Source organism: Carex rostrata, chromosome 25, assembly GCF_964058835.1.
Source record: "Carex rostrata chromosome 25, lpCarRost1.2, whole genome shotgun sequence".
NCBI lineage: Eukaryota > Viridiplantae > Streptophyta > Magnoliopsida > Poales > Cyperaceae > Carex > Carex rostrata.
This window is the reverse complement of record NC_135942.1, coordinates 7,235,540-7,379,718: the sequence shown is the minus strand read 5'-3', so window position 1 is coordinate 7,379,718 and position 144,179 is coordinate 7,235,540. Positions and strand designations below refer to the sequence as shown.

The window sequence follows — 144,179 nt, the reverse complement described above, 5'->3', positions numbered from 1 at the left end:
CATGATTAGGTAAAGAATAATTATATGTATTCATATATTGCTAGTAAATGATTAATTGGGAGTTTGATACAAGAGGAACATGAGTCAATGTACCGTCGCCCCTCCCCAAACCAAATTATGCAGTACACGCTTCCCTCTACATTCTTCATGTCCTATAATTAGATAATAAAATATTAATTAGTTTATTTTGGAGTTATTATGATATTTAACTATAATGCAGCAATGCGGTAAGAGACGTTGACTCGAGCCATATTCTTTGAAATATTGGTAGACACATGGAATGAGAAACTTTGGTGATCTGTCTTAAACATGACATGCTGGAATAGTGCCTATTTGGTTCAAAGATTTATAGGCTAGTATTATTATATTGGACACCTGTGGTACCAACAATTTGTCAATTACCTGGAGCTTAATTACTTGAACTACTTTGTTATTGTATACTGGCATGTTTTAAGAAACGTATTTTTTTCTAGTTTTAGAAAATGAATACCGATATGTTTATGAGCAACACTCATATTAAAAATTTATTATTCTTATATTTGTGGATACTGGTACGTTATTTCCACTGTTGAGCCTTAGTGTTTAAACTGTTTAGATTGGTCCATTTGTTTAGTAATCTTACAAAGGCATTATAAATTAGGAAATTTCAAAAGGTTCATACATATATCCTTCTTGCTTACGAGGTGTTCAATGGATTGCCTTAATGAAATTATTTTTACAAAATATTTTCTTTACTTGCCAAAATTTAAATAACTTAAGCTTAGTAACCTCCCTGTTTCATAGGTGGTTTGGAAGTAAGCATATTCACTCTAATTTTTTGAGTTTTAATCAACATTCAGCTAAACTGTTCTTTTTGTAAGTTTTATTCTAATTATTTTAATATTTCAGGGGTGTAATCAATTACTTTGAGGATGTGAGACATATACTCACAATGTGGAGTGCATAGGTTGTGTGGCACGTAACCTTGTAGGTATCATTTTCTGTAGTTATCAATATCAGACCATTTTTTATTTTCTATATCTATGAAATTGAATCATCTATGACTTAATATATGTTTATTTCTTTCTTTATAGGCACATGTCGTAAAATCTAGTTCGTTATGTAAAGTACCATTTGATATGCTATTGGCATGCACTGAGCACCTTGATTTGACTGTTTATAGGTATGTTTTACCTCTGTACTTTAGATGGAACCATCTGTTGTATTTGTACTTCTTATTTATACCATGCTGATTGGATAAATTACTAGCATGCCACCAGATTGTCTAAAGGTTAGTGGAGGGACTATTTGAGTTGCAAAATTATGATTAAATTGTTCAAATCATATGAAGTTTCATGCAAAATTGAGGATTCAGTGATATTAAGATCGGTGAAATCAGGACTAATGACACAACTAGGCAGTAATAGAAAGTCGGGGCTTGGTTGACATTTAATTGTACAGAACCATTCAGTACCTGTATGGTAGTATGAATACCTACTTTCTACCTATAAAAATTGTTATTCGACTTTAAAGTTGAAATGCCACTTTTGTTTCTTATCCCTTTTTATTACTTGTAAAAGTGAGAAACAATTGTGTAAAGCCCTTTATTTAGAGTGATTAGAGTTGTTCCAATGCTCATAGTGCAAAATTCTGAATTTTGAAGGGGGTATGAAAAATAATTTATTCATAGCAATAACATGTTTCTTTTTCATGTGATATAAATAGGGTAATGATTCTCCTATACAGCAAAATCTTGGATTCCAAGCATTCTTAAGTCAAGCTAATGCGGGATTAGATAACGTACCCACAAATAAAGCTGCAATGGGCCAAATGGTGCAGGCATTCTGCCTACAATGGGAACCATCTCTTTTAGTGTTGAAAAAGTGTACCTTTTAGAGCTTATTATTATAATAGAAGTTCTAACAAATGAACAAATTTGGGGTAAGTTATCTTGTAAATTTTGGATAATTAGGGGTGTATATATTTTGGTATATAGTTATAACTGCAATATGGTATATTTTGGTTAACTGGTGGCATATTTTGGTATAGTTGGAAATGCAAGTGCATTCCTTTCAATGTATGAACACTATATGTTATGTTAGTGCTTATTAAATGTTAAATGCTTTCCTTAGGTCTCATTATAAATGTGTTTATGTTTATATGTTTCAATGGACATTAGTAGGGAATGTAACACTTTCAACTTTAAAAACGAAGATATAAGATATGAAACATTATGAAGTATGAAAAAAATGAGATATTAATTAGAACCCTCCTCAGTTAACTATTCGATATAGAATTTTAATTATTGGATGATAAAGTCTTCTCATGCGCGCTGGATTTGTATACATTAAAACTGGCACTTATTGTTGCATAACTCTAGATTTAATTACTCTTGTAATATTCAGTCTTCGTATTATATATTTTTGTCTTCCAAAAAGAGAGAAATAATTTAATGATGAAATCCAAATTCATATACGTGACATGCACCAACATATTAACATTAAATTAATTAAATCATAAGAATTATACATGACTTAAGCTCGTGTAGTTGGCTTGACGTCAGAGCATTAAGTCTGTCTCAAAAGAGTTAAGAGTAAGTTAATAAATAATTAAGTTATCAATAATGAACTAACATGCAGCTGGTTTTTACAACCCATGCACTACACGTTAATTAATGAATAAGGAGTATTGTATAACCTTTGACCATTTCAACACCTAAATAACAATATCAAATTAAGTGTATCCTGACTAGAGCTAAATCAACGGAGCCATTCTATATATAGATCCGTGTTTTAATTATGTCTGTTCATTGTCCTTTCTTTCTGGTAATCAATATACGAGGAGAGTTCAAAATAAGGGTGCAAGATTTTAACCGGTCAAGCTTTAATTCGTACGGGGTCCTCTTTCACAATAAGAAACTATGTTCTAAATTTTTGAAATTAGTAAAGTTATCTGAGTCTGACTATAACATCGGTGTCATTTCAACACACACATATATATAACATGTATCAGTGTCATTTCAACACACATATAAATAAAACACATGTTGAATTTATTACCAACCTCGTTGGATTTAATGCCAACATTGAGCATATATGTAATCTAATTATGTATTGTTTACTGTCATATATGGTTGTCAATTAAAGTGATCAAATAAGGTAATAGACAATTAATATATTCAGTAGGATGTGGTCCATAAATATGTAGAACAATTTAGGCAAATGTCAAAACATTGATGAACCGATTTAGAAATTTGCAATTCAGAAATCTGCCTTTATGGGGTGTTGTGATGTCCGCATGGATATCGATGCAGGTGCATAGCTTTTGATGCGCCAGCATGGTTTTTGATACACATCATATTATACCTTTTTCAATTTGGCAGATAACCATAAACGTTATTATATATAAGGATTGGTCCCCAAGGCACAAGGTAATCAAGAAAAACACAAAAACTGAACATACATTTTTCTCTTAAGAAAAATACAGGTCTGTGTGCTTCTTTTCTTCTTCCACCATCAAATAATAGAGAAGATAAATCCATTAGAAAATTTGGAGATGATTTTTCAAGGGCCACTGTCACACCCCAAATCCCCGGGGTCTGACAGCCTGCCGCGTGTATCTTGAAAGTTTTGATGCTTAGATAGCAAGGAATAAAACAAAATTTTATTCGACTCAAAACAAACGATCTAGTTATTGTAAGTGCAAGAAACAATCTTAATTAGCCTAATCAAGAATGGAATAACATAATACCTTGGATTTGATCTCCAAATCAAATCAAGAAGAGTTGTCTTGCTTAGCAACTTCTTATTCCCTTCCTCCTTCAATGGTGGTTGTGCTTTAGCCCCTCAAATGACGAGCCTCCTTAGGTATCCACCGAGAGATTAAAGAAATACTTGTATCTCTAAGGCTAGTAAGAGATTAACAAGTAGAACCTTAATCCTAGTTTCACCCTCTTCTTAATTTCTGAAAACTTATTAGAGGATTTCTAGATCTCAACACATGAGAAAAATTGGAAGAGAGTAGAAAAGAGCAAATTTCGGCTAAGATATATATTCCAGAATTTTTGACCTTTCAGTACTAAAATCCTTATATCTTTTTCTAGGTAACTCCAAACGACTTGAAATCTTCACCATTTGATTCTAGACTCCAAGGGCTACATATTACATAGGTCATGCATCCAGAATGATTAGTATTTGCCCTTTCAAATTCCAGTTCAAAGTTACCTAAAAAATCTGTCCAGAAATCTCTTTGCTCTTTAATGAGATTGATTAGATTTTATGACATATTTAAATATTCCTTAAATCATGCCATTACTAATCAATTCTCCCCAGCATATATTTGGGCTTTGGGCTTAAACATATTAATCATATTAATATTTAATTAAGTCCATAATCCCATACATTAAAAAAGGCCAACATATAAATTAATATTTCATGTTAATTTATATGCATCTCTCATGTGTCAAAAGCTATTTAAAATATGTCACACATACTTTAAATATTACTAGGATTATTTTATAACATCTCCATGTCATAAAATTGTTCATATATTAATAACATATAATTTGTACAAATTAATTATAACTTCTTATAATTAACATAGCACATATTATATACATATCACATATGCTTTATTAATATATTTTCTTTTAATCTTTCATATGGTGTGACCCTATGGGATCCCATCATTATGGCAATAGAATTAAACATTTTAATTCTATAAATCAATGATACAACTAGCCATGGTATATTGATTACCCAAATGACGTGGATGAAAAAGCACAATGCAAAATCACGATCCCTGTAACATTAAAAATGTTGTTGTGTCAATTCCTTGCCACATGATATCCAAATAATCGTAAGGTAGGAATGTGTCATCCTTACCAATTATTCTTTCTTGATTTCCTGAAGTTTAATTATGATATGATTATCATATAATCATATTGCATGCACATAATATAAACTTTATCAAGGGGCCCAGAGATATCATCACTTATATTAACATATAAGGGACAATGGTTTCTTGATACGTATCGTTCTTCCGCATAAGTTATATGCACTGCAGTAACTGCCTTTATAACTCCTGGTTAAAGAGAGCGTTGGACAGTACCAACAATACACATCCCTTATGTAAGAAAAATAAATATCTCAACCAAAGAATTCTAGACACAATGAAATATCAATGACACAGAACACAATCCATATGATATTTCATTCTTGGGTCTGTCCAGTGCCATACATCTCCATGTATGCACATGTGTGATTAGATCGATAACTCCTTATCGTATAACCTATAGAACATGGCCATCATCTAATCACCACACTTATCTTATATGGTCAACCAGTGTACCTTTGCTGATTGCCAAGATAAGGAACATTTAAGAGTAAACAAATTTATTCATTGTGAAGTTCTACAATTTAAGTCATCAACTCAAATGATCCACTAATATGAATACTCAAGGTACAAAATGATAGAATCATTCACTAATAAACTAAACATATCATAGATATGATCTGGGTCTAGGACACCAACACTAACAATCTCCCTCTTGAACTAGAGCCAATCATATCAACTCTAAATGAGTGAAGAGTAGATATCATCCTAGACAAATCTATGCATGAATGAATGTAAACTCAAAGCCAGTCACCCATATGCCTAATACCCATCGAAGAGGCATGTAACATGTGCTTAGCCTGGCCTAGAGGCTTTGTCAGTGGATCAGCTGTGTTCGCTTCTGTGTCTACCCTGCAAACCTTGATGTCTCCACGCTCAACAATCTCGCGGATGAGATGGTACCGTCGTAGAACATGCTTTGACCTCTGGTGTGATCTCGGCTCCTTTGCCTATGCGATTGCTCCATTGTTGTCACAATAGAGCTCTATCGGACCCTCGGCACTGGGCACCACACCAAGCTCAGAGACAAACTTTCGAATCCAGCATCCTTCTTTTGCTGCTTCTGAAGCAGCAATGTATTCAGCCTCCGTGGTTGAATCCGCTGTGGTTTCCTGCTTGGAACTTTTCCAGCTCACAGCACCACCATTGAGGATAAATACATACCCTGATTGCAATCGAAAATCATCGGGATCAGATTGAAAACTAGCATCGGTGTAACCCTTTACAACGAGCTCTGTTTCCCCTCCATACACTAGGAAGCTCTCCTTAGTCCTTCTTAGGTACTTAAGGATATTCTTGACCGCTCCCCAATGAGCCATGCCAGGATTTGCCTGATATCTACTTGTTATGCTCAAGGCATAAGAGACATCAGGACGAGTGCATATCATAGCGTACATGATGGAACCGATGGCGGAAGCATACAGTATCCTTCTCATGTCCTCCAGCTCACCAGGTGTCGAAGGACACTGGATCTTGCTAAGGTGAACGCCATGTGACATAGGCAAGAACCCCCGCTTGGAGTTCTCCATGCTAAACCTCTTTAGCACCTTGTCAACATATGTGCTTTGGCTTAGTCCAATAAGCTTCTTGGATCTATCTCTATAAATTCGTATACCAAGCACATACGTAGCCTCGCCCAAGTCTTTCATTGAGAACACCTTCATCAATGATAACTTGACAGATCCCATAAGGGAGATGTCATTCCCAATCATAAGTATGTCATCTACATACAAAACTAGGAATATAATTGAGCTCTCACTCACTTTCTTATATACACAAGGCTCTTCATCGCACTTGACAAAATCAAACTTTTTGATCTCTTTGTCAAAACGAATGTTCCAACTCCTAGATGCTTGCTTCAATCCATATATGGATCGTTGAAGCTTGCATACCTTTTCAACATTGTTTGGATCTTCAAAACCCATAGGTTGTGTCATATACACAACCTCCTCTAAATCACCGTTTAGAAAGGCAGTTTTGACATCCATTTGCCATATTTCATAGTCATAAAATGCGGCCAATGCTAAAAGAATCCTGATAGACTTGAACATAGCAACGGGCGAGAAGGTCTCGTCATAATCAACTCCTTGAATCTGACGGTACCCTTTCGCAACCAGCCGTGCTTTGTAGACAGTCAAGTTTCCATCCATGTCAGTCTTCCTCTTGAAGACCCACTTGTTTTCAATGGGTTTGACCCCTTGAGGTGGAACAACCAAGTCCCAAACATGGTTGTCGTACATAGATTTTATTTCGGATTTCATGGCTCCCAGCCATTCATCGGAGTCGGGCCTATTCATTGCTTCGTTATAGGTCATGGGATCTTCGGTATCCAACACCGTCACCTCATGAAGACCCATGTACCTCTCAGGTGCACGGACTACTATCCTTGAGGATCTTCGTAGGACGGGCTCTGGAGCCTCTTGATGAGCTTCTTCTACAACCTCTTGTGGAATAAGCTCTTCTACAGGCTGCGCCTCTGGAGTATGAGATGGTGGTTGGACTTCTTCCTCAACCACTTGAGGGACAAGTTCTGCCCCACTCCCACTAGCTTCAGTGTCTCCCACTAAAGGCTCATGGTCACTTCCTTGAACCTCTTCAAGGGATATCTCAACCTCACTATTCCCTTTTGAGAGAAACTCTTTCTCCAAGAATACCGCATGCCGAGCAATAATGACCTTGTTCTCGGATGGGTAATAGAAATAGTATCCTCGAGTTTCCTTAGGATAACCTATAAAAAAACATTTATCTAATTTTGGTTCAAGCTTATCGGATATCAACCTCTTGACATACGACTCGCATCCCCAAATTTTAAGAAAAGACAAGTTTGGAACTTTTCCAACCCATATCTCATATGGTGTCTTCTCAACAGACTTTGATGGAACCCTGTTTATAATAAAAGCGGCGGTTTCAAGCGCATAGCCCCAAAGGTTTAAAGGCATACTAGTTCGGCTCATCATGGAACGAACCATGTCCAGTAATGTTCTATTCCTCCTCTCAGATACGCCATTCCACTGTGGCGTTCCTGGAGGTGTGAGTTGTGAAACGATTCCACACTCCCTAAGATAAGCATGGAACTGCAGACTCAAGTACTCGCCTCCTCGATCAGATCGGAAGACTTTGATCCTTTTATTGAGTTGGTTCTCAACTTCATTCTTGAATTCTTTAAACTTTTCAAAGGACTCAGACTTTTGCTTCATTAAGTAGATATACCCGTATCTACTTAAATCATCGGTAAAAGTGATGAAGTATTTAAAACCTCCTCTTGCACAAGTGCTCATAGGTCCACATACATCACTATGTATAAGACCTAATAAGTCAGTTGCCCTCTCACCTTGACTGGTGAAAGGTGCCTTGGTCATCTTACCAACCAAACAAGACTCGCACGTGTCCATTGACTCCAGGTCAAGGTCACCAAGAAGTCCCACTTCTTGTAATTGCTTAATGCGACTCTTGTTTATATGACCTAAGCGGTGATGCCACACTTGAGTCAAACTCTCATGCGAAGACTTGAGTCGTTTGTTATTGATGTTATACATGGGCTTTTCTAAATCAAGTAAGTATAAGCCATTCCTCAAAATGGAAGACCCATAAAACAAACCATCTCTATAAATAGAACAACATTTGTTCTTAATTATGAAATCATAACCAACACTGTCTAAACAGGAAATAGAGATAATGTTCCTTGAAATAGAAGGCACACAATAAACATTATTTAGTTTAAGTACTAGCCCACTGGGCAAATGCAACTCAACGCATCCTACGACCACGGCTGCAATACTTGCCCCATTGCCTACGCGTAGTTGCACTTCGCCCTTATTCAGCATCCTCTTCTCACTTAGTGCCTGCACATTAGAACAAATGTGAGCACACGATCCGGTATCCAATACCCAATCGGAAAGAGAAGTGGCTAAATTAATCTCAATAACAAATATACCTGAGACGGATGGAACCTTTCCAGCCTTCTTGTCCTCGAGGTACTTGGGACAGCTCCTCTTGTAATGGCCCTTGCCATGGCAATAGTAGCACTCGACATCGGAAGCAACCTTTGCCTTCTTTGCTGCGGGCGGGCTCGAAGTCTGCACTTGAGCCTTGCCATTTCCCTTTGTCTTTGAAGCCTTGCGTTTTTTCCCTTCTTTCCCTTGGACTTTCCAGACCCCTTAGAAACTACCAAGACCGATGAAGAACTTTTCTTGATATCGGACTCGGCGGTTTTGAGCATTCCATGAAGCTCCTGAAGACTCTTGTCCCAGCCATTCATGTGGTAGTTCATCTTGAACCCCGAAAAGCTAGGCGGGAGCGACCCCAGCACGATATTCGTGGCCAACTGTTTGCCCACGGGAGATTCGAGCCTCTCCAGCTGCGAAATCATGCTCATCATCTTGAGAACATGCGCACTGACAGAGCTCCCCTCCGACATCTTACAGGAGATGAGATCCATAGTCACCTTATGCCTCTCATGACGGGCCTGCTCTTGGAACATTTCCTTGAGCCTGCCCATGATGAAATAGGAGGTGCTCTCCAAGAACTGCTTCTGGAGTTCACCGTCCATCATGGCAATGAGGAGAGAATTAACCTCATGCTCATCATCCAGATGTTTTTCAAAGACTTTGTGATCATCCTCCTCAGTCTTGTCAGGCTCATCAGGGACGGGATTCTCAAGAACATACTCCCTGCGCTCATGCCTAAGAACGATTCTTAGGTTACGGTCCCAATCAATGAAATTGGTCCCGTCAGCGCGGAGACGTTCCTTCTCCAAGAGAGAACGCAAGAAAGAGTTTGAAGAATTTGTTGTTGTCATGATCTACAATTTTAAAGGTTTGAGTTTAGTTTACAAAAAAAAAAAAAAACATTTATACCACAAATACATTAAAAATGTTGTCCCTATTTGTAGTAGGACCAAGATCCATATTTTTACCTTAGCCCAAACCAGCGTCGGCATGAAACTTAAACTAGGCTATTTTAGGTAAGCAACTCCTTGCTAATTACATCTCCATGTAACTCTTGGCTTGCAAATACATTTTCATGTATATGCAATCCTTTCCCCAAGGCCCTAAACTGTTCAAGTCCCTTGTTAAGCTAACCTAACTCTATTTGGTTCGACATGTCCGACATGCCCCACAACTCCCAAAGATTGAAAGTGACGCCCACTTGGGTGGAGCTCGCCAACTATCGATCGATGGTTTGTTGCGGATAGAGAAGGGAGGGAAAAATGCCTAATATTAGTTGGGACATTTAATTGATTATTTGGTGGTCATTTAAGCATACACCCATACTTATCCTATGACACATTTAATAAAAATAATCAATTAAGAATCAAGCACAACATTGATTGTGAGTTTTGTATAGTCTTGCGAAACTCCTTTCGCCTTTGACTTGCTTCATCTTCCATCTTCATGGTTGATGTACCTCCATTTACATGTAATTTAAATTACCCCAAAATCCTACTTAGAACTATTTCTAAAAGAAATTTGAAAATAAATTACATAAAAGAATTCTCATTCTTTAATAGTTGGCATGCAAGCCTTGAATGAATACATGATAGGCAACCTAACATTCTTGCCTTTTAATTATATTAATCTAATTAAATACTCATGGGGCACCAAAGGCCGCTTACAAGCAATCACATTCATTCACAAATACAACACACAAGGCATTGAATATCATGACCATACAAAACCCACTTTCTTTTCCTTCAAAAGAAAAGTTAGCACAAATACATACAACATTTGCATCCATATGATTCTTTCATATATATATACTTGTTAATTAATTCCAAATTACTTATTACATAATCTCTGGGTCTTATGCTTCTCCAAAAATTAATTAAGACATTTAAAATTAGATTATCACATAATCCCTAGATGTTTGCATAGTGGTACACAAACCTCAAGCAAACACAACTTACTAATGTCACTAATTAATCTAGGCTTCAAGGACTATTTTGAAAATTATTTGACCCTCAAATATTATCCATAATGTCATTTACAAGACCTATAGGATTGCATACAAGAGGTATGGACATTTATCACATAAATATTTTTCAAACAATTTTTCAAAAAACATACCCTGAAATCTTATTTGTTGCTGTCACTGTTTTCGATCCGAAATTAAAGTTATCTAGGATTGTTCAAAAAACATAAATTTTGGAGTGATACTTCACCATATAGTCCTATAACTACCTTTAAAATTTCATGGCAAAATTCTTTACAGAACATAAAATATTACAAAAACATGACACACTAGTCACGGTTCCAGCAAGCAGAAAACTGGAAACCCACGTTTTAATTATTTTTAGTTCGTCCAGATTTAATTTATTTTAACAATTAAAATAAATTTTTCTAGTTATTAGACATACCAAAGTAACATCTAAAAAATATATTTCACCATGATTACTTTAAAAGGATTCGTAGAAAAATTATTTTGCCCAAAAAATCACAGCCCAGAAATTTTCAGAGAAGCATTCACAAGAGACTTATGACTTAAGTAATCAATTAATTAACACATTAGGCTAAATTATTGTTCTAAAACACTTACAATAACCCTAGCTCTGATACCAATTGAAAGTTTTGATGCTTAGATAGCAAGGAATAAAACAAAATTTTATTCGACTCAAAACAAACGATCTAGTTATTGTAAGTGCAAGAAACAATCTTAATTAGCCTAATCAAGAATGGAATAACATAATACCTTGGATTTGATCTCCAAATCAAATCAAGAAGAGTTGTCTTGCTTAGCAACTTCTTATTCCCTTCCTCCTTCAATGGTGGTTGTGCTTTAGCCCCTCAAATGACGAGCCTCCTTAGGTATCCACCGAGAGATTAAAGAAATATTTGTATCTCTAAGGCTAGTAAGAGATTAACAAGTAGAACCTTAATCCTAGTTTCACCCTCTTCTTAATTTCTGAAAACTTATTAGAGGATTTCTAGATCTCAACACATGAGAAAAATTGAAAGAGAGGAGAAAAGAGCAAATTTCGGCCAAGATATATATTCCAGAATTTTTGACCTTTCAGTACTAAAATCCTTATATCTTTTTCTAGGTAACTCCAAACGACTTGAAATCTTCACCATTGAATTCTAGACTCCAAGGGCTACAGATTACATAGGTCATGCGTCCAGAATGATTAGTATTTGCCCTTTCAAATTCCAGTTCAAAGTTACCTAAAAAATCTGTCCAGAAATCTCTTTGCTCTTTAATGAGATTGATTAGATTTTATGACATATTTAAATATTCCTTAAATCATGCCATTACTAATCAATTCTCCCCAGCATATATTTGGGCTTTGGGCTTAAACATATTAATCATATTAATATTTAATTAAGTCCATAATCCCATACATTAAAAAAGGCCAACATATAAATTAATATTTCATGTTAATTTATATGCATCTCTCATGTGTCAAAAGCTATTTAAAATATGTCACACATACTTTAAATATTACTAGGATTATTTTATAACATCTCCATGTCATAAAATTGTTCATATATTAATAACATATAATTTGTACAAATTAATTATAACTTCTTATAATTAACATAGCACATATTATATACATATCACATATGCTTTATTAATATATTTTCTTTTAATCTTTCATATGGTGTGACCCTATGGGATCCCATCATTATGGCAATAGAATTAAACATTTTAATTCTATAAATCAATGATACAACTAGCCATGGTATATTGATTACCCAAATGACGTGGATGAAAAAGCACAATGCAAAATCACGATCCCTGTAACATTAAAAATGTTGTTGTGTCAATTCCTTGCCACATGATATCCAAATAATCGTAAGGTAGGAATGTGTCATCCTTACCAATTATTCTTTCTTGATTTCCTGAAGTTTAATTATGATATGATTATCATATAATCATATTGCATGCACATAATATAAATTTTATCAAGGGGCCCAGAGATATCATCACTTATATTAACATATAAGGGACAATGGTTTCTTGATACGTATCGTTCTTCCGCATAAGTTATATGCACTGCAGTAACTGCCTTTATAACTCCTGGTTAAAGAGAGCGTTGGACAGTACCAACAATACACATCCCTTATGTAAGAAAAATAAATATCTCAACCAAAGAATTCTAGACACAATGAAATATCAATGACACAGAACACAATCCATATGATATTTCATTCTTGGGTCTGTCCAGTGCCATACATCTCCATGTATGCACATGTGTGATTAGATCGATAACTCCTTATCGTATAACCTATAGAACATGGCCATCATCTAATCACCACACTTATCTTATATGGTCAACCAGTGTACCTTTGCTGATTGCCAAGATAAGGAACATTTAAGAGTAAACAAATTTATTCATTGTGAAGTTCTACAATTTAAGTCATCAACTCAAATGATCCACTAATATGAATACTCAAGGTACAAAATGATAGAATCATTCACTAATAAACTAAACATATCATAGATATGATATGGGTCTAGGACACCAACACTAACATATCTATCAGGTGTCACATATGCACGCAAGGCAGTGGATCTTTTATATGCATTACCAATATCCTCATTTGCTGCATCCGTGGAATAAACCTGAAAATAATCGGGAGGGTGGGGGTGAGAATAAATCCTCAGTGCGAAATTTGCCACAGTTTAGATTATTGGACTTGCAATCAAACTCTATATTCAAAAATGAAACCCAAACAATAACAATGCAAACAGATATATATATAATCATAAATAATAGAATGCCAGTGCTCGACAACAATTAATCAACCTGAAACACAGTTCACGGAATTTCCAAGATGAATTTCAAACACAACATATATATTTGGCTTAACTCGATCAATTAGGGCTTGTAGCAATTGCATATGTTCTTTCGAGCTGGACCCTTTATCAAACCCACATCTGTAGGGTTACTGACACCTGCAGATGGCCAACCACTGGACCCTTTATCTGACACCCATCTGCAATCGCTTGGCTTAACAGTTTATTAAGGTCTGGTTCAAATCATATAAAGAAAATCCTCGTTGGAATCATTCCAATAGTCGTAATAGTCAATTGACCTTCCAAATGCATTAACACGTAGGAGAATGCCACCGAGCCACAGACGTTACACATGTCACCCACGATTTCCAATCACATCTCATAACATAATCACCCTCCCTCGTCCCAACCGGTACTGGGAATATCGAGGGCCGTTCACCTATGGCCATTTAGGATCCTGGGAATCCAAGTCAGGATACAGCCCGACTTGGCAAATTCATTGGATCCAAGTGCTTAACTTCGTAAATCCATTCACATACATATTCAAATCAAATCGTGGTGACTTTCAATCAAATCAGATCATAATAGATCGACACAACCTACAACCATACCAGCATGCAAATCACTCAAGTCATATCAATTCGAGTTTAATTTGATTGGGCTATGCAAATGCTTTACACAATTCAGTGATGCAATCAATGATATTCAACATGACAAACGAATAAACAGTTTAATTCCTGAAAATAAAGTATCAAACAAGTCCAAGAATCCCGCACCTTATTATGACGAACGTACCGCTTAGTTACGGATCAGGCGTCTCGAATTGCCTCGCTAATTCTTGCTCGACCGAGCCTACACCTATATTATACGTATACTTGGTTTAATTCAGTTGCATCATTAAAACTTAAATTTCAAAAGCCGTCTTTTAATTCGTCAATTCTTTTATACCTTTCAGCTCATTTATAATCATTTCAATTCAAGTCCAATTTACTAAGGCCCAAAACAATCAATCATTTCAATTCGATTCAAGTATATCCCAACCGCAACGTCACGGCTATCATTCATATAAATTCACATCTTTTTCATATTGGTCCTCAATTAATATAATTTCACACATTGGTGTCTACTTTGCAATTCAACCCTTTCTTATTCCTCTTTATTACTTAACATTTATCCAATCTCACATAAGTCATAACGAGCTATTCCAAAGCCTATTTACCAACATTTCAATTTAAGGCCTCTTTACAATTATTTAAATTCACATATGGCTCAAATTATGATACTTCACATGCATGGCCGGCCATAGCCTCAAACAATTTACATCTTACAAATTGGTCCCTTATATTTATACAACTCACATAGGCCTTATATTTTATAATTCATACCCCTTATTTTTATAAAAATTCCCAAGGCTTGTATTTTGCACAAAACAACCCTCAATTTAATGTATTTACATTTTTGGTCCCTGTCAAGTCAAGGACTGGTACACACACAAAATCAGCACCATACCAGTAGTATACTGGGCTGGTACCACTGGTACCAGCACTTCGCAAGTCAGCACAACAACACCTTAGCACAGGTCAAAACAGCCTCAACAAGGCATCAACAAGCAACGGCAAAACAGGAAGACAGAACAAGGCAACCAGGTCAGCAAGGCAACCAAGCACACACAGGAAAACAAGCCAACCAGACCAGCAAAACAGAAACAAGCACCAGGTCAGATCAGAACAGGCACACCAGAAATCAACACACGGCTCAAGCCTCAAGTCAGCACCATTTGTCGGGAAATTCAACAACCCGAGCAAAGGTGAAATTAACTACAATTCCCTTTACAAAATACAATCAATTAAACAAAAGGCTCGATAATTTATCCGATTAGAGCTAGCCTGATATGGAGAGAGCAAAGGGGAAAGGGGAATCGACACCGGAGCAACAACAACACTCAATTAGCACGGCTCAGCACCAACCAAGCATCAGAACAGCACCAAGCAAGCACCAAGGCAGCACCAAGCCACCACCATCACGGCACCAAGCAAACACCGGGGCAGCACCAGCCACCACCAGCACGGCACCAAGGCAGCACCAGAACAGCACCAAGCCGAACCAGCACGACATCCAGCGAGCACCGGGTCAGCACCGAGCCAACCCCTCAACCCTAATTTCTAGGGTTTCATGAGAGGGGGGGAGGCAGAAACCGAGAGAGAGAATGGGGGCGGGCTGGGGTTTTCCGAACCGAGAAAGAGAGAGAGGAGAGCATGGGCGCGGGGCGTGGGCGGCTCGCCGACGACGGGAGAGGGGAGGGGGCGGAGACCCCCTTGGTTTGGCGTAGAAGAGAAGACAGGGGGGGCTGGGTCTCACGGGTAGGGAGGGAGAGGAGAGAAAGAGAGGAAGGGTTTATTAAAGGGGGTGCTTCAAGATTCGTGTTGGATCTAATCCAAAGGTCCAAACAATTCAGGATTTCAATATGATCTCATTTGATTGGTTTAAAAATCTGTTTCTCCTATGAATTCGAATCGAAGTTTCGTAAAATTTTGCAATTAATTTCGTATGAATATTTTGTACTTTTATTTCTCTATTCTAATATTCAAATCATTTGGTATTAATTGTACATCTCTATTTATATATATATTTATTTAATTAAACTTCTATAATTCATTAATAAACAAGATTTATAAATTTCATAATTTATGTGTACAAATAATTCGTATTGTTATATTTTAAATCTAGATTTCAACTAGGTCATTTACTTACACGAGTCAATTTATTTCCTTTTCTAAAATTCCATGAACTTGTAACAAATTTTTCTAAGTTATGAATTTACCGAATAGTTACAATTTATCTATAGTGCTATATTTTATTTTATGTTTAAACTCTAAATTTTAATATACATAATTTCATACTTCCTTTATATTTCGAAATTTTAGTTTCGTTTTAGTCGGTCAGAAAATTTCTGAACGATCGTTAAGTTAATTAAACTTTTTATTTAAGCCAAATGATCGACTTAGCAATTTAACCATATTTTAGAATTTCGGGATATAACAGCCACACCTTGCTGTCTTTGAAGACTTCTTCTCGACCTGACGACAAAAGGCGAGAAGGACTTCTTGCCATTGAAGACTTGTCTCGTGCTCACGGAGACGGCTTGCTCTACAAGGCTATGGATATTCCATGATAAACGACATGGAATCATGTATTATGTTCCGCACTTATGATTTATGTTTTGGGTCTCTTTGGCATAGGACGGTCCTTAGGTTAAGGTGGGGAACTATTTCTCCTTCTCCGAGGTATAAATGTTTGACCTCTAGATGAGATGTAATTGTTTGATCTCTAGATAAGGCGTAATTATTTGGCCTTTATGATTCCCCAACTAGTGGTATCAGAGCCTTCCTATGCTGAAGGATTAAGTCTTTTAGGATCTAGAGATAATGAGAAATTATTGATGATTTTTTCGTCGATTTTTTGTTTGATTTTTCTTGATTGTTTTAGATCTGAAAATTTTATTTTGGAGAGCACAAAACTTGTAAAAGTTTGCAGCCATAATTGCCTATTTTTAAGTTATTAAGTTGGTTAAAATTTGCTAGAAGATTTCCAATTGAAATTGCAAATTTTTAATCAAAATTCGGTATTGGCAGATTTTCTACAACCCTCCGTGTGGACGCACAGAGGCTACGCAAAATTCCGCATAGCCTTTATTGGCAAATTTTAATAGGTAGTCATGGATTTTCTTTTGGTTTTTGGTGAAATTTATTTTTGATAAATTTCCTAAAACAAAATATACAGATTTAGAATTAAATTTCTAAATTTCAAAGGTTACTTAAGGTGCTTCCAAAATTATAAAATCTCTCTAGATCATGAGTCAATTTCAGCATAATAAATGCAGTTTTACAGCAACTCAGCAAACAGATTTGGCCGCATGGATTTTGATGCGACAACACGGATTTTGATGAAAATGCACAAAATACCTTTTTCAAATTGGCAGATCGCACTAAAATTTGTGGACGGCACAAAACTCTCTAGAAAATTACAGAATAATTTCTGGGATTAAAATTGCAGTTATTATGATGCAATTATATTTATTTATTTAATTGCAATTTTGTTTTATTGCGAAAGTGTAAATTATAATTATTATAAAGGCATTAAAGTTGTATGTATCTTGAATTGAATTAATTGAGTTCTAATTGTACCCAAAGGTACATCTTTTGACAAGATTAATTTAAATTCATTTTACAAAAGAAAGTTAAGTGCAATTAATGGATGTAATCATTATTGGCCCAAAGGAAGGTAATGGTTACAAAAATTATTTGTGCAAGTGAGTGATAATAAAGTATAGTGATGACCAAAATTTTTACACATATGTCAACATTGTCGGCTCAAAGGAATGCATGTTGTTCGGTATGTTCTAGGCTATCAGTATTTTATTATTACGCCAAAGTATCATAAGAAATTGACCCGTTACCCAAAGGTAGCCACTTAATGAAAACATATACTTTGGTTTTAAGATAGTTTTTTAAGTCTCATAAAATGTGATGGTTTATTTACGATACTATGAATGTAACAATGTCGAGAAAAGTTCTGTCTAGGCAAGTCGGAATTCGAAGTGTATCCTTAAGGATCCCTGACTTACCTCAGAACTTACCTAGTTGTGAAATTTGTGTGTATAGTAATAAAAGGAAAATCATCTCATATATTTTGAGCAAGTTGGGCCTTTATTTGAATATAATTTATAAATTAAGATTTTTTATTCGTGTTGTTCTTTATAATTTTTAGTTCGCGATTTTTCAGTTAGCATTGTTAAAGGCATAAACAATATTCTTTTATGTTGAATGGAACCAACTTTAAATTTTGATATGAGAACATAGTAATAGTTCTCGGTGTCATGGATTTGAACTTTGCGTTTAGAGAAACTTGTCCCACTATTACGGATATAAGTACTTCTGATCAAAATAAGAAAACAGAAAAGTGGAACAGGTCTAATCGCATGTGTCTTATGATAATGAAGAGGTTCAATCGCATGTGTCTTATGATAATGAAGAGGTTCATGACGAGGCATTATACGGTGCCATGTACTACCTTCGCCACATCATTCAATTGGATGATGTCTCAATCAACATTCCCTTCATCATTCTCAATCATATGCAAAGCGCATTTAGAAGTACGGTAGCCAGTTTGTTGTATGCTCATGTCATCCACAAGCTAATCCGATTGAGTGGCATCATTCTACCCACGAACCTACCCTATTGTCACCCAATGAACCTAGCAGATCAACTGACAAGGATCGGGTGGAGACAGACATACTCTGATTCAGGTTTGCCGACATTTGGCCCCGATAGGCGTGACATAAATTCATGGATATTCCCAAGAAGCCTTGCCAAACCAATATTGGGATCCGGAATAGTTGGATGAAGAGCCACCTGTGGAAAATCCTCCAGAAAACCAACCCCAATTCAACTATCAACCAATGCCTCAACAAATGCCACAAGAAGGTGCCACTCTACCATTCCCTCCTATTCCGGAAGATCCAAATGAACAAATGATGTGGATGTGTCAAAGAATGCAAGAACAACATTTGTCAATTCGGACAATGCAAACGGGAATGGCAAGAATGGAAGGGCAATTGACGGTCCATGCCAAAGCCCTCAAATATCTAAAATCCGTAGGATTTATTATTATTACTTATTTTTCTAGTCAAATGTTACAGATGTATATGTCTTGAAGGTATGATTTTTTGTTTTAAAAGGATAAAAAAGTTCACAAGTCTATTGTGCGTTAAAGGTCAAATTAAACAAATTAAATTCAAATATGGTTGAGCAATATTATTAATGGCAAATAAAAAACAACACTTATGAATACACACACACATATGCAGATCTTTATATTGATTAATTTCTTTTCAGTTCCAATACAAATATTCAAATTAAAATTTGTCCTGTTTAGCAATTCGGTAAATTTTAACTGAATTTTAATGAAACTTGATTTCAATGAAAGCCATTATGTATAGTTTTAAGTAAAAAACACGAGTCCAACTTCGATTTTATTAACTGTAATTGGTTACAAAGATTTAAAAGAAAATTTGAATGAAAGAAAAGAGAGAAAAATATCATAGACCTTGATAATAAGTAATGATTTACAATGGCAACTGCAACATATAATAAAAAAAAGGGACTAACAGGCCGAGATACGTGGTGGGCAGGATGTATCATCAAATTTACGGAATGAAATTAATATAATTAACTAGAGGAGGTTTTCAATACCTATGTCTTTATACTTTATTATATCTTATATTTTATATCTTTTTTTTTAATTTAAATTATCGATTCAAATCGTTCCACATAATATCTATACTATAATATACATAGGAATAAAGTTTTATAATTTTTATATTTTTTTTACTATTTTTTAAGATAGATACAAAATCATTGTTTCTGGACTATTCAAAAATAATAATTTTTCTACCTATCTAAAAAGATAGTAAACATTTTCTAAAATTTATAAAATTTGGTTTCCAAGTATATTTTAGTAGAGATATCATGTTGAGCGGTTCAGATCAACACTTTGAACTTTAAATTAAAACAAAGATATAAAATATGAAACATTTATGAAGTATTGAAACCCTCCTCAGTTAACTATTCGATATCAAATTTAAATTTTTGGATAAAGTCTTCTCATGCGCGCTGGATTTGTATACATTAAAACTGACACTTATTGTTGCATATATAACTCTAGATTTAATTACTCTAGCTTGTAATATATATTCAGTCTTCGTATTATATAAATATTTTTGTCTTCCAAAAAGAGAGAAAGAATTTAATGATGAAATCCAAATTCATATACGTGACATGCACCAACATATTAACATCAAATTAATTAATTAATTAAATGATAAGAATTATACATGACTTAAGGTCGTGTAGTTGGCTTTGACGTCAGAGCATTAATTAGTCTATATATGTAGTGATCAATAATGAACTATGTACATGCAGCTGGTTTTTACAACCCAGGCACTACACGTTAATTAATGAATAATCTTTGACCATTTCAACACATAAATAACAATATCAAATTAAGTGTATCTGACTAGAGCTAAATCAACGGAGCCATTCTATACATAGATCGGTGCTTTAATTATGTCTGTTCATTGTCCTTCGAGAGAGACGAAAGAACAACCGTATGGGGGTGTCAATCGATATGCATCTGTAAAAAGCCATATAAAAATAATCACCTCAGTAAACAGCTTCCGATTTTATGAGGGGTACCTGGGCCCCCCCCCCCCCCCCCCCCCCCCAGTTCCGCCCTTGGGTCCAGACTAGTTTTGTGTTTCTTCTGAAATTATAATTTATAATTAGAACCAGGACCAGTCCTGAAGATTTTGGGGTCCGGGGCAGAAGAAAATTTGAGACCCTTTATATATACAAAATTTTTATGAAACCGGCCAATACACTTCGATAAATACTTCAACACTATATGCTTTGAGTCATTTTTGCATTTTTAAAATCCAAATAGTCGATCCGAACCGTTCAATATGATATCCATATTAAAACGTGCTTGAGGACCAAATTTTACATTTTTTTTGGATCTTTTTTTATTTTTTTTTAAGATAGGTAGAAAATCCATTAATTTAGAAGATTCTGAACCATAAAAAAATTCTATTCAAAACCGACTAAACCGGACCCAATAAACACCCCTAGAAGCAATTAGCCGGTCATATTTTTTATTGATATGCCAATAAATCATATTTATTTATAAAAAAATTTGAACCATTTATATATACAAAATTTGAGCTATAATAGTTTATTTATTTTTAATATATACAATTTTTTTTATATATATACAAACTAATTTTTCTTTTTTGAGGCCCTTAAAATTTTGGGGCTTGGAGCAGTCGCCCTGGCTGCACAGCCCCAGGACCGGGCTTGATTAGAACTAAATATTTTGAATTCTGATTGGTAATTAAAATTAAAAATTAAAATCAATTTTTTTTATCTAGTACTAGTTAACTAATGAATTTGAATATAATATAATTAAAATCTGGACTTCTGACCCACATTTCTTCTCAAAAGAAAATATATTATTAAAATACAAGTTATTCTTTTCCTTTTCTCTACTGATGAAAATTCTGATCTATCTCTAAATTTTTCGAACAAGAGAGAATATCTAATTACACGCAATGTTACTAGGAAGGATTTACATTCATCCGTACGGGTGCTAAGTTACACTATAATTTTAAAATGTTACACTATAATTTTAAAATATTAGTTATGTATATTGAAATTTATTTTTTTAGTATTTTTTATATAACTTAGCTCTCCTCATAAAGTATCACATACCTACTTATAGTCTAGTGTTTAGAGTTTATGATTATAGAGAGCTTGGATTCAATTTTCATCAATAATATATTGATCATTTTAATTTTAACACTCCTATCATAAATTTCTAATTCCGCTTTTAAACATTACAACTTATTATCACGTTGTTATTACAAATTGAAGATACTACTTACCGTTTCATCTTTGGAGTTAGAATTTTGTAATGATACAAGTCTACGCTCACAGTCAACGCCGGATTGTCTGACCTTGAATAATCGACTTAAAGGTTGACTTGAGCGGTTTATCTCGAGGCATGTACGTGCGATAATTTTCCAAAATTCCAATTGTGTTGACTCAAATTTTGGAAACTTTTTTTTTAAAGCCATAATTTATAATTTAAAAAACTAATATGATGATTTTTTTTTTACAAAATTACAAGTATTTAGTAGACTATTTGGCACTTCTCATTTAAATCTAAGGAGTACTGAATAGATTATTCAGTATCTTTCATGTTATATTTTTTTTCGCTACTAATTGTAGAGACACTATCGAAAAAAAAATATAAAACTAGGAGATACCGAATATGTTATTCGATATTTTCTATGCCATAATTTTTTTCGCTACTAATTGTGTAGATATTATCAAATAAAAATGTAAAACTAGGAGATATCAAATAAATTATTCGGTACCTCTTGAACGTAAATAGCAGATACCGAATAGCTTATTTGGTACTATAATTTTTGACAAAAAAACGATCACATTGATTATCTAATTATTGGTTTTTAATTATGGTTAGTGAAAAAATTCTAAATCTTGCGTCAATATTTGCTGGTCGATCTAATGAATCATCCCTATGGACCCTATCCAATCAACATGGAGGATAAACATGGAACAAAATCCTCTGCTCTCTAAAATTCCAACTCTTTCTGCTATCCTCTCTATCTCTCCTCTTTATCTCTCTATCTTCTCTCTCCTCTCTTTTTCCTCCTCTTTTGAAGAGAGAGATAGAGAGAAAAATGAAGAGGAAGCTGCTATTCTTCTTAGAATAGCAGTAGATTCGTATCTAGTCGTCTGACAACGCAATGATCATCTGAATAAAAGAGGCGTGCATTCACTACTACACTATTTATCACTTGTCCAAGTGCCACAAAGAATCTTATGCACAGAGGTTTTCCTTTGAGACGAATAAGATCATGCACATCTACATCAGTATATGCACCGTACCTAATTAAGTTTCATAATTGATATATAATTTACATATAAAACTTTGTATAATTTAATAACTGAAATATATTTTACAAAGAATCAATCCTATATTTGAAAATTAATAATTGAAAATTGCAATCAAACTTTTTTACAATCGGACAATATAAAAAGTACACATATTAAATTTCGTTCACTCTGACAAATAGTTCATACCTCGACTGTTGATTTCTTGAGTGCACAACATTCTTATTGGAAAATAGAATTCTTCTGATCAGCTAGCATTATACATTAAATCCTCGAAAACAATAATTCTTCTGGTTAACATTACACATTAAATCCTCGAAAACAACAAGCAAACAATAATTCTTTTGGATGATACAAGAATAGCTCTAACTCATGAATAGCTGCTATTTCTAGCGAGATATTCTCACTATTTCACGTTTAGGGTGAAAAAAACGCTATTCACAACATAAGGAATAGCTCAGGTTAGCTGCTATTATGCAATTCTTATAAAATGTTGAGTTAGTGACTATTCCGAATTTGAGGTTAGCGAGCTATTCTTTGTTTCATCCAAACACACCTGATTAATTGATTATAATTTCTATCGTATTTGATATGTATGATGAGCATTGAGCAGAGACGGAGCCACGAAATAGGGTAGAGGTAGGGTAATGTTTTTCCAGAGTATGACATTATTGTGTAATTATTTTAAGTACAAGCATATTCTTATAATTTTCCTTGGAAAAAAATGACAAAAGGACTACATTAATTTTTTTTTTTTTTTTTGATTAAAGATAGGCCAAGTGCTTTCTTGAGCCCATAAGGCTCCGCCATTTATGTTACAACTCACCAAAGTTTGGCTCATTAAAGCATTATAGCCCGCGATGAGTCCAAAATACAAATCATACCGAGGGCATGTTAGGGTCACGAAGTTTGTGTGTCTTTACATTTAGTTTGCATTTCTTTTCATATTGTTTGCGTGTCTTAGCATGCAGTTTGTGTGTCTTTACTCATGTTGTTTGCGTGTCTTTACTTTTTGCATTTCTATTTAAGTATTTGACCCTTGTATTCTTAAAATTAAGCTTGGAATAAATGAAATTTCTATTATTTAAATTTATCCTTATTATTATTATCTACCTTTATTTCCTTCAATTTATACAAAAATACCAAAAACATTCTACACACTAGTGCTACTCAGTTTTTCCTAAGCCAAATCATAAAAACTTATGGTGAGTACATGCATTTATTTTATTTTTATTTGTTAATGTATCAAGGATAGACGGATGCAATGATCAAATATCATTATAACTTATTAACTAAATATAAAAATAAGAGACTACTTTGTAGGGTGTATATATATAATCATTTATTTATTCACTTTGGATAAATATCAACTATGTATAAATTTGAATTTTACAAATATCAATTGTTTTAAGAAAGAATTAACTATATATGAGTTTAATTTGCATTTTTGCTTTGTGATGACATAAGCATAGCTTTTGGCAATTTGGCTGACGGTTGCGAGGGGAGCTTCCTACGCGAGTCAGATTTGGATCAGAGTTTCCCAGAATGTAATGGCAATGTCACCATTAATTCTCTTAATTCTTAATGCTTCTTTTATGGCATCAGACTATAAGAGCATTCTATTATTTATTAAGTTATTCTAGCAAGGTTATATATATATATATATATATATATATATATGGCAACTACTTCTTTGTATTAATTAGCCAACCTACCATTTCATTTGACATATTAAGAGATACTTCAAGAGGCAAAAACAAGTCTATTTAATTCTTGCTCAACCGAGAGAGCCAGAGAGAGAGAGAGAGAGAGATCATGGACAAACAAGTACTATATGTGTCTCTGGTTTCAGGGTTCCTTGGTTTGCTCAGTGTCATTCTAGGTTTCACAGCTGAGGTTACTAAGATCAATGTAAGTGCTAATTTGTACTTGATAAAAATATTTATATATATACGATGTGTTCGATCTGCATCTGTTTTATTAGGGAAATTTCTACTTGCGTGATCATTTTCCGTGTTGTATCTGGCCTTACTTTCCATTTTGTTCAGGCTAAATTGGCAGTTATCGCATATAACTAAAATTGTAATGAAAACAAATGAATACAAATGCAGATTCAAAATTTCCTTTGGCTAGCTAAGAAACCTGCCAAACAGAAATAAGAAAAGAAAATTTTAAGAATTTGGGAATTTCTTGAGTTCTCGATGCATCACGTATGCTGCTACCTGCCATTTTGTTATGTAGAAATGCTACAAAATATATTAATCTTTTTATAACAATATTAATTGTACTGTCTATATATATATGCTGCATCGTAGGTTACGGATATATACATTGGCGACTTTTATTGCTATTATCCGAGCAGCCCGGCTTTTGGGACTGCAATAACAGCAATGCTGTTTCTTGTATTGGCCCAGATCCTCGTCACTGTCTTTGGCGGATGTTGCGGTTGCTGCAAAAAAGATCCTACCGCACCAGTCGTTTATGGTACCAAGCGAACCTTATCCCTCATCTTTGTTATAATTTCTTGGTAAGTCAGCTCATGATCTTATAATATCAGCTGCAGCACTCAAAAGTAAAGGCTCCCTATATATGATAATGAATAATAATAAGCTGTTTCATACATCACAACATGCAGGATCACATTTGCAATATCCGTGATATTGTTTATCTTAGGTGCGGAAAATAATGGCACAGGTAACGAAACAACAAGCATTGACAATGGCTACTGCTATACTGTAAAGCCTGGTATTTTTGCCGGAGCAGCTATATCTGCTCTCTTTACCATGACCTTCTCAATTACTTCATATATCCTATTAAACCCCTCCATCGATGCTGCAAGTAAACCCACTGGTATGGAATACGCCAATGGAATTGCTATGGGAACTCCCCAATTTTCCCCAAATCAATCACAATATCCAGCTCCTGGTATGGGTGGCACCCAGTACCCACCTCCAGGCACCAATTACAGTGCTTAAGAAGCTCAAATCTTCCTCCTACTTTTCATCAACAACCAAATATACTTTGGATATTCCATATACATGTGGGTAGTGTTGATCCAAGGTTGTGCCTGGTGATTTTTTTTTTCTTTTTCTTTTGTGGGATAAGCACTCACTATATAGTTTGAATGTTTCCATATTTATGGAATTGGAAGTTTCACTTTTTTTTTTTTCCTTTGTTGTTGTGCCTTTTGTTATTGTTTCTCAATGCTATATCAAACCTGTATTCCTATTTAATTTTTACATAATGCTACTTTCATTAATTTTAGGGAAAATTGTTTATTTAGCACTCCAAAACCTTAAAATTTGAAAAATGTCACTCTAAAATTAGAAATCATCATAATGTCACTCTAAACTTAATTAATTTTTAATTTTGTCACTTAAAATAATTAATAACTAAAATACTCTCCCATGGAAGTGACACTGCCAAATCCCATCAAAATGTGTTTATACATGAATGATCAGTGTTCTAAATAGCGCGCTATAGCATTTTTGGATCCTAAACGCTAAGTTATGGCATAATAATGCTTTATTTGAGCTACGGACGCTATAGCGGTAATAGCGGTTTGCTATAGCGCAAATAGCGCCCGCTATGCAACATTTGTTTTTTTTTTCAATTTATATGAGGTTTAAAAAATGCTTAGATTGGATTTTAACCGTAATTTTTTTTTGCAATTGATGTACTAAGCTTTATATTAAACTATTAAATATTCAATGAAAGATCCATCAAACGAAATCAAAATAAGGAAGCTACAACGCGCTATGTAAGATGAGCTGTTTTTTTTTTTTCTTTTCAATTTATATGGGTTTTAAATAAATGCTTAGATTGAATATATTAAGATATTTCTTGAAGTAACAAAATGATACTTACTATAAGTAGTTTTAATATTTTGAATATATTAAGATAATCAATTATGCCATAATGTCTAAGTTATTTTGAAATTTAAATAGAAAAAAAAATAGATTATGTCATGATGCTGAATATATTTTGAATATAAAAAGATTGATAGTTTATGATATTAGTATTACTATGGATATTTTGAGTCGCAATTTGGATTTTGTATTGGTTCAATATGAATATTATATTTTTTTTAATTAATTTGATATTATTTATTGTTTTATGAGACTTGGATAATGTTGATATTGAGTACAAATATATGATATAATTTTTATAAAAATAAGAAAACGCTATGTAGCATAACTTTCGTTATAGTTTTTTTTGTAGGCTTCCCGCTATGACGCAATAAACGCTATTTAAAACCTTGTGAATGATGAATAAGCTCATTAGCAAATTTAAAAAAATAATAATAATAAGGAATATGCACAGCGGCGACTTTATAGAATGCATCACACTTTTGCTCATTTATATATTGGAAAAAGAAACCAAGAAGAAGAAATGATCAAAGTTAAAAAAAAAAAAAGCGAGATTCTATTATTCTTCAGATCTTTTGAAGAAAGTTGTGGCAAATAGAAGAAGTAGCACCTATTTGCCAAGACCCAATGATTTCTCGAAATTATCGAGCTGTCTGATGAAACCAGGATTAGGAGCTGCCAGCGGCCTTTTCCTCACAACCAGCGACAGAGCAGCCTGTCGAGTCATTCTGTTCTTCTTCATCAGATAAGCAACAATTATCGTCGCACTGAAAGAAATCCCAAATAACACACGGACAGCAATTAATTAGCATCATTTTGTACATAATAGGCTTCATTTGTTGCTCTAATTATTTGGAGTGGCACTGAAAGAAATCCCAAATAACACATGGATGGAGAGGAAGAGTTCATGGGAGGGATGGTATTTTAGTCATCAATTATTTGGAATGTCAAAATTAAAAAATTAACTAATTTGAGAGTGGCATTAGAATGATTTCTAATTTCAGAGTAACATTTATAAAATTTTTAAGGTTTTGGAGTGGCAAATAATCAATTTTTCTTTAATTTTAATATTCCGTTCAACGAATGGATGTGATTTGAGAGGATCTCAAAGGAATGACAATGTGTGCTACCAATATTTTAATTAAAATTTATAAAATAATTTGGATTAAATTCTCGGGAAATCCATTAAGCTTTGATATAGAATCTTCTTAAATTAAACTAAACTTCACCACAGGAAGAGAAGCCACGTTAAACTCTCTCGTTTGGTTAAGGCCTTCAATTTTATTTTTGAAATATTGTTTAAGTGACGATAGCACGTTCCAAACTCTACTCTGCGTGTATATATTTTGTTTAGTTTAGTGAGATATTGAACAATTTAAGTGGAGAACAAGACAAGAAGAGAAAAATCACAAGAGAGAAGATAAGAAATATATCATATATTATCAAAAGCTTAATGAAAAAGATGACATGCCATATTTTCTTATAATAGTACATCCATCACATAATAAGTAACATAAAAAAAAAAATAAAAGTCCAACTTAAAAGTCTAACAACACATAATGACTAACTCTTGAAAACTCTAATATAATTAAAATGATATGAAAAAAATATAAACAATCAAACCTAGAAAATAATAACATAATAAAGTCTCATATCATAGAAAACACAACATAATTTAATATTACAATTATTCATCATAGAAAATGATGATCCGTGGGACCTGCTTCTTGGGACTTGTGCTTATCATTCAAGAAGATTGAAGAACAATTAAATTGTACTAAGTCCAACTTCGAGTCGGTTTGGTTTTTGTCATGCTCTCCCGGTTGATGTAAGCTTGACCTCAAGCTTGTATTCTCACCATGATATTTGTGAAGATGCCGAACATTGAAAATGTTTGAAATGTGCATATCATCCGGTAGCTTGACTCGATACGCATTTTCACCAAATTTCTCAAGAATTTCATATGGTCTAAATTTACGTCTAGTGAGCTTGTTGTAATTTCCACGTGGATAGCATTCCCGAGGAAGACAAACCCACACGAGTTCCCCAATTTTAAAGTGACTGTGTGTTTTCTCGAATCCATTTGTACCTTATACTTCTTGTAGGACCGTTTTCAAACTCTACTCCGTGTGTACATATTTTGTTTGGTTTAGTGAGATATTGAACAATTTAAGTGGAGAACAAGACAAAAAGAGAAAAATCACAAGAGAGAAGATAAGAAACATATCATATATTATCAAAAGCTTAATGAAGAAGATGATATGCCATCTTTTCCTATAATACATCCATCACATAATAAAAAACATAATTAAAATGATATGAAAAAATATAAATAGTCAAACCTAGAAAATAATAACATAATAAAGTTTCATAGAAAACACAACATAATTTAATATTACAATTATTCATCATAGAAAATGATGACCTGTGGGACCTCCTTCTTAGGACTTGTACTTATCATTCAAGAAGATTGAAGAACAATTAACTTGTACTGAGTCCGAGTCGGTTTGGTTTTCATCATGCTCCCCTGGTTGATGTAAGCTTGACCTCAAGCTTGTATTTTCACCATGATATTTGTGAAGATGACGAACATTGAAAACGTTTGAAATGTGCATATCATCCGGTAGCTTGACCCGATACGCATTTTCACCAAATTTCTCAAGAATTTCATACGATCCGAATTTATGTCTAGTGAGTGTTACATTCCGAAATTTTAAAACATGATTAAATTGTTAAATCGATCATTTGGCTTAAATAAAAAGTTTAATTAACTTAACGATCGTTCAGAAATTTTCTGACCGACTAAAACGAAACTAAAATTTCGTAATATAAATAATGTATGAAATTATGTATAATAAAATTTAGAGATTTAGAAATAAGATAAAATATAGCACTAGGAATAAAATTATAATTATTCGGTAAATTAGAAACTTAGAAAAACCGTTACAATTCTTTTTAAGTTTTAGGAAAGAATAAATTGATTTAATTAGATTCATGTAAATAAATAAATAAATTGAATTCCAAATAAGAGCATAATTATACAAAATTATTCGTACGAGATAAATTATATAAAAGTTATCAATTTCGTTTATTTGAGAATTTTAAGGATTTGATTTGATATTTATATATATAGACATAGATACTATCCGATATCGATTTATTCGAATTCTAAAATTGAATATATATAATTATATAAAAGGAAAATCAAATTATTCGAATCTTAAATTGAGAAATAAATATACGAATTTTATGTATAAATATAGTTACAAAAATATTATGAACTTTCGGTTCGAAATTATAGGAGAAATAGATTTAAACCAATTAAAATGAGACCATAATAAAATGTTGAATTATTAGGACCATCCGATTCAATCTAACACGGATCTTAAATATTGTAATTTAAATGCTGGAATTATATCAACATCTCATCTTGATCCAGCACGAATCTTAAAGCAACCCAAATTTAATAACTCTTCTCTCTTTCTCTCCTCTCTCTCTACGTGACAGAAACCCCCCCCCCCCCCCACAGCCCGCCCCCCCTTCCCCTCTCTACGCCAAACTAGAGGGAGGGCTCCGCCCCCTCCCCTCTCCCGTCGCCGGCGAACCCCACTGAAACCGCCCCCTTGTCTCCTCTCGTCCTCTCTGGCCGTGAGAGCCCCAGCTCCGACCCCCCCCCCCCCCGCTCCCTCTCCTCTCTTCTACACCGAAAAAAGGGGGCCCCGCCCCCTCCCCTTCTGCCGCTGCCACAGCCAGCCCCCGCCGCCCCACTCTCTCCTCTCTTTCCTTCTCGGTCCGACCCGCCAGACCCGCCAGAAACCCGCCTAGGATCCGAAACCCTAGAAATGAGGGTGTGCTCCATCCGGGTGCTGCCCCGGTGTTTTCTTGGTGTTGTTCTGGTGGTGGCTTGGTGCTGCCTTGGTGCTGCTATGGTGCTTGCTTGTGCTCGAGTGAGATGGCCGCGAGGTGAGGCGAAACCCTCGGAACCGATCACTTGTTTCGACATTTTCTCTTTCGGTTAATTTCTAAAATTCTTGATTTGTGTCTTGATGAATTGATTAATGTCGTAGGATGTGAATTTGTTAGTTTCGAGTACGGGTTGTTGATTTTCCCGACTCGATCGAATTGCTCGAATAAATTAAGTATAAGGGGTTATATTGCAAAATGATTTTATTAATGGTCGGAATTGTAAAATATAGAACCATGGTGATTTGTATGAATTAAAGGGACTAAAATGTAAGAAATGATTTGTTTGAAATGGTGGCCGGCCATATGTGAAATTATATGAATTGGATTATTCGGTACAAATGTATGTATCTGTCTTATGGTTTGTGTAGTAATATCTAGTTTAATTGAATGCTTCTTTTACTGATATAAAATGAATTGGTTTCTGAATAAAAACATATATATAACAAAGTCTTCATGGTTTTATACTACATGGTGTTTATTAAAGCGTATTACACACTGTACCAGTGAACCTGCCAAAGCCTGATCCCGGGTCAACTTGAGAAATATTTTTTTTACAAGAGTATGAATGCACAAATCAAAGAATTAAAGAACCATGTGAATCTATATGGAATGATAGCCGTGACTTTGCTGTTGGGCTATACTTGAATTAAATTGAAATGGTTGATTGTTTTGGGCCTTAGTAAATTGGACTTGAATTAAAATGATTATAAATGAGCCGAAAGGTATAAAAGAATTGACGAATGGAAAGACAGCTTTTGGAATTTAAGTTTTGAGAATGTAACCGAACTAAACCAAGTAATCGTATAATATAGGTGTAGACTCAGTCGAGCCAGATATCGCGAGGTAATTCGAGACGCCCGATCCGTAACTAAGCGGTACGCTCGTCATAATAAGGTGCGGGATTCTTGGACTTGTTTGATACTTTATTTTCAGGAATTAAACTGTCTATTCGTTTGTCATGTTGAATATCATTGATTGCATCATTGAATTGTGTAGAGCATTTGCATAGCCCAATCAAATTAAACTCGAATTGATCTGAATTGAATGATTTGCATGCTGGTATGGTTATAGGTTATGTTGATCTATTGTGATCTGATCTTGATTGAAAGTCACCACGAACTAAATGATTTGATATGTATGTGAATGGATTTACGAAGTTAAGCACTTGGATCCAATGAATTTGCCAAGTCGGGCTGTATGCTGACTTGGATTCCCAGGTGAACGGCCCTCGATATTCCCAGTACCGGTTGGGACGAGGGAGGGTGATTATGTTATGAGATGTGATTGGAAATATTATGTTATGAGATGTGATTGGAAATCGTGGGTGACATGTGTAACGTCTATGGCTCGGTGGCATTCTCCTACGTGTTAATGCATTTGAAAGGTTGAATATTACGACTATTGGAATGATTCCAGAGAGGATTTTCTTTATATGATTCAAACCAGACCTTAATAAACTGTTAAGCCAAGCGATTGCAGATGGGTGTCAGATAAAGGGTCCAGCGGTTGGCCATCTGTAGGTGTCAGTAACCCTATAGATGTGGGTTTGATAATGGTTCAGCTCGAAAGAACATCTGTAATTGCTACAAGCCCTATTGAATTGAGTTAAGCCAAAATATATGTTGTGTTTGAAATTCATCTTGGAAATTCCGTAAACTGTGTTTCAGGTTGATTAAATTGTTGTCGAGCATTGGCATTCTGTTATTTATGATTATATATATCTGTTTGAACTGTTATTGTTTGGGTTTCATTTTTGAATGTAGAGTCTGATTGCAAATCCAATAATCTAAACTGTGGCAAATTTCGCACTGGGAATTTATTCTCACCCCCACCCTCCCGATTATTTTCAGGTTTATTGGACGGACGCAGCAAGTGAGGATATTGGTAATGCATATAAAAGATCCACTGCCTTGCGTGTATATGTGACGCTTGATTTATACACGCGGCAGGCTGTCAGACCCGCGGGATTTGGGGTGTGACAGTGAGCTTGTTGTAATTTCCACGTGGATAACGTTCCTGAGAAAGATAAACCCACACGAGTTCCCCAATTTTAAAAGTGACTTTGCATTTTCTCGAATCCGTTTGTGCCTTATACTTCTTGTAGGATCGTTCTAGATTTTCGTGAACCTTTTCATGAATTTCTTTTAAATTTTGCAAGTGGTCCTTGGAGGCCTTGTTCTTAGCATTTGTTCCATCAATATGAAATAAATCGAGGGGTCTTCGGGGGAAGATAACCATAAACCACAAAGAATGGAGCGAATCCCGAAGAGCGGTTTTGCTCAAACTCAATTTTTGGCAAGATTATATCCCAAGTTCCGAATGAAGTTACTTGGGCTCGTAACATGTTTGTATGGCTACAGTTGACTGCTTTAGTTTGCGGATGACAAGTTGTTCGCGATAAAAAAACAATTGAGTTAGGTAACCTGTGATGACGCACTACTTCTGCAAAAAATAGTCCAACCACTTTATTAGCATCTATGGTTGTTATGCATGCTGTGGACATGACCATTTTGCTAAACCGATCCACAACCACAAAAATGCTATCATATTTCTTGCAGATCATCGGTAAACCCACCATAAAGTGCATGAAAATGTCGCGCCATGGTTCGGTTGGAATCAAAAGTGGAGTATATAAACCTTGGTTAGTAACAGTACCTTTTGCGGTTTCACACAATTGGTACCATTTCATGAAGAGCTTCATGTCTTTCACCATCTTTGGCCATTTTTTTTTCTCGAATCAAGTGTAATGACCTTCAATTGGAGTGTTGGATTAGGGTTGCAACTGCCATCTTCTCTTGCAATCTGGAGACACTACCAGAGTATTGCAAACACCTTCAATTGGAGTATTGTATTAGGGTTGTAACCACCATCTTCTCTTACGATCAGGAGACACTCCTAGTGTCCTGCAAAGATCTTCAATTGAATTGTTTTATTAGGGTTACAACTATCCTATTCACTTGAGTGCTGCAAAGAACTTCAATTGGAGTGTTGTATTAGGGTTACAACTATCCTCTTTTCATGCCATAAGGAAACACTACTAGAGTGTTACAAAGACCTTTAATTGGAGTGTTGTGTTAGTGTTGCAATTACCCTCTTCTTCTGCCATATGGAAACACTTCTACTGTGCTGCAAAGACACTCAAATGGCATGTTGTATTAGGGTTGCAATTGCTCTCTTCTCTTGCCATATTGTGATACTACTAGATTCTTACAAACACTTCAATCAGAGCATTTTTTTAGGGTTGCAACCACCCTCTTCTCTTGCCATTTGGGGATAACACTACAGTGCTGCAAAGGCCTTCAATTGGAGAGTTGTATTAGGGTTGCAATTGCCTTCTTCCCTTGCCATTAGTATACACTACTAGAGTGCTGCAAAGACCTTAAATTGGAGTGTTGTATTATGGTTGCGACCACCCAACTCTCTCGTCATCACGAGACACTACTAGTGTGTTATAAAGCGCTTCATTTGGTGTGTTGTATTACAGTTACAACTGCACTATTCTCTTGCCATCTGCAGACACTACTTGAGTGCTGCAAAGACTTTCGATGGGAATGTTATATTAGGGTTGCAACTACCCTCTTCTCTTATCATCTGCCGACATTACTTGAGTAGAACAAAGAATTTGAGTGTTGTATTAGGGTTACAACAACCCTATTCTCTTGCTATATGGAGACACAACTAGAGTGCTACAAAGAACTTCAATTTGAGTGTTGTATTAGCATTGCAACTACCATCTTCTCTTAAAATCTGGAGACACTACCAAAGTGCTGCAGACATCTTCGATTGGAGTATTATATTAGGGTTGTAACTGTCCTCTTTTCTTTGCATCTAGAGACACTACTAGTGTGCAGTAAAGTCCTTCAAATGAAGTGTTGTATTTACAACTATCTTATTCCTTTATCTGCAGACAATACTTGATTGTTGCAAAGACCTTTAATTAGGGTGTTGTATTAGGGTTACAACTACCCTTTTCTCTTTCCATGTGGTGACACTGTTAGGATGTTACAAAGACCTTTAATTGGAGTGTTATATTATGGTTGCAATTACCCTCATCTCTTAGCATATCAAGATACTCTTAGTATGCTGTAGAGACCTTCAATTGGAGTATTGTATTATGGTTGCGACCACCCTCTTCTCTTGCAATCTAGGGACACTACTAGTGTGCTGCAATAAACTTCAATGGGATTGTTGTATTAGGGTTACAACAGCCCAATTCACTTGCCATCTACAGACACTACTAGTGTGCTGCAAACACCCTCAATTGGAGTGTTGTATTATGGTTGTAACTTCCCTCTTCCCTTGAAATATTGAGATACAACTAGATTACTGCAAACATTTTCAATTGGAACATTATTTTAAGGTTGTAACCACCCTCTTCTCTTGCCATTTAGGGACACTACTATAGTGCTGCAAAGACCATCAATTGGAGAGTTGTAGTAGGGTAACAACTACCCTCTTCCCTTGCAATTAGGATACACTACTAGAGTACTGCAATGACATTTAATTGGACTGTTGTATTTGGGTTGAAACTACCCAATTCTCTTGTCATCTAGAGACATAACTAGTGTGCTGCAAAGGCCTTCAATTGGAGTGTTGTATTAGGGATGCAATCACCCTCTTCTCTTGCAATATAGGGACACTACTAATGTGTTTCAATGCCCTTCAATTGGAGAGTTGTATTAGGGTAGCAACTACCCTCTTCCATTGCAATTAGGGTACACTACTAGTGTACTGTAATGACCTTCAATAGGAGTGTTGTATTAGGGTTGCAACTACCCAATTCTCTTGTTATCTAGAGACATAACTAGTGTGCTATAAAGGCTTTCAATTGGAGTGTTGTATTAGGGATGCAACCACCCTCTTCTCTTGCAATATAGGGGACACTACTAATGTGTTTCAATGCCCTTCAATTGGAGAGTTGTATTAGGGTAGCAACTACCCTCTTCCATTGCAATTAGGGTACACTACTAGTGTACTGTAATGACCTTCAATAGGAGTGTTGTATTAGGGTTGCAACTACCCAATTCTCTTGTTATCTAGAGACATAACTAGTGTGCTATAAAGGCTTTCAATTGGAGTGTTGTATTAGGGATGCAGCCACCCTCTTCTCTTGCAATATAGGGACACTACTAATGTGTTTCAATGCCCTTCAATTGGAGAGTTGTATTAGGGTTACAACGGTCCTATTCTCTTGCCATCTGTATACACTACTTGAGTGCTGCAAAGACATTCGATAGGAGTGTTGTATTTCAGTTGCAACCACTATCTTCTCTTGCCTTATTGAGATACTACTAGATTGCTACTGCCATTTTCCGTTACCGTCTCCAAACACTACTTGAGTGCTACAAAGACCTTGAATTGGAGTGTTGTATTTGGGTTACAACTACCCTCTTATCTTGCCATATAGAGACATAACTAGAGTGCTACAAAGATCTTCAATTAGAGTGTTTTTTTTGGGTTACAACTACCATCTTCTCTTTCCATCTGGAAAGACTACTAGTGTGCTGCAAAGACCTTCAATTAGAGCTTTGTATTGGGGTTGCAACTACCCTCTTTCCTGCCATCAACAGACATTACTTGAGTGCTAAAGAGACCTTCAATTAAAATATTGTATTAGGGTTACAACTATCCTCTTCTCTTGCCATATGGAGACATTATTAGAGTGCTACAAAGATATTCAATTGGAGTGTTCTATTAGGGTTGCAATTATCCTCATCTCTTGCCATTCAAAGACACTACTAATATGCTGCAAAAACCCTCAATTGGAGCATTGTACTAGGGATGCAACTACCCTCTTCTCTTGCCATAAGGAGACACTACTAGAGAAATACAAAGACTTTAAATTGGAGTGTTGTATTAGGGTTGCAACTACCCTCTTCTACTATCAAATTAAGATACTACTAGATTGCTGCGAATACCTTCAATTGGAGCGTTGTTTTAGGGTTCTAACAACCCTATTCTCTTATCATTTGGGGACACTACTATAGTGCTGCAAAGACCTTCAACTAAAATTTCATATTAGGGTAGAAACTACCCTCCTCCCTTACCATTGAGATACACAACAAGAGTGCTTCAAAGACCTTCGATTGGACTATTGTATTAGGGTTGTGACCACCAAATTCTCTTGTTATATGGAGACACTACAAGTGTGCTGCACAGGCTCTCAATCGGAGTGTTGTGTTAGGGTTGCAACACCCTCTACTCTTGCCGTTTGCAGCAAATTCCTTTAATTGTAGTGTTGTACTAGGGTTACAACTGCAATATTCTCTTGCCGTTTGCAGACATTACTTGAGTGCTCCAAACACCTTTAATTGGAGTGTTGTATTAGGGTTGTAAACACCCTATTATCTTGCCATCTAGAGACACAATTAGAGTGCTCCAAATACCTTCAATGGTGTGTTGTATTAGGGTTGAAAACGCCTATTTATCTTTCAATATAGAGACACGACTAGAGTGCTCCAAATACCTTCTATTAGAGTGTTGTATTAGGGTTGTAAATGCTAGGTAGTAATCTAGAAGTCAATCATTTTTTGTTCATGAATTGGATGATTAATATCATTTTATTCCTTGAGTGTTATTGTATTTGTGAATCATTCCGAGTTCATGACTGGAATTGCAAAACTTCATAATATAGATGATATACACTCTTAATAGTCACTAACCGTGGTAATTAGCAGGGAACGCTAATTATCCATTAGAAGGTTAGTATGTGGATTAAATGATGGTCAAGTTTTACAGACCATAGACAAAAAGTTGTCATTTAATCACATAGATACATGTTGTGAACATGGTATTTGACTGACCCTAAATGAAACGTTATATGGATTGTGTTTGTGTCATTAACGGTTTCATTTATATTAAATTCTAAAGTATGAGGTGTGGTCTTTCCTATATGAGAAGTGTGTATTTGCAAGTGTTATCTAACACTATATGTAAAAGAGAGTAATAAGGGTAACATTTCAGTACACATGACTTGTGCGGAGGAAGAGATGCTCGCCAAGACTACTATCGTCCCTCGTATTATTATAAGAGTAAGAGTAACACTGGGCCCACTTGATAGAGTAGGATTATCCGTATACGGTATGATTAATGGAGATTAATCATATATGATAATCTACTCGATTAAGTTTGCAAGGATGACATATACCTACCTTGGACTTAATCAGTTACTATGAGACGATGGAATTAACAAGAGTAAATTGTTTACTTAAGGATCGTGATATTGTACTGGACAACATCATCTGTGTAATTGGGGGTCATAATGTACTGCCAGGTGCCACCTATGATCTATAGAAGTTAAAACAGTTTTAACTCTATTGTCAACATGACACAGATCCTATCAGGTCACACTGCATAGGAAGTAATCAGAGAATCTTATTATTAATTATAAATGTTATAATTAATCAATAAGATGGTTTTATAATTAGTTATTATAAATGTCATATAGATGACAAGCTTAAACAGATTAAAATTACAAGTGTGTATGACACGTTGTGTAAAAGTTATCACAACTACTCGCAAAGAAATATAATTATTCAGAACAATTATATAAATGAATTAGTATATTTGGGCCTTAATTATATTTAGAATATAATTAAGAAAGCATAAAAGATCAAAGCCCAAAAGCCCAGGTCCATTATTATTCAATCTGGGCCTTATACTATTCATTCTCGGCCTTTTTGGGTCGAGGGGCATTTTGGTAATTTACTGTTCACTGGCATGCTGTTCATGATGCCTATAAATAGGGGTGGAGGGTTGGAGAGAAGGCATACTCATTCCATTGTAAAGATTGGAAAGTCTGACTGATCGTTTGATGAAGTTAGGTTCCTTTCTTTCTCGATTTTTCCTCTCAAATATTGTTTGAGTTAGGAAAGAAATCTATACGTATAGACTTATATATTTATGAGTGTTGTGAGTAGTTGTAATCTTGCAAAGTCTGCGGTAACTCTGCTTTTGTACGAGGTTGTGAAAGTGGGAGTATCTGTGGATCGTGAGACAACTGTTTTTAATGAGTGCCTCGAGCATAGTATTTCTGGCAGAAGAAATACTCAATCTCTGATTGTTCCTGGTGGATTACTGATAGAGGCACTAGACGTCTGGTGCTCTTGTCCAGAAGCAGCACTGAGGCAAGGCTAACGGCAGTTCCAATTAGAATTTGGAACCAAGGTATAATGCTATGATAATTTATTTAATTATTAAATAAATTTAGTTTTAGAAATCAATCGGGGAGATAGATCCTCGGCTTAAGATAGAAGTAAAAATTTTATTTTACGGTCTTTTCCACACTTAAGCCAATACGAGGGTTTTGGTTGTATCAGCAGCTAAAACCCAACAGGGGTATCAGAGCACAAGATTCTCTGCTGATTGATTTTCTAAAACTATTATACCTTATGCAAATTAGTTGCATATGAAGTATCAGTTTAATTCTTAGATTTGTAGCTAAAAATCCAAACCAAATAAAATATGATTTTCTTGGTTCGGTTTTCAGATTGAGAAAATTAAAATTAAGTTTTAATTTTCTGTACGCTTTCTTCTATGTGAATTTCTTGGTACGATTTCACATCTAAGAAAGGTAAAATAGGATTTTATGCTTTCTTAATTTTCTGTACGCTTTCTTATATGTGAATTTCTTGGTACAATTTCACATATGAGAAAGATAAAATAAGATTTTATATTTTCTTTTGAAAACCTTTCGCATATGTAAAGTATATCTAATAATAGTGTTGTATTAGGGTTGTAAATGCCCTATTATCTTGCTATATAGAGTCACTATTAGAGTGCTCCAAATGCCTTCAATTGGAGTGTTGTATTAGGGTTATAAATGCCCTCTTATCTTGCCATCTCGAGACACTACTTGAGCGTGCCAAATACCTTCAATTGGAATGTTTTATTAGGGTTATAAATGCCCTATTATCTTACCATCTGGAGACACTACTCAATTGCTCCAAACACCTTCAATTGGAGTGTTGTATGACGATTGCAAATGCCTTGTTATCTTGCCAACTGGGGACACTACTAGAGTGCTCGAAACACCTTCAATTGGAGTGTTGTATTAGGATTGTAAATGCCCTATTATCTTGCTATATAGAGTCACTATTAGAGAGCTCCCAATGCCTTCAATTGGAGTGTTGTATTATGGTAGTAAATGCCGTATTATCTTGCCATATGTAGACACTACTTGAGTGCTCCAAACACCTTCAATTGGAGTGTTGTGTTAGGGTTGTAAATGCCCTATTATCTTACTATATAGAGACTACTAGAGTGCTCCAAACAGCTTCAATTGGAGTGTTGTATGACGGTTACAAATGCCTTATTATCTTGCCATCTGGGGACACTACTAGAGTGCTCGAAACACCTTCAATTGGAGTGTTGTATTAGGGTTGTAAACACCATGTTATCTTTCCATATAGAGACAGGACTAGAGTGCTCCAAACACCTTCAATTAGAATGTTGTATTAGGGTAGTAAATGACATATTATCTTGCCATCTGTAGACACTACTTGAGTGCTCCAAACACCTTCAATTGGAGTGTTCTATTAGGGTTGTAAATGCCTTATTTTCTTGTCATATGGTGACACAACTAGAGTGCTCCAAACACCATCAATTGGAGTGTTGTATTGGGATTGTAAACGTCCTATTATCTAGCTATATAGAGTCACAACTAGAGTGCTCCAAATGCCTTCAATTAGAGTGTTGTTATTAGGGTTGTAAATGCCTTATTATCTTGCCATGTGTAGACAGTACTTGATTGTTGCAAAGACCTTTAATTAGACTTTTGTATTAGGGTTACAACTACCCTCTTCTCTTTCCATGTGGTGACAATGTTAGGGTGCTACAAAGACCTTTAATTGGAGTGTTATATTAGGGTTGCAATTACCTTCATCTCTTGGCGTATGGAGACACTCTTAGTGTGCTACAGAGACCTTCAATTGGAGTGTTGTATTGGTTGCGACCACCTTTTTCTCTTGCAATCTAGTGTGCTGCAATAAACTTCAATGCGACTGTTGTATTAGGGTTACAACAACCCAATTCACTTGCCATCTGCAAACACTACTAGTGTGCTGCAAACACCCTCAATTGGAGTGTTGTATTATGATTGCAACTTCACTCTTCCCTTGAAATAGTGAGATACTACTAGATTGCTGCAAACATTTTCAATTGGAGCGTTGTTTTAGGGTTGTAACCACCATCTTCTCTTACCATTTGGGGACACTACTATAGTGCTGCAAAGACCATCAATTGGAGAATTGTAGTAGGGTAACAACTACCCTCTTCCCTTGCAATTAGGATACACTACTAGAGTACTGCAATGACATTTAATTGGAGTGTTGTATTTGGGTTGAAACTACCCAATTCTCTTGTCATCTAGAGACATAACTAGTGTGCTGCAAAGGCCTTCAATTGGAGTGTTGTATTAGGGATGCAATCACCCTCTTCTCTTGCAATATAGGGACACTACTAATGTGTTTCAATGCCCTTCAATTGGAGAGTTGTATTAGGGTTACAACGGCCCTATTCTCTTGCCATCTGTATACACTACTTGAATGCTGCAAAGACATTCGATAGAAGTGTTGCATTTTAGTTGCAAAAATCATCTTCTCTTGCCTTATTGAGATACTACTAGATTGCTACTGCCATTTTCCATTGCCGTCTCCAAACACTACTTGAGTGCTACAAAGACCTTCAATTGGAGTGTTGTATTTGGGTTACAACTACTCTTTTCTCTTGCCATATAGAGACACAACTAGAGTGCTACAAAGATCTTCAATTGGAGTGTTTTTTTTTTGGGTTGCAACCACCCTCTTCTATTTTCATCTAGAGACACTACTAGTGTGCTGCAAAGACCTTCAATTGGAGTTTTGTATTGGGGTTGCAACTACCTTCTTTCCTTGCCATCTACAGACATTACTTGAGTGCTGAAGAGACCTTCAATTGAAATGTTGTATTAGGGTTACAACTATCCTCTTCTCTTGCCATATGGAGACACTATTAAAGTGCTACAAAGACCTTCAATTGGAGTGTTCTATTAGGGTTGCAATTACCCTCATCTCTTGCCATTCGGAGACACTACTAGTGTGCTGCAAAAACCCTCAATTGGAGTGTTGTACTAGGGATGCAACTACCCTCTTCTCTTGCCATAAGGAGACACTACTAGAGTAATACAAAGACTTTCAATTGGAGTGTTGTATTAGGGTTCCAACTACCATATTCTCTTGCATTACGGAAAAACTACTAGTGTGCCATGAACACCTTCAATTGGATGGTTGTTTTAGGGTTGCAACCACTCTCTTCTCTTGCCATTTGAGATACTACTATAGTGCTCAAAGACCATCAATTGGAGAGTTGTATTAGGGTAGCAACTACCCTCTTCCTTTTGAATTAGGATACACTACTAGCGTGCTGCAAAGTCCTTCCATTGGAGTATTATATTAGGGTTGTGACCACCCAATTCTCTTGTCATCTGGAGACACTACAAGTGTTGTATTAGGGTTGCAACTGCCCTATTCACTTGCCATCTGTAGATACTCCTTGAGGGCTGCAACGACCTTAAATTGGAGTGTTGTATTAGGGTTGCAATTACCCTCTTCGCTTGCCATAAGGAGACACTACTCGAGTTCTACAAAGACCTTCAAATGGGTATTAGTGTTGCAATTACCCTCTTCGCTTGCCATAAGGAGACACAACTAATGTGCTGCAAAGGCCCTCAATTGGTGTGTTGTATTAGGGTTGCAACTACCCTCTTCTTCTGCCATATGGAGATATTACTAGATTGCTGCGAACACGTTCAATTGGAGCGTTGTTTTAGGGTTCCAACCACCCTATTTTCTTGCCATTTGGGGACACTACTATAGTGCTGCAAAGACCTTCAATTGAATTTTTATATTAAGGTAGCAACTACCCTCTTCCCTTGCTATTGGGACACACTACAAGAGTGCTGCAAAGACCTTCAATTGAACTATTGTATTAGGGTTGCGACCACCGAATTCTCTTATTATATGAAGACACTACAAGTGTGCTGCACAGGCTTTAAATCGGAGTGTTGTGTTAGGGTTGCAAACACCCTCTACTCTTGCAATCTAGTGACACTACTAGTGTGCTGCAAATTCCTTTAATTGTAGTGTTGTATTAAGGTTACAACTGCTAGATTGCTATAAAGACCTTCAATTAGAGTCTTGCATTAGGGTTGCAACTACCATCTTCTCTTGCAATTTGGAGACACTGCCAGAGTGCTGCAAACACTTTCAATTGGAGTGTCGTATTAGGGTTGCAACCACTCTTTGCTCTTGCCATCTGGATACATTATTAAGGTGTTGCAAAGACCTTCAATTGGAGTGTTGTATTGGGGTTGTAACTTTACAACCATCCTCTTCTCTTTCAATCTAGGGACACTATTAGTATACTGCAAAGCCCTTCAATTGGAGTGTTGTATTAGGGTTACAACTAGGGCTGTCAAAAAAGCTCGCGGCTCGTGGCTCTCTCATGGCTCGCCTCTAGCTCGCTCGGTAGTGGACCGAGCTGTTAACGAGCCAGCTCGGCTCGTTAAGCTACTGTGGATTTTGGGTTTAGTCCCGTATAATTTTAAGTCCAGTCCCATTTTCAAAGGCGCAATTATGCAAAATTGATGTATTTTCGGTTTGGGAAGAAAGGATATGGGCTTTAGTTGCTTGAAGATGTGCCTACTGGACAATTTCTTAAATTTTTTGAATGGGATTTCTTATTTTTTTTTATTTTTGAATTTGTATAATAAAGTCCAGCGAGCCAGCTCGTTAGCTCACGAGCTAGCTCGGGCTGGCTTGTCACAAGCTGAGCCAGGGATTTTGGCTCGAGTGACCTAGGTCCAGCTCGCTCGGTCCAGGCTCGGGCCAAAATAAACGAGCCGAGCTAAGGTCCAGCTCGGCCCGAGCCAGCTCGTTTACAGCCCTAGTTACAACTTCCCTATTATCTTGTCATCTATAAACACTACTTGAGTGCTACAAAGACTTTCGATGGGAGTGTCGTATTTGGATTGCAACTATCCTCTTCCCTTGTCATCTGCAGACATTACTTGAGTGCTGCAAAGACCTTCAATTGAAGTGTTTTATTAGCGTTACAAATACCCTATTCTCTTGCCATATCAAGACACTATTAGAGTGCTACAATGACCTTCAATTGGAGTGCTCTATTAAGGTTGCAATTACCCTCATCTCTTGGCATACGGAGACACTACTAGTGTGCTACATAGACCTTCAATTGAAGTGTTGTATTGTGGTTGCAACCATCCTCTTCTCTTGTAATCTAGGGACACCACCGGTGTGCTGCAAAGAACTTCAATTGGACTGTTGTTACAACAGCCCTATTCACTTGCCATGTGTAGACACTACTAGTGTGCTGCAAAAACCCTTAATTGGAGTGTTGTATTATGGTTGCAACTACTCCCTTCTTTTGGCATATTGAGATACTACTATATTGCTGCAAATACCATCAATTGGAGTGTTCTATTGGGATTGCAACTGTCATTTTCCCTTACTATCTGTAGGCATTACTTGACTGTTGCAAAGACCTTCAATTTTAGTCTTGTATTTGGATTACAACTACCCTCCTCTCTTGTCATATGTGTTGTTCGTACAATAATCTTTTACGTCTATTTGACTAATTTGCAAAAACATACAATTATTGAATTTTACGATTTCTTCTATTTTAAGATTATGTAGGTTCAAGAAGAATTGGAATTGCAATGTAAAATGCTTGGACAGAAGAAATCATGAAGACTTTTATCAAGAATACGAATTGTAAAATCAGAAGCCTGGTAAAGTAAGTTTGAGGCTGTTTTTACAGAGCAAAACGTTATATAACGTTTGTAAAACGTTATAACGTTTTACTCCTGTCAAAAACACTAAGTAAAAGCTTGAACAAACTCAGAGGAAAACATAAAACGTTACAACGTTTTTATAACGTTTTATAAAAACGTTGTAACATTTTTAGGATGTTAAAGGACTGCGAAATCCAGCTGTACAAATCCTCTAAAACGTTATAACGTTTTCACAAAACGTTGTAACGTTTTAATTAAATTTGTTCCTCAAAACAATCGGTTTTTGATCAAGATTTTACAGAACAAAACGTTATGTAACGTTTTATAAACGTTGTAACGTTTTTGAATGTTTAAGCTGAGCTGTCAGGAAATTGAAAACCTAAAATTCGCAAAAGGAAAACGTTGTAACGTTTTAGCCCAATTAGCTCATTTTTGAGCTGACTCTATAAATAGTTAATTGGGCTTTCTTCTCAAACTAACCTAGCCGTCCCTAAACTTCAAAAGAGGCGATTTTCTGAGAGCTTGGTTCCACCATTGTTGATTGAGCTTAAAACTTCAATATCTCTCAATCAATCTCAAACAACCTCAAACCCACTTCACTAATCTCTAATTAGATTAGGTTATAGTGATATATTGAGTGTTTCTCTTGTTCTTGAGTAGCTTGTGTGACTTCCCTTGTTTGTAAGGGCTCGCCGGCTCAAACCTTGAGTTGCTCGTGTGACTTCCCTAAGTTGCAAGGGCTCGCCGGCGCTCATCTCTCGTTGGCCGTGACTTCCCGTTTTGTAAGGGCTCATGGTTCACAATTGTAATCCTTTCATATTGGGTAATAGAAAGGCGTACCTAGAAAGAGGTTGCGACGCCCCGGAGACGTAGGCCTTTATTTTGCCGAACTCTGTTATCATCCCGTGTGTCAAATTTCTCTAAACTCATCTATTTACTTTCAATTGCAATTTAATTTCAGTTTTTGTTCAATTAGAGGTGCCCTTAGTATAACAATATGGAGACACTATTAGAGTGCTACAAAGACCTTCAATTGGAGTGTTTTATTAGGATTGCAATTACCCTCATCTCTTGGCATATGGAGACACTGCTAGTGTGCTTTAGAGACCTTCAATTGGAGTGTTGTATTATGGTTGCAACCAACCTATTCTCTTACTATTTGGGGACACTACTATAGTACTGCAAAGACCTTTATTTGTATTAGGGTTGCGATCACCTAATTCTCTTGTTATATGGAGAAAATACAAGTGTGCTGCACATGCCTTTAATTGGAGTGTTGTGTTAAGGTTGCAAACACCCTCTACTCTTGCAATCTAGGGACACTACTAGTATTTTACAAATTCTTTCAATTGGAGTGTTGTATTAGGGTTGTAACTACCATCTCCTCTTGCAATTTGGAAACACTGCCAGAGTGCTGCAAACACCTTCAATTGGAGTGTCATATAAGGGTTGCAACCACCCTTTTCTCTCGCCATATGGAGACATAATTAGTGTGCTGCAAAGACATTTAATTAGAGTGTTGTATTGGGGTTGTAACTTCCCAACCACCATCTTCTCTTGCTATTACTAATGTGTTGCAAAGCCCTTCAATTGGAGTGTTGTATTAGGGTTGCAACTATCCTTTTCTCTTGTCATCTACAGACATTACTTGAGTGTTGCAAAGACTTTCAATTGGAGTGTTGCATTAGGGTTACAACTACCCTATTCTTTTATCATATGGAGACACTATTAGAGTGCTACAAAGACCTTCAATTGGAGTGTTCTATTAGGGCTGCAATTACCCTCATCTCTTGCCATATAAAGACACTACTAGTGTGCTGCAAAGATCCTCAATTGGAGTGTTGTATTAGGGTAGTAACTACCCTTTTCTCTTACCATTTGGAGACACTGCTAGAGTGTTACAAATATCTTCAATTTTAGTGTTGTATTTTAGTTGCAAGTATTCTCATCTCTTGCCATATGGGTCACTACTAGTATGCTACAAAGACCTTCAATTCGAGTGTTGTATTAGGGTTTCAACTACCATCTTCTCTTGCCATCTGGAGACACTACTAGTGTGCTGCAAAGACCTTCAATTCGAGTGTTCTATTTGGGTTGCAATTTCCCTTTTCCTTTGTCATCTATATACATTATTTGAGTGCTGCAAAGACCTTCAATTAGAGTGTTGTATTAGGGTTCCAACTACCATCTTCTCTTGCTATATGGAGACACTATTAGAGTGTTGCAAAGACCTTCAATTGGAGTGTTGTATTAGGGTTATAACTGCCCTATTATCTTGCAATCTGCATGCAGACACTACTTGAGTGCTGCTAAGACTTTGGATGGGAGTGTTGTATTTGGGTTGCAACTATCTTTTTCTCTTGTCATCTGCAGACATTACTTGCGTGCTGTAAAGACCTTCAATTGGAGTGTTGTATTAGGCTTACAACTACATTCTTCTTTTGCCATATGGAGACACTATTAGAGTGCTACAAAAACCTTCTATTAGAGTGTTTTATTAGAGTTGCAATTAACCTTATTTCTTGCCAAACGGAGATACTACTAGTGTGCTGCATAAGAGACACTGTGAAGTGTCAATATTTGCTTACACATATAATGTACATAAAGGAGTATGGCTAGTATAACATCAGTGTCATTTAAGCCTATATAACACCAACTCCAAAACCTATCGAATCAACTTCAAATGGTGGATCCAAACTGTTCAAACCGATCTACTTCATTAGTTGTGCATTTATATGCAAATTTATAAATTTTCGAACTTATTTAGTATCAAGTCAAGCGGTCCAATGAGTGAGTTTTTAAGTTAATTTTAATACATTAATTTTTTAACATTTTTACCGCTTGATTTGATACAAAAATAACTTGAAAATATAAAAAAATTTGCCTGTAAATGTACCACTCATAAAGTAAATTAGTTTGAATGGTTAGGATTAATCGTTTGAAGTATGTTCAATCAATTTTGAAGTTAGTGTCATACGACACCAATGTCATACTAGCTGGACTCTACATAAAGAGGTTCATTTGTACAAATTTGAAACTTTTCACTTTTAGTTTCTGTTTTACATGAAGACACCAATGTCATACTAGCTGGACTCTACATAAAGAGGTTCATTTGTACAAATTTGAAACTTTTCACTTTTAGTTTCTGTTTTACATGAAAGAAAGGCAATGAAGGGATTGGATTTTCAAAGAAATGCACTAAGACATCAATCTCTTACAATCTATCCCTTTGTGATCCTTTTCATAATGCCACTTTTTGTTTATTTATTTTTATGTGATGTTCATATATTTTTTATTCAAAATGGCAGCAAGCAAAAATATATAGAGTTCACCAAGTCTCATTGTGAACTCAACTCTAAATCCTATCATATTGACATATAGATATCAGTGCTTTTTAATCTAATTTGTAAGTATTTTTTTTTTAGATTATGGATGAATTGGATAATTTGGAAGTAGATGAAATAGAAGATGTGGTAATAGATGGAAAATGAGAGGAAAGTTTCGAGTCTCATGAAGGGATGGAGTTTGCTAGTGAACAAGCTTATGATTTTTACAACGTGTATGGATATATTAGTGGATTTAGTATTCGTAAGCAAACCAGCTACACAAATGCAAAAGGGATAAAAACTGTGATAAGAATGGTTTGTTTGAAAGAATGAGATATCGATGATTGAAAAGACACCCAAAAAGGTAATATCGATGTAGAGAAATGAGTGCAAAGCATCATGTCCTATTAAGATACATAATGATGGCATTTGGAGGATAACGAGCATCCACAAAGATCATAATCATCAGTTAGTGTCAAACACTCCCTCGAAAAAAATGACACTTAATATCTCATAAGCTGATTTCCATGGAAGATAGGACTCACATCAAATTGTTCAGTCAATTAAATTTTGGTGCGTCTGAAATTAGAGAATTTATTGCTGACAAGTCTGAGGGGGTAAAGAAAACCTCCATTTCAACAAAAAAAAATGTTAGCAATCACATTACAAGGGTGAAAAGAAGTCTAGTTTGAGTTGATGTGAATGCGATGTTAGACTTCTTTAGACTTAGACAACAAACATATACTGAATTTTTCTTTAAAGTCGAACCGAATGAAGATAATGTTGCCAAAAACATATGTATTTTAAGTGAGGCTATGGTAATATGCATTTTATAGATTGACTTGTATTATAAACTCATATTTTTTTATTTTTAAAATTCAAACAATCGATTTAAATAGTTAAACAAAATTCCATATGAAAATATGCTTGAAGACCAAATTTTATATATTTTAGAATTTTTTTACTAATTTTTTAGATAACAATCACTTCTTTTGAAATGTTTTGAATTTTCATATCAAGTGATTTTATTCCTATCTAATAGTACAAAAAATTTAATAAAATATACATTTGATTTGCAGGCGTATTTATATATGAATATCATGTTGAATGGTTCAGATCGACTGTTTAAACTTTAAAAATAAAAATATCAATTCATAATACAAGCCAGTAATATGCATACTACTATAGCCTCAATCATATATTTACCCCTCTCTCTCTGCATTAATGTGTTAGTTTCCATGTAACTTTAAGATTTATAAGTGAGAAATTTTTCAGTACACCATTTTTAGAGAAGTAATTAACTTATAAAATTGAGTTTGACTATTAGATAAATTAAATATAATATAAAAAGTAAATATAATTAATTTTACATTTTTAGTAAGAATTTTATTATTTAGATTGTAAAATTGAATGATTATTGAAATATTGATTCTAACACTTAAATAGAATGGAAAAGGGAAATATTTCATGTGTTTAGCATACTTGATTCTCGCTGTATATAAATGTTGTTGTATATGTATAATTCTAATAGAGTTTGGCTAGTATAACATCAATGTCATTTCAACCTATATAACACCAACTTTAAAACCTATTAAATCGACTTCAAACGGTGAATCCAAACAGTTCAAACCGATCTACTTCATTAGTTGTGCGTTTACATGCAAAATTTATAACTTTTTGAATTTATTTAGTATTAAGTCAAGTGGTCAAATATGTGAGTTTTTAAATTAATTTTAATACATTAATTTTTTAATATTTTTGCCGCTTGATTTGCTACTAAAATAACTCGAAAATATAAAAAAATTGTATGTAAATGCATCACTCATAATGTAAATCAGTTTGAACGGTTTGGATTAGTCGTTCGAAGTCGATTTGATAGGTTTTAGAGTTTGTGTTATATAGGCTGAAATGACACTGATGTTATATTAGCAAAACTCATTATAATAATATCCTAGTAAAAAAAGGTTTCTCGTCAAATTACAATTGCCTGGTCGAATAAATAATGATTTCTACTGTATAGTGTCTGTTGCAAATGTAGAAATATTACAAGAGGAGTAAAGTTAGGGTGTACATAGAGGATTTGGTGAGCACAACTTTAAAAGTCTATTGGATTGGCTTCAAACCGTTGAAATCCATCTACCTCATGAGTGATGCATGTACATAGAGGATTTTAGAAGTTTTGAGTTCATTTAGTACAAAGTCAAGCGGTAAAAAAAATGATAAGTTATTTTATAAATTATTTTATGTATTCATTTTTTATACTAAATGATAAATGGATCTCAACGGTTTGAACCCAATCCGATAAACTTTTGGAGTTGTGCTCACTAAATCTTCTTGGTGAGCACAACTCTTCTGCAAAATCTCATACAAAATAACATATTTTCACACACACACACACACACAGAATAACAAATAACATGACATATTAAATGACATCCACACATATATAACATTCCTTAAATGAAATACATACATACATATATATATATATATATATATATAGAGTACGGCTAACGCGCTTCCTCTAGCATATGGGCCGAAATGCTTCCGGTGGAAAGTTGAAATTTCAAAATTCAAAAAGTCGATCTGAACCGTTCATCTTCTTCTCCATATTAATATCTGCTTGGAGACCAAATTTTACATTTTTCTGAATTTTTTTACTATTTATTAAGCCACTTTGAAAATTGCTGATCCAACGGTGGCTTACCAAACAGTAAAAATCAGAAGCTACCGTTGGATCAGCGATTTTCAAAATGGCTTAATAAATAGTAAAAAATTTCAGAAAAATGTAAAATTTGGTCTCCAAGCAGATATTAATATGGAGAAGAAGATGAACGGTGCAGATCGACTTTTTGAATTTTGAAATTTCAACTTTCCACCGGAAGCATTTCGGTCCATATGCTAGAGGAAGCGCGTTAGCCGTACTCTATATATATATATATATATATATATATATATATATATATATATGGAATATGCTAGCATGCTATGCATAGCATAGAGTCCCTCCATGCAACGCCTTGGATTTTGACTTTTCAAAATCCTAACGGTCGATCCGAACCGTTCATCTTGTTCTCCATATTAATATGTATTTGGAGACTAATTTTTTTTACTATTTCTTTAGATTTATTAAAAATCGCTGTTTTTTTATGGTCCAGATTGACTGAAAACAGAAATTTTCAATAAATCTAAAGAAATAGTAAAAAAATTCCAAAAAATGTAAAATTTGGTCCCTAAACACATATTAATATGGAGAACAAGATGAACGGTTCGGATCGACCGTTAGGATTTTGAAAAGTCAAAATCCAAGCCGTTGCACGGAGGGGCTCTATGCTATGCATAGCATGCTAGCATATTCATATATATATATATGGTAAGGCTAAGGTGCTATGGGTTGCATAGAGACCTACGGTGCTATAGCTCAATATTTGAGTTTTTAAAATCCAAACGGTCGATCCGAACCGTTCATCTTGTTCTCCATATTAATATGTGTTTGGAGACCAAATTTTACATTTTTTGGAAATGTTTTACTATTTTTTTAGATAGGTAGAAAATCAGTTGATCTAAAAAATTTTGCATCATTCAGATATTTTATTTTCTACCTATCTAAAAAAATAGTAAAAAAATTTCAAAAAATGTAAAATTTGGTCTCCAAACACATATTAATACGGAGAACAAGACGAATGGTTTGGGATCGACCGTTTGAATTTTGAAAACTCGAATATTGAGTCGTAGCACCATAGGTCTCTATGCAACCCATAGGACCTTAGCCTTACCCTATATATATATATATATATATATATATAGAGAGAGAGAGAGAGAGAGAGAGAGAGTAAGGCTACGCTACTTCGCGAATTAAACGGGTTGTTTTAATTCGCGCTCATATCTCTAGTTTCGAAGTCCAAATAGCCGATCCAAACCGTTAGATGTTTAATCTATATTAAAATGTGCTTGGAGACCAAATTTTACATTTTTTGGAAGTTTTTACTATTTATTAAAATGGTTTGAAAATCGTTGTTTTTTAATGGTGCAGAATTTTAATAGAAACAGTAATTTTCAAACCATCTTAATAAATAATAAAAAATTTCCAAAAAATGTAAAATTTGGTCTCCAAGCACATTTTAATATAGATTAAACATCTAACAGTTTCGATCGGCTATTTGGCCTTCAAAACTAGAGATATGAACGCGAATTAAAACAGCTCTTTTAATTCGCGAAGTAGCGTAGCATTACTCTATATATATATATATATAGCGAGAGAGAGATGGGCTATGGTGCATTGCAATGCATGGAGGGGTTTGTGCATTGGACCATAAATCTAAAATTCAAAATCCAAATGACCGAACCAAACCGTTCATCTTGTTCTCCATATTAATATGTGCTTGGAGACCAAATTTTACATTTTTCTGAATTTTTTTACTATTTATTAAGTATTTTACAAAATTGTTGATCCAACGGTGGCTTAACAAAACAGTAAAATCAGCAGCCACCGTTGGATCAACAATTTTGTAAAATACTTAGTAAATAGTAAAAAAATTCAGAAAAATATAAAATTTGGTCTCCAAGCACATATTAATATGGAGAACAAGATGAACGGTTTGGATCGGCCATTTGGATTTTGAATTTTAGATTTATGGTCCAATGCACAAACCCCTCCATGCATTACAATGCACCATAGCCCATCTCTCTCTCTCTCTCTCTCTCTATATATATATATATATATATATATATATATATATATATATATATATATATAATCTTTTTGACATATTGTCATAAAAAAATTCATAAAAAATAATATATTAAATGAAAAATAACATTGCTTAAACGGTATAAAAATGAAAAAAAAATAAATAAAGACATGACCTATCTATTATCAATAAATCTAAAAGTTTTCAAATGATATTTAAGAAATGCAAATAAATGAGTACCAATCAGAAAAATAATACAATTTATATGTGACAAGTACGTGTCTAACAAATTTAGACTTATATATATAAAAAAATATCAAAAAGATGAATAAAATCAAAATAAGACAAATTATTTGGGGGGAATTTCATATATCCCCCTCAAAAACTTCAATATTACGTATTTCCCCCTCAAAAAACTATAATAACATATTTACCCTTCAAAAGATGAAAAACTCACATATTTACCCAAAATCACTAAACCAGTCAAATTTAATACTTAAAATTAAATAAACAATAGTAATTAATGAAATAGGACCATTTTACCCCTCTCTTCTTTCTATCTTCTCTCTACCCATCTGCTCCAATTTCTAGCGCCAAAACAGATGCTCACAAAATTTATGCCGCCAAATCCTTTCCCCTCTCTCTCGCTATAAATTTCTCTTCTCCTCTCACAGAAACTTCTTCTCCAAAGAAAATCTGGAGCCTCGCCCCTCTTGCATATGGCATCGTCGCCCCAATCTTCGCTTGTTCCGAGCCTCTATGATATAGCATCAGACTTGAACGGCCAATCTTTATTTGCTCCGTACAATACCGATTATGTAGACTTGGTTGCGAGCAATCCCTCGAGACCTAGATGGGAGAACATGCCTAATTCGCCTACTATCGAGTAAGTACTAATTTAGGTTTTCATTTCTCTGATAAGCGCCCTGTCCCTCTCTGATATCAGCATTTTTTTGTTATTTGAGTAATTTCATCAATTTCCCTTGTAGCCGTTGAAACTTAGTAAGTAATTTCATCTATTTTCCTTGTATCCCTTGTATCCGTTGAAACTTGACATGCATGAAATTTGGGGTCAAATTCAAACTGCAAGCAATTCTATGGGAGTATAATTGGCTAGTACTTCTTCGTAACTAAAAATAAAAACTGAGGAAAAAATCTGGAATTTGAGTCGCACATAAGGTGTTTGTGAAAATGTCCAATAGAAATTGTAATAAGAAGGGATTAGCATTACATTGGAAAATTAAATCCATACACTTGCAAAGGAGTACTTTTGGAGCACATGGGAATACCGCATCAATCTATGCTTCAGTGGGTTGGTATATAGAGAATGTACAGAATGTACTTCCAGTTTTATGAAGGTTTATGTAAAAAGAGGTATAAGATAGAAAAAAAAAACTTAGTTTTGCTTTGATTAAGCCTCAAACTGTAGTTTGAGATGGTGCAGTTATTCTTTCAAACTTCAAAGTGAATAACTTTGTCTTTTATACCAATTAATTCCATACACTTGCAAATTATCAAGTTTCTGGTTTTTATCAACGTAGATACCTATATATACAGGTTTATTGTCTTCTTTGAAATTTAGTTGTTGGTTCAAGTTTATTAAATCCATATACTCTGATGTTTATTGTTTTTGGTTATTTTTAGGCAAATTTCATCGAAGTATAAACTAAAATTGAAATATGGAGGTTTCTTTCGATCAATCAAGAACTCTTGTAGGAAAAGATATTGTTTTGGCTCTCAGAAAAGCATATATATGGAGAGTTGTTCGTACAATTTGAATGACCTAATTGACGAGGTGATGAAACATTATCCTTCAAAGAGCAATCTGGTTTTTACCTCACTTTTTGTCGACAAGTATGCCAACCAACAATCTTTCATTGAACTTAATTCTGACGACAACTTCAAGGTGATGCTTAGCATGTATGAGGAGGAGAAAGAAGTAACCATTTATGTGAGGGCTGAAAAAAATATCGATGGAAATGGATTACTGCAAAGGTAAGTGCATATTTTTTGTAAGGGCTGAAATCAATATATATAATTATGCATTTTGTTGCACTACTAAATTGTAGGTGCATATTTTTTGTACAGTGAACAACATGAAGTTTTCAACGAGACACATGGAGATGATGATTCAGACTATTGCCCCTCTGAAGAAAGCTATCATAGCCGTTATAGTACTGATAGTGAAAATGAGTTGCCTAATTACGAAGGTGAAACTTGTGAAGATAGCAAGAAAAATTCAACCATAAAAGTAAACTCAAAGTTTCCAAATGTGGTTGCATTTAGAAGGGATCTAAATCATCATGCATTGATGAATGAGTTCCAGTACTTTATTGAGAAAAGTGAGCCGACACGATTTACAGCAAGATGTTTAAGTAGAGAGTGTGAATGGCGGATTCATGCCTCTATCCTACAAGATGGTGTTACTTTTGAAGTAAGTACTTAATGTATCAAATTTTCATATTTTTTGTACTGTGGATGTTTTTTTTTTTTTTGTGACTAATATTATTTTTCAATCTCTTGTTTTTTCATTTGCATAGGTTAGAAGATTGATTGATAAACATTCATGTACACAAAGCAACAAATGTGGTAATAAGTTTGCCACTCAAGGATGGATTGCTAGTGTAGTTGTTGATAAGTTAAAATCTGATGGGGATGTCTCTGTTGCCGAGCTCAAAAGATGGCTAATGAAGAATTACAATGTTGACGTGCCTTACATGAGAGTTTTTAGAGGAAAAGAGCAAGCTTATACCGATATGTATGGTAAGTGGGAGGACTCTTTTATGAAGATGGATGATTTCAAAGAGGAACTGCAACGAAGAAATCCAGAAAGTGTCGTGGACATTGACTTTGAGACAAAAGATGGCAAGAAGCATTTTCAACGATTTTTTATTTCACTAGCAGCTTGCTCCAAGGGATTTCTATTGGGTTGTCGACCTTACCTTGGCCTTGATGCTTGTCATCTAAAAGGAAAGTTCAATGGTGTCTTAGCGGCAGCCACGGGCATTGATGGTAACAATTGCATGTATCCAATAGCTTACGGCGTGCTTGAATCGGAGAATACAGAATCATGGACATGGTTTCTTAGGGCACTACAAAGAGCTATTGGAACACCAAATGGTCTTGTTATCTCATCTGACATGCAAAAAGGGTTAGAAGCAGCTATCAGATTAGTTTATCCTAGTGTCGAGCACAGAGAATGCATGAGGCACTTGTACAGCAATTTCAAGAAACAATTTCGTGGTGATTTCTTCAGAAATAACATGTGGGATGCAGCAAAAACCTATTGTCTGAGTGAGTATGACAGATTACTAGATGAAATCGCTAAAAAGCGGTCAGATGCAATTATATTTCTTAATGAGAACCACAAGAAGATATGGAGTCGAAGCAAGTTTGGTACAACAGCGAAGTGTGATTACATTACTAACAATATCTCTGAAACATTTAATTCTTGGATAGGTGAAGTGCGATACCAACCTGTGCTAGATCTCCTTGATGCCATTAGAGAAAGAATTATGGTATTGTTTGATAAGAAGAGAAGAATTGTGAGAAAATGGAAGGGCTTGTTAGTTCCTACAGCTCAAGATTACCTTAATAAAATCACCAAGGTACGTATAAGGATCTGTACCCGAACAAAATACTAAACTGTTGACCATAATTTAGAAAGGCTTGCACCAAAAAGAAAATATTAGATTGCTGATTAGGCTTTACATGTACCAGCAGGGTCATTTTGGCAATAAGTGTTATGTGAATTGGTAAAAGAAAATAGATATAATTACACGTTCCAGAGACAGAATTGGTAAAAGAAAAGTATGATTTTGGCAATAAGTGCTATGTGAATGCTCCTTGCACTAGAAGGGCTTATACCAGAAATTATTGACCAGAAAAAGTACTAAACTTTAGAAGGGCTTGTACCAAAATTTCAATTGTTGGGTTTAGAAGTACTAAACCGCATCTTAGTAACACTTATAAGATCAGTATTTTTTTTTCTATTTTAATGCAGAACTTAAGTGAATATGAAGTTTGTAGGAGTAGTGACAACCGAGCTGAAGTCAAGTATAAAGGGAAACGTTGGGAGGTTATTTTAGATGAGAAAAAATGCTCATGTCGGGTTTGGCAAGTTAGAGGTCTTCCATGTGCGCATGCAACAGCCTTTATTGCTTTCACAAGGGATGTTAATTGGGAGAAGTATGTGGATCCATACTTCACAATCGAGAAATGCAAAGCCGCTTATGCCATAGAAATTGCTCCAATGCCTGGAAAGGATCAATGGGTGCATGGAGGAGCAGAGGAGGAGAAGATATATCCACCTACTATCAAACGTCCGCCTGGACGGCCTAAAAAGTGCAGATTTGTTCCATCTGACGAACCGAAGAGAAAACACAAGTGTCGGCGTTGTGGTATGTACGGTCATCATCAAAAGACCTGTAAGAACCCGGCACCTCTCGTGACTACATCTCAAGTATCTGAATTTGGTGACTCTCAAAATACATCTCAACCATCAACTAGTAAAAGGTTATCAAACGTGTCTATATTCTCATTTGGTTAAATTTTAGAAATTAAATCTCAGTATTTATGGATGCTATTATAGTTTTGTAAATATTGACAATATTTTTTTTTAATTAGGGGACAAGGAAAGAATTCACAAGCACGTCGGAGTAAGAAGTCAAAGCCGTGTGATGTCATGAGTTGATGATGTTTGATTGTTTAATAGTTGTGATGTCTACTAATTTTGATTGTGATTATAATTGCCAATACTTGCATTTTGTATGTTTAAAACTTGCTGGTATTGCAATGATGCTTTTGGAACGTACGTAGTAGTAGATACTTTTAGGTTATTTTACTTTTTGCTACTTTGAAATAGCTTATGGTTGGTTATATGAAATGTTATATGAAATCTACTAAAATATAGTTTATAAGAAATTGGTTGTTTTGACTTATATATGTTGAAAAGAAATGTGTTGTGTTGTATTTTATATGTATATTGTTTACTGGTATAGCTTGAAAAAAAAAATAGCCATTTTCAGATTTATTTCCTAAGCATATTCAGTTTACAAGCCACTGAGTTGACTCGGACTCAACTATTTGTATAGGCATTTATTTCCTAAGCATTTTCAGATTCTATTTGTATAGGCAGAGTTGACTCGGACTCAACTCCACTGAGTTTACAAGCCATGCATATTCAGTCATCGTCATCTAGTTTTTTTTATTAAAATTCATTTTGGCGCATCTGTTTTGGCATTAGAAATTGGAGCATTGTTTTGGCGCTAGAAATTGGAGCAGATGGGTAGAGAGAAGATAGAAAGAAGAGGGGTAAAATGGTCCTATTTCATTAATTACTATTGTTTATTTAATTTTAAGTATTAAATTTGACTGGTTTAGTGATTTTGGGTAAATATGTGAGTTTTTCATCTTTTGAAGGGTAAATATGTTATTATAGTTTTTTGAGGGGGGAATACGTAATATTGAAGTTTTTGAGGGGGATATATGAAATTCCCCCAATTATTTGATTGGAGAGCTGATATTCAATTTAAAATTTCATCTTTTAATTACAGTTGTTAACGGATCAGGACATCTACGTGCTTCATATAAGAATGGAGATATTTTTCTATATGCTAAAGACTAAGACTTTATATATATGTCTGAATTTTCATTTTACTTGTGTTTATAAATTATTTAAAATTTTCTCATTTTCCAACGTAATTTTCTAAATATTAGCTTCACTAAATATTGGGATGGTTAAAAAGAAGAGGAGGGTTCAAATGCCTCCATTTTTTGTGTCTCTATCATATCTTCATTTTTAAACTTTAATAACTCAAAATTTAAATCTTAAAATTCAAAATAAAACCGTTGAATATGAACTACTTCATTTTATCTATGCACGTGTAAAAAATTATGGCATTTCAATTTTTTTTTTGGTTTTCATCTTGAGCTTGTAAAAATATATACTAATGTAGATAATTTCTAGACGTTGATTTTTAACTTATTGATTCACATAAAAGTAAAATCAAAATTTGATAATTTTTTATGGGCACATAGAAAAAATAACATAGATCACATTTAACAGTTTTATTTTGACGTTTAAGTTTTAAACTTTGAATTATTTAAACTTTTAATAAAAAAAGAGGTATGATGGAGGCAAAAAAAATGAAGCCATTTGAACCGTTCTCTAAAAAGAATACTATCATATAAAAATGTTCTTTATATTTGCCAGCAATATATAATCAACTAGCTCTTTTTTCCTCAACACATACATGGAAACTGTGGAACTATGAATTATTTGTCATCTCTATTCCTCGAACAAGAGAGATCTAAATTACACGCAAAGTTGCAACTTGCTATCACGTTGTTATTACAAATTGAAGATATACTACTTACCTTTTCATGTTTGGGGCAAATAGAATTTTGTAATATTACAAGTCTACGCCCGCGGTCAATGCGGTATTGTCTGACCTGGAATGATCGACTTAAAAGGTTGACTTGAGCGGTTTCTCTCGGAAACCCATGTGCGTGTGCGGGCGATCACTTTCCCAAATTCCAATTGTGTTGACCCTAATCTTGCGCCACCATTTGCTGCTCTAACTCTAACTCAAACTCTAACCAATCATCCCTATCCAATCAATCTACACGATAATCACTGTCGTCTGAATTTTTTTGTAAACCCAAGTAAAAAAAGAGTTAACAAAAGAACTTGATTGCGTTCTAGAAAAAAAAAACACTTAAAGTACAAATATTAACCACAGAAAAAAAAACCCTCGGTACGCATTACACATTAAATTCCCAAAAACAACAAATTCAATATGTGTGCAGGTGTGTGTGTTTACGTTGGGAGATTTTATAATATATATGTTGTACTATCAATTTCAGAATTAAGGAACCAATAAATTCTGGCACGTACTAATATGATTTCAAATTAAGCTGAATGCAAAGATTAATAATTAGCTATTAGCTGGGAGCCAGGCTGCCTAATTAATTAAGTTTCATCCATCGTTCTAAGTCAACTTGACTTGAGACTTCAAAACCCTAATAGCTAGCTAGCTAAGGTTCATAATTAATTAATTCATTAGAACTCGCCCACTTGACTTGTTTATTTACTTTTTCGATTTGTTAGTTTTCTTAATTTTTATTTAGCTCACTGTTTTTAACAAATTATCTTTCATTTATTTTTCTTAACACGCATTCACTTGATCTGATCCGCGTTGCTATATACTTGATTTATGATCAAAAAGAAGTCTAACATTATATTTCAGATATTATGTTCCTTGTGGCCAAGATAAATTTTAGCTCTTTCCATTCAATTTTGTACTTAGTAATGAAGTATACATACATCAGGGCTTAGAAACTAATAAGACAAATATATAGAGGTTGGCTAAGATCAAAGTGGTAGTTCCTGAGCTTTGGTGCTACCAATTCGTTTTTCAATTTTCAAAGTTCAAAACGTCGATCCGAACCGTTCAAGTTGTTCTCCGTATTAAATTGTGCTTGGAGACCAAATTTTACATTTTTCTGAATTTTTTTACTATTTATTAAGCTACTTTGAAAACAGCTGATCCAACGGTGGCTTCTGATTTTACTGTTTTGTTTACCCACCGTTGGATCAGCGATTTTCAAAGTGGCTTAATAAATAGTAAAAAAATTCAGAAAAATGTAAAATTTGGCCTCCAAGCACAATTTAATATGGAGAACAACTTGAACAGTTCGGATCGATGTTTTGAACTTTCAAAATTGAAAAACAAATTGGTAGCACCAAAGCTCAGGAACTACCACTTTGATCTTAGCCAACTTTTGAATATTTTATATGGTGAGCAGCAACAGAGTCGGAAAATAAAATAGAATGGGGTAATATTTTCAGAGTATGATATAAATTGTATAATTATTGTAAATACAAATAGAATGGAAGAACACGTTTGAAGTGTTTGACTATTTGAATTTCAAATTTTCAAAAAACACACTTGATATAACAAGGTTCATGCCTGTGTCGATATCGGTATATTAGTTAATCCCTCTCTCTTGGTATATATATTGCCTACAAATGCTGGACGTGTTCAAAAGTTTTACTATGAATAAAAAGATATTTTAATTATACCTGCTACTTTATATAATAAATATAACTATTTATTTATTTACTTACTATGTAATTATAACTTAAATGATGGGATTGTAAAATTTGAATTGCTGGAGAGTATTCCGGGCCGCCGCAAAGTATATATGGTTCGACTCTAGTTGTATTTAATCATGCTTTGAATATAGCCGTTGTAGATGAGAAGAAATTTACAAGTTGTCAACTTGTCATCATGTATACCTTGTCTTGTACTGTACTTGATCATAAATGCATAGTTTTAAAAAAATGAGGACAGCCTGTAAACTCGCTCAATGGTCCATAGATCGATATAAGAAAAATAAGGTGCATGGGATAATTAATATCGCTGACTTGACCACCAATAAACACAACAAGAATGAGACACTTTTCGCGAGGATAATAAAGTGATTTTTTGTGACGAACTACTCTTATTGTTCAGATTTTTTTTTTTGAGATGATACTTTTCGCAAGAAAGTACCGTCATAAATACGTTTTTGTTCTCGCGAAAAGTATTTACTTTGTTGTAGTGAAAGAAAAATTATTGCTCATTTTATTCTGAGAACAAGTGCAAATTAATTAAGAGTTGGATAATACTTCTATCATATCTTTATTTTTAATTTTTTAATAATAAAATTTTTAAATGTAATGTAATGTCAAAATAAAATTGTTAGCTTAGCTAGATGTGATCTATATTATTTTCTCTCCATGCATAAAATAATTATATCATTTTTTAATTATTTTTATATGAATCAATAAGTTCAAAATCAATGTCTAGAATTTATATTCATATCAGTGTATTTTTGCAAGCTCTTGATACCAATCAAAACAAAGTCGAAATATATATCTTAATCTTTTATATGTTAGACAAAATGATATAGATCAAGTATAACAGTTTTATTTTGATTTTATAGTTTTAAATTTTAAATTATCACAAAATAGAATCATAATGGAGACAAAAAATAAAGGTATTTTGAATCTTTCTCATTTTAATCATGGATGCATGTTAAACATTTTTTTCAAGAGGTAATTATTATTAAATAGTTTTTTGTAAAATGCCAATCCGGATTTTTGGATAAGTATCAACTATGTATGAATGTACGAGTACAGTTATAGTGACGACATAAAAATGCAAATATGAATTGTTTAAGGCAAATATTAACCATGTATGAGTTTGCACTTTTTGCTTAGTGACGACATAAACATATAACTTTTGGCTGACTAGTGCGAGGGAAGCTGCCTCCGCGAGCCACAGCCTTAATTTCCCAGAAATATAATTCTTAGTGCTTCTTTTATTGCTGAGGGGAGTGATATATATTTTGAGATCAACAATTAGATCATTGAAGAAAAAAAAAATTCTCTTCATACCCAATTTACTTTTCTTTAGAATCTCTTAATTATGGTAAGAACTAAAAAGTTATTAAATATTATTGAAAGAGAATGAAATAATTTTAGCTTCTTGCCACTTTTTAACTTTATGTATAAACTTTAGATGTAAATAGTAAAAAAAAAAAAAAATCTATGTTAAAAGTATGACTTTATTTATGAAATTTAGATGTAAAAGTTTAACCTCACATAACGAATTTTATTGATATCTTACAACAATAATAGTTTATGTTTTAATACTAGTTAAACATTTTTTCTTGAACTCCAGTAATATATTGCCGCCCAAACTTACAAAATTAGAAAAGAGTTTTTACAAAATAAAATATTTTTGTTAATGTCACAAGGTCTTTACTTTACTTTCTTTTTAACAATGCACATACTTATCAATTTCTAAATAGGAAGATATTAATTAAGAATAAATTTGATATAATAACATTAAAAAATCTTTTCATTGAGCACAACTCTCAAATAGCAGTGTAAAAATAATAATAAATGAACTCATGCTTTTATTCTCTTTCAAATAGCATTTAATATTTTTTTTTTTGTGTATTTGATACAATTTTAAATTTTTAATTAAGCTTCTACCTAATTAAGTTCTTTTTGGAGAAGAGTAAATCGAGTATATGGAGTGATAAAATTTTGTCTCTCTGCCCAGTAGTCTAATGATCAAAATAGCGCCTCCATATTGCTTAGAGCATTATATTAATTATTAGTTATTATATATGTCAAGTATTTCTTTCTTTATTTATTCTAGCAAGGTTATACCAACTTGGCAACTTCTTCGCATTAGCCTAGCTATATATATAGCCCTTTCATTTGACGTATAAGAGATACTTCGAGAGAGACAAAAACAAGTCTATTCAACCCTCGCTCAACCGAGAGATATAAAGAGAGAGAGAGTGAAAGATCAGATCCATTACCAAGCTTTTCAAAAAGAGAGAGAGAGAGAGAGAGAGATCTAAGGAGAGATTATGAATAAACAAGTACTATATGTGTCTCTGGTTTGTGGATTCCTCGGTTTGCTCTCTATCATTCTAGGTTTCACAGCCGAGGTTACTAAGATCAAAGTAAGTGCTAACTTGTACTTGATAAAAATATATATATATATATATATATATGATGTTCCATCTGCATATGCATATATATGTTTGATTTGTGCAATTTCTAGGAACGTAAGTGCATGCTTATTTAATTTCCAACATCTGCAACTGTGTTGCGTCTAGCCTTTCTTTCCATTTTTGTTCTACAGGGCTAAATTTGCAGCTATGTCCTATATTATCCTCTCTTTTTTTGTTTTGGAGAAAGATATTATCCAAAAATTAAATTGTAATGTAAACAAATGAATATAAATTAATGCAGATTAAACTTTCCTTAATTTGTCTTAGCTAGGAATGCTGCCAAATAGAAGGCAAAACTTTAAAGCATTTGGGAATTTCCTGAGTTCTGGATGTATAATTTTCTCTTATATATATTCAAAACTAAGCATACACATATGCTGCTGCCTGTCAATTTGTTATGTAGAAATACAAGAAAAAATACTAAACTTTTTATAACAATAATATTAATTTGTACTGTCTATATATGTTGCATCGTAGGACACGGACGTATACATTAATATTTACAATGAATGCTATTACCCGAGCAGCCCGGCTTTTGGGACTGCAATAGTGGCTATGCTGTTACTTGTATTGGCCCAGATACTCGTCACTGTCTTTGGCGGATGTTGTGGCTGCTGCAAAAAAGATCCAAACGCGCCAGTCGTTCTTGGTACCAAGCGAACATTGGCCATCGTCTTTGTTGTAATTTCTTGGTAAGTCAAAATTAAGGCTCCGGTCCCTATGATAATAAAAATAATTATTATAATAAGCGGTTTCATACATAACATCACAATTAATTACATGCAGGATCACATTTGCTATATCGGTGATACTGTTTATCTTAGGTGCGATGAGGAATGGCACAGGTAACCATACAGAAAGCCTTGACAACTGCTATGTTGTAAAGCCTGGTATTTTCGCTGGTGCAGCTATATGCGCTCTCTTTACCATGACCTTCTCAATTACTTCATACATCCTATTAAGCCCCTCCATCGATGCTGCGGGTAAACCCACTGGTGTGCAATATGCCAATGGAATTGCTATGGGTACTCCACAATTTCCCCATACGTCTCAACAACAATATCAAGATCCAGGAATGGGTGGGACCCAGTATCCAGAACCTGGTGTGGGTGGAACTCAGTACCCACCTCCAGGCACCAATTACAGTACTGTTTAAGAAGCTCAAATCTTCCTCCTACTTTACATCAACCAATTAACGTCTATACTTTGGATATTCCATATGCATGTGGTAGTGTTGAGCCAAGGTGAAAATTTTATTTTTTTTCTTAGGTGGGTGGGATAAGGGCTCACTATAGTTAATTTGAATGTTTCCATCTTTATGGAATTGGAAGTTTCACTTTAATTTTTTCTTTGTTGTGCCTTTTGTTATTGTTTCTCAATGCTATATCAAAAACCTGTATTCCTGTTTTAATTTTTACATAATACTAGTTTCATTAAATTTTAATAGTTCGTTGTTCGACGAATGGATGTGATTTGACTTTTGAGAGGATATATCTCAAACGAATAACAATGTGCATCATTCTATATCTACATTAATTATTTCTCTGCTACTAATATTTTACTTCAATTTTATTTAATATATACTTTGGATCAAATAATTTAGAATCTCCCTAGCTAAATTAATTAAACCCAACTTAATTCACCAACGGAGGAGTAAGTCATGCACGTTAAATTCTCTCGTTTTGGTTAAAGTCTTCAATTTTATTATAAAATAATGGTTTGCGTAAGCGTAAGAAGTAAGAACCACCACAAATAAATTCTGCCACTAATGATTTCAAAGCTGAATGCAATTAAGATTAATGATCAGCTAGGCTTGTGGGCTTTTTCTGAATTGTACGGCAAAACAAACAGCTAGCATGGGTTTAATTTCCTCTTCCAACAAAATGAGACGACTTGAAAGGTTGACTTGAGTGGTTTATCTCGTCAGCTAGGGGTGTCAATGACACCTTTATAATTATCTATCCGACTCTGTACCGTATTTAATAAAGTAGGTATAAATAATTATTTTTTCATTAACTATATATCATATATAGGTATGAGTAAAGATTTTTTTTATTAATTTAATAGATAAAAAATAAAAGTAAAACTATTTTGTATCCATTATAATTATATAAAATAAGATTATGTGATAATATTTGAGCAATAATTAGTGATGGTGAAATTTTCTATGATAATGTTTGAACAATAATTAGTTATGTACTTTTGTTTTTTGGTGTATGTTTTTTATTATAAGAAAAATGTTAAACATATTAATATTATTTGCATGTTTTGTTATTTAGTTAAATTATTGAATTTGTCTAAAGTGATATTCATATTTTTGGATTCTCTTACTTCATAAAAAAAAAAAAAAACAATTTAGTTGGAATCGATTGTATATTTGTTTTTCTTTATATTAATAATGTGATTGTATATGTGTTAAATGAATGAATTCTATTTTTTTAAATATAATAAAACTAATAATTATATTATTATTCGTTATTCATCTATCGATATCGGCATTTTGTTACCTAATAATTTTAATAGGTAAAAGTAGGATAGAATAAGATTTATTATTAATAGGTAAAGGTGAGAATACCCTAAGCTTGCTCTAGCATTTTTTTTTTTATATATATAAATTATTTGCTCTAGCATTTGCTGCTCTAAAGAATCATCCCAATCCAATCAAAGCAGAGGAAAAGCGCTGTGGTCCGCCAACACAGACACAGTCATAGAAAGATTATCCGAATTAAATCTTGGAAAACAACGAACTCTGCATGCATGTGTGGTGTATGTGCTTAGGTTGGGAGTTTTTATCGTCTACTGCGTCGGCAGTCGGCAGTCGGCACACTCGATCGCAAGTTTATAGAGGAACATTTTTTAATATGTGTACTTGCTATATATGAATTTCAAAACTACCAATCAACAGAGACAAATTTTGTCTAAAAAATTTGTTTCATTGAAGATTATTCGAATTCTGAGTTAGGTGGGTGCAAAGGGGTCATAACGGGTGGTTTGATGCTCAATCGGAACCGTCCGATCCACATTAAGATTTAAACGCATTTCATCAGACTAATTTTCAAAGTTGATTGTATGAATCTTAATGCGGGTCGTACGGCTTCAATCAGATATTATGTCCATTAGATCGATAGCAGTTGATTCCTATAATTAACGAATTACGAGCCATACTTTTTTTTAAATAAGTTTTTTTAAGTAAAAGTTAGAAGTAAAGCTACTTAACTATATATTTAGTATCCTTATTATTACAACAACAATAAATTTCAATTCATATTTCGAACACATATTTTTCACACAGAGGCCATTAATTTTACCTTTGCTAATAGATTCTATTATTTTTTTTTGGAACAAGTTAATATTTGCTATAATGATATGTTTCAATCTGACTGCATAGAGTGATAATTAGCTAATTAAGTGGAGCCAGCTGGCTGCCTAACTAATTAAGACCCACCACTACCCACGCGGAATTTGGAAAGATGCTTCTGTCCGTCAGTTTTTGATACAATTGGCCGCAGCTTTCTCTGACTAAATTATGTTTCATGCATATTTCCAAGTCAACTTGACTTGGGACTTGAACCCCTAATGGGGTTCATAATTAATTCTTCACCACTATCTTCGATCTACTTTACTAAAAAATTGATAAGAATGTTTCATGCTCTAACACACATTCACATCTCCCGATCCGTCTTGCTGCTATATACTAAATTTAAATAATATGATGTCAATGATTAAAAAAAAAATGTCTAATATTAGATTATATTTAAGGTATTCTGTTCCTTGTGCATGGCCAATTAGGCAGCTGGTTCCATCAGCTCTTTCCTTTCAGATTGAATTTAGTAATGAATTATACATGAATAAGTGCTTATAAGAAACTAATAAGACAATGTACTTTAGAGTATTTGATATGGTGAGCAGGAAAGGAGTCATAAAATAAAATAGGGTGGGGCAACATTTCAGAGTATGACATTATTGTATAATTATTTAAAACACAAACATATTTTTATTTTATTTTTATGAAAAAAATGACAAAAAATGTATATATTGAAACAATTTTTATTTTCTTGCTAAATATGCTTGTATGCTTAAATTGAATCAGGAATAGGGTAAGCACTTTTCCTAAGTCGATGTAGCTCCGCCGCTAATAGCTAGTGATGAGTTTATGTAAAAAAAATTCTTAATGTATCAAGGATACCAATATGAAATGAAATATCATTAGTTTAGTAAGTAAATATATACATGAATTAATAAGAGATATTTTAATTATGGTGTGAACATATATAGCCGTTGTATATGAGAAGGAATTTAAAAGTCGTCGTCCACTTGTGATCATCATGTGTAACTTGTCTATACTCGAACATAATTTCATAATTTAAATTAAAAAAAAAAAAGCACAGCCACATAAATTCGCTCAAATATGGTCCAATAGATATAAGAAAAATAAGGTGTGATTTATATCGCTGATTTGACAACCATATAGAAATGATACGCCATTCATTTTGTTAAAAACCAATTTAATGCTAATTTTATTCTGGAAACAAGTGCTAATTATTTAATTAATCATGTTAAACATTTTTAAGAGGTAATTATTAAGAAATGTTAAACATTTTAAGAGGTAATTATTAAAAAATGTTAAGCATATTTAAGAGGAAATTTTATTCTGGGAACAAGTGCTAATTGTTAAACATTTTTAAGAGGTAATTATTATTAAATATTTTTTTTTTATAAAAATGTCAATCCTGATTTAGATAAGTATCAACTATATATATATAAATTTGAATTGTACAAATATCAATTGTTTTAGGCCAGTATAACCATATATGAATTTGCATTTTTGACATAAGCATAGCTTTTGGCTGAAGAGTGTGCAGGAAACAAATCTGCTGCGATTCTAGTGAGTTAACGGTAATTCTGAAATCCCTGCTCTTTTAAATCCACTCGTTAAAATGTTTCGAGATGCATGTACAAAAAAATTCTTGAAAATAGTTACTTCGAAATTCGTTCCTGAAAAATAATTAACGGCTAGATTCAGAGAAAGCAGGAATTTTAAGATCACTGTTCACTCACGGAGGATTTGGATTGAGGATTGCAGTTGATTTGTTTCCGAAGAGTGCAAGGTAAACTACCTAGCTGAGCAAGAACCTGAACCTTCCCAGAAATTGTAACGGCAACACGTACATACAAACATGTCGTTGTCGATGTCCCATTAATTCTCTTAATTCCTTTTTATTGCTTAACAGCATTCTATATATATATATATATATATATGACAACTTCTTTGCATTAGCCAACCTAGCATTTCATTTGACATATATAAGAGATACTTCAAAAGAGGCAAAAACAAGTCTATTAAACCTTGCTCAACCGAGAGAGAGAGAGAGAGAGGCCGCTGTCAAGTTTTTAAAAATAAAACAGAGAGAGAAAGAGAGATTTAGGGAGTACTTGGCACCTGTTGCTTAAGGTTTAAAAATAAACAGAGAGAGATCATGGAAAAACAAGTGCTATATGTGTCTCTGGTTTCAGGATTCCTTGGTTTGCTCAGTGTCATTCTAGGTTTCACAGCTGAGGCTACTAAGATCACTGTAAGTGCTAACTTGATGAAAATATATATTTATGATGTTCTATCTGGATCTGTTTTATTAGGGAAATTTCTACTAGCGTTCTCATTTTCCAACATCAATCTGCACGTACCGGTGTTGCATCAGGCCGGCCTTTTTTTCGATTTTTGTTCAACAGTGCTAAATATGCAGCTATTTCATACATTATCCAAAAAAATAAAATTTAATGAAAACAAATGGATTCAAATTCAGATTAAAATTTCCTTTGGCTACAGCTAAGAAACCTGCCAAATAGAAAAAAAGAAAACAAAATTTTGAGCATTTGGGAATTTCTTGAGTTCTGGATATATATATTTTCTCTTGTATTAATTCAAAATTATGCATGCATCCACATATGCTGCTACCTGCCAATTTGTTATGTAGAAATGCTACAATTTTTTTTTTTTTATAACAATATTAATTGTACTGTCTATGCTGCATCGTAGGCAACGGATATATACATTGGTGTCTATCATTGCTATTACCCGAGCAGCCCGGCTTTCGGGACTGCAATAGCGGCAGTGCTATTACTTGTATTGGCCCAGATCCTCGTCACTGCCTTTGGCGGATGTTGTGGCTGCTGCAAAAAAGATCCTACCGCACCAGTTGTTCTTGGTACCAAGCGAACATTGGCCCTCGTCTTTGTTGTAATTTCTTGGTAAGTTAATTAGCTCATCTTACAATATCAGCTGCAGCACTTAAAAAAGGCTCCTTATGATAATAAAAATAATATAATTATAATAAGCTGTTTCATACATCACAACATGCAGGATCACATTTGCAATATCCGTGATATTGTTTATCTTAGGTGCGGAAAATAATGGCACAGGTAACCAAACAACAAGCCTTGACAATGGCTACTGCTATACTGTAAAGCCTGGTATTTTCGCTGGTGCAGCTATATGCGCTCTCTTTACCATGACCTTCTCAATTACTTCATACATCCTCTTAAACCCCGCCATCGATCCTGCAAGTAAACCCACTGGTGTGCAATATGCCAATGGAATTGCTATGGCAACTCCCCAATTTTCCCATATTCAACAACAGTATCCAGTTCCCGGTGTGGGTGGGACCCAGTATCCAGATCCCGGTGTGGGTGGGACCCAGTATCCAGAACCCGGTGTGGGTGGGACCCAGTATCCAGTTCCCGGTGTGGGTGGGACCCAGTATCCAGTTCCCGGTGTGGGTGGAACTGGCCAGTATCCAGAACCCGGTGTGGGTGGGACCCAGTATCCAGATCCCGGTGTGGGTGGAACTGGCCAGTATCCAGAACCCGGTGTGGGTGGGACCCAGTATCCGGCCCCGGGCGTTGGTGGGACCGAGTACCCACCTCCAGGCACCAATTAATTACAGTACTGTTTAAGAAGCTCAAATCGTCGTCCTACTTTTCATCAACAACCGTCTATACTTTGGATATTACATATGCATGTGGGTAGTGTTGACTGTTGAGCCAAGGTTGTGCGTGCCTGGTGAAATTGTTTTTTTTTTCTTTGGCGAGATAATTAGCACTCACTATAGTTTGAATGTTTCCATCTTTATGGAATTGGAAGTTTCACTTTTTTTTTCTTTGTTGTCCCTTTTGTTATTCTTTCTCAATTAAGAGTGTGATGTAAAACAACTTGGCTGCATCTGCCAAGCCGTTTCAAAAGAAAAAAGAGTATGCTTGGAGTGTTTCATATGCAGGCATTAGAGCTGAACTACCTTCTCTCAATTGTTTGTGAGTTCGAACTAGTATAGATTTATGGTAATGGACATGGATTATTGTCGTAGGGCTACTGAACTTGGCACATAATTTTGTAAATTTATCTATTAATGGATTACTGTTCGGCATAAGACCAATAAGATTTTAAGGCGTTTTTGCTTCACCAAAAATGCATTAATTCTTTCAGTTATTATCTGTTTTACTATAATACTATTACTACTTCCAGGATTGTCTTGTCAAATAAATCTGCATACTCAATACAAGCAGAAGGATGATGTCAGTGGTCAGGGTTAGAACTGCTACAATTTAATTTGTTTAGTATCATGCTTATCTTCTCCCTGCGTAGAAGCAACTGAAGAAAGGCGATCGATTAAGGTTGATGGATTGCAAAAGGCTGTAGTATGCATATATACTTCATATCAAACTGCTTGTCATACCCTACAAGTGACCAATCCATCAACCTTAATCAATGCACAGCACTGCTATGGCCCTCTATAGCAACAATATCAATACAGCTATGGGTCCGCTCCTGCCTGAATGGACGCCTACAGGGTCAATGAGCTCTCGCGCCTCCTTCCATAAACCTCTAACTAATTCCTCCATCACAGTTCATAACTCGGTTGATTTTACCGTTCGTCAGGGTTTAATGTTGTCTTAATTCCCTTTTCTAAATTGAGCCCGTTGGCGGAGTCCAGAGTGCTAGGATTGTGGGCTTTTCTCAATTGTACGGCAAAACTGATATGGTTTTTCCTCTTGCTGTAACAAGGACCAACTTCCAACAAACTGAGAACGAATTTTATTTCTCTCTCTCGGCCCATCAACAAATGGAGCTGCGAGTATCCATACATAAATCATTAGGGAACGGGGAGCATCCGTCTGATTGGCTTCCTAATTTGTACGAACCGTTTTGATATTCATATGGATCAAAAAACCAATTGAACGGTTACGAGCGGACATCGAACAAATTTGAATTAAATGAAAGGTCAAGCTATGTTAATCTTGGCCGGGTCTCAAACTGATGCTGCACCTAATTGCATCTTATCTCCATTATTATATTTTTTTTTTTTTTTGAAAAATAGTGATATTACTACCGATTTCATAGAAATCAAGCATACCTGATATGGTACCTAAAATAGGTACCAAAATCAAATATGAACAGTCTTACATCAAGTCACCATCTACAAATATAAAAGCATACAAGTAGAGATAGTACCACAGCAAAAGCTAAATTGGAAACAAAATGAATACTAAGCAAAATAAAAGTCTCAAAAAGCAATCATATCCTAGGAAACTAGTAATCCAATAAATCCTCATCTGACATCTCGTCTCCAGACATATGATCTGGGGGGTTGCCGGCTCCAAGAGCTTGGGTGGACTCCTCTTCCTCCTCCAGTATCTGATCTGGAAGGTCCCTAACATCACATGGAAGCATTATACTTAATTTTAAGTATGAATTGTTAGAACTAAACTTACACCAAAAAGTAGCTAAAGAGATTATCTTAAACCCTAATGATTTAGCATAAATGAGAGTAGTATTATCATTAAAAATAACTCTATTTCTTTCTAACCATACATTCCATAAGATAGCTCCCCTTAACAATTCTACAAGGAGTCTATCCTTTAAGGAAATAGAACCATCAAGTAACCATAAATCATCTAAAGAATTACATGTAAAGGGGAATGAATTGTATGTTGCAATCCAATTCCATATCAAGCATACATATGAACAATGTATAAATAAATGGTCAGCGCTCTCATGTTGGTCACAAAATGCACAAGTAAGATCTCCATTATTATATTAAGCACACAGGTGTCTAGATCTGTCAACAACTATGATTAAAAGATGAAATTTCGAATTAAATTTCAGTCTCCTAATTAAATAATTTATTTTCTTTTGATTAAATGTATCTTTCTTACGTATAGAAGTCCAAATTTAGTTAGAATGTACTCAGTACACATACTACATATTCATTCTTTCAGGTTTACTAAGAAACTGGAATTAATTCTTTCTTTTTTACGATATATAACAATTAAAATTGAATACACTCCGGCTTTTAGAATGGCTTTTAGAATGTCAATCATATTTGCAAGTGAAGTATTACAATGTATCAAGTTAAAAACTATATTGCTAAAGATAATAATTATACAAGGAGACTTAAAAGTTTTCATTTTTTTTATTTCTTTATTATGTCTTTATTTTTAATTTTTCTAATATTATTTTTTTAAACTCATATGTCAAAATAAAATCGTTAGATGTGATATGTATTATATTATCTACATGAACATAAATAATTGTCAATTTTTAACTTTGTTTTTATATAAATTAGCAAGTAGAAAAATCAACTTTAAAAGTTATTAGCATCAGTGTATTTTTGCAAGCTCTTGATAACCATCAAAATAAAATGATAAAATATATAACAAATTACAGTATTTTATTGTAATAGAAAATACCACACAAAACCAATGTACTTATGAATTAAAAGTCCTTCAACTTATTTTCTATAAAATAATGAATTTTGAACATATTTGCTCTCTTATAATATGTCCCTGTTCCAATCTATTTTAATATCATTTATTAATATTATTAAATAATTATTCATTTTATTGGTCTATTTTATATGAAAATATGTCATTTCTATGAGAATTTTTCTTGTTCTTTTATAAATATTCGGTTGCACGAACATAAAATATATGCTCTATGTTTTATTTTAATGAAACTGATTTCGGCCTTTTAATAAAAAAAAAGAAAGTATCAATTCCATTTGAGCTTAATTGAGCATGTATATATAGCCATCAGGGCTAAAGAGGTCTAGGGTTGAGTATAGTCTATGCTGGCATTATCTTCACCTTTAATTTTCTTCAATTTGATTTCAATGGCCTTGATTTGAGCTCCAGCATTTAAGGCATCATTTGCAGAGCCGTAGGTCAATCATTTCATGCCATTCTGGCAATCCATAGTGTAGTATATGCATAGCCCTTGATTTAGATCACTTAAGGGCTGGGATGAAGCATGTCATGAGTCATGCCCTTCCTCAGGTATAGGAGAAAGATTCTTCTATTTTGTATTGACATACAGGTGCAATGACGGTTGTGCATGAGGTTAATTAGGTGTCAGACCCTTCTCAACAGCTGTCTTTCCACTTATTGATTTACTGCGCATTGCTTTTGTGCACATAAGTATGCCCGTGACCACTTCGGGTTATACCCTTTAATTAAAGCATTGAAGGTCTTCATTTAACCTTCAACGATCACATTCAAACATCCAGAGAGCTCTGATTAGCTTTCGTTACTCTCAATTTCAGGAACCCTATAATTTGGGTACTTTGAGTTTGCGTCATTCGAGACCGTTTCTCTTCAAATTGACCGTTCAAAGGTCGTCGCATAAAGGTGAGAAACCCATTTGTATTCTCAATTTTCCCTTTCAGGCTTTAATTTTTCCTTAAACGGGATTCTCCATCGCTGGAGATGAAGGAAAGAGGGAAGAAGAGGAGAGGAGAAGCTGTCAGGCGGGACCCGCATGCCAGTCTTCCTCTGCTCTCCTCTGTCTCTCTTGCTTGAACTTGGTGTAGTGTGAGCCGTGTATAGGCTTGTGCATGGTGCACAAAGCACCGAGTGTATATACCTTGAAGGGGTCATGGAGTGCTGCAACACTTAAGGTTTAATTCACCTCAAGTCTGCCAGGACTCGGCGTATGATGAACCGTTTAACCACCAGCTCCAGTTTACATGTTTATCTATTGTGTTCTGGGTCTATCCAAATCTGTATTTCATCGAAATTTCCATTTATTCACTGACCAGTGGGCCCAGGGCTCAGGGTATTATTCTGGTACTCCAATTTGCACACAGAGAGGTTAGGGTAAATGCTATGGGTATCCAGAGACACATGGCACCAATTAGAGGCTGCCATGTCATCAAAACCTTTGAAAATTCATAACTTTTTCACCATTTTCAGTTAGAACCTGCATAATATATCAAAATTCATGGTTTGACATGTAGAATATTACCATAAACCCTTAAAATGTTATTTTTTATCCATCTTGGATAGCCTTTATGTACTTTGGCATATTTTCAAGCATTTAATATCGCCAATTTATTTGTTTAGCACCATTTTATGGTACAACAGCCGTTTTTGTGTTCAACGAAGAGAATCATTATTTCGATCAGATCGGTAGGGAGTAAGGAGAAGGGAGTGGGGAGAAGTCGCTATCCTTCTTCCCCTTCTCTCTCCATCTCTCTCTATCTCTAGAGTCGCAGTGCTTTGAGAGAGACGGTGAAGGAAGGCGGAGTGGCGCAGGTCTGAGGTGATTAGGTTTTTTTCTTTTTTTCTTTTTCTTTGGAAGAAGGGATCGAAGAGGGGAACAAGATCCGCTGCTTTTCCAAATCCCTACTATCTCTGCTCTCCTCCCTATCTCTCTCTCTCCTCTCTTCTTTCTTTCTCTCTCCTCCTTTTTTTCAAGAGAGAGATAGAGAGAAAAGTGGACAGCAGCACCCTGCTATTCTTCTTATAATAGCAGGAGATTTGGATCCTCGGAGAGGGATGGGGGCAAAAAGATAATTTGCTAGGAAGAGGCACAGCGCTCCCAGCGAAAAAATTTATGCATCTTAGATTTAATATGCACGATTTTTTATTCAAATCCAACGGTGCAGAGCAAAAATGCGTGTGGTAATACGTGTGTCTATACATGTGGTCGGTCCAATTTGAACTAAAATTAGACTTTTACACATATAAAGGATGTATTTAATCAAAGGAAGGCAGATTATTTGACTTGAGGGTTCAGATTCAATCCGAATTTAGATCAATCAATCCCAACCATTACAGTTTCAGCACAGCAAATTCAATTTAAGATGCATAATATAGAGGAGAGATCGTCAAATACGATAAATTTTAGTATGTTTTCATCCTATGAGGGAAACATTTTAATTTCATCAGATATACATTATATGTAGTTTGCTTATATATACAATGTCTCATTTATTTCAATTTTTAACATAATGTGATATTGTTGTAGTAGTTTGTTTACAATTTAAATGATAAATTTAACATGTTAAAATTGAATTGATTAAATATGATAAAATTGAACATGTTTTGGACACATTTTAATTTCATCAGATATATATGATATGTAGTAATTTGCTTATATATACAATGTCTCATTTATTTAAAAAAATTTATCAAATATTCCCAATAACCCTACTCTAAAGTAAAACACACTTTGAATTTGTATCCCACCGTCAGATCTGAGCGATCAAAAATATCATACCACACAATTGAAGATCGGATCGTCCAATTCGCAACTCAAAATTTGCAAGACTTTGGGGGCCAAGTTCAGATAATGTATTTAACTTTAACACCATCGATTCAACCGATGGCGTTTAGAAAATTGAATTAATTTAATTTACTTTCTCAGTTTCGACAAGTGTGTTCGTCTTTCACCTCGATCCACAGTACTCTCTCCACTGTTTGGGGTTTCTCTATCCAATCATCTCTCTCACATCTTTAAATTTTCCTTCTCTGCTCACCAAATCCCCTTCCACTTAGGAACAATGAGTAACTACATTAGTAATTTGCCCGACCCAATACTTGTCATAATCTTAGGGCTACTAGCCACCCAAGAGGCAGTGCGTATATGTGTATTGTCTAAGAGGTGGAACAACTTGTGGACCTCTTTACCCATCCTCAACATCAATGCGAGGGATTCTCAAGCCTAATATTCCATGGAGGGGGTCATTGCTAATTTACTAGAGAAGATTACTGCAGATGTTCATCTTCTGGAGTTACATCTCAAATGCGCTCTCCTGGCATAATTAATTAATATCTCTAATTGATGCGCGCGTGTCTAATTAAGTGTTTACAATAAAATATTGGGTACTGTAATTAAATAAATTGACCCCCAATCACATTATCATATTCAATTTTATGTGATTGACCCACATTTATAGTTTTAAGGTCACAAATTGCAATGCTAATTTTACATGATTGACCCACATAGCTAGTTAAATTCAAGGTCCTAAATTGGTGTAATTTTATATAATTGATCCACATAGTTCGAAGGTCCCCATCAATTGCATATGCATATTAATTGGTGTGCTAATTAATTGCATGCATATATGCATGCATGCAAGCATGGTGTCCTAAATTGAATTTATATATGGTTCAATTAATTGTTCTGACTCGTGTTTGTATATTATTATCCCTAATTACATGTGTGTGTGTATAGGAACTGCCAGTTTTGCCAGCAAGACTCCCAAAATTTGATAAGTTGAAGGTTTTCACCATTTTCATTTGTACGTATTCTTATTTACAAATGGAAACTTGGATCATAAAGAGCTGTCCAAACTTGACAAAGCTCAGAATAGTTCAACATGAGAATTGTATAAAGTATATATTTTTCCAACTTGACATATATATGCATAGCTTCCATGCATGCATCATTTAATTAATTGTTGTAGTTAAAGTAAAAAATCTACTTATCAATTGATTAATTGTTAATCTGTTGCATTATTGTGATGATCTGCCATGGCTAGTTGAGGATACAGTGTCACCAAATCCACCATGCCCACCGAGGTTTCAACCATCTCCAAGAAGAAATCTCGAGACAGTTGAGGCCAAGTACTAGAGGTTTGATAGCATTGTGTGGCGAGTGATGAAATATCTGATGCTTGGTAGAGGGAAATTGCAAAATTTTAGGAACTATCGTATAATGAATGGTTATTATGATCATACACGTAAAACTATGTACGAAGGAATGTGTAGTTATAGTGGATGGGAATGGGCTTTAGTAGAAGATGAAGCTCCGGGACTCACCACTATGCATGTCGAGAAGAGTTTGTTGTTATACTAGCTAGTTAGATATGTTCAAGAATATATTTAATTTGTATGGATATACACATATTGTGTATTTTGTGCTTATGGATGTTGTGTATTTTAATTTGTGTATGCATGCATGAATATATGTTGCATGTATATTAAATATTTTCAATCTATATATATGTTCATGAATGTTATGTACAATTAATATCTCTTGAAGTTTGGATGGGTACATGCTTAGATATAGGTTCTAATATTTTTGAAATTATGGCAGTAATGTTGAATGAAATGTGTGTGTCACTATTGTGCATTTGTGTATGCAATGTGTGTTATTATTATTCTGTTAATGATTACAACACAAAAGATATTAATTAGAAGTAAGTTAATCTTTAGTTAATTCTCTATTGAGTTGGTATATCATGTATGCTATTAATTAAATAATTATCTCATTAATTATAATTGCACTATATATTATATATTACATATCTCTGAATTAACTTAATAACACAATATACATAACTTTAATACATGGAGAAGTTGTTTTTTACTTTTTGGTCTAGTTAGTTATTAATTATTAGGTTCAAGTATTACCCTTTAGAACATCCCCATCGATTCAAAAAAACAACAAGGTTGGTATTGATCAAACTAATATTGATGGCTGATCTACATCACGGATGGTAAAGATCGCCACATCTACACGATCGGATTAATAGCCCAACCGATGTCGCAGAGTCAATCAAAATCAACGGTTGGGTAAAAATTAACCAATGGAAAAGAGGGGGGAATCAGCGCCATCGGTTTTTTAAACGTCAACCGATGGTAAAAAGTTTAACGTAATTACAGCGCTGCCACTCGTGACGAACACCATCTGTGCGGAAGCACATCCGATGGTAAAGGGGAGATGGAAAAAATGTTTTTGTAGTAGTGTGTCTTGTCGTGCAGTGATCAAATTTGAAAGGACGTGAAAGGTCACAACATGTTAATCACGCCAAGACCATGGCACGCTGTGACTAGATGTGTCCAAACATGATCGGTCACATTTGTCACGTTTAGTTTTTTTTTTCATAATTTTGGTTAAATTATTTAAGATCCACCTTTCGATCAAGATATAATGGTCTTAATTACATGTACTCATGTGTCGTGCCGTGATCAAACCTTTTACGTGAGATGTCACGACACGTAATCGGTACACGTGCTGTGATAGAACTGTGTCGTGTCGTGACGTATCTGGTCGTACCGTGACTTTTTTAGATCCCTATCCACTACTCCATTTCGATTTTTTAGGAGAAAAAAAAATATTTTCTTGTCAATATTTTGTGTCTACCACTGATCAAAATCCTAGATCTGTACCTGATTCGTACCCTTAGATAACGAAAAAAAAATCTTTACCCATACTCATACCTGATAAATTTATGAAAATAATTTTATCTGTATCCGTCTTATCGAATACGATACGGATGAGGTAAATGAATAAAAGGGTGACATTTGCACCCCTAGAAATACCAAGTAATTTGTCTTTCTCTGTTTTCTCTAATTTTCCTTTCGTAACGATTTTTTTTTCTTTTCTTCATCAAGTGGGAAAGTGTTTATATACATGGGTAAAAACAATAGTGGGGTGGTTGAAATTTAAGTGGAATGGTTGCCATGTATTTAAAAATAATGTTAAAATTCATAGGTGTTACAAACATAATCTTTTAATTTTCGTGCGGATTCAAATCAAATGGTTCGGATCTAACCTCAAAATTTGAGTTAACTCTCATAGGATACGAATTCAAAATAACTTCCGACATTTAGTTATTTAAAACATAGATCTTACTATTCTTATTTATTTCGCAAGATTTCTCAACATTGTGTAATAATTAATTTTGTAATACAGCAATAGAATTGAACTTTCCTTTGGTGGTGATATTTACTAGCAAACAAATTCGTAGAATTAATCATACTCTTTTCACATCCAGCGGATTTATTTCGTCTTTTTCTCCGCATCCAATTCAACCACTACCAATTTTTCCACAACTTCATTACCTCACAGAAAGCGACAGTTCATCTAAACCAAAATTCCATTTCCCTTTTTAATTTCGTTGACCTTTAAAATCCAAAAACCACAAATCCTTGGTAGGCACTAGCACATGGTAGAGAAAGAGAATGCTGTGCTGCTTCGGTTGCGGCCCCAAAAATAACAGGTCTAATACTGTTAACAAAAACAAAGATGAAAATTGGGGATCAAACGAGGAGATGCTGACAGATTTGAGTACGCTATCTGTGAAGGAGCAAGCGAAGAGGTTGAAGAAGGCAAAGGAGGAAGAAGAGATGGCGTGCCGCGAGGCCGAGAAGGTGGTCCAGTGGGTCAGAAGGGAATCCGCTAGATTTGATGCCTCCACCGTAGATGACTTGGTTTCCAAGGAAGGCCAGATCAAATGATGCATATATATATGGTGTCTTTTTTTTTTCTTTTTTTTCTTTCACTTTTCATCATTGTGAATGTATGTAAGAAGGATGTAAATTTATTATTTGGTTAAAAGTATGTAGGAAGAAAGAATATATACTTATTCGTCCCCAAAATATACAGGAATTGATAATTCTTGTCAGTCCTTTTGACCTTTTCAGCATATGAATATCTACGGGTTTAATATATATCAGAATTATGATGTTGTTTGAATGAAGGTTCTCATTTTTAATTTGTTTAAAATACATCTTTACGTGAGAGACAAGATGTATTACATATTATCAGACCTGTGATTCTAATAATTAATTATGTTTATTTTTTACTGGTTGAACTATCCCTTTCCTGTCCATAAATAACCGTTGCCTTCAATTTTGACAGGAGCTAAAGGTTCCCTACTTCATACTTTCTTTTTTATTAAAAGGCCGAAATCAGTTTCATTAAAATAAAACATAGAGCATATATTTTATGTCCGTGCAACCGGATATTTATAAAAGAACAAGAAAAATTCTCATAGAAATGATATATTTTCATATAAAATAGATCAATAAAATGAATACTTATTCTATAATATTCATGTCATGAATGATATTAAAATAGATTGGAACGGGAACATATTATAAGAGAGCAAATATGTTCAAAATTAATTATTTCATAGAAAATAAGTTTAAGGACTTTTAATTTATAAGTAAATTGGTTTTGTGTGGTATTTTCTGTTACAATAAAATACTACAATTTGTTATGTTATCATTTTATAATTTTATTTTAATTGTTATTAAGAGCTTGCAAAAATACACTGATATTGATAACTTTTGAAAGTTGATTTTTCTACTTGCTAATTTATATAAAACAATTGTAAAAATTGACAATTATTTATGTCCATGTAGATATTATAATGCATATCACATCTAACGATTTTATTTTGACATATGAGTTTAAAAAAAATATTATTGGAAAAATTAAAAATAAAGACATGATAAAGAAATAAAAAAATGAAAACATTTATGTCTCCTTGTATAAAACCGGAGTGTATTCAATTTTAATTGTTATATATCGTGTGGCGAGTACGTTTCTGACTAAATTTGAACTTCTATACGCAAAAAAAAGATGCATTTAATTAAAAGAAGATAAATTATTTGATTAAAGGACTGATATTTAATCTGAAATTTTATCTTTTAATCATAATCATTGGCAGATCAAGACACATGCGTGCTTAATATAAGAAGTGCCAGTATTTATGCCCCTTGCTACTAATTACTAGCTACTAATCGGCAAATACAAATTTATTTACAAAAATAAGATTTCCATTGCGATGTTACATCTCGATCGAGCTTCATATTTTATTGCAACATACTTTACAACTTGTTTTTTTCTGTGTATCCTGATTTTATAATTAAACTATGCTTGAAACCTATTTAACTTAGAGATTATCTCAAATCTAATTAAAAATATGCGTTAAGAACATTATAAGACAGATATTTTTATATTTGTTAGAGTTAACTATATATCGAAATGTATATCTAATTATTATATTATCATATATATGCGTTCAGAATTTAAACAGCCTTGTAATATTTCGAAAATAAAGATATTATATATGGTTATGTTCGAGCGATATATAGACGGTAGAAAATTAAATGTTGAAAACACTGTACGTATACGTGCGTGTATATCCACACTATCAATTTTAATTTTTGATACAATGGATCGTTTCTTCAAATAACCTGATGCATTGCACCGCAAAACACGCCTATAATTATAATTATTGCATTAATTCTTTTCCAATAAATTTAATTAATCAAGCACCTGAACCAAAATCTCTTTAGATCCTGCTGGATAATCCTTTCCCCTTCTCCTCTGTTCAGACTACCTAAACCGCTCTATAAAACCCCCCACACAATCATTTCGATCTCCATGCATTATCCTACACTAAACACATCGATCAACTTAAACCTCGATCTACACAAAAATGGCTTCAATAATAACTCTTTTCACATTCCTTTCAATCTTTGCACTTAGCCTTCTCACCACAGCTTCTGCTGTTGGTTTCTCAGTCGAGCTGATCCACCGAGATCATCCGAAATCTCCATTGTACAACCCCACATTCTCCCTGTCTGACCGTGTCCATGCTACAGCATTGCGCTCACATGCACGTGCCAATGCCTTACGCCGCACCTTTTTCTCTAAACTCTACACTGCCACTAGCATGTCAAGCACTACAAACAATGACTCTCCTATTCCATCTCAGCCTCCTTCTGACTCTCCATCTCCTGCTTCTCCGAACGTCCCAATCGAGACTGACATCATTGCCAATTCTGTCGATTATCTCATGTCAGTACGTCTTGGCACGCCATCTAGACAGATTATTGCAATAGCTGATACAGGCAGTGACCTTATCTGGGTCACATGCAAGCCTTGCTCAGACTGCTACCAGCAGGATGCCCCACTTTTCAACCCAGCCAGTTCCTCCTCCTATTCAAACCTCCCATGCAGCTCCAAGCAATGCTACCAAATGCCTTCTTCTCGGTGTGATGATTCCTCATCCGCTTCCAAATGCATCTATCAATACAGCTACGGTGATGGGTCAGAAACAAGCGGCAGTCTTGCCCGAGAAACTGTCACCTTTAATACAACTTTCGGTAGTTCTGTGGGGTTCCCAGGGGTCGTCTTTGGTTGCTCACATGTGGCAAGTGGAACATTTGAACGACATTCTGCCGGTCTAGTCGGGCTTGGTGCAGGTCCGTTGTCTCTCGTGTCACAACTCGGTTCATCCATAGAGCATAGGTTCTCATACTGCTTGGTTCCCTATGGCTCTACCAATGTAACCACTAGTCAACTAAACTTTGGGTCTGATGCACTTGTATCTGGTGATGATGTAGAGACAACAAGAATGGTAAGTAGTAGCGCAGAGACCTTTTACACTGTAACACTTGACGGTATAACAGTTGGCAAAAACAACACCTTGGGTTCTATACAGAAGTCATACATGATTGTTGATTCTGGCACAACTCTGACCTACCTTGGTTCAACAGTTCTTGAATCCTTGGTGGAAAGACTAGCAAAAATCATTGGGCTACCGCAGGTTGAAGACGGCCAGAGGCATTTCCCCCTATGTTTTGATGAGAGCAATGCTGCGACGGATTTCATGTACCCGGATATTACTCTGCAGCTGGGCCAGGCGACTGTAACTCTTAAACCTTACAACGCTTTCATAATGATAAAGGAGAAAGTGAGATGTCTTGCCATGGCATCAGATGACGGTATCGCAGGTGATAATTTGTCAATTCTTGGCAACATTGCTCAACAGAACTTCCATGTCGGTTTTGATTTGGCTTCGAGGAAGATCTCGTTCGCTCCTGCTGATTGCACCAAGTACTGAGCAACTATATATGATCTATAAGCTCGGGTTATGGGTTTGTCTATTTATTATAATTAGCGTTCTATTCAAGTATTTTAAATATTTAGATATGTTGTAGGATGTGTTCAAAGGAATCTCTGCTTCCTTATCCATAATTATAAAGCATGTTTGGTTAATTAAAGTATGAAAATAATCGTGCCTTCTTTTTAGGAATTTTTGCAATTTATTATAAAAACATTCAGTTGATTTGTATATGTTTGTTATGATCTTCAAGAGTTCTCTGATCCCTTTTATTATGATTGACATGTCAAAAGGCAATTTCAAGTTGTCAAAGAATTACAAGGGCAACTAACTGCAGAAATTTATCCAAGAGGATTAGAAGAAAAGAACTTCCCCTTTGTAGTACTCATCTGAGGCTTGAGCTCAAAAAAATCTCAAATCCACAGTTTTCATTCGTTTTTACTGTGCTGCTTACCAGCAATGTCAAATTCTCAGACGAAAAGAAAAACCATATTTCTCAGACAGTTTCAACATCACTGGATTAGCAGCATATATTCGACATGAGCCTAATCTACATCAAAAGTATAATAAAAATATATTCCAAACTCCACAGCAATCATAAACCACTTAGCACGGAGAGTTGAGACAAACTTTCCATGTGTTCATTCTTTCATATACAAAATGATAACATGAGAGGTCAAAAGCCAGCTGAATTTACATAAACTTCGTTTTTAAGCACATTGACACACATTTGCCCGCAATGATGGAGAAGCATCAAAAAAGTTCAACTCACCACAATAGATTCATACACACTTGATTATTGCGAGTCTTTCAAGAAGAGAGAGAACAGAGTCTTATTGTGAGGCTTTCACGAAGAGAGAGAACAAGCTACAGTAGATGGAACAGTTGAATCACTTAATCACTACTAGATGCAGTTGGAGGTTTCTCTTTTGGATGTTTCGATGAATAATGATCAACCAGCTGCTTCTCATTTGCAAGTTGTACCTGCAATAACCAGTAACAACGAAGAATAGAACAATGTCAGAAATTCTAGATTGTTAATATAATTATCATAATAACTACAAGGTAAGTGAATTATAAATTCTCATAATAAATGAGAAAATATTTAATAATGAAAAGTATCATTTTTAGGAGGGTACAATTCCATGCCTCCATTATGCTTCCGCTTTTTAGTTTCTTAATAACAAATTTTAAAACTAAAATAAAAATCATCTAGTACTTTATATTGCTTGTAAAATTAAGTGCCATTCCAGCTCTATCTTGATGGGCATCAAGACATTTGTAAATATCAACTGATATGGACAATTTCTGAACATTAATTTTCATTCGCTCAATGCCAGTCAAAATGAGGCCGAAATGCCACAAAATTCTTCACACAGAGAAAATATGAAATAGATCACATGGTTTTATTTTATATTTAGAGTCTAATGTTTTTGCTAATTTTCATTTGCTAATAATAACTGTAAACATTGTGGCACCAAGTTGAGACAATGCTCCTCAGAAAACACAGCTTCAGTGTACTTGATACTATCAACCATTGAATCAAGTGCTGTGGAGGGAAATATAAAATCGCACATTCAGAGAGAAGAAGAAGCCTCTATAAATATTCATCAATGAAGCCTATGATGAATGGACCCTTCTTAGCTAGACAAATTGTGTTCTCTAAATTGTTTTATTTCTCTTCTAGTTTCCTTGTTTGTGCTGACCCAATTCTCTTAAAGTCATTTCTGTTTACTGTAATCTTTCTTTAAGACTAATGAAAAGACAGGAGTATGACTCATTTTATTCTCTCAGGTAAAAAAATTGAAGTAAATAACATCTTGATTAAGAAAACAGATAAGGGTTCTTTCTTATTTCAATGATTGGAAAAATAAGTAACCGCTTCAGAAAAGAGATATCTGCATTACTACACCGAAACTTTTATTTAATAGATATTGCCCCCACATCAATATCTCTTCAGCTTTTCAAATTTCCTTTTGCTGAAGATGTGTCTGGAGTTCAATACAATTTTAATTAAAAACCAGATGATATCAGGTCAAGATGCTAGCTGTATTTGGTTGGTGTGAAGTCTCATAACTTATCTGATATAAGTCATATTAGAGATAATGATGAATTGGCACCTCAAAATTCAAAAAGTGCAAATACTAGCAACCTAATATTAGAGTCATGCAATTTAGGGTTATTTTATTGGTATTAAGAGACTATCATAACATCCTTGGATTTTATTCCTTTATTGAAAACGTTCGGCAGGACCAAAATTGTTAACGGAGTCTATTTTACATCCCAGTAAGGGAAGTTCAGTAATTGAATTCCTAAGGCTTTCGATCCTGTGATAAAACCAGTTACCTTTCGAGTAGTACTCATCCCCAAGTTAAGCTGGTACTCGTTGTTAAAGCATGTGTTCGATCTTTGGATAAGTCTCTTTTTTTTTTTACCTTCTTTTATTTAAAGACGAGTAAAAAGTTTTTTTTCTGAAAATTCACAATAATGTTTCTGTTTTAATTAGACAAATTATAGGTAAATATGGAAAAGCACATGTGCTCAGTGAGGGAGTCCAGCATTTTCTATGGTTGCAACAAGAGCCTTCTTGCAATCAAACAAAGATCCCAATTGATCGGTTTACTTGGTTGAAATAAAGATGGTAAAGATCAGCTACCTAAGTATTTATTGAGACATTAACATACTTCACCAGCTCAACACAACAACCACCTCTTTGTATTGTAATCTATTTTACTTATCTTTTTTAAAAACGAGTGTCTTTGCCAAATAGGAGAAAGAACAAATTCGGTGCGAGGGAACATGAAAAGTGAGTGACGCTTTGGAATTAGCAGTGTAAGATGATAAATTGAGGTAAAATTCAGGAGAAAGAACAAATCTTGGAGACGAAATCTGGTAGATCGACTTAATGATTATCCCGAAAACCTAATTCTAGTGAGAGCGGGAGAGGGAGTAGAGGTAACCTTGCAAATGGGGCAAGGGACTTTGAGGCCGACGGCGCGCGCTTCGATCTGAGAGCCTTTGGCCTTCTGATTTTTCTCGGCGTTTCTCTTCTGAGCATCTATCTTCTGCTTCCCTCGCACCATCTCCTCCCTTCTCCGATCAATTCGATCTAATAATCTCTCTTATTTCTCTTTTTCCAAAAGCCTCACTCAATCTCTCTCGACCTCTTTCCCCCTTCTTTTTTCTTCGACCCTCTCCCCTACGAGTGCGTATCCTCTGAGATATCTCAATTTTTGCGTGACCGACGTGTCCGGTGCCTATTCGGGGTGATGTAGTGGGTCAAGTATTATGTTTGCTTTGAGATTCGTGCAGAACGTATTTAAACGGTTGGGATTTTCCATAAAGTCACTCAAAGTTTGAGATATCTCAGACGATACGAATTCCTCCCGTACACGGTAATGATTCGCTCCTCTGAGATATCTCAACGTTTTCGTGTTTTTCTGGAAAATTTCAACTGTTCAAATGCGTTTTGCACGAATCACAAAGCACAATAATACTGGTCCCCTGCGCTATCCCCGAATAGGAACCGAACACGTTGATCACGCAAAAGTTGAGATATCTCAGAGGATTTGTTGGATGTTCGGACTTCAGAACTCGTATCCTCTGCATTAACGGAATGTGCGTCAACATATCTGGACCTTCCGATTGAAATCCGCACTAATATTAAAGTTCCCCGTGCGTTATAGGAGTGGACCGGATTGGCGTAAATGCAGAAGATGCGGACTCGGCCTCTACGCACGCTTATATAAAAAATATTAAATATGTAATTCGGGTTCTCTGTTACATATCACTGAGATGATGTATGTTTTATATTACTGCAGACAGGATGGTGCTATTTTATTATTCAGAGGCTCTGCTTCAAGCTCAGGTGGAACTGTGGAACCCATTAATCTCGTAATAGAAGCTAGATGTCAGAAAATTTTTATTAGAGCATTTAATTCCTAAATCTGCCAAGAACAAATAAACCGATCCCCTCCTTGCGATCGTTCATCGTTGTGATTGTATGAGAACCATGACACGCTATAGTAGATGTAGCGAAGGAAAAACAATGTCATGTCATATGTCATGTTATGGCACGGGACGTAATGTGATTAAAATAATAAAAAAATATTATGTCATGCAAATGGTTATATTTACGTGTAGTCATGCTGTGACGTGACTGATTTTTTCTAGATTTTAAGTTAGATTATTAAAAACAACTTCAAAATATATGAGATGTGACATGATCAAATCGTCTGACATAATTAAAATAATAGAGAATAATCACGTCGCTCAACATGCAAGTCAACATGATGTAACTGATACATAACATCACGTGACTAATTTTCTTCGCTAGATACACATAACAAGTAAATCAGCCAATCCATATTCTCTGTAATTTTTTAGAAATAAAGTTTTCTTTTCTTTTGACATATTCACTGGTTTCTGTTTGTTTGCGGAAACCTCACAAAAATATTTTGTCAGTTCTATCTAAATTGTCCGATTTTAATTGCGTGGAGTGTCATAATTGGCTCATCTATCAATGCTATTTGATTTTCAATCAAACACGAACGAAATAATATGCAGTAGAAGTTTGTTTCAAATTTTATTTTATTTTTCTCACTTCTCCTCTATTTCACTACTTTGCCGAAGGACAAGTCCAAAATCTAGACTATAGCAACAAGTTCTAAGTGTAAAAATATAGAAATAGACTATTTTTATTTTTATTTTTCTATTGTAAAAAGAGCAGCAAAATAATTTCCATTAACAGAACAAGTGAGAGCATCTTTATCTTTATTTTTACAATGACAAACATTTTTTTTAATCACATCAGCAACTCAAGCAATTATTTGTCAATCACTTTCATGCAATCTAACTTCAATTTGTAAGATATATTTAATATTTTGATATATTTACTTTATATTTGGAGTTAACTCCTCTATGTTCATGAAATTAAAACTTAAAAATAATTACAAATGATGATGTGGTTTATTTAGAAAGATTACTAAATTAGTAATTATTCAATATCTTTATAATTGAAATTGCAATTTTCCCGTTAATATTCATAATTTCAAATAGGATGGAAATAAGAGAACACAACGGAGACATTAACAACCCCAATAACTCGACAGTATTTGATGAGAGAGTGTGAGATTATTTTTTATTACAACGAGAAAAAGGTAATGATAGAGAAAAGAACATATGCGTAAATAGGAGAATTTAATGTATTAAAAGGAAGAGTATGATATTTATAATATTAAATAGGAAAATATGCAATTTTGAGTGTTTTAAAAATGTTAATATGAGAGATTTTGCTTTTGAAGGACAAAAATGTTGTTAGAGAACTTAAAAGCAGAAATCCACCCCGACCATTCTTGTCGCCATGAGCACAACCAGTAAAGTAACTGCCTTAACAACAGCTTTCTTCATTCGCCTTGAAAATGATTTTTTGTAGGAAATACGTTGAGCTTGGTTTTTGTTTATTAAAAAATATCTAACGCAACAAGGCTACTCTTATAAGTTATTACATACAATGACATGATGATAGGCACTAGGATGTTACCCAAAAGCAGGGTTTCTCTACTTTCTCCCCATCAGTAACCTCATAAAAGACCTAAAGTAAAACAGGGAATGAAATGCATTTACATAATTCAGAAGCAAAAGAATGAACAAATCATCAAATGGGCATTCACTCTGAATCATAGAAATCGCTGGGACATGGTGTGATGACATCAGACTCGAGCATCTGCACAACCCGGTGCATGGTGGGCCGGTCTTCTGGGGTCGAGCTCACACATTGAATTGCAACTGAGAGAAGAGCATCTAGGCTTTCCATCTGAACTCCTTCACAGTTTGGGTCAAGTATCTCTCTTTGCCGGTTCTCTGCAACCAAGTAGTTCAACTGTATTCCCAACAAGGTGCCAAAAATCAATTGAGGTAATAATCAACATGCAAAAAGCACACAATTTTAATCACATACTACAAACATGAAATCATGTGCTTGGATATTATAATAATGGAAAATCTTACCCATCCAACAATGTTTAGGCCTTTCTCGATAAATGCAGAATCAGTGGGTCGTTTTCCACTCAATATTTCAAGAACCAAAACTCCAAAACTGTACACATCTGTCTTTTCAGTTGCCCTGCCGCTCTGCATGTATTCTGCATCAAAACAATATGACATGCTCTACTAAGAAATACACAAGCAAAAAGCTCAATATTATTGCAAGATGTCAAAATTGAAGTTCTTACTCTACTTGAAATGTTGGTATAGGCCCCAAAAAGAAAATCCCATTTTACTATGTTGTATAAGACCAACCCAAAAAAACCAGCACTTTCAAAGAGCATCAAATGCTAATGTTTCTAGAGCCCCCGTCATGGCCAGTTTTTGTATTAGTAATAACAATATTTTCACTCCAAACTGAAGATTTACTCTCTGACAAACCAATACCGTTATCAATATATTACAAGTACCACCAATGTCTCAGTTTCCCCATTTTTTCTTGGGAAAAAAATAACGATATTCTTTTATAGTAATATATTGCAGCTACTACTTTACTAGGAATAGAACTGTAAGAACAGCATTAAAAAAATTAAAGCCAACTTCTTAACAAAATATAACCATGCGACAGGGAGAAGGTGTATGCAAGTAACTACAAGGCTTATGAAATTTCCAAAAAAAAGATGCATATGTGGAACCAACAACCAAGAATATTCAACAGGAAAACAAAGGAAAGGTACCATACCTGGAGCAAGATAACCAAATGTCCCAGCCACAATGGTAGTAATATGGGACTCTTCATCCTCTAAAAGCTTAGCTAACCCAAAATCAGACACACGAGCCTCATAGTTCCCATCAAGCAATATATTGCTTGATTTTATATCACGATGTATTATGCGGGGAGCACAATCATGGTGAAGATATGCAAGTCCCTTCCCTGCTCCAAGTATTATGTTTAGCCGAGCATCCCAATCCAACTGCTCAGATTTTTCTACATCCCTCAAAGAATAGAAAAATGCAGGTTAGACCAACAAGCAATTAACAGTGCATGATGGATCAATACGGTGTATGAATTAAAAAAGAGTACTTGCCATGTAAGACTTCATCCAAGCTTCCACCAGGCAAGTAATCATAGATCAACAGCTTAGAAGAGGGAGAATTGCAATATCCACGAAGATTGACTAGATACCGATGCTTGATGCTACCCAAAATCTCAAGCTCCCTATCAAAAAAACGATCAAGGCCTTCGTTTGTTTTAACTATCCTCTTAAGAGCAAACATACTTCCATCCTCCATTGCTAGCTTGTACACTGTCCCAAATCCACCAGATCCAATTATGTTGTCTTCATTTAGCATCTCCATTTTCTTTAAGATGTCTTTTGACGAGTAGGGAAGGTCTCCATGGAACATCACAACTGATGCACCTGAAAATATGTTTATTTGTTATACATGCCTATTATATTTGTGAGATGCATACACATAGTATAAACTATGCTGATCAGGGCAAACATGTGCTTTTGTTCGCGGTTAATCTATTCCTTAGCTTAGCCTAATTTTCAACTAGAATTATTCATTTTGTGTGATATAATGAATAGTCAACAGAATTATGTCATACTCCAAAGATAGAAAACAGTGTTGTAGTTATGATCAAGAATAAGGTCAAGATTTGCTGACATTGCAGAAATGCGGATGATGTCTCTGACAGCCTTGTTCCTTGACACAAAAAAGAATCAACATAAGCTACAGTAAAAATGAGAGAGAGGGAGGTACCTCCACTGACATCCATACGGAGGCCATGAATGTCACTTTTTCCGAAGTTTTTGTACAGAAAGCAGCCCCAAAAGCACATAAGAGCCACCAAGAGGAGAGCTCCTACTGTGGCCACTGCACTTATTACCAGCCTTGTTGAATTCTTACCTGCCTTTTTTGGCAGCCAGTTCCCTGCACGTAATAAACACCACAAAACATACATGTAACACAAATATAGAACTATCAATGTTATGGAGACTGATAAAGGTGTTGCAGTGCATAAAATTTACCAGCAGAAGGTGGCTGAGAATCCCGAGATTGAGACTGAGGATCATCATTGCACTCCACATCTATTTGTTTCCCACAAAGTCCTCTATTTCCCACAAACCTACAAAATCCACAATTAAATTGTATTGTTTCAAGATAATTTAGTATAGGTTCAGAATGCATTATCCAACCATAGCACAACAGAGATGTAAGAGATGAGAACAGGAGGTTGTCAAACAAAACTCACGAAGTTTCGTTAAAAGTAAGGAGGGCCCCATCAGCTGGAATTCCTCCAGCCAAAAAGTTCATTGAAACATTGCTGCATTAAAGAAAAAATGCACAAGTTAATTCCAAGTTCAAGCTATGAAAAAGTTTTGTTTTTATTATACATACAGATATGTAATAAGTGCTAGGAAAAGGATACTCACAATGACGTAAGTGTGGTTAGATTGCCAAGAGATTGGGGAATAATACCACTCAAGGTATTACTGGAGACATCGCTAAAGATAAATAATCAAAAGATATGTGAGCTTCCATTTGAGTAATGTGCAGTATACCAATGAGTAATGAGCACAAGTTTAAAAGAGAACTCACAGTGTCTCGAGAACTGAAAGATTACCCATCTCTGGGGGAATTACTCCACTTAAGTAGTTCCCCTGCAGGTATCTAAGATACATGTTTTGAAATGTTACAGTTTCAAAATTTAAGACAATGCAAGGAATGAAGGATACTTTGAATAAGGTAAACACAGTAAAAATTACCAACTTAGATGTTGTATACTTACAGATGTTGTAAAGCAGTACAATTGCCCAGTTCTGGGGGGATTATACCATACAAGCTGTTTCCTTGTAAGGCCCTACAGAATATATATATTTTTATATATAACATCTGATATAAGATGCAATTGAATATCTAAAAGGTCATTAATAAAATTAGCAGGAGAAGTAAGACGATGTGTCCTTTTCTTATAGAAAAACTTACAAATATTGTAGTTTACTTAACCTCCCGATTTCTGGTGCTATAGAACCAACTAGCTTGTGATAGGCAAGATTCCTGTAAATATGTTGTAGCTTCAAATGAATTCATAATCCTCTGATAAATGTCCAAAAGATACCATAAAATCAAAAAATTTCACTGCTCCTATATATCAGTTCACTTCAGTGAACTTACAGATAAATCACTTGCTTGCTTTGGACATCACATTTCACGCCAGTCCAATTACATGGATACAAGTCTTGTTGTCTCCAATTGAGAAAAACACCATCTGAATTAATAACTGCTGTCTTAAAGCTAAGAAGCGCATCCCCTGAAAGATCATTAATGTAAATACAGAGTTAAAATTGAAATTTTTACAAAGCAAACCACTACCTGATACCAATAATTTGATGTTTATTTCTAGTAATGCTATGGCATCGGTATGTTATCAGCTCTAAATAGAACTCAATGTCAGATAAGACAATAAGAATGTGCTCTTTTTGTGTTTTCTTCTTTTCTGGATATTCTTGGCTTGTGTTAAGTTGAAATGATGTTTGGTAAGCCTTAAGCATTGAAACCGATCACAAAGAACACAATGAGCACATCCATTGTTGCTATCTTTCTGTATGCTAACTCTTTTTTTTTTTTTTCATTTTCTAAATAATCCTGTATGCTAATTTCTGGTAAATAGTAAGGTGTCATACCGTCTGAATTTATAGCACTTGTGCCAAGTAAATATACAAGAAGAATTGTAAGAAGAGACAGAAAATTCAGGCATTTCTTCAGAATTGGGCCCATTGATAAGCTGCCCAAGCACAAGAGAGCCACACCAGCTCATTTAGTGGATGCTTGACATGGTGCAGATTGTGCCCTTCTTGCAAGAAATCAATAGGATAGGTGAAAAAATTAATATGGCCACTGTGGAGAATATATAAGAAAATAAGCAATCAGCTTAAGTAAGAAGATATGCAAACAAATATACATATCTCTATTCATAGAAAAATGCTGCGGTCATTAGATAAGTTTCTAGATCAGAAATAGATATAGCTTACTTGCATGCAACAACTGTTCTTAATTTATGAAAGTTGTAAGTGAAACAAAGGCAGCATCATGCAACTAGAGGTTCATAACAGTAACACAAAGCAACTACTAGAGTTAAATTGAGTTGTCACTCAAACTTACTGGTAAATATTTCCCTCTAATTAAATTCAGATTGAGGGTTTTCTCCTAATGAAATTTTGAAAGATTGTACCCAACCCAACCCAACCCAACCCTCCACCAATAATAAAGCGATTATACAAAGAGTGCAAAATGCAGCTAACATTCTTTGTCTAAATGGAGGAACATTGACAAATGACAGTAGCAACTGATCTAAACCCCCTCCAAGGAGGGTGTAAAAAAAGATCGAGAGACTGCACCTCGGATCGACCTCCGCACAAGTTAGATGCGATTTGAACGGTGAATCAGAACGCTAATTTTGAAGAAAAAGCTGGAGCTTAAATTTGAGGAAGTCGAGATTAATCAGTGAGAGAGAAGGAAGGAGAGTGGGGGGAGCGGCAGTGAAGAGGAGAAGAGACGAGACGAGCTAGCTGGAATATGATTACTTCTCTCCATTAGTAACAACCAGGATGCGTCCTGGATTATTTGGGATATTGCCACGTAAGCATCGTATAGGATCCAACGGACAGGATGTGACCATGATGGTGTTTGACTGGAAGCCTTGAAATTTAGCTGTTGTTTGTTTGTGTAGAAATAAGATATTTCTCCTGCCTAAATTGGACTGGAGAGGATAAGAGTCTGAGAAGTCGTCACTTCACTAGGAGGTAGGAGCCCATGAATTGGGGTCTTGGGGACGAGAGTGTGCTGTGCTGTCTTCTCCAGTAAGCGACGCATTGCACGTGCTAAGCACACATCGTCTCTTTGCCTAAACTTCTCTCTAGCGAAATTTTTTTTTTAATAAATATGAATTTCTGATGATTCAAATAAGACACGTCAAACTGTGAATATTTTTTTTAAGAGGACGAATAAACTTATTGAATTGAAAATTTTACATGACGCATGAGGATGTATGAATTTATCATTTCACAGGATGCATCTATCTTTTCTATTGTTCTAAATAGCGCAACTATAGTTTTTTCGAACCATAACACTAAGCTATGAGATGAAAGTGCACTAACTCCGCTACAACTGCGTACAACCGCTGTAGCTATAATAGCTGACCGCTATTACCGTTATATGCTACCCGCTATAGCTACCGCTATACTACATTGACTTTTTTTTTGCAATTTATATAAACTTCTGCACTTCTATTCTTATTTATAATGCTATATGGCTTTCTACCATAAGTATGCTAAATCAAACTATGTGCTTCTGTTTTTATTTGTCATTGACTTTTTTTTTGCAATTTATATAAACTTTTGCACTTCTATTCTTATTTATAATGCTATATGGCTTTCTACCATAAGTATGCTAAATCAAACTATGTGCTTCTGTTTTTATTTGTGATTTATTCTCTCATTCTATATCGAGAAATATTCAAATGTTAATTCTTCATTTTGATTGCTCTTCGCATAGTATTCATTTGTAAAATTATTATCGTTCGTTTCAATTGAAATCTCATTCTATATCGAGAAATATTCAAAAGTTAATTCTTCATTTTGATTGCTCTTCGCATAGTATTCATTTGTAAAATTATTATCGTTCGTTTCAATTGAAAGCTAATTTTTATTATTATTATTATTATTATTATTATTATTATTATTATATATCAAATGTTTAAATATGTATATTGACTTTATTTACCTTATAAAATTAATTGCTCTTTATCTATTATAATATGTAATACTATGAAGTATGAACTATTAAATAATGTTACTTTTTAGATTTTTTTTCCTTCTTATTCACGTAATTGATAAAAAGTATAGACTTAAATTAGTTGTCATTTAGTTGTTACATCAATTATCTAATATTGATTATGCTGATAATTAGTAGAAATATAGAATATAAAATTTGAAAAGGAAAAATTGCTATGTATGATAGCTTTCGCTATAGCTACGTTATTCACAATAGCTTTTTTTTTGTCTCCCCGTTATGCCGCTATAATCACTATTTAGAACCTTGATCTTTTCACAGTTTTAATTGGTATGAGGAGGTATGAACATATTTTCCAGACATTTTTATTTCAAAAATATAAATTTTAAAAGTAAGTATCTAAAAAGTATACTATTTTTTTTAGATTTAAAAGGATTGGAATAAGAAATGTTGATCCGTACATTTTTCAATTAAAAAAATATATATAACGAGATTATGGAAATCGGATCCTTAAAAGTTGGAAAAACCCTAACTCTTCTAGAATAGAAATATAAAAAGAGTAAGGCTTAAGTGCTATGGATAACATATGGTTTTTTGTGCTACGGTCTTAAAAACTTATTATATAAATTTCAAATTTCGATTAAATAGCTTAGTAAATTTATTATATAATGAAGTTGTAGAATATCAATTTTTACTATTTTTGAAACTTTTTTTATTATTTTTTATGATTTATGAAAGATGACAAAAAAACAACTTAAAAATAAAAGAAAATTATCAATGTTTTAGATTATTTTTTTGTCATCTTTCATAAATTATAAAAAATAATAAAAAAAAATTAAAAATAAAAAAATGATATTCTACAAGTTCCATTATATAAACAATTTACTAAGTTACTTAAATTAAAATTTGAAGCTTATACAATAGGTTTTTGAGACCGTAGTACAGAAGGGCGCAATCCATAGCATCTTAGTCTTACTCATATAAACATCATACTCTTTTAAAGGTAAAGATTTAAACTCTTATCCTATGTTACCCTGACACTCCTAGGAAGCCATCATACCCGTGTCCAACATGCGTACGATACGTATCAGACACGCCAGCTGGCGTGTCAAGTGAGCTAGCGTGTCCCTACCCTCTTGACACAGTCTTCGACACCTGATTGACCCTTGCCGATACGGCTTGAAAATTCTAATACGAAGGGGATACGCCTCAAGAGCATCTGATTTGTGCTGTGAACCGCGCGTGGACCAAATCCATTTCAATTTTTGCGTGAGCTGCAGCGAAATGGCTGCAACGGGATTCGAACCCAGGTTATGAAGGGACCAAAGCTGCGCCTTTACCACTGGAATAGAACAACTTTGCTGTTATTATGTATTAGCTTATTATATATATAACTTATGTTGAATACTTATTCAGAATTTTTTATATTTATTTTATATAATACAAGTGATGAATTAATAATATAATTAAAATAATATATAATAGCCGTGTCGTATCCTCTATTTTTGAGAATTGCCGTGTCATGTCTGACACAATATCCGTACCCGTATCCATGCAACATAGCTCTTATCCTTTTAAGAGTATAATTTTTATATTTGACTCTTTGATGATAGAAATCTGAAATTTGACCCTTTCAACAATAGAAATTTGAAAATTCAGATTTGAAATTTGTCTTTCTCATTTGTTTTCAAGAAAAAGCGATTAGAATCGGAATTTTCTCCGGTCCTCCTAAATTTCAAAATTCGTTTAATATTTTTCTAAATATTTAAATTAGAATTTCATATTTCCCAGAGAGTGATGGAGCGAGAAAAGTGGAGCTAGGACAAATGGACAATGGTTATTTTTTGTGCTTTTATAAATTTTTGGTACAGAGATGGTGAAGTAAAAAAAAAGTTCAAAATGTGAGGGTGCAGTTTTTAACAATAACTGACAAGAAGTATGATATATCCAGAACAACTTTACCGTGATTGATTTAAACCTGATTTTGAATAAAATTTTGTTCAAAAATGTATGAACAAAACAGAAAAAACAGGGACTAATGACTATGAATAGACCAGTCTCTGCCAAAAAGGATATAGATAGGTAAGAGAGGTGACAAGTGAAGTTAATGAGTTATCAATACAATAGATTGATTACAGTTACACAAAAGGAAAACCCATCCGGGCATCCAGCTGGCATGTATGTCATCACGATTGGATTGCCAAATCCATTAATGAGGCCCCTCAATCTCTCAATTTTTTTAGATAAAATGGAGATATCCCTACTTTACTGTGGCCGATTTTGTTTTTTTGTGAACAAAATATCTGAATCAGAATCACAGCTGAGATTGACATTTAAAAAAGTTTCTGATATGAAATCCGTGGACAACCCACGCAATGACACCTCCATTCCCAACCCAGGACGGATTTGACAGCGGCGTACTGGGTCAAAGATATTTCTGCACAAGTTCTGATACCACGGCACAGACCAATTGAGAAAACAACATCTTTCTAGATCTTTCTGCAAAAGTTCTGATACCAGTACCACAGACCAATTGAAAAAGAAAAGAAAAAGTTGCATTTGGATGCGTCTCCTTTGGAATTGGGGATGCCCAAAGACCAATTGAGGTTCTTCATATAATTTCACTATATCATGTTGCCAGGTCCCACCAGAAGGCCTGCCATGCCCATGCTATTTTTTTTCTGCCACCAGTGAGATGAGAACATATATATATAAATGTTACGTCTGCTTCAACTTAACCAAGATGTGAATACCAATTCTTAAGTAGTTATAAACCCATAGACACTAACCCAATCTTATTTTGACATAATTACTGTACAACTAATGCCAATGTGATAACTTAATTACAAGATTAAATAACCTCAGCAACATGAAACAAGACTATAAAGTATAAACCGAAGAATAGTTCAAAGGAAAAATTGGCAAGCACTCACAAATAGACTGCCGGCTATACAAAGAGGCAGAGAAGAAAAAAAATATATATCAAAGAGCAAGCATATCTCATGTTAGTAAGCCAGATTCCGTTACTTCACTAGCCGGGACTTCGTCTGTGCGCTGAACATAGGCTGATGGAAACCACCCTGATTTTCCGTGGCACTCTCCCTCTGACCATCCATTAGTTGCCGCCTGTGTAACCATCCAGGTGACAAAATAAAGTGTTTATTGAACTTTTGGTTAGCCACAAGTTTTTTAAAGTTCTTGCAATTTTAATTCTAATCGAAATGTGGTACCTGCCGAACAACAACAATATCACCAATACAAAGAGTAAGTTCACCATCGGCTTGTGCATCAAATGGATGAACCACCTACATGGATACATAAAAAAAAAATTAACATCAGCAAATATAAGAGGATTAGCAGATCATTTTTTTTATTGGACAGAATGTTCTCATATGTCCTCATTTAAACAGGAAAGTATTCCCAATCACCAAGTACACAAAACAAAATGGAAAAAGGGAAAAAAAAATAAAACTTGTTTTGTTTGATTTGGTGATGGTGAACTAGTGATGGCTTGTTAGGTACCAAAATGATACCAGAACATCTGAAATTACTACTGAGCATTACTACTGAGAATTAATTCTGATTTGGTGACGAAGAATTAATGCTGGCTTATTACACCCAAAACAATACAACATCAGTGATAAAAAGGAGAAGATACATACCTCAGCCACAAAAGATTCCTTAGCTTGACCATTCTCATTATTTTGAATGAACTTCATTGGTTCAGGGCCTTCAGTAATGCTTTTGAGTTGTGAATTTGTCTCAATTGCCCCTGATTGAACAAATGAATCACTCTGCTCCTTTGCTAGGATCATCTGTATCCATATCAGAAGCATGTTAGGTCAAAAATGTTATTTTTTTTTTAATTTGTATTAAGACCAGTTATTAGAAAAAAGTACCTCATCATGAAGCTTGTCTAGAATACCAGCAGCAGTCTGATGATAAGCTTTTTCAGCATCAACCTGAGAAATTAACCTATATGAGACTGGCATGCATTAACGATCAAGTATTTAAGATAAAAAATCATTTGGTACCATCGCAAGAAGGCGTTCATAGGTGACCTTTTGCTGTTGTGCCTCCACTGCCAGCATGGCTGCTGTTGCCTCTTTCCCAAGTGCTGATAGTGTGGCTTGCAGTTCTGTCAACTTAGTCTCTGCATGTTTCAGTTTGACAGCACTGTCATCATTTGTACCCGCTTCCTTTGACTTCATCTGTCGTTTCATTACCTCTGCGATCTAATTGACAAAAGAAACACAAATTATATTAGTTTTGTTCTAGGTTTGTCAAATAATTACAAGGTGCTTCTGTGAAAAAAGAGAAGACTGCAGGGACAACCCTCCGAACAAAAAATTGTCCTAGATAGGGGGATTTCATGTACACCCCTCAAAAACCTTGAAATTACATAATTCCCCCTCTAAAATTCATAATATCACATTTACCTTTCTAAATTTCAAAAACCCACAAATTTACCCAATTTATTGACTTTTCTATTTAAACTCCTTTTTCCCTTATTAAAAAAATAAAAAATATGTAGCATTTTTAAGAGAAATATCCAGTCTTCTAATTGGTCGGTTATGGGAGTAAATTATTCATTTTCTTACTTGTGACGCACAATCAAACGTATGCCTAAATGCCACAGTGTATGCGTCATAAGTAGAGAAATGAACCATTTGTCCTCGAAAACTGACTAGTTAGAAGACAAAACATTTTTTTTTCCATAGACTAAATATTTTTATTTTTTTAATAAAGTGTGAATGGGTACTTTATAAATTTAAAATTAGTTTTAATTGAGAAGTTATTAAATTGTAAATTTGTGAGTTTCTAAACTTTAGAAGGGCAAATATGATATTATGAATTTTAGAGGGGGGAAATACGAAATTTTGAGGTTTTTGAGCACGAAATCACCCCTAGATAAAATTAAAAAAAGGTATTATTAGCATAATGGCTAATCTTGTGTGTGCCATGTCTTGTACTGAACTGTAATGGCACCAACTACCAAGCTGGTGTAGGGCTAAAATATAAAAAGGCAAATATTACGATAAACTCTACATCTGTTAATAGTTAACATCTAAACCCTACATCTGTTAATAGTTAACATCATATCGTACCCGGGACACCAAGATAGGAGTATATGTTAAAGATGATTTTACCTGGGACTCCACATCTTGCCTTATCCGTCTGTAGCGGTATGTCAATAGGCGAGCATCTTCCAAGGGAGCACTCATTATCATCTCTTTTAGTGGCTCAAAGACCTGAGCCATAGAAATTGGATCAGGACTGTTACATACTTAAATTTGAAAAAATTATGCTATTTATTCCACCGATTTCCATTGAAATCAGAATATCTGTATAGAGGTACCCAAATTAGGTACCTACAACACAACAGAGTACATTACAACTTACAAAAACCTAAAATTCAAGTAATTACCCCTATAGTTTCTCCTACCAATTTACACCAAACAAAAGCAGTTTTAAGTACCCAATATTACATCAAAAAACTAACACAACCAAATGAACAAAACAAGACAAACAAGTTCCTGGCAGACAAGAAACATAACACTAACAAGTCAAAGACTGAAAAATTTACACATATCTAGTAAAAGATAAAACATGCTGGAACCTTGAGCTGTAAAAGTATGAAAAATAAAAGATGTACACAGAATGGATGTTAAATAACCTGGTCCACAAGAACTTTAAGAAGATTCTCGTTCTCATTTTCTATCAATTTGTAGCATGTGCCAAAATCTACGGAAGCTTTCGGAAGGGCAAAACTGGATGACTGGTTCTCATTACCATACTTGCAACAATCATCGGCTAGCCTTTTCACTGCGGGTTGTTAAAAGCAATTAGTACAGCGAAGGTGAAGTTAATAAATATGACTTCCAGAAGGTGTAAAAAGCATTACATATTTCCATCTGTTTAGTGCTAATAGCTATAAAACTTTCGACTCCTCGTACTATATTTCTCTGCAGTTGCTGCAAGACCAAAAAATAAGCTTCATGAGATGCATGCTCTCAGTTAAACCTCAATTATTCAATTATGTATCAAAACAGTAAAAAAAAAAATTAACCTAGTTGTCTCTTCTTCTTTTTTATCATTTTACTAATCTCCAACAGGTATGGTCCATCTGAGTACCTAACAGTGACATATAAATACTCTCCTTGGAATTGACATCACAACTATTGCATCAGTAGCTGGTACCAGTAAGTCTATCCTCATTTAAGAGCTGGTTCAGTAGGTGTTGACCGAAAACAATAATACAAATATATACAGAGAGGAAACCTCTGGTAGGGAACAAACCCATACCTTAGCTGCTTTGGTGGAGTTGTACAGCTTCTGTAGGTTCTGATGGCACTGAAGCTCATCTTCATCAATTAGAGCCGGGTCTTGGCTATGCCGCGTAGTGAATTGCCTCAAAACTGCCTATTTCGCATATCACCCAAAATTATTTCAGTAAAACCAACTTCAAAAGTTGCCTAAAAAACTACAAATTTCTTTGAAAAATTGAAAGAGCTCACCAAATTTTACTGTAAATTAAGTCTAAATTCATGGGTTTCAATTAATTTTGCCATCAACTCAAGCCAAAGAAAATAAAATGAAATAAGAGCGAAGAGATTATAAATAGATACATGCTGTTGCTTCACCATATGCTCCCTTAGCCTGCTTGCTTGCTTTTTAATCGTCTCCATCCCAAGAGCAAAATCCGAGAGCAGAAGAGGAACAGCAAAAGAATTAAAGCAGCTCTCTGTTTTCAGTTGATTGGTGGTAGAATTTTGAGGAAGAAAAGGAAAAAGGGAATTTGGAGAGTGAAACCGAACCGCTCCTCACTGCTACCAATTTAATATATAATAATAAGAAGTCATTTTTGGACAGAAGGAGAAAAAAGAAAAGCGAAACGGGTGATATGAGAAGAGTACGGGATAACAGCGAAGATTATAAGTTATAAGTGCGTGCGTGAGAGAAACGCCATGACGACGCACGTGCCAGAGATCTGTGCAATGAATCTTATTTTCTTTCTTCGTACGGGCTTACAACCTCAAAAGGGAAAAAGTTGCTAATAAAAGTTCCCCTTTTTTTTTTAGAAGCCTAGCAATAGGAATAGAAGGAGAGGAATAGAAGGAGAGGAGAGGTGGGGTTGTTCGGGTGGTAGCATTTAACGGAAGTTACGGAACGGAGGGGGAGAGTGGAGCAGGTAAATAAGTACAACGGATTGCAGGCAGGAATGGAATGGATAAGACAAAGAAGATAACAAAGATACAGAAAAGTGGTAGGAGGGAAGTCAAAAGCACGTCGGCAATCCGACAACAGCAATTTAACCAACTCCTCTCCGTTTCAAATTTCCCAATTTCCCAATTTCGATCGGCGCAAACGCGGCCGCACTTACCACAACGCTAGTCATAGTCAGTATTCATTCATAATTTCATATTCATGTGATAGAGAAAGGTAAAGACTGAAAAACAGTGATAGAGGAAAATAAACCTATAAGGGCGTGTTCGGCCAGATCACTATTCACGTGGGAAAAAAAAAATTCAGTTCAACTGAATTTTTTTTTTCCCACGGGAACAGTGTTTTTCAGTTCAAATCCCGCGCCCGCGCCCATTCCCATTTGTCGGCCGAACACGTCCTAAAAGAACTAGTTTTCTTACAAATTTTTATTTTTTATTTATTAATTTTTTTATTCTTTTTTGTAAGAATTAACACTATTCGTCTTTCTTATAAAATAATATTATGATTATGTACATCTTTTTTTTCAATTTAAAAAAAATAGAAAAAAATGTGGAAATATATTTCTTATATGAAATGTTATCACATGTTTTGATTTCTAACTAATTAATCAAGAGTCATCTTTGATTTGAAAAAAGAAAAAAAAATATAAAATACAAAAAGAATTATATTTATTTAGTAATAATCATACTAAATGAGAAGAAAACATGAATATGAAAATTCGAATTTTTGTTGTTGTTGTTGTTGTTTTAAATTAAACATATTTATTTTATTAAATATCAATGGATCAAATATATTAATTTGTTCAATTTCCTGCCTCGATTTTTAATTCGGAGAATACTTTTTTCAATCTTGGATTGCAGTACATTTAAGAGTTGAAAAAACGTGTCGTGTTGTGATTAACAGGTCGTGATTTTGATCTAGTACCGTGCTGTGTTGTGATTAAGTTAATTTTTTACGTGTTGTACTGTGACTAAAATGTTAAGGGGTAATCATGGTATGCAAATAATCATGCCACGTGAGTCACGTCGTGCCCAAACGTATCTCGCGTGACCATTTGATTATAATTTAAGTTTTTATTTAAGATTCACCATTTGATCAATGATCATAATTACACATGACTAGCTGGCATGATCACGTGTCATGCCATACCAAAATTTCAAAAGATGATCATGTTCACAACACGTAACACGCAAATCACAGTATATAACTGACACGCGTGTTGTGTCGTTCCGTATCATAATTGTACCGTTCCGTGGCGAAACTGACTCTGTTATGCTATTTTTGGCACTCTAATTACACTATGTTTTGTTTTATTGGACACGTGTGTCTTTTTTGGAAGAAGTCTTTCGTACTTGTAGATCAATTATGAAGAGCAATTAACATTTAATTATGCGCCGCTAATAAAGATTTGAATGATTAATTAATAAAGGGAAGTACGTAGTTTTACTCGATAAGCTAACTAAAGGCACTCCAGGTTATTCTAATATAAAATCATGTCTTTTTTTTTTATTTGAGAAGTTTGTTAAAATTGTTAAAATTTGTTAAAATTGTCGAATGTTACGCGTGGCTCAATGAAAAGCGGTGAACGAACTGGGAAATAATTTATTCACGAATGACGGTCAGATAAGAAGACCCCATTACTCTTTGCTTAACTTTTTTAAAAGAATAATTATATTGATCCCCTCACCCTTGTCCCCCCATTTAACCCCGCACTCTCTCTCTCCAAATTAACTCTCTTAACTGCATTTTATCCTCGCATTAATTTCTCTAAGAATTTTCATTTATCCCCGCATTAATTACTGTCATTTAATAACAATCTCCGCATTAATTAACAATCCCCATATTAATTATGCTGTCCTCTAATAACAATTCCCGCATTAATTATACTATCCTTTAATAACAATTCCCGCTAATAAATATTTATCTATTTATTGATGTTCAAGAAAGTATTTATCATTGTTCTGACAAGTATTTATTCTTATGCTTGTGAAATATTTATCATTGTCCCTGACATGATTAATACTTTGATTTGATTAAATATTACTTATTGACAAGTTCAAGAACAAAGTTCAAGAAAGTATTTATCGTTGTTCTGACAAGTATTTATGATTATATATGGGAAGTATTTATCATTGTCACAGATGTTTTACTGTAAGTTGCAATTATGTCTGAGAAGTATTTATCCATGTAACATAAAATATTTATTCATGTAATATAAAGTATTTATCATTATGTCTGAGAAATATTTATAATTGATATTTTACTGAAAGTTGCAATTATGCCTGATAAGTATTTATCCATGTAACATATAGTATTTATCAATGTATCATAAAGTATTTATCCTTATGTCTGAGAAGTATTTATCATTGATATTGTACTGAAAGTTGCAATTATGTCTGATAAGTTTTTATCCATGTAACATAAAGTATTTATCAATGTATCATAAAGTATTTATCCTTATGTCTGAGAAGTATTTATCATTGGGTGAGGGGATAGTTTATTTAATGGTCCCCAGTTGTGCGGGGACAATCCAGAAAAAAAAGAAAAATTTGTGCGGGGATAAATGGCAAGTATTTATGAGAGGATTGTTTATTTAATGGTCCCCAGTTGTGTGGAAATGATTCAAAAAAAAAGAAAATTTTGTGCGGGGACAACTAATAGATTGATTTATTCTTTCCTAAATAGAGATCATTGCATAGGGATTAACACTTTGCAAATTCACGATAAATACTTTCATGCTTCAAGTTAAATACGAACAGTTTCTGCGGAGTATTAATTATTGAGCGGTCCCCCCATGATATTTTTGGCAGTTTGTGCGGGGTTTTTTGCAGGGATTGTTATCAGGATTCTTTTTAAAAATCAATAGTTTGACTAGACAAGTACAACAGAAAATGTTAGAGGAGATAGCTGAAATTTTAAACGTCCAATATATACAATATATAGTAGTTAAAATTTGAACATAAGTTTTCACACCCACAAACACATATGGAAATTAGACTGTATTAAAAGATTTAAAAAAAAATTGATTACAATTACTTGACTACAAGTAAATTTTTGATATTTAAAAAAAAAAATAAAAGTTCTAAATAGCGCGCTATAACGGCACTATAGTGTTTTTGAACCATAAAAGCTACGGCGCTATTTGAACATAACGTCATTTTTTTAGCTATTCCACTATGACACGATAAACGTTATTTAAATCTTTAGAAAAATTTAACAATTACTCTACTACAAATAAATATTTAATGTTTTATTAAAGAGACTAACTATATAAAAAAATTAAGAAAAAAATAATATAATTCAACTAAGTTTCAATATACTTAATTAAAAATTACTTAGAGTTATCTCGACTAACCTTTAGATCCACACCCAATGCAAACGCAAGATAAAAATGACAAAATATATTAAAATAAAGGCATCCCTGTGGAATCTCTTACCGAGTTATAATTACCTCCTTTCTTTTTTCCTTTTGTTTCAGCTAGTGTATTAATTATACCCGAGTGGGGTATACCCTACCCTGCCCGCCTGTGCCCGCTGCCCGGGGGTATTCGTGTCCTAGCTCGGGTATCGGCGGATAAACGGGTATGGCGGGTACGGGTATAGGACAAGCAGGGCACGGCTTTTCGGGAAAAAACCCAACCATACCCGGCCCGAGATACCCGTCTACCCGTGATACCCGTGCCCTTAGTGCCCGTGCCCGTGCCCGTGATACCCTTTTTTTTTAAAAAAAAATTCAAAATTTAAATCAAATTTCCCTCCAATTCTCCATACATATATTTTTTAAAACAAATAAACATATATTATATGTATATGTATATGTATATGTATATGTATATGTATATGTATATGTATATGTATATGTATATGTATATGTATATGTATATGTATATGTATGTATATGTTTATACATATGTATATGTATATGTATATGTATATGTCACACCCCGCGGCCACGGGTCGTAACAGTCCCCCGCCGTAAGCATACAACGCCGTGTATGCTTACAAGGCTACTCACATTTCAAACCAAACAACAAGCAATTCAAACAAGTTTCTAATATATATATCAGAGTACACAGTCTGGTCAGCATATAATACAACAAAAGTATCTCATCCGGATACCAACCACGAGGCCTACCCTAAATCTATACAACAAAAGATATCTAGGGTCATATACTGGTAAGCTACTAAGGCCTACTACTCTCGTGCCTCTCCGGAATCAGTCGCACCAATACCTGTAAAATAACGGGGAAGGTGGGGGTGAGAATAAATTCTCAGTGCGAATTTGCCACATTTGAATTATTGGACTTGCAATCAAACTCTATATTCAATAATGAAACCCAAACAACAACAATGCAAACAGTTATATAAGAAAACATAAATAACAGAATGCCACTACTCGACAACAGTTAATCAACCTGAAACACAGTTTACGGAATTTCCAAGATGAATCTCAAACACAACATATATTTTGGCTTAACTCGATTCCTAACTCAGTTCAGTAGGGCTTGTAGCAACTACAGATGTTCTTTCGAGCTGAACCTTTATCAAACCCACATCTGTAGGGTTATTGACACCTACAGATGGCCAACCGCTGGACCCTTTATCTGACACCCATCTGCAACCGCTTGGCTTAACAGTTTATTAAGGTCTGGTTCAAATCATGTAAAGAAAATCCACTTTAGAATCGTTTCCAATATTCGTCATATTCAATCGACCGTTCAAATGCATTAACACGTAGGAAAATGCTACCGAGCCATAGACGTTACACAAGTCAACCACGATTTCCAATCACACATCTCATAACATAATCACCCTCCCTCGTCCCAACCGGTACTGGGAATATCGAGGGCCGTTCACCTAAGGCCATTTAGGATCCTGGGAATCCAAGTCAGCATACAGCCCGACTTGGCAAATTCATTGGATCCAAGTGCTTAACTTCGTAAATCCATTCACATACATATCAAATCAAATCAAATCAATCGTGGTGACTTTCAATCAAATCAGATCATAATAGATCGACACAACCTACAACCATACCAGCATGCAAATCACTCAAGTCACATCAATTCGAGTTTAATTTGATTGGGCTATGCAAATGCTCTACACAATTCAATGATGCAATCAATGATATTCAACATGACAAACGAATAAACAGTTTAATTCCTGAAAATAAAGTATCAAACAAGTCCAAGAATCCCGCACCTTAGTATGCCGAGCGTACCGCTTAATTTAAGGATCGGACGTCTCGTATTGTCTCGCAAGTTCTTGCTCGACCGAGCCTACACCTATATTATACGTATACTTGGTTTAACATTGGTTCAGGATCGAGAGGTTTACTCGAGTTACCTCTAGGGCTTATACCTTCTCTAATCAATTCCTATGTTTTTGGTATCAATTCGTTCGGTTCCTTATTTCTTACCAAAATCCTCTAAAACCACACAAGATCTCATCTAGGTCCTCTGGATCATACAAACTCTCCATTTGGTAACCATCAATCACCGTTTCACTACTTTGGTTCTCGGTTCAATTCAATCCACCGTTTGGTTAACCCTAATTTGGTCAAAACCTCAAATCAGCCGTTAAATGTTCTAAAAATTCACGATCAGGAGGCAACCCTACCGATTACAAGTCTAATTGGTCGGGTTAAGCAACTCAAATCACGATTATGCCAACTTTCAATTTTGGCACGAAACCCTAGAAATCAGATTTCATAAATCGGAAGAAATCGGGAAAAAGATTGGCAAACAAACTAGTAAGGAGTGTAGAGGAACTAGTCCTCGAGAAATTCGAACACAAATCTCGGGTTTAAAACGAGAATCTGAGAAATCGAGAAAATTCGAGGTTTCGAAAGCAAAAAGGAGAGAAAGAAATACCAAATAGAAGGGTTCGGAGAGATCCTCGGCTGCTTTCTCGGTTCCAGACTCGATTTCTCGCAACAATCGGGAGTCTGAAAGAAACGGAAACTCACGGGCTCTTTTCCTTCTCTCTTGGACGAAAATAACTTAAAAATGGGGAAATGATGAAGTGAGAGAGAGAGAGAAGGTTGGATTTGAGTTTTAGGGCAAAAATCACCCTGAGTGCGGATGCCCCCATCCGCACTGCGGGTGGCTTGACCCGCACTCGGGACTTAGAAAGTTTTCAGACCAAAATCAAGAAAATCCGAGCTTAGTGCGGATGAACCCCACCCGCACTGCGGATGGACCCTTACCCCACTGCGGATGGACCCTTACCCCCACTGCGGATGGACCCCATCCGCACTCACTACTTAACCGATTTTTGGACCAACACAGAATTTTAATGAGTGCGGATGCACCGCACCCGCACTGCGGATGGACCCTTACCCGCACTGCGGATGGACCCTTACCCGCACTGCGGATGGACCCCATCCGCACTGAGCCTATAATGTTCTGAAATCTCGAAATTTCGACGCGATTTCAATTCACAATTAACTTACTTATTTAGGGAAACCTTAATTAAGGTTTAAACTTCCATTTTATTAACACAATTAACTTGATTCTTTCTTTTAAATCATTTTAATTTAATTGTAAAAATTTCGTAACGTAACAGTATATGTATATGTATATGTATATGTATATGTATATGTATATGTATATGTATATGTATATGTATATGTATATGTATATGTATATGTATATGTATATGTATATGTATATGTATATGTATATGTATATGTATATGTATATGTATATGTATGTATATGTTTATACATATGTATGTATATGTTTATGTATATGTATATGTTTATACATATATATGTATATGTTTATACATATATATGTATATGTTTATACATATATATGTATATGTTTATACATATATATGTATATGTGATAGGCCTAAATTATATACAGCAATATGCTAGCATGCTATGCATAGTATAGAGCCCCTCCGTGCAACAGCTCGGATTTTGAGTTTTCAAAATCCTAACGGTCGATCCGAACCGTTCATCTTGTTTTTCATATTAATATGTGTTTGGAGACCAAATTTTACATTTTTTGGAATTTGTTTACTATTTCTTTAGATTTATTGAAAATCGCTGTTTTTTTATGGTCCAGATTTGCTGAAAACAGGGATTTTCAATAAATCTAAAGAAATAGTAAAAAAATTCTAAAAAATGTAAAATTTGGTCTCCAAACACATATTAATATGAAGAAAAAGATGAACGGTTCGGATCGACCGTTAGGATTTTGAAAACTCGAAATCCGAGCCGTTGCACGGAGGGGCTCTATGCTATGCATAGCATGCTAGCATATTCCATTATATACATATTCGATCTGATTTTTATCACGAAATAACATCAAATATCTTGTATTTTGAATATAAAGTTAATATAATACACCTAGGATCAAGTTACTGCGTTTGTTTGGTTTTAACTTGCAGGAAATGAAGAAAAATGAATAAAATCAAAGAAAAATGCTCAGTGCGGACACACGGTTTGCGATATGGCCGCAATAAGTACTGAGATGGATTTCTGGACACGCGCCAATTTTAAAAAGATATAATAAGCTATACATCAAAATCCGTGCGGATGTACGGATATCGATGCAGCTGCACTCTGGTCGCACAGAAAAAGTCCGAGCTTAGTGCAGACACAGTGCGGATGGCACTGTAGCAATGCGGATGCCAGTGCGGACGCACTGTAGCAGTCAACCAAAAATGGAGTATGAACTTAAAACGGCCATAACTTTTCACTCGTAACTCCAATTAAGTCTTGTGACCACTTTTTGGAAAGCTAGCGAGAAGATCTACAACATGAGAAACTAAAAAAAAAAAATCAAATTTCTCCCAGTGTGGGTGAGACCATACGCAATGCGGCCCGGAGTACCCGCACTGGACCCGCAGAAAGTCAAAATTGCACGTTTTTGACAGTTTTTCTATTTTTGGTGCACCAAGGACGCGTTATGATAGCCAATTGTGGACAAGACAGCCTGGGAAACAATCCAAATATAGCACCCACTAACTCCACTTCCTAGGCTCTTAATTGGGCATGATCCTCGGCTATAAAAGAGAGGGTTTATTACGCATCAATCCAATTCATTATCTCATTCTCTCTCCCCACATACACAATACTTAGCGATAAATTCTGAAGTAAGGAAAGCTTTCAAGTAAGGAGAAGAAGGGTTTCCTGAGCAAGATTCGGCAAGATTGAGGATTTTGATCCAATAAAGGGTGTAATCATTTCTTTATTTTATTTATTCTTACTTTGCCAACTTTTTGTAATGGATCTCTCTAAAAGAGAGTAGTTCTCTCTCTAGGGGTTTAGGTCAATACATGAACTTGTTTAATTCTATTTTATTCGGGTATTTGTTTTTATTATGATTGTTTTTATGGGATTTGATTGTTAATTTCTGTGATTTAATAATTTGTGTTAATTACATAGTTAGTACTTGAATTGTAGTATCCCGTTTTGGATTCGAAAGAACCAAAATTGATTGTGATCAATAGGATAGTACCAAATTATGAATGCAAATACCCTAGGTTTAGATTAAGATTGTAACCAATTTAATCTAAGCCGGAACTATAGAAATTAAGGTTAGGGACTTGGTGAAGAACCTAACCGTGAAGCCAAACCCTAATTAGGACATCTCAATTCGAATTGGGTACTGGTATGATGGACTTAATTGTGAAGTACCAATATTTGAGGAGAGGAGAGACTAACAAGAGCTCAATAGGTCTAGGTAGCTAGGGTGAGGGACCTAATCGAGAAGTCCGAATTACCTAGGCATGTTATTAATTTACGAAAGTAACCCTTAATAACATATTAGGTTAGAAACCTCGTCAAATCATACATTAATTCAAACAAATACCGAATTAATAGAGTTAGCAAGGGATTGTAGACCAAAGACCCCTAGATCTCTAAATCTTGAAAGCAAATCAATTCCTTTCTTTTACTTTTATTTACAATTATTGTTTCAAATTCCTTTCTTTTGGGTATTGAACCCAACCTTAGGAATCGTTAGAATACAACCCCCAATTTACTTTTATTGCACTTTACTTTATTTTATTTTCTGAAATTTATTACTAAAGTTTAAGCATAGTAATTAAACACACTCTCTGTGGATCGATACCCGATAATATACTATACGATAGGATTGTATACTTGCAATCTGAACCGAAAGTGTATTTAGGGTTAAAAGGTACATCTCATTGTACTGAAGCTTTTTACCATACCCTTTGGACGTATCAATATGTTTATACATATATATGTAGAGGAGGGTTCAAATGCACCCTATTATTTTTCTCCGTTTTCAAAGTCTGAATAGTCAATCCGAACCGTTAGATGCGATCTATATATTAAGATGTGCTTGGAGACCAAATTTTACATTTTTTGGAATTTTTTTACTATTTATTAAGCCACTTTGAAAATCGCTGATCCAATGGTCCAGAAAATGTAAAATCATCAATTTTCAAAGTGACTTAATAAATAGTAAAAAAAATTCCGAAAAATGTAAAATTTGGTCTCCAAGTACATCTTAATATATAGATCGCATCTAACGGTTCGGATTGACTATTCAGACTTTGAAAACAGAGAAAAAGGATTTGAAAGATAGGGTGCATTTGGGTGCAAAAAAATTTGGGTGCATTTGAACCCTCCTCATATATGTATATGTTTATACATATATATTATACATATACAATATCAAATGTGGCATTTAAAGAAAAACATATAAAAATATTTTAAAAATGTTAAATATGTATATATAATATATGTATGTATATATAATATATGTATATGTATATCAAATGCGGTCGGCATTTGATCTCTGCTGGTAAATCCGCAAGTATGAATTGATATAGGGATTTTGTGAATATGTTACATTAGAAAATATATAGTTTAAAAATTCAGATTTTGCAAAATAAATCTGCTATAATCTAACCTATTCAATATGTTTAATTTTGTGTAATCTACATTAGAAAATATATAGTTTAAATGAACCGGGTGAAGGGAAATAAACCCAACTATATATTTTTATTAAATTAATTTTGTGAATATAGATATTCAAATTTGTTTTGATGTTAGGTTTTATTTTTGAAATTCGTATTTATTTTTCATAGGTTTAAAAAAAAACAGAAAAAAAGGACCGGACCGGACCGGCCCGCCCTGCCCCTCAAGGGTACCACAGGCACGGGTATAGGACGGGCAGGGCACGGTTTTTGAAAAAAATACCCGAGATACCTGTCTACCCATGATACTCGTGCCCGACCAATACCCTTGTCCCTGCCCGGGTATACCCGGCCCGCCCTGCCCCTGCCCGTCCTTAATACACTAGTTTCAGCGTATTTATCATCTTTGTTTAATTTTTTTACTAGTTAAACACTTGGGGCCAAATTCCTTCTCTCCGAATTTTGAAATTTTATGAAAATTTATAAGTTCGGATTAATTTTGTTTTTCTTTGAATATTTTTTGTTCTCTTTTGAACTTATAATTTATAATTTGAGTTAAATCTACTGTTAAAATTTGAATAATTTTTTTGAATTTTGATTAATAATAATTAGAATTAGAAGTCTGAGAATTAAAAATTAGAAGTTAGAGTACTTTTTTTATTTATTTTATCTAATATCATATTAGCTATTTAAATCTAATTCGTTAATTTTTTACCTCTTTGTATCCAACGAAAATTCTCAATCCGTCTCTGTAAACACTTACTCTCTGTGGTGAATAAATGTGGATTAATTGTCTTGTTTCTTTGTCCAATTCGCATCCTCGTATATATATCTCAAACTTTGCGTGGATGTGTGCAAAATCTAAACTATTCAAATTCTTTCTGTACGAATCACAAGCATATTAAACTCGTTCCTTTTATTTTAAATAGACTCCGAATAGAAATTTGGGCCGGTTTTTAAAATCCACTCAAAATTTAAGATATTTCGTAGGATACGGACTCCCTTTGTCCCCCTCGTTTTTTTTTTATTTTTAATAACGATTACCAATAATATTTTTATTTAAAAAACAACTATGTATTTTAAATTTCCCATCTAAATCCATGTGTCTCCATCTTTCAATAAAAATATTAAAAACAGAGAATAGACAGAGGGTAAAAATCAGGAGAAACGTTAGTTATCTTCTTCTTTTTCCCTTTTTCCTTTTTTATTTTTTTTCTTTTTTTTTTGAGGAGAGAAACGCTAGTTATCTTATCAGAACTATCATCCATCATTCGTCCCATCACCTACGCCACAACAAAAATAACAAAAAAAAACAATACGGAATCAGCTACAATGCTCAGTTATCAGTTATTTAACAACGCGCTTCTCTACAATTGACTTAATTAAACAATTATCTAAACATACTGGATTAATCCATACAAATTCACATTAAATTATGAATACATATTTAACTAGCGATAGCAACGGGCTTTGGATTATCAATAAAATAAGTCACACAATATCCACCTCATTTCACAAATTCTCAGAACACACAATCATATCATTTCACAAATCAAATTCGAATCTCAAACCCGCTATCCCGTTAAATATGCAACATAATCTAAAACCCATTTCAAAATTCAATTCAACCAAACAAAAATACAAATTATAGAGAAATCCGGTTACCAGATATCAATCAATCCAGAAATTGAATCGAACTGCAATGACTGTTCAAAAGCAATGCGACGTAGTCGGAATTAAAATCGAACATGAATTTGAATATTTATCAATATCATAACAATATTTTATTTTATAAAAAATATTTCTATTTTTTCTCTCTTTATTTTTTTTTCTTTCGTTGGATTTCCATTTTTAGCTTTGATGAAGAAGATGTTGGATTTATTGTCAACCTCATTGGATTTAATGCCAACATTTAGCATATATGTAATCTAATTATGCATTGTTTACTGTCATATATGATTGTCAATTAAAGTGATCAAATAAGATAATAGACAATTAATATATTCATTAGGATGTGGTCCATAAATGTGTAGAACAATTTAGGCAAAAATCAAATCATTGATAGACTGATTCTGAAATTTGCAATTAAGGAAACTGATTCTCTAGCTCATGCACGGATTTTGATGCAGTTGCATGCTTTTTGATGCACATTTTTTAAAGTTGGCATGTGGCCAGAAAATCGGCTTAGGGTTAGGGTTTGGCAATATGTCGACTCTACATCTCTATATATAAGGATTGGTTCCTAAGGCATAAGGTAACCAAGAAAAGCACAGAAACTGAACATATATTTTTCTCTTAAAAAAAATACAGTTCTGTGTGTCTTCTTCTTCTTCCACCATCAAAGAATAGAGAAGAGAAATTCATTAGGAAAATTTGGAGAGGATTTCTCAATTCATTAGGAAAATTTGGAGAGGATTTCTCAAGGGCCACACCTTGCTGTCTTGGAAGACTTATTCCTCGACCCGACGACAAAAGGCGAGAAGGACTTCTTGCCATTGAAGACTTGTCTCGTGCTCACGGAAACGGCTTGCTCTACAAGGCTTTGGTTATTCCATAACAAGCGACATGAAATTAGGTATTATGTTCCACACTTATGATTTATGTTTTGGGTTTCTTTGGCATATGACAGTTCTTAAGTTAAGGTGAGGAACTGTTTCTCCTTTCCCGGGATGTAAGTGTTTGACCTCTAGATGAGATGTAATTGTTTAATCTCTAGATAAGACGTAATTGTTTGTCCTTTATGATTTTCCAACAGAAGAAATGGGATAATTATCATCAAGATGGGTAAATAAATGTTTTTTTTTTTCAAATTGTAGCAAGTTGCCACGTAAAAAGGATCAAAATTGGTGGTTCAAGGAAAGGGAGCCGCGTGGCTTTGAATGCCAAATCTACTCTATTTTTTTTTTTTTTCCGAAGTTTAGATTTTTTTATTTGTTTTTATTTAAGTTTAAATTTACACATTTTAAAAATAAACCTCTTAAATTTTCATATTTATAAATAAGTACAAACATAAGTTCATCATTTTTTATATAAATTATGAGATGTTCTATTTTTATGTGACGTTATTTCATCACGCGACCATTCTATTGACAAATCCTGTTGTTTCTATTCCATTCGAACTCCCATAAAGCCTACGATAAAAAAATGATTTGAAATCACAATCTAATTTGCGTTTAAAGGAGAAAGAAACGCTTCTGGTCATAGTGTAAGCTATTCCCTCTTTTCTTGTTTAGTTGTGACCTAAAGCCAAGAAGGTCTAAATTGGTTATTCCAATTTAGACCGGTTGAGGCTTAAAGTTAAATCATAGTTTAAAATATTCTTTATTTAGTTAGAATTGGTGAAAGACTAAAGTTTTGAAAGCCTAAATTGATTAATTATTTATAATAAGATGCTAATTATATAATATTAATATATTAATAATAACTGTAATATATTATATATTATTATAAAATTTATTTAATATATTAATTATATATTAATAAAAATCATAAAAAATAAAATAGTAATTATATAATTATAAATTATTAATAAAAAGATACTAATTATATAATCTTATTAAAATAATTATTTAATATATTAAAAATATAAAATATTAATTATATATTAATAATAATTATTAATAATAAGATACTAATTATATAATATTAATATATTAATAACAATATAATCTATGTTGCATGGACACAGGTACGGGTATCGTATCGGATACGCCGATACGCTAATTTTGAAATATCTTGGATTAGATACAGCTTTTATATATATTTTATTTTAATTATTTTATTAATTTAACACTTGTATTATAAATGAAATATCAAAAATCAACGCAAGTATAAGTTAAATTAAAAGGCTAACAGCATAAGACAACAAAGGTAAGATGGTGCAGTGAGTAAGTGACATGTTATGCAGTAGATCCTGGGTTCGATTCTTGGGTGCCGCTCAAAAAAAAGCAATTTTGCATTGCGCGGTTCACAGGACCCAGTTCATGCGTGGTGCACAGTGCCGTATCGGCCCGTTTTAGTCTGTATCGGAACCGTATCAGATAATTAGAGATTATCCGATACGCTAGATGGCGTATCCAGTGTGTATCGGGTCCGTATCGTACCCCTATCCGTATCCGATACGCACCCGATACGGATACAATTGGAAGCATCCGTGTAACATAGAATATAATATATTATTACATTATTATAATAATAATTAACAATATTAATTAATATTATTAATAATTATATAATTATTAATAATAAGATAATAATTATATAATGTTAATATACTAATAAAAACTATAATATATTATAATATTATTATAATTATTATTTAATATATTAACAATATAATATATTAATTATATAATTACAAATTAATAATAATTAGGAATAAGAAAATACTAATTATATAATATTACTATATTATAATATTATTATAATAATTATTTAATATATTAACCATATATAATTATATATTAATAATAAGATACTAATTATATAATATTAATATATTAATAATAACTATAAAATATTATTATATTATTATAATTATTATTTAATACATTAACAATATAACATACTAATTATATGAAGAGGAATCGAGTTACAACAATTTTGAGTTACCACAACCATTTTTTACATTTTCAAAGTCCAAATCGTCGATCCAAACGTTGAACATGATCTCCACAATAAAATGTGCTTGCAGATCAAATTTTATATTTTTTGGAATTTTTTTTACTATTTATTACGTATTTTACAAAAACTAGTTAATTTCATACCATTGAATTTTGTACCGATCTTAATAAATAGTAAAAAATTCCAAAAAATATAAAATTTGATCTGCAAGCACATTTTATTGTGGAGATCATGTTGAACGGTTTGGATCGACAATTTGGACTTTGAAAATATAAAAAAATGATTGTGGTAACTTTGTTGTAACTCAAAATTGTTGTGACTTGATCCCTCCTCTAATTATATTGTAACATTATGTAAAATATAATTCTGAAAATTAATAATCGAAAGTAGTCTACGAAATGCTTGAATGTGTTTTCAATAAAATGAATAATATTTAATAAGTAAATAATAAATAATATTTACTGAACAAATGAATAGTTTAAACTTCAATTTTAACAGACAAATTTTGTGAAGATATATTCAATTGAAATAAATTGTGTATAATTGAATTTGGAAATATTTACAAATAAATATTTGAAAGGCAAGATTTTGTATGAGATGGATATAATATATAATTAATACATGCCATGTTTATATCTTTCTTAATTATAATTGGACTAATTTACAAATTTGAAAAGATAAAGCTTGAATCGTAAAATAATGAAATATTTGTTTTGGTTGGGGCCCGCATGTATTCCCAATCCCATCTCTATTTGATTATACTTCTCTCTTTCTCTCTCCTTGCGTGGCAAAACTCAGTTGTTCCAGCATGTAAACCATTGACTAGAAGGAGTTGCTATCTACCGAACTGTTTAGCATTTCTCCTAATTTTCAATGGTTTCTCAAACCCTCTTCCATCTCTCTCTCTTATATATTCTGTGTGAGGCTACGAGAAGAATCGTGCCAGTCATGATTTTTGGATTTCTTTGATGTGTGATTGCTTTTTCTATTCCACTGCACATAGCATATATAGTTAATTACTTGGTATATATATACCTCTTTCTCTCTATTGTTCTTCTTTTATTTGAATCATGAGTGTTAAGAAAGTTTAACTTCAAGCAAGTTAAGTATTATTTGAACTGTTGAACTAAATTAACTAGAAATCTTGCTTAATTAATAGCTGGAGCCTGGAAACCTTTCCAATCTTGTATATATACAAATCTAGTCCAATTCCTTGTTATATAAAAGTATGAATTATATATTAAACCTCTACTTCATGGTTTACAAAGACACGTGGAATTCCTTCTTTCAATAGATTGAAGTCTTAATTGGTGTTCAAAATGAATTGAATTACTGATAAATCAAACAAGATAAATAAATACATACATGAAAGTATATAAAGTCTAATAAACTAAAGAGATATGTTCAAATTGGAAATTTACATATAAATGGACATAAAGCATATTATGTGTGAGATTTATATACTGGGCTATAAGGCATAATTAGTGAAAGTGATTTTATAGGACGGACTTAGTTCATGTGATTTTGTTAATTAGATACTAATTCACTTATGTTATATTAACATAGGCATTGACTTTATCGAAAAGAAATTGGTGGAATCCTGATCTGAAGCTTTCAAACTAGTGATAATTAGCAATCTACGTGCCCCACGATATGAGGTGCGAGGTTATTGGATTAGTCTGAGATTCATCACTACGAATTAAATCGTAACTCGCTGTGCATTTTGAATATTTCTATTGACTGCATTTGATTGAACTGTTGCATCATATGCATAGCCCAATATAATTGAAACTGAATTACAGGTAAGTCTATTGATTGTCATGTTGATATTGTTTATTGATTGGTTGATTCTTATTGCAAATGATTGATTGAAACTACAGTGACTGAATTGATTGAATATTGAATATTGTAATCCTTGAACCTCTATATAGTGGAGAAAAATGATTAATATATCGTAAAGTCTAGCTAGCTACTAAACTTTACTCCGGGACCCTTATGCGCATATGGTGAATAGCCCCAATTGAACCTAGTATCTGTTGGGTAGGGGATATTGAATAAATTGTGATATATGACTGTGAGACTAATGAACTCTGGTAACTGTCTTATCATTGATTTTCTTTCCGATAATGACAGTATTGTGATATTGATTTCGTATTGTTTCCGTTAACAAGTTGTCCGGATAGTTAGAATGGTATAAACCCTGACGACAGATACATGTTATGATATCTGTCAGTGTTACCAAACTAGAAATTGTAAAGTTAAGAAACCATACGTTATCAGACTTACCGGTTCTAAAGATTAGGCCCCAAATGTTACCTGACTTTATGGTTTAAAAGATTAGACCCAAACCATTTATTCTAATAAGATTCTTAGAGTTCTTATTATTTATATAATTTTTCTTGTTCAATTGGATATTGTTATTGAGCATTTGCATTCGTAATTATATAATGAATTGTTTGTTTCTCGTGCGGTGATTTCATTCTGAATATGGATTTCCTTCGAATCCAATAATCTGAGTGGCAATCAGCACTAAGAAATAATTTATTATTTTTCACTCGTTTTCCCTTGTGGGTTATAGGTTTATTATACGAAGATAAATAGTGCTTCCGGGTTATATTTCACAGCAGAGCCACCTAGTGATATGTAATTTGGATTACTTTATCTAACATGGTGCATAGAGTATTTCTCTAGCATCATCCACTATAAAATAAAAGGTAATTCTTGTTAAATAAATTGGGATGTGGCAAAAATAATGGATGCTATTGGCAATGCATAAAAAGATCCATGTCTTGTGTTGAGTAAGTATATTGAATGGTAAATAGATGCGGTTAAATTGTCGTACCTCCGGATTGGGCGTGTGACATATATAGTTATATATCGTTAATAAGATACTAATTACATAATATTATTATATTAATAATAACTATAACATATTACAATATTATATAATAATTATTTAATATATTAACAATACAAGATATTAATTATATAATTATATACAAATAAAATATTATTATAATCATTCAAGTTAGGCTACGAGGTGGAATAAAATTAAACCACCATGTGAGGTGGTTTAATTTAGGCCGGCCTAAAGATCGGCTTATGCCATCATAGTCTGGCTCAATTAACGCTCGTTTGGTGGAATAACGAGGCCTAAACTCCTTATTCCACCCTTTAGGCCAGAACCAAACATGATGTTTATTCTTTATATTTTTTGTTTTCTCAAGCACAATATATGAAATTAGAGATGTGATTTACACACAAAAAAGCAGGATGTGATCTATACAATACTTTAGTTGTGTTCTCTAACATAATGTTTGGGTTGGTTACATAATTATGCGAGATGAGATTTTATGATAGATTTGTGGGAACTGGGACCCATACTCATGGGTAAGCACCGGAAGAGTTATGAAATATGTCATGTAGGAGCATATACAAGATTTTTATCATATTTATCAAATCAGATTTAAATATCTAATCGTATTCAACTCCGTTATATAATAAAGTACTAGATAAAACATTATAAAAAAATAACAAAATAATATTATTTTACATAATAAAAACCAACAGCCCTACCCTGTAATATGGTGGGTCTGTCACTAATACCGTGGAAATAGTTATGAGAAATTCTATTTTTCTTTTTAAAATACTTGATAGCAAAACAATTATTTCTATTAATAATCATTAATATAATTAAATAAAATGATAAACAATAACATAACAATACTTATTAATTTGTACTTCATAATGAAACTTTTGCTCGTAAACTTGTTTCCAATCATCGAATTATTTTATTAAAATTAGCAAATTGATCAATAGTGATGCTTAAAGACGCATTTTTTTTAAATAATGCTGGAAATTATTGTTGGTTATCAAATATTTTGAATTTATTTTTATATAATAACAAATATTATAAATTATTTGCAATTAAAAATATATTAATTTAGTTGTAACAAAATTCATAAATGAATTGTGAAGAGTCAACACAGAGGCATAAATTTGGCAGAAAAAAATTAATATAGAAGAGAGATCACCAATGCTTCCACCGTGGAAAAAAAAAAGAGGTCCAACTTTATGTTTTTTTTTTCCATCAATTTACACTAGAATGAGAAAAAAGATTGGAAATCCCAATCCTATTTCATGCAAATTACTATACGAACATGTCATGAGAATTAAATATCAATTAGGTTGTTTGATAAAAGAAGAGGAGTAAATTTCAAGTAATACTAAAGAGTTGGTGTTTGGTAGAACCGGATTAAAAAAAATGTGTTAAGGCGGCAAGAAAATCCTAAGAATTTAATTCAAGAAAAATATTGCTTTAAAATTTTGGACAAGGACTTAAACTTAGAAATTCAGAGCAAAAGAAGCACAACTTAATCCTTACCAAGGAGATATTGGTCGGACAAATTAAGAGATAGGATGTTGTTCGGTAAGGAGGGATTAAGCCTTCTTAAAACTCATCTAGCTTTCTTAGCAGCTTAATTATGCCAAACACTAGTTCCTTAATGTGAATTAAGATTAACTCCTTTTGTCCAAATCTTAAATCCCTACTGAGGCCTTAAGACACCTCTACTCCTTCCTTTAGCTTTCACTCACAAATTAAGATAACTGAGTATCAGTTCTTTAGTGCGGATTAAAATTTAATTTTAATTGTGTTGCTGAACAATCTCAAGGAATCTAAATAATCCTTAGTTAACAGCTCCACTTAGCTCCAAATTCTATCCATTTTCATGAAAATTGAGACATTCGAACGTACCCTTAGAGAGAGAAGAAAGGACGAGATCAAAAGAAAAAAAGATGAAAAAAATGACAAAGCTTAAATACTTTATACTTATTTATAGAGATTATAAAATTGCTTATATGAAAGATGAAGAATATAGTTCTTCTTCTTCTTCATAAAACTATAATACCATAGTATTTAAAATGTTCCCTTTCCTTTTCACCTTAGATTCTCCTTCACTTTTTTAAGGATGAAATACAGAGGACCCCATTATATCATTTTTTAGGTGAACGGCAAATTTTTCAAAACTCTTTCTATAGATGTCGACGCAGCAACAGTTACGGAATTTGAACACTGAGATAAAATAGTGCATAAAGCATAATTAACTTTTATGTTTTTATTTTTTTTAATTTACATCTTCAAATATTTATTTTTCTTTGTGGTTGAAACTTCGATTCTGATGTTGGATGTTTTTAGCATTTGGAATATTTTGGGGTGTTTATGTGGAATTTTAGAATGTAGGGCACTGTAGGACTTCATTTTTTGTAAGCTAGATATTCTGTACTGGATTTCTAAAAAGAAAGGAAAGTCAGATTTCAAGAAGAGAGAAAAAAAATGATTGGACGTGTTGAAGAAAATACAGGCTTTTAGGGCTTACGAGGTGAAATTACTGTGGCTTCGTTGGACTTCCAGTAACCGGATAAACTTCATCAATTCATCTTTTCCCTTTTGGAGGCCCAATTATTGTTCCTGACTAGTACTGACAAAATCTGTGCTAGGCCTATCAAATGGACCCTAGTACTAAGTACTAACAAGTAACAACCGTCTACCCGTACATATATTCTGCAGCTGCAGCTGCAGAGCAGAACGAGAGAAGGAATCTGATCAGTCATCACTGCCGTCCGATCTGCACCGAGATTCCCGTGACAATTTTCAATTTTCGTGCTGATCGGACAGCTCCGACCGAGTGTCGGACGGACTGGAAAAAAAAAGCAAAATATATATATTCTAAGGTTTAGTATAGGAGTGCGCTTCCAGCCTTCCATACGCCTAATTACGAATTCACTTCCCCTCAGGTTACCGGACTGAGTACATTTGAATCAGACGATCCAAAATTGTTATATTTAACTTGGCACGAATCTCTAAGCAAAAATTATCCTGCCCCCCTCTGTCATCCCGAGCAAGGACCTGCTGAAAGTGAATCTGAGCCGTCAGTTCTAATTGTGTTGGATCAGGTACCTGGGAGGATACGGAATTACGGATCCCCTAATTACTCCCCCTTCACAATTGAATTGAGTAATTGTCAATTGACAGTCCCCGTCTCTCTCTACCCAAAGCCGCTAAATAGGAAAAAACAAAAAAGAGAGAGTGGGACTGTGGAGGGAGCGCCAGCGGCTACTTTCCGCTGTAACGGACAACGGTTACACCTCCTGACACTTTCGGTTTCGAGACGATAAGATACAAACAAAGGTGTAATAAGAGAGAAACGGGATTGAGATGTGAGAAGAGGAGACGAGAAGCGATGAATATTCGAGCTAGGTCTTCAATTGAATGAGGTTCTTCTTTTTCCTCTTTCGTTCTTAAATTTTCACTTTGTTAATCCTATTAGGTATATAAGCTGTTATCAGATCTCTACCTTTTTCTTTTCGTAATGTCTTTTGATTTTTGAGAGATTATAGTGCGGTTTTTCCAATTTCACAAATAGACAGGCGGTGCCTATGCTCTGAGAAATAGATATTAGTTTATAGGGATTTGATTTATCCAAATTAGTGTCGTTCCCTTACTTGTTTTCCTATGTTGATTGCAATTATTGATTAAGGCAAGTGGTAAATTCTGGAACAAGGTAGCTGTTGTAAGGTTTATTTTAATTTACCATCAGATTCTAGCTTACTGGTGCATTAAAAATGGCTGAGGCTAGGTTCCAGCACCTCCAAGAGTACTTTTTTCTGTTTGAATTTGGTCTATCTGGTCATACTTGTGTAAAACTTGGTAGTTTCTTTAGTGAAACAGGAGGTGATGTGCTGTTTTTACAAATAAAAAAAAGGAAGATTCTAGCTTAGTGCAAAATAATTCTTAGAAAGTTTTGGATGATTAGTCTTTAGTTGAATCAATTGGCATAACAATGAGCTAATATTTTTATGCCCTGGTCATGCAAATTGAGATTTTCTTTTTATGCACTGTAACTCTAAATTCTTAGAAAGTTGGCAAGATAATTATCTTATTCTGGAATCATCCCTAAACTTCTTTCATATGGATCTTTTCCCTTTAGGTTTTACGTAACATATAATTTTAGCAATTGTGTTGTTTAACTTGCTTCCTAAATATAGATGTAGCTTTTATTTATGCGGTTTCTTTTGTTTTGATGTAAATAACACTGCTCTTGACATCATTGATATACAAGTCATTCTCTGCTGTTTATATCTTACTTGGTAAATAGCAGCTTGATGAGCAATCGTTTGTCGTTATATTTTTTGTCAGTATGTAATATGTGTGTAGCCTTCTTTTGTCAGCTTTAGAGAATAAAAACGCGCACTGAGATACCTTATGATGAAATCCAAAGAAGACGGGACCAGAAAGAGAGGTCAGAAATTGTCGATTCAGGTGCATGGAGAGGGGCCAAATTGGATTCTGATAGCTGGCGGTGCCTTAATTAGCACTTTGGTTGTCAGACTAGGGTTCAGACTCAATAATTTCTTTCAGAACAAAAATTTAAATGACGACACTTCTTCTACAAAAGGTGAATGCCAGCTCTTCCTGTAACGTCTTTACTCAATTAGATGTCAGACTTACTCTTAACATTTTTTTTACTGTTTGAGAGTGAGAACTGATGAAGGGGTAGTATGGGAATTTTCTAAAATAGGAAACTAGTAGAGCTTTTCCTTATATTATGTCTTATACAAGATTTTAAGTTTTAACAAGCATAAACAGTATAGCTTTCCTTTCTTATGGACATTCTTTTTTTGCTAATATTAATTATTTTCTCAGAGAGGCAAAATCCTGGTGGAAGAATGACACCTGGGGTGCTACATTCTGACCTCTGTTGCTATCCTCTAGGAACCAACTTCTACCAGTGCTCTTCAGGTCTTGATTGTTATTATTATGATCACCATATTATGGTAACGAATTTGCAAAAAGGTTCTTATAATTTCATGAAAAAAATGAGCCTAGGAGAGAAATTAATCCGAAACAGTATAAAAGCCTTTGTAAAAATTGCCGCATCTGATTTTTGCATATTTATTATCAATTAGTGAGTAGAGAGGTTCAACTTCATCGCTGTTTCTTTATTTTGCATCCAATAATAAGACAGTAGATGTCAAAGTGCTGCAAACTTTGAAAGCGGTTCCTTCTATTTTGTCCAGATAAAATCATGAAATGTAGAAGTTAAACAGGCTTCTTGAAATAGTTCATGAAAAATGCATGATTTATTCATTGGGAGGACAGAATAAAATGCACATTTTATTCATTTGGAGTTCTATTCACAAATTATTTGCAGTGCTATTGACAAATTATATGTGAATAATTTGAGAATCATGTTATTATATTTAGGACGAGCAATGGCTGTAGCAGCAGCTTGTAGTAGCATGTACTGCACGGAACCAGGGGGTGTCCAATGGGCATCGTACCAAATTCGGTCCAATGCCCGGTTGGATCCGTTTGATCCACTTTAAGATTTGTGCAAGCGAGTTATTTTAAAATCCACCCCATGGATCTAAACAGGCGCGGGAATCTTGACACAGATTGAATGGCTCCTACTGGGCATTGGACCAAATTGCCCATCGGACCACCCCCTTTCCCGTACAGCACATGCTACTAGAGGGTATGGTCTGGCTTCCATATCAGCAAAGCAGGAACTTTTAATTGCTTAAGCTGACTTTAGTAACCAGAACATGTTTGTTAATTCTATATTATGTTTTTATTATTCTTTTTGTTTTGAGAAATAATATGCATATTATGCTTTTTCAGAGCTGGGAACAAGTCTAGCACAACCTATCAAAGCAATGTCTCAAGAAGCAGAGGGATCCCTCCCTCTAGTACGGATTCAACGTGCTGAAGAATCAGACAAGGAGGTCAATCAAGGCGTCATGTGGTCAACCTCACCTGACCAGCTTGGTCTCCCTCATAGGCCATTTCACCCTTCTATCAGCTCAGAATCCCTGTCAGAATCAGGATCTGACATATATGTCAAGAGGGAGGTGATACACAGACTGAGGCAACAGCTCCAGAGGAGAGATGAAATGATAATGGAGATGCAATCTCAAATTTTGGAACTCAAAAATTCACTCAGTATCCAAATGACAAACTCGTCCAATTTGGAGGCACAGATTGATTCAGCAAATCGTGACTTGTTTGCCTCTGAGAGGGAGATCCAAAGGCTGAGGAAGGTTATTGCCGACCACTGTGCGGGGCCCATGACTGGGCATGCAAATGGGAATGGATGTTGCTTTGAGGAAGTGGGGCTGCAGGATGATGCGAAAGCAGATATGCTAAAGAAGGAGATAATGGAGTTGAAGGAAGTGTTGGAGGGAAAGAATTACCTTCTGAAGAGCTATAAAGAGGAGAAGGCTGAGTTGTGCCTCAAAATAAAGGAGCTCCAGCTCAGACTTGCTTCCCAGGTTCCTAATATCTTGTAAATTGGATTTGAGACTAGAATGTTAGTAGCTGTAGTTGTGACTTTTTCTTTTTTTGCTTCTTTACTGAGCATATCTGCGCCATTAGTGCGCGCAAGCATAATTTCTCTGAAGGCAATGTGACAGTTGAGATGTTGGAAGAGCTTGTCTGATATGGTTAATTGCGCTGGTTCTGTGAATGGTTTGTCTTAGGTTTGACTAATAAATCTATCAAATGAATATCGGTACTGCCTCCTGGATCATTAATGTTGTAATTGGTTATTCATAGCATTTTTGATCTCAGTCCTGACCTATCCAGTGAGACCGAACACTTCACAATAATGTCAGTTTTGATCGGTGAAGTGAGAACGAAATAAACTATCTAGTTTGTTTATTGGATCCCTTCCTTGGGTATAAAATTCTAAGTTGATGGATCATGGATAACATATTGCAGGTTCATAGGAGGGCTGGATTTCGTTATACAGCAATAAGATTAACGAAATAAACGTTATTTGTTCTATTTCTTAACTGTTTGGATGCAGTTTGAATACTTCGCCTAACTATGTTCTGCAATGGCTTTATAAAATTGATTAGACCATGTTTAGCTAGCATAACACTCATTCGGTCAATGCTTCCCTCATCTATTATTCTATTTGATATGGTTGGCACAACAATTCTGTACATTTATAACATGCCTACTACATCCGCCATTATATAAAATAATACTTGATATAATATCCTATTAAGGGTTTGATACCATAACTACAAAGGTTAGTCAGATACGGATCCAGAATTTTTTTCAAAGAAAGGCAAAAAAAAATAACGAATTGGGTTCAAACCCATTAGCTAATTAGATATTAGATAAAACACAATACTCTAATTTATAATTTCTAATACTCTCACTCTTAATTTTCAATACCCTGACTTCTAATTCTAATTACTAATTATAATTCAATAAATTTATTAATTTTAATTCTAAATTTAACATTAATTACAAACCAGAAGTTCTAATTCTAATTACTAATTATAATTCAATAAATTTATTAATTTTAATTCTAAATTTAACATTAATTACAAACCAAAAGTTCAGAGAGGGCAAAGTTAAACTAAACTTATAAATTTGTATAAAAATTCAAAATTCAAGAGGAGACTACCATCGCCTCTGAAAGTTAGAGAGAGAGCGAGAGAGAGCGAGAGGGCTTATAGCATAAAAATTTGGGAACAGGTAGCCCTAAACCTGACCATCGAACTAGTCTGAAAATTAATTCAATTTTTACTTGACAAAAAGCATCGAGGACAATAAAACAAAATTAGAAAGAAACAAAACAAATCCCTTTGTTGTAGCATATGCCGTGCCAATTTATGCTGTGGTCACTCCTTGTGTCCAACACAACTAGACTGATATAGATTTCGTTTTTATAATTGTTTGATATAATATATTACAATTTTTATATTGATTATAAATTCGATATTTTTAATAAAGCTAACAATAGCGCCAAAACATCCCATATAGCAAAATCTAATTGGCAATTGAAGTGTATCTACTGTTTCTCAAACATTTTTTTTTTGTTTACAAATATTCAAGTCCTAACCTGTAATTAATAATCTCAACATTAACAATTAACAAAATATGATTGTGTAATAATGTTCGTGAGTGTAATTAATTGTGGCTTCTAAAACACTTGCGCAAGTAAATTTCAATAACTAGAAACATTAAGAAATGTCAATGACGGTAATTAACAGCTAGCGGAAAAGATGTGTTTTAGCATGAAATTACAATGGCCACTTCTCTTTCAGAGAGTATTCTACAAGCACTTTCAAACAATTGAACATAATAGATTAGTGAAACACAAACTTGGTGATAGGCCATTGAAAACAAAAGGAAAACAGAAGTCAATAGCTATCAGGTTAATTGGCTTCACAATTTCATGAAACAGCTATCTGGTTAATTGAAAAAAAAAAATGGAGGTTATTTTGGAGCTGGAATGATACTGGCTAAAATCTGACAAGCCCTGCCCATCTGTTATTTGTCAAAGTGACAAAAATGTTCTCATTGGTCTGTTTTATTTCAAACATGCACCTCAGCAGCAGCAGCAGCACCAGCACCCACAATATTTCAAAATTATGATTTATCAAGGAAGATCAACGAACTTTGGAAGAAGAATCCCCATGCTTAAATGTTAGGAGTTGCTAACTACATTCATCAAACGAGGCATGGTCTCTAAACACTGCTAACCTGACAGAAAATCTCAGAGACCAAATGCAATTCTCTGAACAAAGTCAGGTCTTCTCTTGCTCGGCATGCGAAGTAGTCCCGTTATTTGGAGTTCTGTAACAGCCTCACAAAATCTTGCTCTAAAATAAAAAAAGGATACTGTTACCAACAGTTTACTTTATTTTCTAAATTAATGACAATTGCATCTTTGGAATGAAGAGAAAAGAATTAGGAATTAGAAAAAATATGTGTACTGAATCAGAGCTTCAGTCGCAGGAGGAGGCATGGTTTTTGCTTTCTTTGATGCAGGGGAAAGATGATGTTTCTTTTTAGGAGTCTTAGAGGCACTGGTGAGAACATTCTTGAAAGACTGGTACCACTCGTAGAGATTTATAACATCTCCATATTCTTGTGCCAATTTATACCTGAAATTTTTTCATTAATTGACCAAAACAAGCCTCACCACAGGTTTTTTCTGCTTTATGAAAATTTTAGGATACATAGGAAACTCTTTGGTATTAGAAATAACAGAACAAATTTCTGTCTAATTACAGTATGCAGTTGCAACTTACATAATTGAAGTATCATGCATGGAGGGAGATAAACTGTTTGCATCTGAGCTACAACAGGAGCAGGAAAGATAACATTGGCACTTGAGCAAATCAAGCTGAATCGTTTTCCTTGAATCTCCGATCAAACCCTAGTGATATTTTGTCTCAATAGTTGTGTTGAAAATTTTACTAGGGTCTTTAAAAGCATCAATGTATAGAACCAGAAGACTTACTGATCGCAGAACATCAACATCTCTGAAGCAAATTATTTCATGAAGAGCCATGCATTCAGCGGGCTTCATATATTTCCTGTTATATAATTCAATCATAAGAGTTATTGATAGAAAAGAACCAAGTGGATGATTACATGTATAGGTGGAGTAGCCTACCTTATCATGGCATCCAGTAACATAGCAACCTTTTCATTTGGTAAATTTCCTTTCCCTGATAGAAGGGATGTAGTCCTCCTGCTACATTCATATTATAACCGCAAAATTTTAGAACCACAGAATACTGTTGTTTGGTTTAGTTATTAATTTACCAATAAACAGGGAATTCGTGTAGGCTTAACATTCAACTCATGACCTAGAAAAGTCTAAATTTAATAAATGCTAATGCTAGCACTGAATTGGTATGTGCCAATATTGGACTATTTATGATTATACTTACTTCCTAATATTAGGCAAGTTTTCATCGTAGACCTTGCCTTCATTCGTAGTCACCAAGGATTGAAGCTTCTTGACTTCCCCATTTATCTAGTTGTATGATATTTAATTAAAATTTTATAAATAATAATTTTGCAAGGATGATAAAAGCAAAAAATAAGTTTTCTTCAAACCAAATTTTCACTGGTTAATTTTGCAGCTTCCATCTTACCTACAATTTGATAACTTGTTTTAGTTTGTCCCATAGAGCTTATTTACTATTACTATATGCATTATACTACACATTAAGCATGGAAAACAAAACGAAGGCAGTTTCTTGATCAAAAGGAAGTAGCAGTAGCCATCATACCTCAGTCATTTTTTCTGTATGGATATTCCATGTATTCAACAAATTTGAGAGAGCTGTAACCGGCATTTCCCTAGTCCAGTATGACAAAATTTGAAAGATAAGCAATTCTGTACTAACAAGATATAAAAAGCATTGAAAATAAGCAAACAATTTGCTGCTTCAGCAGTTTATAGTCAAATGCAGTGTTGCTATAATCAAGCAATATATAGGAATATGCTAGCATGCTACACGTAGCATAGAGTCCCTCCGTGCAACGGCTCAATATTCGACTTTTCAAAATCCTAACGGTCGATCCGAACCGTTCATCTTGTTCTCCATATTAATATGTGTTTGGAGACCAAATTTTACATTTTTTGAAATTTTTTTACTATTTTTTTAGATTTATTGAAAATCGTTGTTTTCATCAAATCTGGACCATAAAAAAACAGCGATTTTCAATAAATCTAAAAAAATAGTAAAAAAATTTCAAAAAATGTAAAATTTGGTCTCCAAACACATATTAATATGAAGAACAAGATGAACGGTTCGGATCGACCGTTAGGTTTTTGAAAAATCGAATATTGAGCCGTTGCACGGAGGGCCTCTATGCTACGCGTAGCACCGTAGCAGGTTCCCAATATATATTCAATATGATCTGGATAAATCAAAAGGATAAACCAAACTGAAGGTCGGCATGTTACCGTATTGTGTGAATTGCCCTAGCTATTGACCCTACTCCAGAGCTTAACATTTCGCTTGAGTTCTTGGCTCCACATTTTAAAGGTTTCTTTGAGGTACTGTCTGAGCAGCTCATACTATACATTTCTGGATCAGTAGCCTCACAGAAAATATCTAAAAATTGCATTTTGCTATATCTTGCTACTTCAAACAAGCACTGTAAATTTAAATAGTTATACAAGGAAGAAAAAAAATCAACTTTCAGTTCTCAGTGAGAAAAAGGGACACATTTTTATTATAGAAAATGGTTTACTGATTTAGGATCATACCAAAACAACAGAGCTCCAATCCTTTTGAGAGGCCTTTAGGTCGGACAACTTTTGTATGATACTGCTAACAGCACCTTGCAAATTCTTTTCGCTGTTGAACAGTTTTGGAACAGTTTTGGTTAATAACTTGGCATAAATTGGTTTCAAATTCTTGAACCAGCAAGGAAATAATATATTCAATAGTAAAGGCTTCACCTTTTACAAGAGCAAAGATCAAGGACACATTTCTTCACAGATTCTGGCAAGGAAGCGAACATTTCATACCAATCCTGCTTGGAGGGCAACTATGTTATTTATTTTCTATAACTATAATATTCCTTTTTTTATATTTTTCCCTTCATGTGTAACTAAAAAGATCTTAGTGAACACAAATGATAGAGACAAAAAGAAAACTCATAAAAGTAGAACCTCATAATCCTTGTCAAGCATATAGAGGCACAGAAAGCTCACAGACTCCAACGAGAAGTGCTTGCTACATGCCAACTGTGAGAATGACAAATTGCAACTTTTATTCAATTATAAACATGCTAGAGCAAAAGATGCCCCAGAAGACAATGAAGTTCATATCAAACTGAGGCGAGGCAATGTAATATATTTTATGATGAAGTAGAGCCAACCTTGAGAGCACTTATAAAAGAAGTGATGGTGCCATCATGTCTGAGGAAATAATTTCTAAGGAAAAGTGTGACTTTGTGACCTAGGCTGAAATTGTAACATAGTCGGACAAGAACAGACTCAACCAATGTATTCATTCTGTCTGATGGCGTGCCCAGAGTGAGCATGCATGGATCCAGGTGTTGCAAAGCATTTGATGGAAGAAGATTTCTTGGAGCCTCTACAGTGGTAGCCACCCCCATTATGAAAAATATTGGTATTTTCATCACCCATTCACTGCAATTATCATATACATAATTTCAATTAGATTTTCTGTTGCAAATAATTTCACCTAATGGAAATAATTTGTTACCTTAACATAGTGATGAAATTGCCCAAGACATAAGGGTTGCACCGCTCCATGTCATCTATCATAACAACTATTGGTTTAACATAGTTCTCTCCCTCACAATACCATTTGGCTAGTGTCAACACATCAGCTATCTTCTCCTACTCAATTAAAAACCAAATAAAAAATGAGGATCTTCAGTCAACAAGGAGTTCTGTATGTAATCCAGAAATGCTACAGATGTTCCTACCATTGTTTGTCAAACAAAAATAGAGAAGAACGAAGAGGGGAAGTATAATTAAATTTATCATGCAACTCACATCAAGGGGCTCAGAATGCAGTTGCCTCAGCAAGCTTCTAATAGAACCACCTACCCCATACTTGATTGAGAAATCCAAGGTGGACATGTTGGCAACATGGCATCTATTGGATTTGAGATGCATCCCAAGATCACAAAATGTTTTTATATCATCAACAAACTCAGCATTTTCTGATTAAAAAAAGGGATTCAATAAGTAACTGATGATATCGATGGTATAAAAAAAGGTCCACGATATTAAATTCAACTATCTCCCAATAATAAAAAAAAACTATCAGCATATTTTGTACAGGTATTGTTTCAAATCTTCCCTACATGTCAGGGGTTCAACTTAAATCTTAAAACTTTTAGACTACTAGGTGGTCAACAAACAAGTTTTAAGATTTCTGAAACAATACCCCATACTTTTAGAAAAGGAAGTAATGGAATCTCACTTGTAAGAACAAATGCCGTCGGTAGTTTTCTGCATAAAGTATCATTTACTAGAGGATAAGGTTGCTGTATCTCAGACGAACTTAATTTCACATTGGATTTGATCTCTGAGAAGGATTCTTCTACCCATTGAAGCACTTCATTGAATAGCTTAAGGTTGATATCTCTCAAGACCCCCTAAATCCACAGTTAGAACAAAAGATATAATTATATACTACTTTGTTTTCCATTATATCAAACCCCGCATTAATGGTAAAAAAGATTTCCTCCAAATTAACTGTTGAGTAATACCATCATTCAAGACCTTAATCTTGAAAACACCAACCCTTGCAGGCATAAATGATTACAGAGTTCATATTGTAAATTAGGCAACAATCTGAGGCACATGCCTCATAAAGGTTTTCTCCCCAACAAATTGAATGTGCTCTTGTCAGAAATAAGGTGAAAATTAAAGTACTCAAATTATTGTAAAACCTCAATGCTGGACTCAATCTTGGACCATGTCTCATTGAATGCTTTGAGCCGCCATTGTTCATACAAGGTGTCAGAGGGTTGCTCATCAGATGGTGTCCGTTTAGATTTCTTTGGTGATTTGGGAGGAGATTTGATTCCCCTTTCCCTACCTTTTCCAGATCTGGAAACCTTCTCCCCAACAGTTGCTTGTGGCTGAGCCTTGTGAAGAACAAAGAATGGCTGAAATAATAATCATGCAATGGCAGTTACGAGTTGCTAGAATCTTCAACATTGTTTTTAAATTCCAAGTCTCCATCCCTCTTCCTATCCATACATCTAACAAGATCTAAAAATTTGATCTCCTCTACCATCTGAATTACATCTCTTTCATTTGAAAACTATGTCTACAACCCCTCCCCCCCAATCCCCAAACACACACACTTCCCTCTATCCAATCTATTCTTCATTCCTAATGAAAGCAATTACGTTAATGAGAGTTAGATGGAGGAAAAGACGGAGAAAGGGGCACACCTCGAGTGTGTGATTAGCATCTTGTGAGTTGGCGCCTTGAGAAGAAGCACCTTCTGGTGAGCTCTGGTGCTTTGCCATTGAGTGATTCAGCTAAAGACACGTGATTTTCGATTGGATTTTCTCAATCAGAAAATAAGTTATATTTGCAAAGGATGAAAATAACCCACTCTTTTATCAACTTCTTTGCTTGCTATCAAACCCTAATCCGTTCGGAGAATGATTTCGATCAGAACTAATCAATGCTGCTTATCAGGCCACTGCAAGGAAGGGTAGTAATGTACTTTTGCTCAACCAATTATCGTCAAAACTCTACCATTTTCACGAGATTTCAGATAGCACCCTTTTTTTCCCGTCGAATCCAGTCAATTGAAATCGTCTCACCTCTTTTCTTCCCTTCCGATCAGCGATTATGAGGATGCGATTTTGGTTTTAAGTCCGGAGAGCGGGAACGCGCCTAGGGTGCCCTCAGCCTTCTTTTTTTGGCGGGAAAGCATTGATGGGTTTGGATCAGATGATTAAACCCGAGACTGCTAAATGCGTACCGTTTAGTCTAAAATTGATTATCCGAAAATGTTGAGGAAGGTCCGAAGAACTGACTATTGATTATCCGAAAATTGTTTAACATCATTTTGCTCGATTTCTGGCCTCTGGGTTTATTTTCACTCGCTAAAATTGTAGTCGAAAGGGAAATAAATCTGCTGTAATTCCAATCAAATAACAGGGTCCTGTTATTCCAATCCCAACCATTCAAAAAATTTCATACACAAATCTCATTAAAAAAAATTCATGCACGAATCTCAACGAAATTGAATGGTTGGGATCGGAATAACAGGCCCTTGTTATTCCATTGGAATCACAGCAGATTTATTTCCAGTCCAAAGTTGCTTGATTTTTTTGTTTGTTTTATAGTACATTTTTTTTCAACTAGTAATGCTCGCGCCTCGTTAATATTTAACACATGTTTATACTTATTTTTATAAAACGAAGCATTAGTAATAGCATGTATACAACTGTCAGTTCTAATTTTATCATTTTTTATTTGATTTTTTTTTTAATTTTAAAGTTTTAATTTTCAAATTGGAAAAATGCTTCTGAATCCATCTAAAAAAAAAAAATCAATGAGTTAAAGATCCTAAAATTCATTTAGCAATACGTATTTTCTTTCTCAACATACATGTGTTAGAATTTTAATACGGTTAACGACATGATAAAATCTAAATATGATTGAGGTAACAAAATATGTATTGCTGGAATGAATTATTTTAGGATCTTTTATTATTTTTTATTTTTTACAACTAGATTTCTTAAATAAAAAATTAAAACTGTAAAATTTATAATTAAATAAAATAATAGAAAAGTATATCGTGTTACTTTCTCAACCTTGATTAAACAAAAAAAAAAAAACAAATTGCAAGCTACGTAAACTAAACACAAGTTGATTTATCTCCAAGAATCAGCAAATATAAAAGAAAAGAAGCTTATGGATCCACTGGAATTAAATGGGAGGGGGAGGAAGGGAAAATTTGGATCACACATAAATATTTTGTTAATAAATGTAAAGGAATGGCATTTGATCTGATGTTTTTGTTTTTTTTTTAAAGGCGATTTATAATTTTTTTTTTTCCAGGCGGATCATGGGGCAATTTAATAATATAAAATCTGATATTAAAAAATATATTAATATAATTTTCATTGGACAGTTCAAATCAATCATTTAAACTTTAAAAATAAAAATTTAAGCATAACATAAAACCTCTTTACTTCCTAAAACACTATAGCCCAACTCTTAATTTAGTAGCCCTCTACCATACATCATCACCAGTTTTGAACCCATTCTAATGGAATTATATAGAATTGATATCGACGCAGTGACCAAAATTTTAGAGCACAGATTTACTAACAAAAAATCTACATCTTTATACATACTAGGCGAGTTGATTGGTATTTTTACTTTAACCCTAACTAAGATATTTAAGTCAGACTAAAATACATAAGACATTTAAGTAAGACTCACTCTGCGACCCCTCCAAACACAAGTACAAGAACCAGCTAAGAGGGCTAGATTAAATTTAAACGATGGTATTTTATCGATCTTAACAAATAATCTAAATGAGAAGAGAATAAACAAAAAATATTTGTTCAACTGCAACTTTGTAACTTACGGAGACGGGTATTTCAGCTAGCTAAAAAAAATAGAGTAATTACAAACTAGGTAATCAAATACAGAATTTCACCATATGAATAACTTTCTTTATCCCTTAGTCAGAGTCCCTGTAGAAATCATACAAGGCAGCTCTTCAATGAAAACAACTAAGCTGATCATTCTTTGGAAAAAAAAAATGGGAATGGATTCAAGCTGCCATAACCAAGAAGCTAAAAGCCGCATGAAGTCAGACCTTTCTAAATTAACGCAAGCATTATCTATCTGTACGGTGAACCCATGATTTTGTATTAAATCGCACGCCAACTTGATTATTCAAAATTATTTTATACATGGCTCATGGTGCAGCTACATGGCACCTATGAATTAATATCTACAGGAGAAAAGAATCTCAGCTTCATGTGTGTGGTTCACTCTGTAGAAGGTGGGATTACTCAGCTGGAGCAGAACTGCTATCTTCCAGTACAGGTGTAATTGCAGAGGATAGCTCTACGTGGCATACACGAACTGCACCAATCAGCCTTTCTGGAAGCTCATCCAGTGTATCTGCCTGTATTTCCATCATTTTTTAAAAGAAAAAAAAAGCGTTAAAAATAAAAAAGGGGGATGGTGGTCTTACCATACAGGTTCCAATAATTGTATTAAGCAAGAGTGCGAGACCAAATTTTAAGTACCTGAACAAGAAAGGCCATGTCAACTACAAGAGTCTTAATCGCACCGCATACTATCCCCAAAACTCCATTGGCCACAGTGGAAGAGCCAATATCTACATCTATCTGCAAAAACATATTGTTGAAGTAAATAACCATAATATTTCTTTTCAGATGTCAGTTTGGACAGATAAAAGGAAACAGAAATTGAATCTCGCCTCCAAATAGCTTGGACCACGGATATAGGTGATATCCAGTGCTTTTCCTAATAGACAAGGTTTGGCGCCAACACTCTGACGCACAATCCAGGAACCCTGTGCAGAATATACATATGTCAATACCAAGAGCAATAAATTAAAGAGTAGAACCAGGGTGTTCTTAAGCTCACCAAGCACTTTGGTGAGGTTAACTCGAAAACCTATCAAATTAACTTCAAATGACAAATCTAAACCATCGAAACCGATCTACTTCAAGAGTGATGTGTTTACATGTCAAATTTACAAATTTTTGAATTAATTTAGTATAAAGTTTGACATGTAAATGCGTCACTCGTGAAGTAGATCGGTTTCATCTGTTTGGATTCGTCATTTGAAGTCATTCCGATAGATTTTGGAGTTAAGCTCACCAAGTTCTACTCATAAATTCAAACTACTGTATGAAAAGTCTATTGACAGAAACTTCAAAAATAGAAGAACCTTGGGTACAGATGGAATTAATTTGAATTTGCTGTTACGGAATTCATCATCACCGTCTACAAATCGCTGAAGTAACGATCCTGGTACAAGTCCTTTCATGACAAAATAAAACACCATGCTGTAATTTGTTGAACCTGGTACCTGAACAAAGAGTTTCTCAGTTAATCTACCATTTACAAGCAGACATAGCATTATACGAAGAATAGGTGATGACACTTAACTTGAATATTTATTGCTATTGAGAAAAGACCCTTCTCAGCTGCAACCTATATTAACACAAGCCATCAAAAGGAAATGAGAATTATCACATACTAATGCACAAACAATCTTTCTTTGTGGAATAAGAGACTAGAAGAAAATGTATTTGTCCGATAACATACCTGCACAGCACAGCCTTTGCGCCTGGCAACATGGTCCATGCGTTTCACATCCTTGAACCAATCAACTGCAACCAGTGCCATCATATGCTTTCCTGCGGGTATCTACATGTTTCACCCAAATTGCATCAATTTCATCCAATATAATTTGAGATCACATAAATGAACGTTTACCAAGAAGGAGAGAAACCTTGCTTTCGTCATAAAGAAAGTCTCTGCTCCTGACTCTAAAATTATTTGCCTCAGATATTCTCCAACAATCACGACTTTTCTCGTTGTCATCTTTCCGTAAATTGCCAGAAAAAACAGATAAATCAATATTCTCCAGGGGCTCCTTGTCCAAACCTTAACCAACCATTCAACAAATAAATTCAGAAAGGACATTTCTCAGATATGGTCGATGTTAGTACTATGCAATTGACAAAAAGAATAATGCTTACTCATCAGTTTAACTTCTGTTTCTCTTCTGCTGGCTCCAGGTTCCTGCATATATTATTTCATGTTTAAAAACAATATGCAGATAAAGTATATGCGCTAAGTAAAGCTAAATGAAATACTCATATAAAAAAAAACAGACGTTTATGCTCAATTCCCAAACTATGAACCTTCTATATTATGGCTAATAGTTGGCTCAATGGGTTACGAATTACTCAATAAAAATGAAGAATCAAATAATCAAGGGAGGAAGTATTGCCATCCACAACAAACTCATCGCATTTCCTTTTCTTTTGCTTCTGTTCAAGTCATATTTGTAGCCATTTGATCAAGGGTCGTAATTACCAGAATACCAGTATGTACTGTTTAGAACATCCTTTTAAACAACAACAAAAAAAGCAAAACAGAGACCTGTACTTGTCCTGGGAGGGGATCTTCGTCGTCGTCGTCAGACTCTTCATCGATCATAGTGGAAGGACGGTTAATTACGTTGTCCCCAGGCTGAGATGCAATTTCTTGAAACTTCTTACTCCGTTTAGAAGGAGCTCTATTTGGCTGCATGCCGACCATTACAGGCATCCCTGTCAAACTTGGGTTTCCATCAGTTTGAGCAAACCATTCTCTAAGACCAGCAACACTATTGAGCATATGGAGCAAGCAATGCTGTTGGAAAGAGGGAAGGTAACCGACACCCCATCCCTTCAAATCTATTTGCATCAGGTGCTGCACTTGCGATCTTCGTTTTCCATCCCGAGATTTGAGAGGAGAAATGTTAAACCCACCACCTGTAACCAAAGAAATATCAACATTCAAGAACAATGAAAAAATAATTACATAAAAGGTTCCAGAATGCAGACATTGAAAATAATTTTAAAAAAAAATAAAACTTTACTAGGAACCTTTCAAAAACTACAATATTCCCATATTGCCCTGAAAAATAGTATACTTTGTTTTCTATCACCTCCAAGACACCCTGCACCCCTCATCTCCCAACTTTTTCACTTAGCTTATTGAACCAAAATCCTTCATACTCATCTATGCAGAGAATGAGAGAGACAGAGAGGCAAAGCAAAAAGAAGAACCTAAGGTCATTTCCATGAGATGCTTATTGTATATGCGCAATTGGGAAGTGTCTAGAATTACGGGGAACTAAAGAAATTTGCCCTAAAATTTTAAATTAATAAAAGTTACAAAACAAAATAGGAAAATTACTCTCGATGTGGGCCCTCACAAATCCTGGTTGTGGGCCACAATTTGGGTGCTCCCTTGATTGAAATAACACCACTGCAAAGTGCAAAAGGTGCAGTTGTTACCATTAGATAATAAATCCAAAATTCAAAAGCACATATGGAGGCAATTTATACAACACAGACCATAGCTTCCATCATCATTGCGCCTCCAATAGCGAACATAGCAAAGGTCCCGGGGCCACACAATCCTGTAAAAATATTAATTTAGTCAACTATGTAAAGCTGACACAAAACATGTACATAGATAATGAAAAAACAATCAACATAATTACAATGAAAGATTCCAAAAGCAGAATATATAGAAAGCAAAGCTTAAACAACATAAGCAACAGCAAAGAACAATTTTTTAAATTTGCACAATTGAATATAAACTACAAAAATAGACAGTCATTATAATTTATTTACTGATCATTTTCTTTTGAAAAAAAAAAATTGTTATAGAAAATTACATGGGGTACCAATCAAGTTGAAGGCGATGGTATAGAATGGCAGTGTGACCATCCACCTCATCAACTAAGCTACCAAAGTTGAAGCTGCAATCCCACCTAACCATCACCAAGTAGGAAGTAAGTACAAGCACATCAATCAAGTTGAAAGGACTGTATATTTCTATCAAGCAGGTATTACCATACCACCTAATAGACTTGATATTTGGCTAGCATTTAGCTTACATCCCAACTTAGGCCCAGGAGAATTCTTAAAATGACCACAAACATCTAGGGTTGGTATAATCTGTATATTACATTACACCAATGCTACTGACCTGCATGGTACCAAACTCAATACCACCAACCTCACTGGAAAATAACTAGATAAGTAGAAATTAATAAAATGAGAAGGGAACTTACTCATAGCGAGTCCCTCCCATACCCATTACTAGCTCAAAAATAGCATCACATGATGCCTCTACTACGCCTACTGCTTTCATTGCTCGACCACAGCTTCTGGGCTAAAGAAAGAAACATTATTAATAACATACAGAACCAGATAATCTGCAACCTAATGGGGTTGTTCGACAACAAAGGATTAAGCCTCCTTAAGGCTTAATTCGCTTCATTTAGCTTCCTTAGCGACTTAATCTTGGCGAAAATTGGTTCCTTAGTGCAGATTAAGAATACCTCATTTAGCCTCCTTTTGCCCGGACCTTAAGGCACCTCTACCCCTTCCTTTAGCTTCCTTAGCTTTCATACACGGATTAAGACAATCAAACATCGGTTCCTTAGCACTCCTTAAGCTCTTAATCCTTTGTTGCCGAACGGTCCCAATATGACTAAATTACTTTCATAGGTCAATACACTTGGCACTTTGTCGCAAATTGGTATCTGGACTTTGATTTGTTCCCTCAAGTCACTGAACTTTTTTATTTGTTCCAATCAAGTCACTCCATTACCTTTTCATTCCAAAGCTAAACAGACTTCTTGCCGGCTTGGAAGATGGTATAACACTCCATTAGTTTTGGAGGAAGATAACACAGTGACTTGATTGGGTTAAATCAAAAGTTTAGCAACTTTGAGGATGGACGTGTCGTAGTTCGATGATCTATTTCTGAAAAGGCACAAAATTTTGTGACCTCCCAGGAAATTTACCCTATACTATATTATCATACTTAATCAGGGGAAGTTTGAGCATCTTACAAGGGCATCCATTTGCACAAGCTCCTCGAAAATGCGCAGACCTGCAATTCCAGTATAAATGTTCATAACACCCGACATGGCTAAATATGTGGTACTAACTTCTAGAGGTTCCATAAGACAGTATAGGATTCTGTTTTGGTACTTTTTTTATATGCTTCTTTGTTTAACTATGCTAACTATGGGCTCCACATGATGAGGCTTATACATATGATTTTCCTTTTACTTCATCTTTGTTAAAGATTTCTCCTATTGAGCCAAACATGATTTCAGTACTATTTGAACCATAGTCCCAAACACTTTAGACATATGTACAACTTCTGGATGTTATGAGCATATGGCAAACATCGATATAGAGTATGAGAAAGATAGCTTACCATTTTGGCACCTGACAAGGCGCCAGTGTTTTCTAGAAGAAACTTGATCCCTATTTGCAACATTATCTCTGGTCCAGTCATATACTGACTCTGGTGGACCTGCGCAGATAGAAAACAAAATAAAGCAGAATATTATTATTCATACAGTTTCTAAATTGAGATTGTAAAACTCGAAAATAAAACCATTGAAATGTTTATTAACCAGACCATTTCCCATAGTAGTTCTTCTTAGCAGAGGAGGATGACTGATCTCTTCCTCTTCAGCGCTATACCTACACACAAAAGGAGGCTTGGTGAGAGCAGATTTATAACAAGTGCAACTAGGAAGCAACAATAGTAGAAGCTAGTCTTTTACCGACTATCATGATCGGATGACGAACCAGGTCTTCCATTTTCTGTTTCAAGTTTACTTGGAAATGAAGAATCTTCTTTGTATTCTGTCACGTCCTGCATTATAAATCATGGCATAACAAGTTTTACAAGTGCTTCAAACATGGTCTATATAGTCTGGTAAACAGTGAGTGGAAATTAACCTTATCAATCACATGTTCAATTTTCTCCTTCCATATGAGAGCCTCTTGGATATTGAATGCCGCCATCTGCATGAAGATAGATCAAAATATTAGTGCACAGTAGGTCAAGCAACAAAGACCCTCAATTGCATAAAACTGAGATAGTGCTGAACTTACAATAAGCCGATGGTGCTTCTCTTTCTTGTTGTATATACACAAAACATACAGAGTCTGACGCAAAAGCACAACCATAGAAACAACATTTTATGAGCAAATGAGTTCAGAGGAATGGGCAATTATATATGCGGTAAAGAAAGTAATAATTAAAGCATGGCGCTAATGTAGCACTGTGACCACGGTCTTGAGCAAGTATTCCCATTTCAACACTGGAGTTCTGCACCCTCTAGAAAAGAAAAGAAAAGAAAACTATAGTTCTGCATATACTGATGCCAGACCTGATGGGTAGGAACCAGTTCACCAATAAAGCAAAGTATACCACAATTTTCCCCTAATTGTGCAATATGACCTCGTATTGAACCAAATACTGTCTAAATTTAATGACAAACTGCTCCATTATAATCATTTTTTTTTCAATTAAACCTTAACTGCTCATCATAAGAGCACCGAACCCAACCAAACTGGCAAAACACTTTTAATTGTTTGTGCCGAGAAATCTTATATAGAGTTCTTCAGAAATCAGGAATGAGTGATTGCCATCTTTTTGTACATTTTATGTTTTCCTAGGCTCAAGCCCCAGTTAATGGGGGAAACCTATAGAGCAAAGAAATTGTTAATAAAAAGTTTAACATACATTTCCATGATGCATCTTCAGTCCCCTGTCTTCCACTCTACAATTCCCATCTATTGCCAGAGTCTTGATGGGAATCTACACTCATCAAGTCCAAAAATAATAAGAAGTAAAATATTCATTGATTTTCAATGTTTCCAGCCTTTATTAAAGCACATTATAAAGAAATTTCCGAGCATTTACCATGTTTTCCTGCGGTTTCTTCTTGTAATATCCAAGCACTCTCGTCTCGAGAACAAAATACCGCATATGGATGTACGACCGTCCGATCTTCCTCCGACCGTATCTCGCCATCCATCCCTCGTACACCACCTTGGACATCTTTGTTCTAGAAAAAAATCAATCTTCAACGAAAATTGGTCAGCATAAGAGGATGAAATCGAATGGTCAAGAACAAAACGAATAGCGAGGAGTTCAGATCGGATCGTCGGAGGCTTGACACTGACAGATCGGATCGTCGGAGACAAATCTATCTAGGAATTCAAAAGAGAGAAGGTAGAAATGGAGGTTGCCAGTGACGCACTGTCAGAAAGAAAAAGGGTTTTGGGAATTTGGATGTGGGGAGGGACCGAGGGACCGAGAAGAAATTAGGCGCTCGTACCGAGAGCCAGTGTCAGGCAACCTCTCTCTTCTTCTTTCTTACGCACGCTTATTAGTACTCTTACGGTTTGAATTCACATCCTCTGAGATATCTCATATTTTGCGTGACTTTTTGAAAAATTTCAACCGTTGCAATAAATTCTGCGCGAATCTCAAAGTTCAAATAATACTGGCCCCCACGTCACCCCCGAATAGGCACCGGACACGTTGGTCACGCAAAATATGAGATATCTCAGAGGATACGCACTCTTATTTTCTCTGAGAAGTTGACTTTTGTCAAAAACTACGGTCCATCCGTCCATCGGCAATCAGGATTACTTCACCGCGACGAAAATACGCGAGCGGGGCGCGTCCGATGAACACACAACTGAATCCGTGTCCTCTGACAAAGGGGTGTTCAAACCGAACTAAAAAAAACAAACTAAATTTTCTTTTTATTTTCAAAAATAGAATCCAGCCGATTAAACTTTATAAACTAATTAAGAACCGGATTAGAATCTGAACTAATCTAGTTTAAGATCCATAGAACATGCTTTTTTAATATTTGTGTCAATACGGATTGAACGGTTTGGATTTTGTTCTGAATTCACTGAAAGTATGAGTTAATGCAGAGGATAAGAAGTTATGTGTCTATAAATTTGTTTTATAATTCGTTGTGCGGTTCATTTTAATATTTATACATATTATTTTAATATTTGTGCGAATTATAAAACGAAACGGATAGTTCTGACTTCTGAGTAAATTAGTCCGATAACTATCAAATGTGTCTCGCTTCCAATGTATGCTGTGAAAAAAAATAAGTTAGGATTTTCTGACAAAATCAGAAGATATTACTATCGGAAAATGTGTTTGGATGATCGAAACATAAATATAGTGCTATAAAAATAGTATAAGAAAAATATTAATTTGAATGTTATGAGAAAAATGTTAACGTTGTATTTTTTTTTCTTTGATTTGTTCAATACATATATATAATCACATTGAATAAGGAATATAACAGCAGTATAATTAACAATGCAAAAGTATAAACAGTAAATAATTAAATAGACAAAGATAGATGATAGATGTCCTCATCCTTCCTTTAATT

At 34.4% G+C, this 144,179-nt stretch overlaps 9 protein-coding genes, 1 long non-coding RNA gene and 2 pseudogenes across 20 annotated transcripts; 6 read left to right on the top strand and 6 right to left on the bottom strand.

The window, feature by feature from the left end:
- Positions 1–8,584: 8,584 nt before the first annotated feature.
- On the bottom strand, positions 8,585–9,670 carry LOC144576180 (uncharacterized; annotated as a pseudogene). Its single transcript, XR_013518613.1, has 2 exons — positions 8,807–9,670; positions 8,585–8,714 (listed from the first exon to the last, which is right to left on the bottom strand). The product of XR_013518613.1 is annotated as an uncharacterized LOC144576180 (transcript).
- A 15,276-nt stretch (positions 9,671–24,946) lies between these two features.
- On the top strand, positions 24,947–70,723 carry LOC144543802 (uncharacterized). 2 transcript variants are annotated; one of them, XM_078292210.1, is made up of 3 exons: positions 24,947–25,055; positions 69,401–69,612; positions 69,725–70,723. In XM_078292210.1, the coding sequence occupies exons 1-3, from the start codon at positions 24,960–24,962 to the stop codon at positions 70,299–70,301; spliced, it is 885 nt and encodes a 294-aa protein (XP_078148336.1). In that variant the 5' UTR covers positions 24,947–24,959; the 3' UTR covers positions 70,302–70,723. The 2 variants fall into 2 exon arrangements, with proteins under 2 accessions (XP_078148336.1, XP_078148337.1); XM_078292211.1 differs by lacking the exon at positions 24,947–25,055 and adding an exon at positions 68,618–68,939.
- Positions 54,704–57,733, top strand: LOC144543884 (uncharacterized). Its single transcript, XM_078292336.1, has 5 exons — positions 54,704–54,780; positions 54,874–55,219; positions 55,326–56,393; positions 56,808–57,300; positions 57,412–57,733. The coding sequence occupies exons 1-4, from the start codon at positions 54,704–54,706 to the stop codon at positions 56,871–56,873; spliced, it is 1,557 nt and encodes a 518-aa protein (XP_078148462.1). The 3' UTR covers positions 56,874–57,300; positions 57,412–57,733.
- On the top strand, positions 63,179–64,610 carry LOC144543803 (protein VASCULATURE COMPLEXITY AND CONNECTIVITY-like). The gene is made up of 3 exons (XM_078292212.1): positions 63,179–63,315; positions 63,844–64,058; positions 64,153–64,610. Exons 1-3 carry the CDS (start codon positions 63,220–63,222, stop codon positions 64,520–64,522), a joined length of 681 nt encoding a protein of 226 aa, XP_078148338.1. The 5' UTR covers positions 63,179–63,219; the 3' UTR covers positions 64,523–64,610.
- On the bottom strand, positions 64,296–70,127 carry LOC144543804 (uncharacterized). The gene is made up of 2 exons (XR_013508080.1): positions 69,997–70,127; positions 64,296–64,481 (listed from the first exon to the last, which is right to left on the bottom strand). It is a non-coding gene; the product is annotated as an uncharacterized LOC144543804 (long non-coding RNA).
- An 8,805-nt stretch (positions 70,724–79,528) lies between the features above and the next one.
- LOC144543679 (uncharacterized) lies at positions 79,529–80,069 on the top strand. The gene has a single exon (XM_078292031.1). It carries the CDS (start codon positions 79,609–79,611, stop codon positions 79,882–79,884), a length of 276 nt encoding a protein of 91 aa, XP_078148157.1. The 5' UTR covers positions 79,529–79,608; the 3' UTR covers positions 79,885–80,069.
- Positions 80,070–81,871: 1,802 nt separating this feature from the next.
- LOC144576179 (aspartic proteinase CDR1 pseudogene) lies at positions 81,872–83,379 on the top strand (annotated as a pseudogene).
- Positions 83,380–88,886: 5,507 nt separating this feature from the next.
- LOC144576127 (LRR receptor-like serine/threonine-protein kinase FEI 1) lies at positions 88,887–93,870 on the bottom strand. Of its 3 annotated transcripts, none has more exons than XM_078326394.1 (14): positions 93,677–93,870; positions 92,963–93,176; positions 92,454–92,589; positions 92,265–92,336; positions 92,068–92,139; positions 91,878–91,949; positions 91,712–91,783; positions 91,531–91,602; positions 91,307–91,404; positions 91,038–91,208; positions 90,359–90,691; positions 90,013–90,258; positions 89,295–89,428; positions 88,887–89,166 (listed from the first exon to the last, which is right to left on the bottom strand). In XM_078326394.1, the coding sequence occupies exons 2-14, from the start codon at positions 93,054–93,056 to the stop codon at positions 88,954–88,956; spliced, it is 1,785 nt and encodes a 594-aa protein (XP_078182520.1). In that variant the 5' UTR covers positions 93,057–93,176; positions 93,677–93,870; the 3' UTR covers positions 88,887–88,953. The 3 variants fall into 3 exon arrangements, with proteins under 3 accessions (XP_078182520.1, XP_078182521.1, XP_078182522.1); XM_078326395.1 differs by lacking the exon at positions 93,677–93,870 and adding an exon at positions 93,311–93,333; XM_078326396.1 differs by lacking the exon at positions 88,887–89,166 and having other exon boundaries at positions 89,327–89,456.
- A 3,979-nt stretch (positions 93,871–97,849) lies between these two features.
- LOC144576239 (SH3 domain-containing protein 1-like) lies at positions 97,850–102,226 on the bottom strand. 2 transcript variants are annotated; one of them, XM_078326549.1, is made up of 10 exons: positions 101,699–102,226; positions 101,376–101,492; positions 100,975–101,044; positions 100,747–100,895; positions 100,220–100,321; positions 99,104–99,304; positions 98,969–99,031; positions 98,732–98,884; positions 98,300–98,374; positions 97,850–98,195 (listed from the first exon to the last, which is right to left on the bottom strand). In XM_078326549.1, the coding sequence occupies exons 1-10, from the start codon at positions 101,756–101,758 to the stop codon at positions 98,070–98,072; spliced, it is 1,116 nt and encodes a 371-aa protein (XP_078182675.1). In that variant the 5' UTR covers positions 101,759–102,226; the 3' UTR covers positions 97,850–98,069. The 2 variants fall into 2 exon arrangements, with proteins under 2 accessions (XP_078182675.1, XP_078182676.1); XM_078326550.1 differs by lacking the exons at positions 100,747–100,895; positions 100,975–101,044 and having other exon boundaries at positions 101,699–102,109.
- Positions 102,227–122,853: 20,627 nt separating this feature from the next.
- On the top strand, positions 122,854–126,352 carry LOC144543663 (uncharacterized). 3 transcript variants are annotated; one of them, XM_078292003.1, is made up of 4 exons: positions 122,854–123,101; positions 124,056–124,282; positions 124,531–124,626; positions 125,509–126,352. In XM_078292003.1, exons 2-4 carry the CDS (start codon positions 124,090–124,092, stop codon positions 126,174–126,176), a joined length of 957 nt encoding a protein of 318 aa, XP_078148129.1. In that variant the 5' UTR covers positions 122,854–123,101; positions 124,056–124,089; the 3' UTR covers positions 126,177–126,352. The 3 variants fall into 3 exon arrangements, with proteins under 3 accessions (XP_078148129.1, XP_078148128.1, XP_078148130.1); XM_078292002.1 differs by having other exon boundaries at positions 124,531–124,680; XM_078292004.1 differs by lacking the exons at positions 122,854–123,101; positions 124,056–124,282 and adding an exon at positions 125,092–125,362.
- Positions 126,353–128,035: 1,683 nt separating this feature from the next.
- Positions 128,036–133,819, bottom strand: ORC3 (origin recognition complex subunit 3). 3 transcript variants are annotated; one of them, XM_078326385.1, is made up of 18 exons: positions 133,597–133,807; positions 133,087–133,305; positions 132,615–132,789; positions 132,182–132,351; positions 131,886–132,022; positions 131,536–131,809; positions 131,327–131,401; positions 131,114–131,187; positions 130,919–131,009; positions 130,613–130,806; positions 129,933–130,002; positions 129,588–129,673; positions 129,308–129,388; positions 129,152–129,227; positions 128,940–129,067; positions 128,622–128,792; positions 128,389–128,507; positions 128,036–128,093 (listed from the first exon to the last, which is right to left on the bottom strand). In XM_078326385.1, exons 1-17 carry the CDS (start codon positions 133,672–133,674, stop codon positions 128,402–128,404), a joined length of 2,205 nt encoding a protein of 734 aa, XP_078182511.1. In that variant the 5' UTR covers positions 133,675–133,807; the 3' UTR covers positions 128,036–128,093; positions 128,389–128,401. The 3 variants fall into 3 exon arrangements, with proteins under 3 accessions (XP_078182511.1, XP_078182510.1, XP_078182512.1); XM_078326384.1 differs by having other exon boundaries at positions 128,036–128,507; positions 133,597–133,819; XM_078326386.1 differs by having other exon boundaries at positions 128,036–128,507; positions 129,308–129,385.
- Positions 133,820–135,702: 1,883 nt separating this feature from the next.
- LOC144576068 (protein ENHANCED DISEASE RESISTANCE 2-like) lies at positions 135,703–143,181 on the bottom strand. 2 transcript variants are annotated; one of them, XM_078326317.1, is made up of 21 exons: positions 142,676–143,181; positions 142,496–142,570; positions 141,862–141,915; positions 141,706–141,771; positions 141,528–141,619; positions 141,380–141,444; positions 141,173–141,271; positions 140,799–140,839; positions 140,013–140,113; positions 139,614–139,709; positions 139,288–139,352; positions 139,127–139,198; positions 138,332–138,699; positions 137,920–137,962; positions 137,670–137,824; positions 137,483–137,584; positions 137,324–137,368; positions 137,103–137,243; positions 136,626–136,721; positions 136,432–136,533; positions 135,703–136,307 (listed from the first exon to the last, which is right to left on the bottom strand). In XM_078326317.1, exons 1-21 carry the CDS (start codon positions 142,811–142,813, stop codon positions 136,188–136,190), a joined length of 2,136 nt encoding a protein of 711 aa, XP_078182443.1. In that variant the 5' UTR covers positions 142,814–143,181; the 3' UTR covers positions 135,703–136,187. The 2 variants fall into 2 exon arrangements, with proteins under 2 accessions (XP_078182443.1, XP_078182442.1); XM_078326316.1 differs by having other exon boundaries at positions 138,326–138,699; positions 142,676–143,163.
- Between the last annotated feature and the right edge of the window lie 998 nt (positions 143,182–144,179).

Bases quoted from the DNA above. Each gene is read 5' to 3' on its own strand.
- LOC144543663 (XM_078292002.1), top strand. From the start codon at position 124,090: ATGATGAAATCCAAAGAAGACGGGACCAGAAAGAGAGGTCAGAAATTG. The intron at 124,283-124,530 runs GTGAATGCCAGC...TTATTTTCTCAG, and splicing joins CGACACTTCTTCTACAAAAG to AGAGGCAAAATCCTGGTGGA. The intron at 124,681-125,508 runs GTTCTTATAATT...ATGCTTTTTCAG, and splicing joins GGTAACGAATTTGCAAAAAG to AGCTGGGAACAAGTCTAGCA.
- LOC144543803 (XM_078292212.1), top strand. From the start codon at position 63,220: ATGAATAAACAAGTACTATATGTGTCTCTGGTTTGTGGATTCCTCGGT. The intron at 63,316-63,843 runs GTAAGTGCTAAC...GTTGCATCGTAG, and splicing joins CCGAGGTTACTAAGATCAAA to GACACGGACGTATACATTAA. The intron at 64,059-64,152 runs GTAAGTCAAAAT...AATTACATGCAG, and splicing joins GTCTTTGTTGTAATTTCTTG to GATCACATTTGCTATATCGG.
- LOC144543679 (XM_078292031.1), top strand. From the start codon at position 79,609: ATGCTGTGCTGCTTCGGTTGCGGCCCCAAAAATAACAGGTCTAATACT.
- LOC144576127 (XM_078326394.1), bottom strand. From the start codon at position 93,056: ATGGGCCCAATTCTGAAGAAATGCCTGAATTTTCTGTCTCTTCTTACA. The intron at 91,950-92,067 runs GTAAGTATACAA...CATGTATCTTAG, and splicing joins TGTACTGCTTTACAACATCT to ATACCTGCAGGGGAACTACT. The intron at 90,692-91,037 runs GTACCTCCCTCT...ACATATTTTCAG, and splicing joins CCGTATGGATGTCAGTGGAG to GTGCATCAGTTGTGATGTTC.
- LOC144576068 (XM_078326316.1), bottom strand. From the start codon at position 142,813: ATGTCCAAGGTGGTGTACGAGGGATGGATGGCGAGATACGGTCGGAGG. The intron at 141,772-141,861 runs GTAAGTTCAGCA...ATCTTCATGCAG, and splicing joins AGAAGCACCATCGGCTTATT to ATGGCGGCATTCAATATCCA. The intron at 139,353-139,613 runs GTAATTTTCTAT...ATATTTTTACAG, and splicing joins CAACTTGATTGGTACCCCAT to GATTGTGTGGCCCCGGGACC.
- LOC144543884 (XM_078292336.1), top strand. From the start codon at position 54,704: ATGTATGAGGAGGAGAAAGAAGTAACCATTTATGTGAGGGCTGAAAAA. The intron at 54,781-54,873 runs GTAAGTGCATAT...TTTTTTGTACAG, and splicing joins GGAAATGGATTACTGCAAAG to TGAACAACATGAAGTTTTCA. The intron at 55,220-55,325 runs GTAAGTACTTAA...TCATTTGCATAG, and splicing joins AAGATGGTGTTACTTTTGAA to GTTAGAAGATTGATTGATAA.
- ORC3 (XM_078326384.1), bottom strand. From the start codon at position 133,674: ATGGCAAAGCACCAGAGCTCACCAGAAGGTGCTTCTTCTCAAGGCGCC. The intron at 132,790-133,086 runs GTTTTACAATAA...CTGTGGATTTAG, and splicing joins AGATTGAGTCCAGCATTGAG to GGGGTCTTGAGAGATATCAA. The intron at 130,003-130,612 runs GTAACATGCCGA...ATACTGGACTAG, and splicing joins AGGGCAATTCACACAATACG to GGAAATGCCGGTTACAGCTC.
- LOC144576239 (XM_078326549.1), bottom strand. From the start codon at position 101,758: ATGGAGACGATTAAAAAGCAAGCAAGCAGGCTAAGGGAGCATATGGTG. The intron at 99,032-99,103 runs GTACCAAATGAT...TTAATTTCTCAG, and splicing joins ATGAACGCCTTCTTGCGATG to GTTGATGCTGAAAAAGCTTA. The intron at 98,885-98,968 runs GTACTTTTTTCT...ATATGGATACAG, and splicing joins TAGACAAGCTTCATGATGAG to ATGATCCTAGCAAAGGAGCA.
- LOC144543802 (XM_078292210.1), top strand. From the start codon at position 24,960: ATGGACAAACAAGTACTATATGTGTCTCTGGTTTCAGGGTTCCTTGGT. The intron at 25,056-69,400 runs GTAAGTGCTAAT...GCTGCATCGTAG, and splicing joins CTGAGGTTACTAAGATCAAT to GCAACGGATATATACATTGG. The intron at 69,613-69,724 runs GTAAGTTAATTA...CACAACATGCAG, and splicing joins GTCTTTGTTGTAATTTCTTG to GATCACATTTGCAATATCCG.